Source organism: Oncorhynchus clarkii, chromosome 18 (genome assembly GCF_045791955.1).
Source record: "Oncorhynchus clarkii lewisi isolate Uvic-CL-2024 chromosome 18, UVic_Ocla_1.0, whole genome shotgun sequence".
NCBI lineage: Eukaryota > Metazoa > Chordata > Actinopteri > Salmoniformes > Salmonidae > Oncorhynchus > Oncorhynchus clarkii.
The window spans coordinates 26072324-26194219 of NC_092164.1; the positions used below are offsets into that span (position 1 = coordinate 26072324).

Sequence of the window (121896 nt, forward strand, 5' to 3'; positions counted from 1 at the left end):
TAAATGATTTTATTTGAAGGCTTTTATTAGCTACTGTTACACAAATTATTGTTTTCCTATGGTTGAGAAGCATATTTTGAAAATCTGAGATGACAGTTTTGTTTACAAAAGGCTAAGCTTGCGAGATGGCATATTTATTTCATTTCATTTGCGATTTTCATGAATAGTTAACGTTGCGTTATGGTAATGAGCTTGAGTCTGTATTCCTGATACCGGATCCGGTATGGGGAGTTCCAAGAGGTTAAGTAATTCATTTGCATTTTATTGCATGACATAAGTATTTGATCACCTACCAACCAGTAAGAATTCCGGCTTTCACAGACCTGTTAGTTTTTCTTTAAGAAGCCCTCCTGTTCTCCACTCATTAGCTGTATTAACTGCACCTGTTTGAACTCGTTACCTGTATACACACTCAATCAAACAGACTCCAACCTCTCCACAATGGCCAAGATCAGAGAGCTGTGTAAGGACATCAGGGATAAAATTGTAGACCTGCACAAGGCTGGGATGGGCTACAGGACAAAAGGCAAGCAGCTTGGAGAGAAGGCAACAACTGTTGGCGCAATTATTAGAAAATGGAAGAAGTTCAAGATGATGGTCAATCACCCTCGGTCTGGGGCTCCATGCAAGATCTCACCTCGTGGGGCATCAATGATCATGAGGAAGGTGAAGGATCAGCCCAGAACTATACGGCAGGACCTGGTCAATGACCTGAAGAGAGCTGGGACCACAGTGTCAAAAAAAAACATTAGTAACACACTACGCTGTCATGGATTAAAATACTGCAGCACACGGAAAGTCCCCCTGCTCAAGCCAGCGCATGTCCAGGCCCGTCTGAAGTTTGCCAATGACCATCTGGATGATCCAGAGGAGGAATGGGAGAAGGTCATGTGGTCTGATGAGACAAAAATAGAGCTTTTTGGTCTAAACTCCACTCGCCGTGTTTGGAGGAAGAAGTAGGATGAGTACAACTCCAAGAACAGCATCCCAACCGTGAAGCATGGAAGTGGAAACATCATTCTTTTGGGATGCTTTTCTGCAAAGGGGACAGGATGACTGCACCGTATTGAGGGGAGGATGTATGGGGCCATGTATCGCGAGATCTTGGCCAACAACTTCCTTCCCTCAGTAAGAGCATTGAAGATGGGTCGTGGCTGGGTCTTCCAGCATGACATCGACCCGAAACACACAGCCAGGGCAAATAAGGAGTGGCTCCGTAAGAAGCATCTAAAGGTCCTGGAGTGGCCTAGCCAGACTCCAGACCTGAACCCAATAGAACATTTTTGGAGGGAGCTGAAAGTCCGTACTGCCCAGCGACAGCACCGAAACCTGAAGGATCTGGAGAAGGTCTGTATGGAGGAGTGGGCCAAAATCCCTGCCGCAGTGTGTGCAAACCTGGTCAAGAACTACAGGAAACGTATGATTTCTGTAATTGCAAACAAAAGTTTCTGTACCAAATATTAAGTTCTGCTTTTCTGATGTATCAAATACTTATGTCATGCAATAAAATGCTAGTTAATTACTTAAAAATCATTGTTTTAGATTCCGTCTCTCACAGTTTAAGTGTACCTATGATAAAAATTACAGACCTCTACATGCTTTGTAAGTGGGAAAACCTGTAAAATCGGCAGTGTATCAAATACTTGTTCTCCCCACTGTATGCACATCCCACATTTCTCCACCAGTGCTGGGCCAAGAAAGCTAGCCCCCCAGCCTGCCCATGACCCTGGGCCTCTCTTTGCAGCTGCTGCCCGGGGGCCTCTTTCCCCCAACTACACCCCTCAGCTCCCGGCCCTGGAGACTCTCTCTCCCACTCTCTCCACCTCTCTCACCCCCCTCCCCCTGCCTCCCAGACAGACAGAGCTCCTGCTCTGGGGAGGATCTGGGGACACTACCGCCACACGGGATCAAGTAACCGGTGGCCCCTCGTGTTGCCGGGACTACACAGAGGGCCAGTGGACATGCACTATAAGATTTACTGAGTCAGACACTAGGAGGCATGCAGGGAAAAGTGTGAACAATGACACACCCAGCCACATAACAAATTCAATGCAGAAACAGACAAAAAGAGACTCTCAGACATAGAGACAGACATGTTGTCATGTTGATGCACTCTGCACACCTGGTGTAGCTCAGAAAACCAATCAAAATGTGTTAAACCTTTTTTTAAATTAGGCAATATTCAACGCTGCATGTTTGGGTGTGTGTATGCCTCAGGCCCAGTTTCCTGCCCATGGACTTACTGGTCTGAATGATTTAGCCCTGTGTGTTTATGGGTGCTGGCCACTCTCAAATTAAACAGCCTTGACAGCTCACCTTTCGTGTGTGTGTGTGTTTTAGATGCATGTTAGTGTGTTAGCGAGAGTGTGCGTGTGTCATGAGAGAGGGTAAGAGAGCAAGGCATGTATCCTGGACCTAAATATATGGCCTGTCCTCTCCTCCCAGACGCACATGCATACCCACAACCACAACCTGTTTCTATATCTTATGTTTCACCAAGTCGTGGCTGAACGATTATATGGATAATATAGAGTTGGCTGGGTTTTTGGTGCATCGGCAAGACAGACGAGGAGTGTTGGTCTGTGTCTATTTGTCAATAACATCTGGAGCGCAAAATCTAATATCAAAGAAGTCTCAAGGAGTACCTCATGGTAAGCTGTAGACCACATTATTTACCAAGAGTTTTCATCTATATTTTTCATAGCTAAATGGAGGGCAAGGGAGTCTATTTACCACTACAAACCGATGGCACTAAGACCGCACTCAACAAGATGGATAATGCCATAAACAAACAAAAACAAGAAAAAGCTCATCCAGAGGGGCCTGCTCCCAGTGGTCGGGGACTTTAATGCTGGAAAACTTAAATTTGTTTTACCTCATTTCTACCAGCATGTCACATGTGCAACCAGAGTGCAGGCCGCCTTTACTCCACATACAGAGACACATACAAAACTCTCCCTTGCCCTCCATTTGGCAAATCTGACCATAATTCTATCCTCCTGATTCCTGCTTACAAGCAAAAACTAAAGCAGGAAGCACCAGTGACTCGCTCAATACGGAAGTGGTCAGATGACGCAGATGCTAAGCTACAGGACTGTTTTGCTAGCACAGACTGGAATATGTTCCGGGATTCTTCCGATGGCATTGAGGAGTATACCACATCAGTCACCGGCTTCATCAATAAATGTATTGATGACGTCGTCCCCATACGTACATACTCCAACCAGAATCCATGGATTACAGGGAACATCCACACTGAGCTAAAGGGTAGACCTGCCGCTTTCAAGGAGCTGGACTCTAACCCAGACGCTTAAAATAAATCCTGCTATGCCCTCTGACGAACCATCTAACAGGCAAAGCATCCATATAGGAATAAGATTGAAACATACTACACCAGCTCTGCTGCTCATCGGATGTGGCAGGGCTTTCAAACTATTACGGACTACAAAAGGAAGCCCACACGCGAGCTGCCCAGTGACACGAGCCTACCAGACAAGCAAAATTACTTCTATGTGCACTTCGAGGCAAGCAACCCTGAAGCATGCATGAGAGCTCCAGCTGTGTGATCACGCTCTCCTTAGCAGATGTGAGTAAGACAGGTCAACATTCACAAGGCCACAGGGCCAGATGGATTACCAGGACGTGTACTCAGAGCATGCACTGACCAACTGGCAAGTGTCTTCACTGACATTATTCAACCTGTCCCTGACCGAGTCTGTAATACCTACATGTTTCAAGCAGACCACCCAAGAACACCAAGGTAACCTGCCTAAATACTACCAACCCGTGTCACTCACATCTGTTGACATGAAGGGCTTTGAAAGGCTGGTCATGGCTCACATCAACACCATCATCCCAGAAACCCTAGACCCACTCCAATTCACATACTGCCCCAACAGATCCACAGATGACGCAATCCCTATTGCACTCCACACTGCCCTTTCCTAACTGGACAAAATGAACACCTACATGAGAATGCTGTTCATTGACTACAGCTCAGCGTTCAACACCATAGTACCCTTTAAGCTCATCACTAAGCTAAGGACCCTGAGACTTAACACCTCCCTCTGCAACTGGATCCTGGACTTCCTAGCATGCCGCCCCCAGGTGGTAAGAGTAGGCAACAACTAATCTGCCAAACTGATCCTCAACACGGGGGCCCCTCGGTGGTGCGTGCTTAGTCCCCGTCTGTACTCCCTGTTCAACCACGACTGCGTGGCCAAGAATGACTCCAACACCATCATTGAGTTTGCCGACAACGCAACAGTGGTAGGTCTGATCACCGACAACGATGAGACAGCCTATAGGGAGGAGGTCAGATACCTGGCAGTGTGGTGCCAGGATAACAACATCTCCCTCAATGTGAGCAAGACAAAGGAGATGATCGTGGACTACAGAAAAAGGAGGGCCGAGCACGCCCCCATTCACATCAACGGGGCTGTAGTGGAACAGGTCGAGAGCTTCAAGCTCCTTGATGTCCACATCACCAACAAACTAGATCCCCTCCTGTGTCTGGGAGACCCATAAGGTGGCCAACAATTGGTCCAGCATCGTCCGGGTTATGGGAGGGTTTGGCCAGCCGGGATTTCCTTGTCCCATCGCGCTCCACCGACTCCTTTGGTGGGCCAGGCGCTTGCAGGCTGACTTCGGTCACTAGTTGTATGGTGTTTCCTCTGACACATTGGTGCGGCTTGCTTCCGTGTTAAGCATGAGGTGTGTCAAGAAACAGTGTGGCTTGGCAGGGTCGTTTTTGGAAGACGCATGGCTCTGGACCTTCGCCTCTCCCGAGTCCGTACGGGAGATGCAGTGATGGGACAAGACTGTAACTACCTATTGGATATCACGAAATTGGGGAGATAAATGGGTAAAAAAAAAATATGCAAACTGCATTGTTGGTTTAGGGCTTGTAAGTAAGCATTTCTCGTTGTATTCTGCGCATGTGACAAATACAATTTGATTTGTTAGAACACAAACGTGTCTGCAACTGTGTAGGCCTACAGTATAAAGTGTCCAGTTGTGTGCTTTAACATCTGAATTGTAACATGTTCCACCTCTGTGCCCCCCCGACTGACAGGGCATCCCCCTCTGTGTTCAGTAGCTGTGAACATCTCTGTCACACACAGTCCTCCCGCAGGGTGTACCCATGTCATTCTAGGTGTGAGATCGCTGTCAACTGACAGACACACAGACAGACAGACAGACAGACAGACAGACAGACAGACAGACAGAGATTGAAGTAAACTAATTAAATCTATTTTCCTGTCTGTTTCTTGGAACGACTGAGGCATATTCTGCACAGCAGGACTGTGTTCATAAGGGCATGCAACTCAAAACGTTTTAAACATTTTTCAATGGTGAACAGAACTCCCACCCTGTTTCAGTCGGTTTTCTTCCATTTGATGCCTAGTGAACACATCCCAAATCTTCCACAGCTGGGGAGAGAGACAAAGGAGCTTGTCGAGCGTCGAGTGGTTAATCTACCATCACCCTTCGAGGACACCACCACTACCAGACCACCAATCATGTGTCTCCGTCCCGCCCTCCTCACACGGACAGTGTGAGACTGGACCCCACCCCTGGACCTGGGAAACCCCTCCCTGTTATTCAGCACATTTGATTATATAATGTCCCTGGAAGCATTGAGGTCTAAGCTTCTCTCTCTCTCTCTGTGAGTGGTCCTTACCACTTTTGTCAGGGTTCTCATAAAAACCTAAAAGAAAAGTTTTCTATTTACAGTCACCAGGTTCTTGTTCGAATCACACACAGCATGTTACCCGAGTAGTAGGTAAAGCCAAGCACTGTTACCCAAGATACTGCTTTTAAATGAAAAATGAGCTACAAATAATGTCATGTACATAAGGTACTTTTGTATAATAATATGCCTACATACCATGGCTGGGATAGACTATTGGTCGGATTAAAGAAAGCTCTGGTCAATCAAATCCTCTCTCTCTCTCCCCCATCTTTCTATCTCCTCTCCCTCTCTCTCGCCCCACCTCTCTCTCTCTCTTCTCTCTCTCTCTCTCTCTCTCTCTCTCTCGCTCTCTCGCTCTCTCGCTCTCTCTGGAGTCATCCGTATTCCAGAGCCTTTGAGTAAACCCCCACCCCCTCCACTCCCTGCGTTGCCACGGGAACGGCAAGAGACAGGTTCACGTGTCATCTTCCTTCAGATTCCTCCTGGCTCTGGTGGGAATTTATATTCATGCACAGCAGCAGCCCCGTATACAACACAGAGACACACACAATACACACTCTCACACACAGGCGTTCCTATAATTTTTTAACAATTATCTTCACAGATATACACACATCTAACACACACGCGTGCATACACGCGTACACACACACATTGATTATGGTCAGAAATAGCCATGGGCTCTTCCTAGTGTTACGATCGTGTTCCTGGTGCACAGACACAACTAGAGGGACAGACATATCCAGCCCCGACCTAATCACAGCTACATGATTAAGTAATGACTGTCTCCCCCTCCCTCTCTGTCGCTGTAGCCAACTCTAAATATAGGCAGGTGGGTACACTACTTCCTGGGTTCTTATTGCTCTCGCCTTCAGATAATTATGTTTAATTACCCTCTCCACTAATTTGATGTGATGATCTCTCTCCGTCTCTGTGCATTTCTTCGATGACACTCCACCATCCATACAGTGTCTAGCGCTATTGCTCTCTCTCTTCATCTCTCTGTCTCCTATTGTTTCTCCTGCAATTTCAGATAAGCATCTCGAGACAGACAAAGTTTTTTTTGTTGTGTGCTCATTTTCAGTAGGTAAAGAGGAGAGTGGCTATGTAGACAGTGGCATTGCTCTCTCGCTGTTGATAGAATACTAACTAGGCTCTCAGGGCTTATAAGAAGAGAGAGAGAGAGAGAGAGAGAGATGGGTGAGTGGGTGGGGGTGAGAATGGACAGGAAGCTGAAGCATATTCCAGTCATCCATACCTCCAGGTTTGCTATAATAAGCTAAACCCAGGCATTGGCAGGCAGATATTTTTCTTGATGGACATACCTTTACATAAGCGCACACACAACAAAAAAACACACTCAGAAATTAACACACACCACCTCCCAACACACCACCAACCCAGAAACACCACACTGCTGCTGAACATTTTGGCCTGAGAGAGAGAGAGAGAGAGAGAGAGAGAGAGAGAGAGAGAGAGAGAGAGAGAGAGAGAGAGAGAGAGAGAGAGAGAGAGAGAGAGAGAGAGAGAGAGAGAGAGAGAGAGAGAGAGAGAGAGAGAGCAAGCACCTGGCCTCACCCTTCTAGAATTTCACCTTTATTTAACCAGGTAGGCCAGTTGAGAACAAGTTCTCATTTACAACTGCGACCTGGCCAAGATAAAGCAAAGCAGTGCGACAAAAACAACAACACAGAGTTACACATAAACAAACGTACAGTCAATAACACAAAAGAAAAGAAAAATGTACAGTGTGTGCAAATGTAGAAGACTAGGGAGGTAGGCAATAAATAGGCCATAGAGGCGAAAATAATTACAATTTAGCATTAATACTGGAGTGATAGATGTGCAGATGTTGATGTGCAAGTAGAGATACTGGGGAGCAAAAGAGCAAGAGGAGAGGGTAAGTAATAATATGGGGATGAGGTAGTTGGGTGTGCTATTTAGAGATTGGCTGTGTACAGGTACAGTGATGGGTAAGCTGCTCAGACAGCTGATGCTTAAAGTTAGAGAGGTAGATATAAGATTTTTGCAATTCGTTCCAGTCATTTGCAGCAGAGAACTGAAAGGAAAGGTGGCCAAAGGAAGCTTTGGCTTTGGGTATGACCAGTGCAATATACCTGTTGGAGCAAAAATAATGGTGTTGCAAAAAAGGTCCAGTTGCCAGGACCACGAATGCAAATTCCATCTTGACACCGTGACCTAGAGCACACAAAAAACTGTACATACCTCGGCCTAAACATCAGCGCCATAGGTAACTTCCACAAATCTGTGAACGATCTGAGAGACAAGTCAAGAAGGGCCTTCTATGCTATCAAAAGGAACATAAAATTCAACATACCAATTAGGATCTGGCTAAAAATACAGTAATAGAACCAATTGCCCTTTATGATTGCGAGGTCTGGGGTCACAACCATGAATTTCACAAAATGGGACAAACACCAAATTAAGACTGCATGCAAAATTCTGAAAAAATATCGTAAACCACGTAATGTAAAACACATGCAGAGCAGAATTAGGCCGATACCCGCTAAATATCGTAATCCAGAAAAGAGCCATTAAGTTCTACAACCACCTAAAAGGAAGTGATTCCCAAACCTTCCATAACAAAGCCATCACCTACAGAGAAATTAACCTGGAGAAGAGTCCCCTAAGCAAGCTGGCCCTGGGGCTCTGTTCACAAACACAAACAAACCCCACAGAGTCCCAGGACAGCAGCACAATTAGACCCAACCAAATCATGAGAAAACAAATAGATAATTACTTGACACATTAGAAAGAATGAACAAAAAACAGAGCAAACTAGAATGCTATTTGGCCCTAAACAGAGAGTCCACAGTGACAGAATTCCTGACCACTGTGAATGACCCTTGCTATTGAGAAAGGCCACCGAAAGCAGACCTGGCTCTCAAGAGAAGACAGGCTATGTGCACACAGCCCACAAAACAAGGTGAAAACTGAGCTGCAATTCCTAACCTCCTGCCAAATGTATGAACATGTTAGAGACACACATTTCCATCAGATTACACAGACCCACAAAGAATTTGAAAACAAATCCAATTTTAATAAACTCTATTGGGTGAAATACCTGTGCGCGATCACAGCAGCAAGATTTGTGACCTGTTGGTACAAGAAAAGGGCAACTAGTGAAGAACAAACACCATTGTAAATACAACCTATATTTATAGTGATTTATTTTCCCTTTTGTACTTTAACTATTTGCACATCGTTACAACACTGTACAGTATGTAGACATAATATGACATTTGAAATGTCTTTATTCTTTTGGAACGTTTGTGAGTGTAATGTTTACTGTTCATTTTTTATTGTTTATTTCACTTTTGTTTATTATCTATTTCACTTGCTTTGGCAATGTAAACATATGTTTCCCATTCCAATAAAGCTCCTTAAATTGAATTGAGAGAGAGAGAGTCCCATGCAGACTCCCAGTCAGTCACGTCACACTCTCTCACCTCTCCTCCCCTCCCCGTGGGCCACTTCACCAGAGCTGACCTATATCCTGAGGGGGTGGCAGGCTGACTCAGGTCCTGGGTTGAGTCCCCTCTGCCTGCCTGCTGCCACCACACAGTGGCCACACAAACGGGCCCAGAGCCGTGGAGCAGCAGTGGCACGTCTGCTCGCTGCATGGGGACGAGTAGGGGGACGAGGAGGAGGTTTTTTTTGTGTCTGTAACATGGACCCCATCTGGGATGGGCCCTGGCCATCACCATGGCGACCCTCCGACACATAGGGTCTCCGTCTGGGCGATAGACACCAGACCCTGTCTCTGTCCGCGTCCTTGTCCACACTGCCATTTATCTCTACGAAGATGAAAGCATTGATTGAGGCTTGACGCATTGCAAATGCCTCATCATCATATAGCTAACACCCTAGCAGTAGATCTGTTACTGTGCAAGTGTTATTTCCTGGGTGTTTTTGATGCAAGTTCTGACACATTTTACATAGATGTTAAGAAAGGACAAAGAGTCTGGATATGAATTAGATGCAGAAAAAAAACACAAAGCTAATGTAGCTAACAGCTAACCCGCTAACAAAGGGGCCAAGTGTCCTCTTTACTCAATGTTCCAGTAAACCACCAAGGTTTAAGCCCATGGAAAGCCTCAGGCAAGAATGGAGCTGCATTTGAAAAACAACATTGGAGCTTTGGCTTGTAGGGAACACACCACGGTTAGCGTGATTAGCGCATACATGCACTCCTGTGTCAGTCAGAGCCTACAGACAAGTACTGTCTCCACTAATGATCTATTTCACAAACGTCATCGACTTATTGGGGCACAAATAGAACAATGTTGAGGGGAGCTTGTGTCCATTCACACCAGGGTTGTGTTCATTAGGGCACACAACAGATTTTTTTGTTGTTGTATGTTTCTCAACAGAAAATGTAAATTAACGCTGATCACCATCACCATCAATACATTTAATCAAGAGCACATACATTTGCATGGAACCACACTTTACAGTGCAAGGAACCATTTTTTGTTGTTGAATACTTTGAGAAATTGTCAAGGTTGTCTACACAGACCAAAATAATTTACCCTGACTGGTGTAGCTGCTTACTGTTTGAGCAAGGAAAAAAACCAACAGAGCTGCTGGGAGGGGGGCAGAGGGAGACAAGGAGAGGGGGGCAGAGGGAGACAAGGAGAGGGGGGCAGAGGGAGACAAGGAGAGGGGGGTAGAGAGAGACAAGGAGAGGGGGGCAGAGAGAGACATAGGGGAGAGAGAGAGAGAGAGAGAGAGAGAGAGAAGAAGAGGGGAAGACAGAGGGAGAGAGGAAAGGAGAGGCACATACCCAGCAGCCCTCTGTGATTGCCCTGTGCTGACAGTCCAATACTGCTGCAGCTCTGAGCGTCTTTTACCTAGAGTGGAAACACTATTGATCGTACTGCCATCCGGTGCTGAAAAGGTTTCAAAAAACGTTTTGTCTTACGTTATTTAGCTAGCTAGCTTGTGGCGTGTGTGTGTTTGTGAGTATGTGTCCTGCTGGGAGAGGAATGAAACCTTGATAGAAATTATGCAAATATTACGGACAATGGCAAGGGCTACAGGGAGGGTTTTTTGGAGGGGTAATCACACCAGGTTGAACACAATATTGGCTTCTAGCGAAATGAGCTCTCTGGGTTTTCAATGGAATTTCAGTTGTGTGTCACACCATCTCGAATTTCAGCGTTAGGTTTCGGTAGAATTTAAACCAATTATAGATTTGGTTTAGCTTATTTTGGGGAGGCAGGGTAGCCTAGTGGTTAGAGTGTTGGACTAGTAACCGGAAGGTTGCAAGTTCAAACCCCCGAGCTGACAAGGTACAAAACTGTCGTTCTGCCCCTGAACAAGGCAGTTAACCCACCGTTCCTAGGCTGTCATTGAAAATAAGAATTTGTTCTTAACTGACTTGCCTGGTTAAATAAAGGTAAAACATTTTTTTTGCATAAACACAACTCTAAATGACTGATCCTCAGAACTACTAATACTCTCAACACACCTTGGCCTGCATTCTGTTTCTGTCATGGCCTGATCTGTTTCACCTGTTCCTCTGATTGTCTCCACCCCCTCCAGGTGTCACTTATTTCCCCCAGTGTATTTATCGCTGTATTTCCTGTCTTGCTGTGCCAGTTCGTCTGTATGTTTAGTCAAGTCAACCAGAGTGTTTTTCCCCATACTCCTTTTGCTATTCTCCTTTTTCTAGTCCTCCCGGTTTTGACCTTTGCCTGTTTCTGGACTCTGTACCCGCCTGCCTGACCATTCTGCCTGCCTTGACCACGAGCCTGTCTGCCACTCTGTACCTCCTGGACTCTGATCTGGTTTTGAGCTTTTTGCCTGTCCATGACCATTCTCTTGCCCACCCCTTTTGATTATTAAACATTGTAAGACTCCAACCATCTGCCTCCTGTGTCTGCATCTGGGTCTCGCCTTGTGGCTTGATAGTTTCACTGTAAAGACAGAAGTTTTACCCCAGCTGAAATTGTTGCAACCCCTATTACTAGCCTATTCAACCTCTCTTTCGTATTGTCTGAGATCCCCAAAGATTGGAAAGCTACCACAGTCATCCCCCTCTTCAAAGGGGGAGACACTCTAGACCCAAACTGTTATAGACCTTTATCCATCCTGTCCTGACTTTCTAAAATCTTTGAAAGCCAAGTTAATAAACAGATCACTGACCATTTCGAATCCCCACCGTACCTTCTCCACTATGCAATCCGGTTTCCGAGCTGGTCACGGGTGCACCTCAGCCACGCTCAAGGTCCTAAACGATATCATGATATGACTCCGTCAATCACCGCATTCTTATCGGCAGACTCAATAGCCTTGGCCTCTCAAATGACTGCCTCGCCCGGTTCACCAACTACTTCTCAGATAAAGTTCAGTGTGTCAAATCGGAGGGCCTGTTGTCCGGCCCTCTGGCAGTCTCAATGGGGGTGCCACAGGGCTCAATTCTTGGTCCCTCTTTTCTCTGTATATATCAATGATGTCGCTCTTGCTGCTGGTGATTCTATGATCCACCTCTACGCAGACGACACCATTCTGTATACATCTGGCCCTTCTTTGGACACTGTACTAACAAACCTCCAAACGAGCTTCAATGTCATACAACACTCCTCCTGTGGCCTCCAACTGCTTTTAAATGCTAGTAAAACTAAGTATATGCTCTTCAACCGATTGCTGCCCGCACACTCCCGCCCGACTAGCATCACTACTCTGGACGGTTCTGACTTAGAATATGTGGACAACTACAAATACCTAGGTGTCTGGTTAGACTGTAAACTCTCCTTCCAGACTCACATTAAGCATCGCCAATCCAATATTAAATCTAGAATCGGCTTCATATTTTGCAACGAAGCCTCCTTCACTCATGCTGCCAAACATACCCTCATAAAACTGACTATCCTACAGATCCTTGACTTCAGCGATGTCATTTACAAAATAGCCCCCAACACTCTACTCAGCAAACTGGATGCAGTCTATCACAGTGCCATCTGTTTTGTCACCAAAGACCCATATACTACCCACCACTGCGACCTGTATGCTCTCGCTGGCCCTCACTACATATGCGTCGCCAAACCCACTGGCTCCAGGTCATCTATAAGTCTTTGCTAGGTACAGCCCCGCCTTATCTCAGCTCACTGGTCACCATAGCAACACCCACCTGTAGCACGTGCTCCAGCAAGTATATTTCACTCTTTCACTATATTTCATCCCCAAAGCCAACACTCCCTTTGGCCGCCTTTCCTTCCAGTTCTCTGCTGCAAATGACTGGAACGAATTGAGTCTTATAGTCTTATATCTCCCTCACTAACTTTAAGCATCAGTTATCAGAGTACCTGTACACAGCCAATCTGTAAATAGCACACCCAACTACCTCATCCCCATATTATTACTTATCCTCTTGCTCCTTTGCACCCCAGTATCTCTACTTGCACATCATCATCTGCACATGTATCACTCCAGTATTAATACTAAATTGTAATTACTTCACCTCCATGGCCTATTTATTGCCTTCCTCCCTAATCTTCTACATTTGCACACACTGTACATAGATTTTTCAAAAAAAATTATATTGTGTTATTGACTGTACGTTTGTTTGTGTAACTCTGTTGTTTTTGTCACACTTCTTTGCTTTATCTTGGCCAGGTCACAGTTGTAAATGAGAACTTGTTCTCAACTGGCCTACCCGGTTAAATAAAGGTGAAATAAAAAATGTAATGAATAAATAAAAAACATCTCACCACCATGAAGAGTCTGGGTCTGAACTACTGACACAATCTTTTCTTTGGGCCAATCACCTTCTTATAGAGTAAATAAATCAGGTAAAATGGCCTCCTAACTCTGGACCTAGATTAAGACTAGTCCTGGATTAAAAATGATGTTCCATGTAGAATCTCCATTAAAATAGCTTTTTAGTCAAGAACTAGTTTTACATCATCTGTGTAGGGGAAACTGGCCCTGTTCTTTAGACTAGATTGAATTATCAGTGTAGTTATTCTCCATTTGCTTTGTTCTGAATCTGAACTTTCTCATTTCATAGTCTACCTCCTCCTCAAAGTACAACAAAGTGGTGGAATACGGAGCTTATCCAACGAGTGAATAGTTCAAGTTTATTTCACATATTAACTAAGGAGCAGCTCCAAAGGCCAGGGTTCCACGAGGCCATGGGCCAAGTAAAACACAGGAAGTTGAATTGAGAGCCAAAATCCCTTGTATGGAGGTGTGGTGAGAGCTGGCCTGTGCTGACCTATGGGCCCAGTAGTATATGGGTTTGATGGGTGAACATCTGACATATCACTCTCTGCTTTTTGATGAGGGCTACAACAAGCCCTTGGTGGAACCACGATTGAGTTACCGAAAGACAGGCTGTATTTACCAGAAAGAAGAGAGGTGGAGGAAGGGAGGAGGGGCAGAGGAAGGGAGAGAGAGAGAGAGACAGAAGAAAAGATAGCAGACAGCGAGAGAGAGTGAGAGAGGGGAGGGAGAAAAATAGAGACACAGAGGATAGACAGAAGAGAAAAGGGGAGGAAGGATGATAGCAAAGAGATAGAAGGATGGAGAGAGAGAGAAGACGATAAAAAATAAATAGAGAGATTGGAAGAGAAAGAGAGAGTTAGAAAGAGAAAGACAGCAGGAGAGAGAACGAGAGAAAGAGATGCACAGCTGCGCCCGTTCCCCATGCTCTCGGAGGAGCCGTCACCGGCACAGCTGCGCAGATGCTAGTGTGATCTGCTACGCTGAGCAGAAGCATTACTGCTCTGCACCACAGCACGCATACACAAACAGACAGACACCCGGCACATGCACAATATACACACACAAACACCACATTTCAACAAGACGTTCCCACTGTAAATACAAGAAATGATCGTGCACACAATGCTCATGCACATGGGGACACTCGCTGACACAAGATCAGCTTGTCATCCACCCAAGCAGGTTGATATTTGTTGTCATGATTCTTGCCCTGGAGGCAAAACTGAGCGATTTCCGCTAGATAGGCCAGCTGCAGAGTCAAACTTGGCTATATCGTAAAGATTCATGAAAACTAAAAATGTTCTGCCTCCAGGTCAAGATTCAAGACAATAAATGCCAACCTGCTCCACGGAACCGCACAGCTATAGTCACGACACACAATACACCCCCTTATACAGTAAATCCATATTGGAGAGTTGTGCATGCCTGTATGGTTTGCATGAGTGTATAGGAGCCTTGAGATAGGAATAGGATGAAACATACCACATTGCTTATCATTCACAGCAGCAGAGAAAAATGGCTGTGTGGAAAAAAAGGTAGGTCATTCAAGATCTGTATGATTTTAATTGTCCTGCCTTGATAGTAGTGCACTCTGTACAGTATAAGGTTATATTGTATTGGTATTTGAGGTTGAGATAAGTGCTGAGAGCAGGGTGAAGGGGCTACAATGTGTGAGAGAGGTGTAAAAAATAATGCTAACTGATCCGACAGGTACAAAGTAACAGGCAGAATGTGTGGCCCCAGTGGCTCCTCACAGAGACTACGAGGTGACCTTTGCTGTGCCTGAGCAGCACAAAATAACTCTACCTGTGATGTTGACACACATACTACCCGTGACACTGAGAAATGCACCTGTTGCCATGGGAGATGATGTCTGGTTTAGGAGTGTATATAACTTCTCTATGTCTGAATGAAAAGCCCTTGTCCTTGAGGAAGTGAATCGAAAGATTATTACATTATTATCCGTGACTAAGCTGTGTCCTAGCAGATCTGTGAGAAGAGATGGACAATTGTCAGGGGTTTTAAAGGGCCCAGCCATAGGGTTCTGATAGCGTTTAGCTCAGCAGGCTCACAGTTTTGAGGCACGTAGGAGACCCGGGTTTCGAACCCAGTCATTCACACTTGCCAAAATAATCAATGAAGTGGGCTCTGTACATGAACGGGACCATTAATCAGCTGAATTGGCTCTAACATTGGTTATCATATCAGATTGGAAAGGATCTCAGCAGTTTGATTATCCCGATCCTCTCTCTACGTTATACTCTTTTTACCGTTATGGCAAATGTCTCCATTTATTTTGAAGTTGCGTTGCACCTACAGAAGCACATGCTGTCCAGGACCCCCGTCGCATCTCTCCTTCTTTCTACATGTCACAGTAAGTATGTTGTTTTTTCCATATTCAGATTACCTTCCTGCCCCTTTTCCACGTCCCTCTCTGTGTCTCTCTGTGTCTCTCTCTCTCTGTGTGTGTGTGTGTGTGTGTGTGTGTGTGTGTGTGTGTGTGTGTGAGTGACAGACAGACAGACAGTGTGAGATGTTGGGGAAAGTCGCTCATTGCCTCTCTCTCTCTCTCTCTCTCTCTCTCTCTCTCTCTCTCTCTCTCTCTCTCTCTCTCTCTCTCTCTCTCTCTCTCTCTCTCTCTCTCTCTCTCTCTCTCTCTCTCTCTCTCTCTCTCTCTCTCTCTCTCTCTCTCTCTCTCTCTCTCTCTCTCTCTCTCTCTCTCTCTCTCTCTCTCTCTCACACACACAGGATAAGAGTCATTAGCATACTTCCAGAAGCTTCCATGGACCAATAAACACCACAAGTCAAGCAAGACTGCTTTGAATTCATCACAGCCCCCTCCCTTCTCTCCCTCCCTCCCTTTCTCCAGTCCTTTTTGGTGCTTGTATATTGTGAGCGCTGGGCTCCCTGATGACTCACCCTCCTCCCTGATGCCTGCTATCCCACACCACCACTACTGCCACCACCATGGACCGAAGACCAGCAGCCAATGATCTGGTTTAACCTCTGCCCAATCAAGAGGCTAGGGCACCACAAAAGCACTAAACCAGGAACCTGACCTACACACAGGAATTCAATATTTTTATCCTTTGTCATTATTTTTGTAAATGAGAACTTGTTCTCAACTGGCCTACCTGGTTAAATAAAGGTGAAATAAATTATAAAAATTAAAAATTAAAACATTTCTTTTCAGACCCTCTTTTTTCCTATCTCCCCCCTCTCTCTTTCAATATCTCTCATTCTCTGTCTCTCTCTGTCTCACTCTCTCTGTCTCAGATTTCCCAAATGCGAAGCGTATCAAATTCTCCTGTGGCTCTGTGCAAGTGCATTAAAGAGAGAGGAATGTAATAGAGCAGCATAAATCCTGGGGAAATGGGAACCAGATCCAACATACAGACACAGTAAATTATGAAAATAGAGTAGTAATGATCCCAAAGCAAAGGGGCAGGTATTATTTCCATGTGACTGTGGCGAACCAGAGGGGTTCTAGGAATGAAGTGGCACTGAAATGGAAGAAACAGCACCACCTTTCACTGTATAAGTCTTTGTATAGGCATGTGTGTGCCCATGATAGAGAGAGAGAGAGAGAGAGAGAGAGAGAGTGTGTGTGTGTGTGTGTGTGTGTGTGTGTGGGTGTGTGTTTGTGTGTGTGTGTGTGTGTGTGTGTGCCCATGAGAGAGAGAGAGAGAGAGAGAGTGTGTGTGTGTGTGTGTGTGTGTGTGTGTGTGTGTGTGTGTGTGTGTGTGTGTGTGTGTGTGTGTGTGTGTGTGTGTGTGTGTGTGTGTGTGCGCACGCACGTTTTTCTAATACGCTGGGGATGCTGATTCCTCACCCATGCTGAGTCCATTAATTGAAGCTAAAGTGCAGGTCTGTGCTGATATCATGGAGTGCTAACAGCCAACGCAAATATATCAGCATTACAGGCCAACCGCCAGAGTAGCGCCATCATTTGTTCCAGCTATATCAGGTCAGCCTTGGAAAAGCCATGAAACATTCCAGCCACTGAACAACAGCACCATTCCTAGAAGTGCACAAAGGTGTCTAAGAGACGACGACCCTGTTACTGTCCTGCCTTGTCACGGCTCAAATTCAAATCATATAAAATGTTATTTGTCACATACACATGGTTAGCAGAGTGTAGCGAAATGCTTGTGCTTCTAGTTCCAACCATGCAGTAATATCTAACAAGTAATCTAACCTAACAATTTCACAACAACTACCTTATACACACACAAGTGTAAAGGAATGAATAGCAGTTAGCAGCTAGCAGTTAGCTGCAGAGATCTAGTATGCTATCCTATTGTAGTGTTACATGGGAAAGCCAAGGTCAATCCATGGCCAGACTTGTGATCTAATGTGCTGCACATACTCACAGAGGTGGTCAATGTCTCTCTCCTTGATCATCGCCCATCTGGGGTGAGTTCATTAGGCCACGTAACAGAAAATGCAAATGATTGTTTCTTACTGGACCAAGTCCAGGTAGTCCCTCTTTGTTTTAGTTTCTTCTGTTTGGTGCCCAATGAACACGACCCTGATGTGTACGAAGCAGGAGACTTCAGCAAGGATTTCTACAGCTGTGTTCCATCATGGAGAGAACTCTCTCCCAAATTAGATTTCCCTCATCTGCTGGCATCTTGGCATTGAGCAGAACCATGAGAGACCATTGACAATAACAAACAAGCTACAGGGAGAAGCAACACAAGATCAATGACTCTCTAACAAGAACTGAGACTAGGTAATAACCATATTCCCGCCACGAGTCATGAAGGCAGTCAAATTCCATGTGACCGTTGCCAGTATTTAGGCTTCTCCAAGCTCTGATGCTGCTGATGGTCGTTAGTAGCCTACCAAACTTGCTAACTGCCTGGCACTCAGCACCCTGTTGTCCCTCTAATCATTCTGGCATCAATGCAAATGTATTCGAAAATCGAATCAAACACTTCATGAGAGCCCATGAGCTCATTTTGTGCAATATCTCAAGAGAGCATCCCTGGTCATCCCTACTGCATCTGATATGGCGGACTCACTAAACACATGCTTCGTTTGTAACGGATGTCTGAGTGTTGGAGAAATAAAAAACTAGAAAATGTGTCCGCCTGACTTGCTTAATATAAGGATTTTGAAATGATTTATACTTGTACTTTTACTTTTGATACTTAAGTATATTTTAGCATTTACATTTACTTTTGATACTTAAGTATACTCAAAACCAAATACTTTTAGACTTACTCAAGTAGTATTTTACTGGGTGACTTTCACTTTTATTCGAGTCCTTTTCTATTAAGGTATCTTTCATTTTACTCAAGTATGACATTTGGGTACTTTTTCCACAACTGACTGGCATACATACGCAGTGCCTGAGTTTCAAGTTTGGGGAAGATCATTTTCCTCATAAAAATGAACCTTTCTAATAAAAGCATTACATGCATAATTGCGTTTGCGGTCACTTTTGATAATGGTGTTTTCACACTAATGTAATATTCACGCTTATAGCCTACTGCCATGTGCGCATTGCTGTGCATATAATGTGAAGAAGTAGCCTAATAGTTTATCAACATTTTATGCAAAACGTTCTGATCTGTTGCGTCAGCCACATTCCGTAAAAAAGGTTTTTTAATGCTAGTGGTTGTATTCATGTGGGATCTATCGCATCCCACAACTGTCCCAGACTATGTTTGGAATATTTATTTCTCACACAGAATAGAATAGGTTGACCTTTGTACTATGGGGGATAGTAGATTGACATAGCCTAGTGCTTTTGAAGTTCGTTAGGCCTACTCATATTGTTGGCTGACGAAAAGTAAATGTGGACAGTTCTTCCAATATCTTCAATATGCTCCTCTGAATTGGATGAGGACGCTCACAGTTGCGTCTGGATGTGTCTGTCTTCACTTGTAGACTGTGAGAAAGACCCGAAAGCCACTGCCCGCAAAAGACATGGATTTTTTTAGGTGCAAAACGACGACACAAAGGGGATGCCACAGTGAAATTCCAGGCATTATCAACTGCTTCTCAAATTGTGAATGAGTGACTGATGTGGTGTGTACAGCCTGCGCTAAAAACAAAGCAGAGCTCATGCCTTTCAAGAGATTTTTCTCAAATCATCATTGGAGTCACATCGTGCAGTCTTACTTTAGGACAGCTAAAGTTACATTAATAACTCTAAATTAAGCATACAGGAATACCTATTTCATTGTTAACTTCTCAACGCAGAATAGCCGCATGTGCACAATTTTAAGCAAATCTTGTCTGCTTAATGAACTACTGTAGCCCACAACCACATGGCATAGACAGATCAGGGCCTAACATAAGGACAACTCAGAGTATGCTCTTCTGAACTTCTGAAATAGTCTACATTTTCTTCATATCATGTTTCTTTAGACCTGTCTAAAATAAATAACGGATTTATTGTGAAGGTGTAGGCTATATTACATGGATTTATTAGACTTTTGAAAATGTAGATGTTCTGGTCTGCATCAGTGGCTTGTAGGTGTAGAAGCCAGGAGATGCTAAATGTGTTTCTGTTAATTAACGGTCAACTACCGTGAGAGCAACAGTTATTTGCTTGACAATTACTGACTGACAAAATTTTGTGACCGCCACATCCCTAACTGAGACAACAGTACTGCTAATGCTATGCGCTAATGCTAATACAATCGGTAACGTGTGTTCCTCTGCATATTCTCCCATCTGCTCTGAGTACTTTTGTAGAGCCCACCCAGGTGTGAAGGGCCTCTTGAACATGCACATGCTTTGTATGCTGTAACGTGCTTGATAGAGACGAAGTGAAGCTGGGGAGTTCAATCAAGTGTTGTGTGCTATTGTTTAGCTAGCATCGGTGATATCGCGCTGAAGAGCTCTGAAAATAGGCCTACTCAACTTAATGTCGGTTTGACACTTGAGGAAGGTAGCGACTCTATAGAGTAGACACAGTCCTCAACACAGACCCAGATAGCGTATAAAGAAAAACGCCCTGAAGATTCACTCCGAATGTTAAACACTGTATCGGAGGTGCTAAATGTTTTCAAACGACACAGCAGCGCAAGCTGATTATTTCGTGGATATCGCCATTGGATATTGATACAAAGCCTCAGCTGTCCTTAAAATCCAGCATAAACATTCTCAGTCAACATGCAGCGTGGTTTAGCCTTCATTTACAATTGGTTTAATTCTGGCTCAAGCCTCCTTAGACATTTCTCAGTATCAGTACTCGAGGGAAGTTTTTCCCCCGTGACAGGGGCTGAGGTAAATTTCAGGGACTTCTGGTCTTTGTAGAGAGGACTTGGGCTGTCTGGACAGCCCCTGTACTCTGCAGTCTGTGGAGCTTGGGGTGGCAGGGTAGCCTAGTGGTTAGAGAATTGGAGTAGTAACTGGAAGGTTGCAAGTTCAAGCTGACAAGGTGCAAATCTGTTGTTCTACCCACTGTTCCTAGACTGTCATTGAAAATAAGAATTTGTTCTTAACTGACTTGCCTAGTTAAAAAAAGGTTTACATTTTTTTTTTAAATGAGCTCAGCAGCCATCTCAGACTGACTGGCTGGAACACATGGGGAAGTCATCAAGCAGAGAGAGACTGGGAAACAATCTGACCATCAGCGTGAACTAAGCAAAATGATCCAGACACTCATCTACCACCTATACAGTGAGGGGGAAAAAGTATTTGATCCCCCGTTTGCACACTGACAAAGAAATGATCAGTCTATAATTTTAATGGTAGGTTTATAAGAACAGTGAGAGACAGAATAACAAAAAAAATCAGAAACACACGTCAAAAATGTTATAAATTGATTTGCATTTTAATGAGCGAAATAAGTATTTGACCCCTCTGCAAAACATGACTTAGTACTTGGTGGCAAAACCATTGTTGGCAATCACAGAGGTCAGACTTTTCTTGTAGTTGGCCACCAGGTTTGCACACATCTCAGGAGGGATTTTGTCCCACTCCTCTTTGCAGATCTTCTCCAAGTCATTAAGGTTTCGAGGCTGATGTTTGGCAACTCGAACCTTCAGCTCTCTCCACAGATTTTCTATGGGATTAAGGTCTGGAGACTGGCTAGGCCACTCCAGGACCTTAATGTGCTTCTTCTTGATCCACTCCTTTGTTGCTTTGGCCATGTGTTTTGGGTCATTGTCATGCTGGAATACCCATCCACAACCCATTTTCAATGCCCTGGCTGAGGGAAGGAGGTTCTCACCCAAGATTTGACGGTACATGGCCCCATCCATCGTCCCTTTGATGCAGTGAAGTTGCCCTGTCCCCTTAGCAGAAAAAAACCCCAAAGAATAATGTTTCCACCTCCATGTTTGACGGTGGGGATGGTGATCTTGGGGTCATAGGCAGCATTCCTCCTCCTCCAAACACGGGAGTTGATTTGATGCCAAAGAGCTCCATTTCCATCTTATCTGACCACAACACTTTCACCCAGTTGTCCTCTGAATCATTCAGATGTTCATTGGCAAACTTCAGACGGGCATGTATGTGTGCTTTCATGAGCAGGGGGACCTTGCGGGCGCTGAAGGATTTCAATCCTTCACGGCGTAGTATGTTACCAATTGTTTTCTTGGCGACTATGGTCCCAGCTGCCTTGAGATCATTGACAAGATCCTCCCATGTAGTTCTGGACTGATTCCTCACCTTTCTCATGATCATTGCAACTCCACGAGGTGAGATCTTGCATGGAGCCCCAGGCCGAGGGAGATTGACAGTTATTTTGTGTTTCTTTCATTTGCGAATAATCGCACCAACTGTTGTCACCTTCTCACCAAGCTGCTTGGCGATGGTCTTGTAGCCCATTCCAGCCTTGTGTAGGTCTACAATCTTGTCCCTGACATCCTTGGAGAGCTCTTTGGTCTTGGCTATGGTGGAGAGTTTGGAATCTGATTGATTGATGGCTTCTGTGGACAGGTGTCTTTTATACAGGTAACAAACCGAGATTAGGGAGCACTCCCTTTAAGAGTGTGCTCCTAATCTCAGCTCGTTACCTGTATAAAAGACACCTGGGAGCCAGCAATCTTTCTGATTGAGAGGGGGTCAAATACTTATTCCCCTCAATAAAATGCAAATCAATTTATAACATTTTTGACATGCGTTTTTTTTTATTTTTTTGTTGTTATTTTGTCTCTCCCTGTTCAAATAAACCCACCATTAAAATTATAGACTGATCATTTCTTTGTCAGTGGGCAAATGTACAAAATCAGCAGGGGATCAAATACTTCTAACCCTGCGCCTCTCTCACTCACTCACTCACTCACTCACTCACTCACTCACTCACTCCACAGTCCGGTCCTGTCAGAGTAGGGAGCTGAGGCCAAATGTCTGGTTGCTGTCTGCCCAGCCAGCAGAGCTCCTCTCTCTCCTGAACCACGACCATTGATCCTTCAATTATTGGATCCTCTGCTCGTTTTTCCTTGAAATTGCTTAGCTATAGCACCGGTAAATTTGTCACCACTTTGGGCAGAAATCCATGTTGATTACAGGGCCTGCTGATGGGGGATGGGTCCCTGAGGTCAGGCTGTGCTGCAGGACTTACACAGACTCTTTCTTACTACCGTCTTCTCCAATAGCCAGCCCTAGCTTAATACATGAACCGGAATCAGGACACAAAAAGGTGGGGTGATTATGCCAAAGAGGGTGTGTAGTATGCTCAATTATAACTTTGATGTGATTCACTCTGGTCTCCAAATTCAACTGTCTTTGGAGTGCTGTCACCCCCCCCCCTGAATACACAGGCTGATGGACACCTCCAAATGAACCTCCTAGAATCACCGTGTCTCACAAGGCAAGTCCCCAGTCCACATTCTCTTTCTAAAGTTATTTCTGCTGACCAAAAATTTGCTACAGAACCCGAGGACATAATGAAACTATTACGAGCGTCCCTTCTCACATCCTGGCATTAACTAAACTGTCATCTAACTAAATGCTTTTTTATGTTTGCAGTGGATTATTAACTGTTGCTGTAATGTAGGCATAATTTATGCATTAGATATTTGACAACTGTGAAGAATAAACCCATTTATTCTGTTGCACGCTCCCCAGTGAACTATCCCTTTCAATGATAGAATTTACTCGTTTTAAACCCTAGAACTCATTTGATCATCATGCCTTTTCTTCTTTTACCTAATTACTCAATGTGATGTTTTACCGATTATACAGCAGTAGAATTCAGTTTAATGCTATTTCCTGTTGCATAACAGACTTACGTTGCATTCTCGTGGTCATATGCAAATTCACAAGTTGCCAAGTCTGCCTTTTTCGCACAACAAAAATGCTCACAACCTATTCACTTTTCCGAGTCTGAAAAACGTCCGGAGAAATACGCTTATAAAAGCATTTTGTTTTGAACAGACAAAATGTGTCTGTGTCACAGAAGTACAAATATACTCTATCAGCAAATCCAAGTACCCGTTGATGCATTATTAGGTAAAGCTTACACAAATAAAACACTCATGATTGCCCACGCTCATTCATTCAGTGCTCATTTACTTATATTTAGGTGCGTTAGGTGCAGTATAAAGGGCAGTTAACTCAGGAAGATAATTTCTTCTCGTTTTTTTATGCATTGCTTGAATCAACTGGAAGTGAACTCTGCCTCTTGTAACACTGACTCCACAGTGTGAATGTAAATCCCTGAACTACCACATCTTTGAAGCTGATGTCTGAGGAACAAGACGTGACTAATGTAGAACAGAGTGAATGTCTCCTCTCCTCCCCTCTCGAGTTTTATGTTTTAATGTTCACAAGTACAGTGAAATGCCTTTCTTGCTAGCTCTAAACCCACTAATGTAGTAATCAATAAACTAAAAATAACATAATAAAAAATAAAAAATAAAACAAGAAGAACACGAGAAGTAAGTAAGCAATATACAGGGTCAGTTCCAATACTATATTTACAATGTGCAGGTATACTGGAGTGATAGAGGTAGATATTTATAGGGTAAGGTGACTAGGCATCAGGATATATGATAAACAGAGTAGCAGCAGCGTACATGATGATTGTATGTGAGTGTGTGTGCATGTGTGTAGAGTCAGTATGAATGTGTGTGCATGTTGTGCTTGTGAGAAAATCAAGTGTGTGTGTGTGTGTGTGTGTGTGTGTGTGTGTGTGTGTGTGTGTGTGTGTGTGTGTGTGTGTGTGTGTGTGTGTGTGTTGGAGTGTCAGTGTGTATGAGTGTGTAGAATCCTGTGAGTGTGCATAGAGACTCAGCTCAGAGACTTAACTCAGATAGTCTGTATGGCCATTTTGTTAGCAAATTTGCAGTCTTATGGCTTGGAGATAGAAGCTGTTCAGGTGCCTGTTGGTGTCAGAGTTGTTGCGCCGGTACCGCTTGCCATGCGGAAACGGAGAGAACAGTCTATGGCTTGGGTGACTGGAGTCTTTAATGATTTTCAGGGCCTACCTTTCAGACCACCTTATATAGAGGTCCTGGATGGCAGGGAGCTCGGTCCCAGTGATTTACTGGACTGTCCTCACCATCCTCTGTTGCGGCATGCGATCCAGGGTGGTGCTGTTGCCATACTAAGCAGTGATGCAGCCAGTCCAGATGTTCTCAATGGTGCAGCTTTTCAAGCACTTGAAGGCCCATGTCAAACCTTTTCAACCTCCTGAGGGGCAAGAGGTGCTGTCGTGCCTTCTTCACGACTGTGCACGCGTGTGTGGACCATTTTAAGTCCTTAGTGATATGGACACCGAGGAACTTGAAGTTCTCTACCCACTCCACTGCAGCCGCATCGATGTGTAGGGTTGACCAGAGATGAACTGTTTCTCCTAGTTTGTATGAGAAATATTACTGTGAAGAAAATGACAGATTGTCTGCATAATTAAATAACATTCAGCTAAGACATCCATTCATATCCCCAGGGGTCTCTTCACAGTCCCCAATTCCAAAACAAATTAGCAACAACGCACAGTTTTATACAGAGCCATGATCACATGGAACTCCCTTCCATCTCCAATAACTCAAGCAAACAGCAAAATTACCATAAAAACACAGATTAAAAACACCTCATGGAATGGCGGGACTGCGAGGGGATACAAACACACAGACATACAGACGTACTCTAACGCACACATTATTTTGTTGTTGTATTGTTTGTCAAATGTTTTGTTGTTGTATTGTTTGTATTATTGTTGAATTTTAAATGTGTGTGAATTTCTTTGTCTAGCAGTGTATCAGTTTTGTTACTTGTCGTGTTTTGTGTTTATTGTGGACCCCAGGAAGTAGATGCTGCTTCTGCAAAAGCTAACAGGGGGGATCCAAATAAAGGAACAAACACACTTCATTCTATCATATCCACGTGACAGAGAGGACTTCCTTTAACTCAGGACCAGACTGAAGACAAAACGATCATATCAAAGACCGACAGCAAATATCTCTCAGATTAAATATACCGCTGAATTGGGAGAGCATGGAAATGAAGAAATAAATTGGTGAACTAAAGTTAGGGTGAACTAAGGTTAGGGTGAACTTAAGTCACAGTGAACCATTCTTTGAAATTAATTAGAGTTGAATAGTCAAGGAATATAGCAACAAACAAACAATATTTACTCTACAAAGAAATTGTGTATACAATTCTAATGCTTTTGTATCCGTTTTAATACCAGCTGAATCCCATGCGTTGTGCACAGTTCACTCTTTGCATCGTGTGTTGAGTGTTAACCAAGTGAATATGACAGACAATCTCAGAATGATTAACTCCCCAAACTGCCATTCACTGCCAGGCCCTAACAAAGACTCTGTATATAAGATGGAGAGTTCTAATTCTCAAGATACACTGCAGCTGTGGACAAGCAATCATAACATGGAAAGGGAAGAGAGACAGAAAGGAGAGAATGGAGAACCACAAATCACAGCAGGCTTTTTTTTCTTCTCTAACCGCTGGTTGTGTGAAATCTGCCCGCTACCCACATGCTCACTTGGTTCGACAGACATAGCCCCCCCACCCCCAAAACCCCTCAGGGGCAGATAGGTCCACCCTGCCCCCCACACACTCCCCCAACACTGTGTTCAGCCACAACCACAAGTGACAAAGCTGACACGGAGAGGGCGGTCTCATTGTCTCACCTCTGTCTCACACATGGGACTGGGGAGATCTCAGACGGTTCTCCCTCCCACCTAACACCCTCCCTCACCGCCGTTACTCTCTCTGTCTCACACAGAGGGTCAGACTATCATAGGGGGGTTATCCCATTTACAGACTAATCAATCCCACATTCCAAACCACACTGACAATCTCACACACACACTGCCTTTTAAGCAGGCTTTACCACACAGCTCAATGCATTGCATTTATCCTCATATAAACAATCTCCACATTAACACTGGTGTAAATAAAAATCCAGATTTACACTTTTAATGGGAGGTACACCAACACCATGCAATTCACCCAGTGGCTTTCCAACTCCAGCCTCCACCCCCACTAACCCCAAAATACAACTAACCCCATAGAAATAGAAAACAACCAAAGCTCAAGAAACACACACAGAGACTACTCACCCAATCAACCTGTGCTACTGCAGCTCTCTTCTCCTCCTCACTCGCTCTCTCCTTCCCTCGCTTCCCCACTACCACGGACACAAAACATCTAGAGGAGCGCTTTGGTTTTCATTTGTTTTTGTGTTTTTTTCTTCTCTTTGGGCTTCTTACTCCCCACTCTTTTGTCCTGGCCGGTGAAAAAAAGTGCACACAAAGACTTCTTCTTCCTCACAAGCCCTGGTCCCCTCTAGCATCTAGACACTAGGACAACATCAAAGCAACTCGGGGGGAACACTTCAGGGGCCTATTGTCTCTGCGTGGGTCTGTTTTTCTTGCAGCTCCCCCCTCATGACTCGCCGCCACTTGGTACAGTCCGGGTATTCACGCCAAGTAGCTTTCACACATGGTGGAGGGGAAGCTTGTCTCAAGCAATTGCTGACAAGCTGCAAACAAGACAGCCCCCCCACACACACACACGCTCACAGACATCTACCCTTACAAACACCCCTTTCTCCCTCTGTCTCCGTCCTCTCTGCCACTCGCTCTTTATCCCCCACTATTCAGGTCGCCCCTCCTCTCCCTCTCTCTCGTTCGGCGTGTAAGCCTTCCAGTCTCTGACCTGCTCACACACACACACACACACACAGCAGAGGACTGCACAGGCACCATACTGCTCCCGCTTTCACAGGTGAAAAATCACATCGAGAGGGGCGGGTAGGATAAAGCATTGAAGATGCAGTCTGAGGGAGAATAGAAGAGGCACCTACATAGAAAGAGGGCAAGGGAGAGTGAGGGAAAGAGAGAAAGGTGGGGGGTTGGGTAGGACAGGATCTGTCCTCATGCCTGGCCTCAGAGGTTGGAGATCACAGCGTGAAAGAGGGGGGCAGGGGGCCATAGTGGAGACGAGAGCAGGAGGAAGGTGTTGGTTTTGGAACAATGAACCATGAGCACCAAATGTAGGAGGTAAAAGTAAAAGTCAGCTTCAACCCATATAAATTGACCCATAAAGTGAGTGTGTGGGTCTGTGGGATTTTGGTGTTTTGATTTTGATGCTTGACAGACATAGATGGCAGTCAGACAGGTTAACAAATCAATCCTGAGGCACTTTGTGTTTATCACTAAAACCCCACTATTTTGTGGTTATATGTTTAGTGATTTTGACAACCTGCACAATGGTATCTTTATCATACAGGTATGTAGTCTGTTAACCCTCAGCTTTCAAATCACCTCACCGGCCTTGACTATGTTGCACATGCAGCCTCATAGTCATAGCACATGCAGCCAGCATAGTATCTGTGCCCAACAATTCTAAGGTAACCTGTCTAAATGACTATTGCCCCATAGCACTCCTGCAATTTTATTTCACCTTTATTTAACCAGGTAGGTCAGTTGAGAACAAGTTCTCATTTACAACTGCGACCTGGCCAAGATAAAGCAAAGCAGTGCGACAAAAACAACAACACAGAGTTACACATAAACAGACGTACAGTCAATAACACAATAGAAAAATCTATGTACAGTGTGTGCAAATGTAGACGAGTAGGCAGGTAAGGCAAGAAATAGGCATTAACACTGGAGTGATAGATGAGCAGATGATGATGTGCAAGTAGAGATAAAGTGGTGCAAAAAAGCAAAAGGATAAATAACAATATATATATTTTTTTACCTTTACTTATCTAGGCAAATCAGGTAAGAACAAATTATTATTTTCAATGACAGCCTAGGAACAGTGAGTTAACTGCCTTGTTCAGGGGCAGAACAACAGATTTGTACTTTGTCAGCTCGGGGATTTGATCTTCCAACCTTGCGGTTGCTAGTCCAATGCTCTAACCACAAGGGTACCTGCCACCCCATGTGGGAATGAGGTAGTTGGGTGTGCTATTTACAGATTGGATGTGCACAGGTACAGTGATCGGTAAGCTGCTCTGACAGAAGATGCTTAAAGTTAGAGAGGGAGATATAAGACTCCTGCTCAGTGATTTTTGCATTCATTCCAGTCATTGGCAGCAGAGAACTAGAAGGAAAGGCGGCCAAAGGAAGTGTTGGCTTTGGGGATGACCAGTGAAATATACTTGCTGGAGCACGTGTTACAGGTGGGTGTTGCTATGGTGACCAGTGAGCTGAGATAAAGCGGGGCTTTACCTAGCAAAGACTTATAGATGACCTGGAGCCAGTGGGTTTAAAACTAATATGTAGTGAGGGCCAGCAAACGAGAGCATAAAGGTCGCAATGGTGGGTAGTATATGGGGCTTTGGTGACAAAACAGATGGCACTGTGATAGACTGCAACCAGTTTGCTGAGTAGAGTGTTGGAGGCTAATTTGTAAATTACATCGCAGAAGTCATGGATCGGTAGGATGGTCAGTTTTACGAAGGTATGTTTGGCAGCATGAGTGAAGGAGGCATTGTTGCGAAATAAGAAGCTAATTCTAGATTTCATTTTGGATTGCAGATGCTTAATGTCAGTCTGGAAGGAGAGTTTACAGTCTAACCAGACACCTAGGTATTTGTAGTTGCGGGCAGCGATCGGTTGAAGACCATGCACTCGGTTTTACTAGCATTTTAAAGCAGTTGGAGGCCACGGAAGGAGTGTTGTATGGCGTTGAAGCTCGTTTGGAGGTTTGTTAGCACAGTGTCCAAAGAAGGGCCAGATGTATACAGAATGGTGTCGTCTGCGCAGAGGTGGATCATAGAATCACCAGCAGCAAGAGCGACATCATTGATATATACAGAGAAAAGAGTCGGCCCGAGAATTGAACCTTGTGGCACCCCCATTGAGACTGCCAGAGGGCCGGACAACAGGCCCTTCGATTTGACACACTGAACTCTATCTGAGAAATAGTTGGTGAACCAGGCAAGGCAGTCAATTGAGAAGCCAAGGCTATTGAGTCTGCCAATAAGAATGCTGTGATTGACAGTGTCGAAAGCCTTGGCCAAGTCGATGAAGGCGGCTGCAAAGTACTGTCTTTTAATGATGGCGGTTATGATATCATTTAGGACCTTGAGTGTGGCTGAGGTGTACCCATGACCAGCTCGGAAACCAGATTGCATAGTGGAGAAGGTAAAGTGGGATTGGAAATATTCGGTGATCTGTTTGTTCACGTGGCTTTCGAAGATTTTAGAAAGGCAGGGCAGGATGGATAAAAGTCTATAACAGTTTGGGTCTAGAGTGTCTCCCCTTTGAAGAGGGGGATGACCACTGCAGCTTTCCAATCTTTGGGGATCTCAGACTATATGAAAGAGAGGTTGAACAGGCTAGTAATAGGGGTTGCAACAATTGCGGTGGATAATTTTAGAAAGAGAGGGTCCAGATTGTCTAGCCCAGCTGATTTGTAGGGATCCAGATATTGCAGCTCTTTCAGAACATCAGCAGTCTGGATTTGGGAGAAGGAGAAGCAGGGGGGCTTGGGCAAGTTGCTGCAGGGGGTGCTGAGCTGTTGGCCGGGGTAGGAGTAGCCAGGTGGAATGTATGGCCAGCCGTAGAAAGATGCTTATTGAAATGATTGATTATTGTGGATTTATCGGTGTTGACAGTGTTTCCTAGCCTCAGTGCAGTGGGCAGCTGGGAGGAGGTGCTCTTATTCTCCATGGACTTTACAGCGTCCCAAACAGGATGCACATTTCTGTTTGAAAAAGCTGGCCTTAGCTTTCCTAACAGACTGAGTATATTGGTTCCTGACTTCCCTGAAAAGTTGCATTTCGCGGGGGCTATTCAATGCTAATGCAGAATGCCACAGGATGTTTTTGTGCTGGTCAGTCAAGTCTGGGGTGAACCAAGGGCTATATATTTTCTTAGTTCAATTTTTTTTTGAACGGGGCATGCTTATTTAAGATGGTGAGGAAAGCACTTTTAAAGAGCAACCAGGCATCCTCTACTGACAGGTTGAGGTCAATATCCTTCCAGGATACCCGAGCCAGGTCGATTAGAAAGGCCTGCACACTGAAGTGTTGTTGGTTGTTTGACCGTGGACCCATTATGCACGTAGGCAATGAAGCAGATATCGCTGAGATCCTGGTTGAAGAAAGCAGAGGTGTATCAAATAGGGTGCCCATGGTTATGGATTTAGGGTTGTACCTGGTAGGTTCCTTGATCATTTGTGTGAGATTGAGGGCATCTAGTTTAGATTGTAGGATTTAAGCATGTCCCAGTTTAAGTCACCTAACAGTACGAACTCCGAAGATAGATGGGGGGCAATCAATTCACATATGTTGTCCAAGGAACAGCTGGGGGCTGAAGGGGCTCTATAACAAGCGGCAACGGTGAGAGACTTGTTTCTGGAAAGGTGGATTTTTAAAAGTAGAAGCTCAAATTGTTTGGGCACAGACCTGGGAATGATTTTTATTTTATTTTTTTACCTTTACTTAAGTTGGCAAGTCAGTTAAGAACAAATTCTGGTTGACAATGACGGCCAAGGAACAGTGGATTAACTGCTGACAGAACTCTGCAGGCTATCTCTGCAGTAGATTGCAACTCCGCCCCTTTTGGCAGTTCTATCTTGTCGGAAAATGTTATAGTTAGGGATGGAAATTTCAGGCCTTCCTAAGCCAGGACTCAGACACGGCTAGGACATCCGGGTTGGCAGAGTGTGCTAAAGCAGTGAATAAAACAAACTTAGGGAGGAGGCTTCTAATGTTAACATGCATGAGACCAAGGCTTTTACGGTTACAGAAGTCAACAAATGAGAGCGCCTGGGAAATGAGAGTGGTGCAGGGTGCTGCAGGGCCTGTGTTAACCTCTACATCACCAGAGGAACAGAGGAGGAATAGGGTAAGGGCATGGCTAATCTATAGCCATGAAATGCTTTGAAAGGCTGGTCATGGCTCACGTCAACACCATCGTCCCAGACACCCTGGACCGCCCCAACAGACGCAATCTCTATTGCACTCCACACTGCCCTGACCCACATGGACAAAAGGAATATCTATGTAAGAATGCTGTTCATTTACTACAGCTCAGAATTCAACACCATAGTCCCCTCCAAGCTCATCACCAAGCTCAGAACCCTGGGACTAAACACCTCCCTCTGCAACTGGATCCTGGACTTCCTGACGGGCCGTCCCCAGGTGGTAAGGTTAGGTAACAACAAATCCACCACGCTGACCATCAACATGGGGGGTTAGGATTGGCTTGACTAGCTGCATCACCGCCCAGTACACCACTGGGGCCGAGCTCTCTGCCATCCAGGACCTCTACACCAGGCGGTGTCGAAGGAAGGCCCAAAAAATTGTCTCCTGAACAGCTAATCAAATGGCTACCGGGACCATTTGCATTGTCCCCTCCACCCCCATGCTTACGCTGCTGCTACTCTCTGTTTATTATCCATGCACAGTCCCTTTTCCTCTACCTACATGTACATATTACCTCAATTACCTCGACTAACAAGCAGCATCAGTGCACCAAGTCTGGAACCAACGGGACCCTGAACAGCTTCTACCCCCAAGCCATGACTGCTAAACAAGACTGTTAAATAGAAGATCAAATGGCTACCTGGACAACCTGTATTGATTTGTTTTTGCACTAACACTCTTGCACTGACTCTATGCACACACACTGGACCCTTCCCATACACTCACACATACTTACACTGACACCACAACACACACACACACATACAGTAACATGTGCACACATGCATAATGACGCCACACATACATTCACACACAGACACTCACACACACACTTTCACACTCACCACTTACGCTGCTGCTACTGTCTATTATCACGTTTTTTTGCCTAGTCACTTTACCTACCTGTATGTACATAGCTATCTCAATTACCTCGTACCCCTGCACATCGACTCGGTACTCTTCATTGCTATTCGTTATTCACTGTGTATTAATTCCTCATGTCACTATTTCATCACTCTTTTCTGAAGGAGGGTTTTGACTTAAAACCTCAACATCAGAAGAGGAATGGGAAACTGTATGCTGTCACTAACATACCTACATCTATGAACAAATAACAGTAAATGGTATTGACAATGTCTGAGTGATGTATTTGGTACTAGATATATCCAATACAGAATCTGAATGAGTAGGAAAGGGTTAAATATACCAGCAACTGACCCAAAATGGGGAGGGAGGTGGGGGCGGGGCAAAGGGACAGTATTCCATTGAGAATTGGTGGTATTGCAATGCCTGAGATTGGGTTGAACCAATGTGAGCTGTATCGTGGGGGTGCTCCTCCCTCAAGCCTCTGTGCTGCTTCTTCCTCTCCTCATTCCTGTAACTGAGAACTGCACAAAAACCTACAATTATAATGTGTATGTTGAGGTATGGTTTTAACAAATCACTAACTCTTTTTATAACACCTGTGTGAATGCTGGGGAAATATTGTGTCCCTCTATGAAGGAGGGGGGAGGGGGAGGCTCAATAAAGAAAATGGTAGAAGATCACTGTCACATTGAATGTTTGTTATTTTCAATAAACATGTACTGTATGTGACTCAATGTTTTGTGTAGATAAAAATATGTAATGTTGTGCAACTGTTAACTAGAACATTGCACAGTAGTGACCTGGTAATTGTATGCACGTAAGAAAATATAATGTGTATTCATTGCACATTAGTTTGAGGTGGGAGGAGTTTTTCACCTAGGATTACACATTAATGATCTGTACAGAGAAGTAGGAATACCCATTGGTTTCACTACTACTCCTGTGTTAATCATACCTGCTACTAGTAGGACTGTGATTTGTCTTATTGTATGTTTTTTCCCTTTGGTGAGGACTGAAAACTGATGTAACATGAGATAGCTCCGTCCATGACCAGTCAAACATATCCCTTAATAATCACAGTCAATGGCATCGTGCATATTTTTTTGAGGACACTGGAGACTAAATTCAATATATTTGAATGAATTATGTATAAAAAACTAAACAAAATATTGTTCTATTTTTGTTCTACCAATGATCAAAATTATAAGGCATGTGGTCTGAGATTAAACTGGTATGACGCAGTAGCGTAGTCAGAAATTCGTTGGTGGGTGGCCTGCAGATTTTTTTTGAGGGGCGGGAGACAACTAACTTCCTGCAATTCTACACATTTTGCCATGGGGCAAAGACAATCATGTGCAGTTTTATAGGTAATCTCATGCTATTCCACACATTTTGCCATGAGCCTGAGAGAAAATGTTTCTGTTTTAAAGCTAATTTCCCAGAATTGTACACATTGTTCCATGGGGCAGAGAGGAAAATGTGCAGAGGAGATGGCAGAGATGGCTGCCATTGTACGGGCTCCTAACCAATTGTGCTATTGTGTGTGTTTTTTCGCATTATTTGTAACTTATTTTGTACATAATATTTCTGCCACCGTCTCTGACCGAAAAGAGCTTCCGGATATCAGCACAGTGATTACTCACCTCATACTGGACAAATTATTTTCTTTAACGAGTCAGATGCGAAGGACTTACTTCAGACACCCTACAGAGCCCAAATCCCCGTCATTCGCATGAAGAAGGGACAAAGATATCGGTGACGTAGGTAGGGTGCCTTGTAAGGATCCGACGGCGAGCGCCTCTACCGTCAGTCCTATTAGCCAACGTGCAATCATTGGATAATAAAATGGATGAGTTCCGATCAAGACTATGCTACCATGGGGACATTAAAAACAGTAATATCTTGGATAACATACAGCTGGCTGGGTTTTCGGTGCATCGGCAAGACAGAACAGCTGCCTCCGGTAAGACAAGGGGTGGCAGTCTGTGTCTATTTGCAAATAACAGCTGGTGCACAAAATCTAATATTAAGGAAGTCTCAAGGTTTTGCTCGCCTGAAGTAGAGTATCTCATGATAAGCTGTAGACCACACTATTTACCAAGAGAGTTTTGATCTATATTTGCTGTAGCTGTCTATTTACTACCACAAACCGATGCTGGCACTAAGACCACAATCAACGAGCTGGATAAGGCCATAAGCAAACAAGACAATGCTCATCCAGAGGCGGCGCTCCTAGTGGCCGGGGACTTTAATGCAGAGAAACTTAAATCCTTTTTTACCTAATTTCTACACAGCATTTTACATGTGCAAACAGAGGGGGAAAAAACTTTAGACCACATTAACTTCACACACAGAAACGTGTACAAAGCTCTCCTTTGCCCTCCATTTGGCAAATCTGACCCTTCTTCAAAAATACTTAAGTGGTCAGATGACGCAGATGCTAAGCTACAGGACTGTTTTGCTAGCACAGACTGGAATATGTCCCGGGATTCTTCCAATGGCATTGAGAAGTATATCATATCAGTCACCGGCTTCATCAATAAGTGCATTGTCATCACCACAGTGGCCGTCCGTACATACCCCAACCAGAAGCAATGGATTACAGGCAACATCCGCACTGAGCTAAAGGGCAGAACTGCCGCTTTCAAGCAGCGGGACTTTAATCCGGAAGCTTAAAAGAAATCCCACTAAGCCCTCAGATGAACCATCAAACAGGCAAAGCATCAATACAGGACTAAGATTGAATCATACTACACCGGCTCTGATGCTCGTCGGATGTGGCAGGGCTTGCAAACTATTACGGACTGCAAAGGGAAGCACCGACACAAGCAGCCCAGTGACACGAGCCTACCAGATGAGCTAAATGACTTATATGCTCCTCAGTGAAAGGCACATGACAGCCCGCTTGGAGTTTGCCAAAAGGAACCTAAAGACTCTCAGATCATGAGAAACAAGATTCTCTGGTCTGATGAAACCAAGATTGAACTCTAAGGGCTGAATGCCAAGCATCACATCTGGAGGAAACCTGGCACCATCCTTACGGTGAAGCATGGTTGTAGCAGCATCATGCTGTGGGGATGTTTTTCAGCGGCAGGGACTGTAAGACTAGTCAGGATCGAGGAAAAGATGAATGGAGCAAAGTACAGAGAGATCCGTGATGAAAACCTGCTCCAGAGCGCTCAGGACCTCAGACTGGGGAGAAGGTTTACCTTCCAACAGGACAATGACCCTAAGCACACAGACAAGACAACGCAGGAGTGGCTTCGGGAAAAGTCTCTGAATGTTCTCGAGTGGCCCAGCCAGATCCCTTACTTGAACCCGATCGATCTCTGGAGAGACCTGAAAATAGCTGTGCAGCGACGCTACCCATCCAACCTGACAGAGCTTGAGAGGAATGAGAGAAACTCCCCCACAGGTGTGCCAAGCTTGTAGAGTCATACCCAAGAAGACTTGAGGCTGTAATCGCTGCCAAAGTACTGAGTAAAGTTATGTAAATGGAATATTTCCATTATTGATTTTTTAAAATCTGAAAACCCATTTGTTCTTTGTCATTACGGTGTATTGTGTGTAAATTGCTAAGCAAAAACATTCTTAAATTGATTAAAATAATTTAACAAAAAAAGTTAAGGGGTCTGAATACTTTCCGAATGCACTGTATGTAGTTTGGATGTCCATGATGATCGTGTCCCTGCTTACAAATATCTGGATAGATGAAAAGCTGTCTTTTATAAAGCATATTGATGAGTTAGTAAAGAAGCTGAGAATAAAAATGGGCTTCTTTTGAAATAGGCCATGCCTCTCGCTAAATAGTAGAAAGCAGATACTTCAGTCGACGTTCCTATCTGTCCTAGACTATGGCGACATCATCTATATGAATGCAGCTGCTACTTCATTAAAGCCGTTAGATGAAGTTTATCATAGCGCACTGCGCTTTATTACAGGCGACAATTATAGTACTCATGACTGTTTTCGCTACCAGAAAGTTGGTTGGCACTCTTTGATGTCATGTTGGTTGATACATTGATTTGTTTTCATTTATAAAGCTATTTTACAAAAAGTCCCACTGTACCTAACATCTTTACTAAGCTTTAGACATACAAGTTACCACACCCGGTCTCAGGTTAACTACGGAGTTAGGTAAACCAGCTTTTAGTTTTCTTCTTTGTGGGAATTTTTTTAAATGAGCTGCTCTGGTGCCTTTAGGGCAATTCAAAAGGCTGATTGAGGACCTTATTACTGATGAATATGTCTGTTTTTTATGACCATGTTTTTTTTCTACTTGCATTTTGTATTTATATTGATAAGTGTATTTTCAGTAATTTATGTAATTCCCTGACAAAAAAAGAAAGGTTAACTAAACAAAATAGCCTCCTGAGTGGCGCAGTGGTCTAAGGCACCCCAGTGCTAGCTCTGCCACTAGAGATCCTGGTTCGAGTCCAGGCTCTGTCGCAGCCGGCCACGACAGGGAGACCCATGGGGCGGTGCACAATTGGCCCAGTGTCGTCCGGGTTAGGGGAGGGTTTGGCCGACAGGGATGTTCTTGTCCCATTGAGCTCTAGCGACTCCTGTGGTGGGTCAGATGCAATGCACTATGACAGGTGTATGGTGTTTTCTCCGACACATTGGTGCGGTGGGTCAGATGCAATGCACTATGACAGGTGTATGGTGTTTTCTCCGACACACCGACACAATGCCCGGTTTAAGCGGGCATTGTGACAAGAAGCAGTGCAGCTTGGCTGGGTTGTGTTTCGGAGGACACACGGCTCTCGACCTTCGCCTCTCCCGAGTCCGTACGGGAGTAAAGAAATCCTCCCTTGATGTTTCCAGTTTGATATCAGTATGGCTCTCAATTGGTCTCATAAGCATCTATTTTTAAAAAAGCAAGTGTTGAATATGGTCTTCTACCTGTACTGGTAGTCTCATACTGTTACCCTCTCATGAGTGCAGACCTGCACCACAATAAACATTTGTGGATCTGTCCTTAAAGATAAAATCTGAACATACACACCAATGCATAATGCATACATCTATTTGTTTTTTATTGAGCCGCTCTCTTGTCCATGTTTCCCTTGTAAAAGAGGTATTCTGACTTCAATTGGACTTCCTGAATAAATAAATGTTAAATGAAAAGAATAGATAAATAAAAAAAACACCACCATACAGCGCCAAATTTGATTTCATTGTAAAGATAAAGATAACTCCCGCGCACACAATATTATCTATGCACATTGTTTGTTGTGTCAGCACAAGTATAATATCATGTGTGCGGGAGTTACATATCTGTCAGCCGGCTGCAGCAGAGACAGCCAGGGCGTCAATTGAAAACCTACGCACGCATTGGTGCTATGTTCAGAGGCGGGCGGTGACCCTGAGTGAATAAAAATCAGGTCAGATTGGCAGCAAATGCTGGTTATGTCATTCAACTGTCTCCAGAGCGATTTGATAATGTGCTGTCTGGAGGCAGGGGATGGAGCGTGCACGGGCAAGGTCAGTGATGTACTTGCAAGACTGAACAGGGGACATAAGAAATTATTGCGAATGAGCTTCAATCCACCATCATTGTATCTCTATTATTTTCTCTATGGACTGGTGAGGATTATATAAATGCATATATACATATTCTTCTACCCTCACCTCAGTTTCTCTTTTTTCCTGGATACCTGTACCCCACTACATAGGGATGTCAGAATGTGACATTTTCTTGGTAGCACGGTATCTATGCTATACCGAATCTGTGAACATGCCTGCATATACTATTTCAGAAAAGCATCACCTCTGATTTGACCAGTTAGTGCCTAATAGTCACTCTCAGCTCTAAAGAACAAATTCCATCTCCACCAACAGCAGGTCCTCTCATAGAATATCTATTTCAGTCTATTTTTTACAGGTTCTCTCCCCAATCAGTGCAGTTGCTTGCTATGCAGGGGTCTAACATTTCAAGGTTTCGAACTGACAGTGGATGTTATGCAACGCCTGCTCTCGGGGACTCTCTAACATAAGCAGAAGAGACAGGAATAGAGCAGAAACTGGCAGGGAGGCAGAGCAGCAGCCTGTTGTCTACCCATTACAGAGCAGGCACAGCCACTGTCCAGCCACTGGCTAGCTGATCAGCCACCCAGCTGGCTTCTGCCCAACATGGCCCCCGACATGGCTGAGATGGACAGATAGGGGATGTCTGATTGCCGTTGAGTACATGAGAATAACCAAGGAAAATTATATTATTTGTTAAGAGACCATGGGACTGATTGAGCACAGTTAAAGTGGATGGGCAGCTATGGGATTGACAAAGTCCGATTTGACTTAGCCTGGAAACATTGGGGAAATGGTTAGAACAGCCAAACACAAACATTTATATGTATTATTATTCACATACATTTACAATGGCAGGGCAGGCAACTGTCATAAATCATAGAACATAAGTAGAAGATCAAGGGACTGGTGCCAATTTCAACATACAGCTGTCCTTATTACCCCAGCCTAGTATTTTCAGATCTAGAGAGAATATGGATCACAGATGTCTGAAACAGCTTGGGGCTAGGTCAGCATTTTACTATTAAACCATCATTCTGCCTCTAACAAAATATGTTTGTGTTTATACTCAGTCAGAAGACAAACCTCCGCTCCTTGTTGAAGTTACACTTCGCAAAGGAAGAAAGAAAATATCTGTTTGGAAAGTGTCAACTAAGAACAGGGATGGACTGTTTCCTCACACTGACATTTACTTGCGAGAGGCAATGTCATAAAGACCTATTTACATTGATTTTACAAAACCTCTGCTTCCCTCTTCTCCATAGATAGAATACATCTACAGTATGTATGTGCTTGACAGTGCACAAGCTGTCATTCTGCCGCTGAAGTTCAATTCCTTTGACAGCAAGGTACAAATGTATCAATTGCTTTAGGCGAGGAAGCCATCATGTGGATATTTCATGTACTGATGATTTATCAACAAACACCTAAGCATCAGCATGACACAATTCCCCAAGTTGACAACTACTGCTGTAGGCCTAGTTGCCCCCCCCCCATCTTCTTTCTTTGGCATTCTATTAAAATATTTAAATGAACAGGACCGACAGACATTGATGCGGCTGGGGTGTTTTTGGAAAATGGTGGAAGCGGATGTTCTGTTTGAATCGCATGACGTGCCGAGTGGAGACGAGAGCGAGAAGAATTGGATTTCAGTGGAGAATGCAGAAGGAAATAAAATAAGTAAAGTGGTAGAGGAATCTAGTAAATCCAAACCTAGTTCTGATTCTTTTCTGGTTGGAATAAGGGTTTTGGAACTATGTTGTTACCTGGGAGATTCGTTTGAAATATCTATTAAAATTGTGGATAGATTGGATGAGGTGGTGTCAATGAGAATAATGAGAAGTGGGCTTATTTAGTTTCTTTGTGTTTCTATGGAACAGAAGGAGCGTGCTCTGCGCCCCAACAAGATGTCGGATTGGAATGTGTTGTGTGTGGATCTTTGAAGCAGGGCGCCTATCAAGGGTGTTATCTCTGGGCCACTATAAGTAAAATCAAAGGATATACACTACCGTTCAAATTTTGGGGTCACTTAGAAATGTCCTTGTTTTTGAAAGTTTATCATTTCAAAAAGGCTAATTGATCATTAGAAAACCCTTTTGCAATTATGTTAGCACCACTGAAAACTGTTGTTCTGAATACAGAAGCAATAAAACTGGCCTTCTTTAGACTAGTTGAGTATCTGGGGCATCAGCATTTGTGGGTTCGATTACAGGCTCAAAAACAAACAACTTTCTTCTGAAACTCGTCAATCTATTCTTGTTCTGAGAAATTAAGGCTATTCCATGCAAGAAATTGCCAAGAAACTGAAAATCTCGTACAACGCTTTGAACTACTCCCTTCACAGAACAGCGCGAACTGGCCCTAACCAGAATAGAAATAGGAGTGGGAGGCCCCGGTGCACAACTGAGCAAGAGGACAAGTATATTAGAGTGTTTAGTTTAAAAAACAGATGCCTCACAAGTCCTCACCTGCAGCTTCATTAAATAGTACCCACATAACACCAGTCTCAACGTCAACAGTGAAGAGGCGACTCCGGGATGCTGGCCTTCTAGGCAGAGTTACAAAGAAAAAGTCATACCTCAGATTGGCCAATAAAAAGAAAAGATTAAGATGGGCAAAAGAACACAGACACTGGACAGAGGAAGATTGGAAAAAAGTGTTATGAACAGACAAATCTAAGTTTGAGGTGTTCACATCACAAAGAAGAACATTCGTGAGATACAGAAAAAATGAAAAGATGCTGGAGGAGTGCTTGACGACATCTGTCAAGCATGGTGGAGGCAATGTGGTGGTCTGGGGGTGCTTTGGTGGTGGTAAAGTGGGAGAAATGTACAGGGTAAAAGGGATCTCGAAAAAGGAAGGCTATCACTCCATTTTGCAATGCCATGCCATACCCTGTGGACGGTGCTTAATTGGAGCCAATTTCCTCTTACAACAGGACAAGACCCAAAGCACAGCTCCAAACTATGCAAGAACTATCTAGAGAAGAAGCAGTCAGCTGGTATTCTGCCTATAATGGAGTGGCCAGCACAGTCACCGGATCTCAACCCTATTGAGCTGTTGTGGGAGCACCTTGACCGTATGGTACATAAGAAGAGTGGCAGGTAGACTAGTGGTTAGAGCGTTGGGCCAATAACCGAAAGGTTGATGGATTGAATCCCTGAGCTAACAAGGTAAAAAATCTGCCATTCTGCCCCTGAATAAGGCAGTTAAGCCACTGTTCCCCGGTAGGCTGTCAATGTAAATAATATGTTCTTAACTGATTTGCGTAGTTAAATAAAGGTTACATAAGAAGTGCCCATCAAGCCAATCCATCTTGTTTGAGGTGCTTCAGGAAGCATGGGGTGAAATCTCTTCAGATTACTTCAACAAATTGACAACTAGAATGTCAAAGGTCTGCAAGGCTGTAATTGCTGCAAATGGAAGATTATTTGACAAAAAACAAATTTGAAGGACACAATTATAATTTCAATTAAAAATCATTACTTATAATAACCGTGTCAATGTCTTGACTAAATTTCCTCTTCATTTTGCAAATCATTTCATGTATGTTTTCATGGAAAACAGGACATTTATAAGTAACCCCAAACTTTTGAACGGTAGAGTTTGTACACAGAAACTCACATGCACGCACGCACACACGCACACACACACACTGGTTTGTCAATAGCTTAATCTGTTTAGTGAGCTGTGTTTGTGTGAGTCTTTGATACTTCTGTCTAGTGTAGGACTCCGTTTAGTGGGTTAGGTTTGAGTATCTCATGGTAGGCATGGCCTGCAGTGACACGTGGTGAGGTCAGTGGCTGGATAGGCACTGGCTATTATCAAAGCACAAACTAACCTTGATGAAGGCCAAGTTCATCATACTACACATACTGTAGCTTCAACAACCAGGGTGACATAGGCCAGGGTTTGTGAAACTCGGTCCTGGGGCCCCCCTCTGGGTGCACATTTAGTTTTTTTGCCCTAGCACTAGACAGCTGATTTCAAATATTCAAAGCTTGATGATGAGTTGGTTATTTGAATCTGCTGTGTAGTGCTAGGGCAAAAAACAAATGTGCACCCAGGTTGGGTTTGGGGGTTGGAGCAGGACCGAGTTTAGGAAACCCTGACATTCGCTATTAACTGAACTTGAGAAACAATTTGATGTAGCCATGCACAATTTTAACCTATAGGTGGCAGTAAAGACCAATATATGGACAGATTTGAAAAAGGAACGTTGTTCGGCCTACTACTTATTGTAGGGGGAGAGAGGGTGAGAGAATGACCTGTGATAAAGAGTGTGATGAAGACAATGTCAGTGACCTCCTGGTGCCAGAGCACAGCTTGTGATCAACGACAATTCATGGCATTGTCTGGAGAAATACCACAAGGACTGAGGAGTTTTCAGGATAAAATAAACAGAATGGAGCTCAGCACAGGCAAAATCCAAGAGGAAAAACTTGGTTCAGTCAGTCCAGAGACTGGAAAAGTAATTCACATTTCAGCAAGACAATGACCTCAACACAAGACAGAATCTACACTGCTGTTGCTTACTAAGAAGACAGTGAATGACCCTGAGTGGCCTAGTTTCAGTTTTAACTTAACTCTGCTTGAAAATCTATGGCGGGACTTGAAAATGGAAGTCTAGCAATGATCAACAACCAAACTGTCAGAGCTTGAATAATTTTGAAAAGGTTAATATTGCACATTCTTAGGAGCCAATCCCGATTTAGGAATTTATGCCTTTTTATTTAACTAGGCAAGTCAGTTAAGAACAAATTCTTATTTTCAATGACAGCCTAGGAACAGTGGGTTAACTGCCTGTTCAGGGGTAGAACTACAGATTTGTACCTTGTCAGCTCGGGGGTATAAACTTGTAACCTTCCGGTTACTAGTCCAACGCTCTAACCACTAGGCTACCATTACTACACACTTCCCTGTATTTGGTATTCAGACTTGCCTTATTCAGTCATGTAATGCGCTCTGCAGGTGTGGCTACCACTCTGAATACATTTCATTCAACCACTGAAAACCCTCCCACTTTCTGGAAAACAGACTTTCCTGTAGTTTTCATTCATTGGGGTATTCAGTACATTTATCTGAAGCCATCCCTTTAAATAAGGTGCGCTTTTAATGATAATTTGTCGACAAACTCAATAGAATACATTGCAAGAACCGGTTCAGAATATGGGAATCAATAGAGCCCCACAGTGGCGGTGTCATAATACCAATAAAACCTAGCGGTCAAACAGGGAAATGGCTCCAATAATTATTCCACCATTCATTTTTCCCACTGGGGACGTTTTGATAACCATGTAAATCTCTCTTGGACAAGGTGATTTTTATCAATATATTCAGCTCTATTTACTCTCAGATTAAAAAATCCTAATTAGCGTCAAAGTAGACATCATGCAAAACTACAAATCCCTGCATGTCATCTCTAGCTGACACCTTTGCTAACAGGTATTGTGTCAATTTAAAACGTACACAAGACAGTTCACAGAATTGTCCATTTAAAGAAATGTAACCAATTTATTAATTCATACATTTAGCTAACATTAACGTTAGATAGTTAATCCAGAGATTCTTATCTTTGCCTCGATTCAGCCATCTTGTCCAGATCATGGCATTTGTAGTTCTTTATGATGCCCACATTAGCAGCTAATTAGCATTTCATTTTGGGGGGTAAATACAGGTGAATATATTGATAAAAGTCACCTCGAATGGAACCATTACCCTGTTTGACCTCTAGGTTTTATGGGTATTATGACTCATACTGTGGTACTCTATGAAAGAAACCAATCTATGCCTTTTCATCTGTTTCAGCACCAACTGGTAGATTTAAAAATACTCTGATCTTGAAAAATATTTAGGCACATTTTAGGGTTAGGAAAGTATGTATGAATCATTAATAATGTAATGAACCAGGCAGGGAGCAGGTCTCGAACATTCGACCTTCTAGCCCGAAGTCCAGCGCGCTATCGACAGTGCCGCAAAACCATGCTCAGGGTCGTTACACTGCTTCCTCATTTCAAGGAGAGCGTCCTCGCGCTAGTTTGCGACTCTACGTTTTATAGGAACGCGCTCACCGGCCAAGCACATGCACTGTCGTGGATGCAAGGCCCGATCACATCCGACACCAATGTAATGAAACCGCAGGGAGCAGGTCTCGAATCCTCGACCTTCTAGCCCGAAGTGCAGCGCGCTATCGACTGTGCCGCAAAAGCATGCTCGTCCGCTCATCCGCGTTTATAAACCCAGGGTCGTTACGATAATAAATCAAAAATAGTTGTTTAATTGATCCGGAAAATTATTATATTCAAATTAAATCCATGAAATATTGGAAGGTGGAAAAAACTGTACAATAGGGGTTGAACAATAATAATACAAATCTACCTTAATTCTCACTGATAATGGAACTAGCTGTACGACAATAGTCTAGTCGTCTTGAACTGTGAATCAGGCTCCCGGTTTAACCTGCTACGTGAGTTCCATAATGATTCAAATAGGCTAGATGCCCTGCATTATTGCCCAACGTTGGCCTTATATAATCCACTAATTCTAGCGACACCCAGGAACATTCACAAGGACGTGACAGAGGAAAGAAAGGTAAACGGAATGGAATGATGCGAAAATAAATGCATCTGGGTGTTACTGACGGTGGCTCCCGACAGTGGATAATATTTATTAACACGATACACATTTTAAAATAAAACGGAGAAAAGCCCGGGCATATAATCAAAACATTCTAAAGCACATACGCCAATTTGTCAGGTTCAGCCCTACAAGCCTATAGCTTGGGACTCCAAATTTTATCCAAGCAAATTTCGAGGGCACACAATAAGAAATCGGAATAATGACACAGCTATTTATATCCCTTTTCACTGTGAAAAATGGGCCGCAATACATGTCATGTTGATATCATTTTCAGTTTGCTTCCATATGGCTGGTTTCACATTCGTCTCCAGGGATCATCGGTCACAGTCTATCTGTAGACACACCTCCGCTACACCTTCATTCATTTGAACTCCATCCCAAAACGCTTAAAATCAATGTCAGAATACGCAGAGAGATAAGTGCATAACCCGGGTCGGAATCTGGGCCTTACCCAAAATGACTCACAGCTGTAAATGCTGGCAAAGTTGTTTCTAACATGTACTGATTGACTTAGGTGGGTGAATACTTATCTAATGTAGATGTGTTGTTAGCGGTTAATTAATTCATGTCATTGTTTATATGTTTTATTCTTCCACTTTGACATTAGTATTTTGTGTAGATTGACAAAAAATGGAAAATCAAATCCATTTCAATCTCACTGTGTAACACAATCAAATGTTAAGAAATCCAAGGGGGGTGAATACTTATGATATGCACTGTAGCCTATTAAATGTCATACCCAAATCATCTTATACAATTTTAAACCGTAGACAATAACCCAGTGCTTGTTTGCCTACTTCCAAGGTATTCATCAACATTTCCATAACAACAATTATCAGTAGAGTCCAGTGGAGGCTGCTGTGGGGAGGACGGCTCATTATAATGGCTGGAATGGAGTGCATGGAATGTTATCAAACACACGGAAGCCACCATACCATTCCATTCATTCAGGTCCATCCATTACTTTGAGCCTTCCTCCCCTCAGAAGCCTCCACTGGTCGAGTCCGTCTGTGTGAGATTACTAGATGAGTTGACCAGGGCACCATATGAATGAATATAGACCTACCATTGCCATCATCTTTGGGCGTTTCTGTAATTTTCTCCTTTTATTCAAGGCTCAAAACTACTACACTGAACAATAAAATCCCAACATTTTCCAGATGCACAAAAAGGCTAGTTCTCTCAAATCTTGTGTACAAATATGTTTACATCCAGGTTAGTGAGCATTTTTCATTTGCCAAGATAATCCATCCAACTGACAGGTGTGGCATATCAATAAGCTGATTAAACAGCATGATCGTTACACAGGTGTTTCTTGTGCTGGGGACAATAAAAGGCCACTCTAAAATGTGCAGTTTTGTCACATAACATAATGCTACAGATGTCTCAAGTTGAGGGAGCATGCAATTGGCATGCTGACTGCAGGAATGTCCGCAGGAATGTCCGCTGGAGCTGTTAGAGAATTGAATTGAATTCTCTACCATAAACAGCCTCTGTCGTTTTAGAGAATTTGGCAGTATGTCCAACCGGCCTCACAACCGCAGACCAAGTGTATGGCGTCTTGTGGGCGAGCGGTTTGCTGATGTCAACGTTGTGAACAGAGTGCCCCGTGGTGGCAGTTAGGTTATGGTATGGGCAAGCATAAGCTAGGGACATCGAACACTATTGCATTTTCTCGATGGCAATTTGAATTCACAGAGATACTGTGACAAGATCCTGAGGCCCATTGTCATGCCATTCATCCTCTGCCATCACCTCATGTTTCAGCATGATAATGCACAGCCCCATGTCGCAAGGATCTGTACACAATTGCTGGAAGCTGAAAAGGTCTGTTCTTCCATGGCCTGCATATTCAGACATGTCACCCCATTCAGCTTGTTTGGGATGCTCTGGGTCGACGTATACGACAGCGTGTTCCAGTTCCCGCCAATATCCAGCAACTTCGCACAGCCATTGAAGAGGAGTGGGTCACAATTCCACAGGCCACAATCAACAGCCTGATCAACTCTATGCGAAGGAGATGTCGCGCTGCATGAGGCAAATGGTGGTCACGCCAGACACTGATTGGTTTTCTGATCCACGCCCCTACCTATTTCTTTTTTAAAAGGTATGTGACCAACAGATTCCCAGTCATGTGAAATCCATAGATTAGGGCCTAATTTATTTATTTCAATTGATTGATGTCCTTATAAACTCAGCAAAAAAAGAAACATCCTCTCACTGTCAACTGAGTTTTATTTTCAGAAAACTTAATGTGTAAATATTTGTATGAACATAAGATTCAACAACTGAGACATAAACTGAACAAGTACCACAGACATGTGACTAACAGAAATTGAATAATGTGTCCCTGAACAAAGGGGGGGTCAAAATCTAAAGTAATAGTCAGTATCTGGTGTGGCCACCAGCTGCATTAAGTACTGCAGTGCATCTCCTCCTCATCGACTGCACCAGATTTGACAGTTCTTGCTGTGAGATGTTACACCACTCTTCCACCAAAGCACCTACAAGTTCCCAGACATTTCTGGGGGGGAATGGCCCTAGCCGCCACCCTCCGATCCAACAGATCCCAGACGTGCTCAATGGGATTGAGATCCAAGCTCTTCGCTGGCCATGGCAGAACACTGACATTCATGTCTTTCAGGAAATCACACACAGAATGAGCAGTATGGCTAGCGGCATTGTCATGCTGGAGGGATTGTCATGTCAGGCAGGATGAGCCTGCGGGAAGGGTACCACATGAGGGAGGAGGATGTCTTCCCTGTAACGCACAGCATTGAGATTGCCTACAGCGAAAACAAGCTTAGTCCGATGATGCGTGACACACAGCCCCAGACCATGACGGACCCTTCACCTCCAAATCGATCCCGCTTCAGAGTACAGGCCTCGGTGTAACGCTCATTCCTTCAACGATAAACGCGAATCCGACCATCACCCCTGGTGAGACAAAGTCGCGACTCGTCAGTGAAGAGCACGTTTTGCCAGTCCTGCCTGGTCCAGCGATGGTGGGTTTGTGCCCATAGGTGACGTTGTTGCCGGTGACGTCTGGTGTGGACCTGCCTTACAACAGGCCTACAAGCCCTGTCCAGCCTCTCTCAGCCTATTGCGGACAGTCTGAGTACTGATGGAGGGATTGTGCGTTCCTGATGTAACTCTGGCAGTTGTTGTTGCCATCTTGTGCCTGTCCCGCAGGTGTGATGTTTGGATGTACCGATCCTGTGCAGGTGTTGTTACACGTGGTCTGCCACTCCGAAGATGATCAGCTGTCCGTTCTGTCTCCCTGTAGCACTGTCTTAGGCGTCTCACAGTACGGACATTGCAATTTATTGCCCTGGCCACATCTGCAGTCCTCATGCCTCCTTGCAGTATGCCTAAGGCACGTTCACGCAGATGAGCAGGGACCCTGGGCATCTTTCTTTTGGTGTTTTTAAGAGTCAGTCAAAAGGCCGTTTTAGTGTCCTAAGCTTTCATAACTGTGACCTTAATTGCCTACCATCTGTAAGCTGTTAGTGTCTTAACGACCGTTCCACAGGTGCATGTTCATTAATTGTTCATGGTTCATTGAATAAGAATGGAAAACAGTGTTTAAACCCTTTACGATGAAGATCTGAGAAGTTATTTGGATTTTTACTAACTATCTTTGAAAGACAGGGTCCTGAAAAAGGGACGTTTCTTTTTTTGCTGAGTTTATGAACTGTAACTCGGCAAAAATGTTTTAATTGTTTATATTTTCGTTCACTATAGTTACCGGACGCTACCTTCACAGGTCAGAACTATCTGTCTGGTGACAGTTCAAATTGAAGTATCAGCGTGAAGTATCAAAATGTCCTCAGGTAAAGGCGAACTTCAGCCATGTGAGCAGGTGCTATGAGATCCGTAGCATCCAAGGCTGCAAGAGATTCCATCAGGCTTTTATCTGCTACAGTCCCCTTGACAACCAATTTCTCCTGTTAGAGTAAGGTTTTGTTGATCCTGGAAACACTCAGTGTGGTGTATGTCGAAGGTAAGGAGGGCTAGCTTAGTGGTAAAATGGTACACTAACCCCAGTTCTTTTCAGCAACAATTACATGTTTATGGTCTCAATCCTAATTTGAGTTCTGCACTTCATTGACATCAAAGCATGATATATGTAAAAGTTAGAGCTTGCACCTCAATTTAGTTTGGCCTTATGTTTGCTGTAATATTTAGTTGACTTAGTTTTTGGGTTGTTCATGTGTTTCAGGTATCCTTCAACAGAGCATCTGTATAACATACATAAATCAGCTGGCACAAAAGCTACTCTTCCTGAAGAAAAATGACTTTTTAGCGTAAGTGTTAGCAGCATCATAATTTACTGCTGTCTCGGACAGACGCCAGTATTTACACTACCATGAGTTCACTTGCGCTCTCTCTCTCTCTCTCTAAAACAGAAACTTGACCCTTAGTTTGGACGGGCCCTCCTGGAGACTGATGACTGCCCTCAGACTGCTGTCACTTAAGACAGAACAACAGTAAGAAATATTATCTTTCAGTTTTATAACACCATCAACAGTAGCTGCAAAACATTCTTAAAGAGGCAATCCGCAGTTCAAATAATAACAAAGTGGTCACACCCCCACCACTGTATAGGTAAACAGCTGAGGGGTGTGGCTGGAGAAATCTATCCATTCTCAAATATGATCTAAGAACTGACCATCCATGATATTAAAATCATGTTTTGAGGCTATAGTGTAATTGTTTATAAACAGTGGAGTAAGAAAACAAGCTCATATTTAGTTTTGATAGGGTACGACCATTGAATTAAGCTCAGGAGGCATTTATAAATTACATTATTTTAGAATCAATGGGTATACACAGCATGTGGACACCTGCTCGTCGAACATCTCATTCCAAAATCACAGGCATTAATATGGAGTTGGTCCCCCCCTTTGCAGCTATAACAGCCTCCACTTTTCTGGGAAGGCTTTCCACTAGATGTTGGAACATTGCTGTGGGGACTGGCTTCCGTTCAGCCACGAGCATTAGTGAGGTCGGGCACTGATGTTGGGCGATTAGGCCTGGCTCGCAGTTAGCATTCTTAATCATCCCAAAGGTGTTCGATGGGGTTGAGTTCAGGGCTCTGTGCAAGCCAGTCAGGTTCTTCCACACCGATCTCGACAAACCATTTCTGTATGGACCTCGCTTTGTGCATGGGGGCATTGTCATGCTGAAACAGAAAAGGGCCTTCCCCAAAAACTTGAGACAAAGTTGGAATCACAGAATCGTTTAGAAGGTCATTGTTAATAGTTTCCTTTACTGGAACTATGGGGCCTAGCCCAAACCATGAAAAACAGCCCCAATTGGCACTATGCATTCGGGCAGGTAGCGTCCTCCTAGCATCTGCCAAATCCAGATTTGTCCGTGGCACTGCCAGATGGTGAAGCGTGATTCATCACTCCAGACCGTGTTTCCACTGTCCAGAATCCAATGGCAGCGAGCTTCACAATACCAGCACTTACACTTGACTGGGGGCAGCTCTAACAGGGCAAAACATTTGACCAACTAACTTGTTGGAAAGGTGGCATCCTATGACTGTGCCACATTGGAAGTCACTGAGCTCTTCAGTATGGGCCATTCTACTGACAATGTTTGTCTATGGTGATTGCATGGCTATGTGCTAAATTTTATACACTTGTCAGCAACGGGTGTGGCTGAAATGGCCAAATCCACTAATTTGGACATGTAGTGTATATAAATGTAAAAGTACCAACATGTGTGTACCAATCGCAGATCAAGATTGCTTAAAATTGGAATGATTTTGAAGTGTGTGAATGTCTTTCAGCCTTTTCTGGAAGTGTCCTCTTGGGGGCGGTGGTGAGCCGGGACAGAGAGGAGTGGAGTGTTGATGCAGCCCTTAGGCTTTGTCACTACTTGATGATTGACAACACTAGAACTCTGGACAAGGTACTGTAGGAAAGAGACCTGCACTTTAAATCCAAAATAGAAAAAGCCAAAAACAAACCCATAGATGCTCAAAACATGTCATGAAAAAGTATGGGGGTGTGACTTAAACCAAGAGATGTCAGTCTCTAATGGCAGAAAAAAAACAGTCTCAGGGTGACAGGATTACAAAGATATAATAGTTGGAAACTGTCAGCCTTAACAAAAATGCAGTATGTATAGTGCCGATCACCTGAAAGAATACAAGACTAGAGAAGGACAAAAACTCATGAAGACAGAGGTGCGATGTAGGAAAGTCAGAGACAAGCAGAAAACAGAATTCAGGAGCAGAGAAGGACAAAGAAATGAATGAACACAGACAAATCGAGAGCAGGAAAGAGACAAAGCACAAAGAGCGAAGCAGAAAAGCTAAGAAAGTCATGAAGACAAGGTACCGTAGTTGAGTTGCACTTGACACCCATGGCTATAATTGGGTTCAGTTATTCTCCATTGGCCACTTGAGCAGATGCTTGCACCTACAGACGTAGAATAGATCAAGCTTATTTAGGTTTTTGCTGATGAGCTGATTCTAGGATCTGACAATGAGCTTGTTTTGAAATTGTGTGAGCCTTTATCCTCGTTTTTCCAGATATCACAACTAACCGAGAGAGCAGACGAGTCTCAAGGAGCAGCTAGCTGTGGTGGAATGTCTACGACGAAAGCAGCAAGGAATTCTGGGTCTTAACCAGGAAATGCTACAGAGTCTTCAGAAACAATTGTTGCCAAGCAGACAGAACAGCATGCACAACTTAGTATGATGTTCCAGAACCGGTCACTTTATCACAGGCTATGCTTCTATGAGGAGACTACCATGTCTGTTTCATTATCAGTGCAGTGGAAGTGGCCCACCAAAAGGACACTGTCACGAGTTGTTTCCATTAACTTTCCAGCGATTCAATTAAATCAAAGAAATCAGGGGTGCGCTACGTTCGCTTGAACATTTGCGGAACAGTTTGTACTGAATGACACATTTTCCCAAAGTTTTTCGTATGTTATTGAACACTTTGAAGTGGGTTTGCCATGGTGTGGGTTAAAGCAATGAGTGACGCATTTAAAAGACAGCGGTGCATTTTGAACCCACACCCCTCCATGTTTTTTCAACTGATCGTTTCAGTACAGCACAGTTTCTGTTCCGTTACGTTATGTACTGAACGTAGCCCTGTTAACTCTGGCCAATCACAGTGAGGGCTACCTGAGGACAGTGTGTTGACAAGAGGACAAACTATTTGGAAGTGACCCATCTCAACACTTCTGATATGCCCTCAGAGAGTGGTACAGGTGGACAATAGTATCTCTCCAATCCCGGAAAGCCTCCACTAACAGGACATTGCTGTTTCCCCACCTTAGATTAATCATTTAGTGAGAATTTCTCTGGTCACAAATGACACATGAAAAGCACAGTTGCAGTTAATGTAGAATTCAAGTTGGGTCATGTTCAGTAAGGCACCAAACTGAAAACTTTTTTCAAACAGAAGGTTCTACAGATATGTTGCGAAATGATTTTCTACAGTGTGTCCTACTAAGCATGCCACTAATGTGTTGCTCTGTTGGAGGCTGTAAAAAATGTCATAGCTTGAGGATTAACAACAAAGGTTTTTAATAAAAGGACAAACCTCAAATGTGCTGTATGTATTACACTAAGCAGAGCAAACATTTAGATATCCATCTCATTTGATATGTTTTGATAAACTCAAACTTTGCACATATTTACATTGTATTGGAATGACTGGCAAGTACTTTACACCACCGATTAAGTTGTACTTTAAAGTATTCTTTTCTTGGGGTATCTGTACTATTACTTCACTACATTCCTATAGAAAATATTGTACTTTTTATTCCATACATTTTCCCTTCCAACCAAAAACTCGTTACATTTTGAACGCTGAGCAGGACAGAAAAAAAAGTGAAATTCACACACTTATCAAGAGAACAAGTGGTCATCCCTACTGCCTATGCTCTGGCGGTCTCACTAAACACATGCATCTTTTGTAAATAAATGCCTGAATGTTGGGAGTGTGCCCCTGGCTATCCTTAGGAATTTGAATTTATAATTTTACTTTTGATACTTAAGTATATTTGAGCAATTACATTTACAACCCAAATAGTTTTAGACTTACTCAAGTAGAATTTTACTGGGTGACTTATTTGAGTAACTTTCTATTAAGGTATCTTTACTACTACTCAAGTATGACAATTGGGTACTTTTTCCACCACTGCTGGCCAAAAATACATAGGAAATATGAGAGGCAGAATTTGGGGGCCTGTCTTTGACAAGGGGAATGCTGGACGAGTGTCTGTCCGCCTCAGAGTTGAATAACCAACCTCTTCCGGACTTGTTTCTTTTGCACCATCTCCATGGAAACTGTGGCATCATACAAAGGCACTGGGTCCTCTAGCTGGGGCCTGCATAAGACAGAGGGAAATGTGAGCGCTGTCCACCAGGATAAACAAACTCAAACATACCAATATCAAACATACAGTATAACCATGCTTACTCAAACATTTTTCACCCCTCTTTCGTGATATCCAAATTGATAGTAACAGTCTTGTCCCATTGCTGCAACTCCCATACAGACTCGGGAGAGGCGAAGGTCGAGAGCCATGTGTCCTCCGAAACACGACCCCGCCAAGCCGCACTGCTTCTTGACACACTGCTCGCTTAACCTGGAAGCCAGCTGCATCAATGTGTCGGAGAAAACACCGTACAGCTGGCAAACGAAGTCAGCGTGCATGCACCCAGCCCGCCAAAAGGAGTCGATAGAGTGCGATGGGTCAAGGACATCCCGGTCGGCCAAACCCTCCCCCAACGACGCTGGGCCAATTGTGCGCCACCTCATGGGTCTCCCGGTCACGGCCAGCTGCGACACAGCCTGGGATCGAACCCAGTCTGTAGTGGCGCCTCAAGGACTGCAAATGCAGTACCTTAGACCGCTGTGCCACTCGGGAGGCCCTTGCTTATTCACACTTGCACTGCACATACACTCATTATTGCAGTTCTGCTGTACCTTAAGGTCCCAGTGGAAAGCTTCTCCACTATATCCTTCATGATGTCTGAAAAGGAGCATGTAAGGTTAACATGTAACACAAAAGCAATTATATTTTCAATGCTCAACCCCTTATATCAGATTTTCATTTTAATATGTTTGTTTCATCTCAATGAATTGGAGTTAGATTTTAAATTCCTGCCCCCTCCAGAGGCTGACCCAGAGGGGCTGGGTAGGCTAAAGGATACGGAGGTACCTCCCCTGGCGGGCACTGGATGCCCCCCACACCTCCTCGTTGAGGAAGGACAGGGAGGCGGCCTTCAGGAAGAGGCTGCGGCTATCTGGAGGGTCCAGCTATGAAACAGAAGAGACGAGCGCAGATTAAATCCCAAACAAAAGACGTTGTGTACTTACTTGAGCAAATCCACTTGAAGGTCAATGGGAAGACTGCGATAAATACAGTTGAAGTACACTTAGTTCGGAGTAATTAAAACTAATTTTTCAACCACTCCACAAATTTTGGCAAGTCGGTTAAGGACATCTACTTTGTAAATGACAAGTAATTTTTTCAACAATTGTTTAGACAGATTATTCCACTTATAATTCACTGTATCACAATTCCAGTGGGTCAGAAGTTTACATACACTAAGTTGACTGTGCATTTAAACAGCTTGGAAAATTCCAGAAAATGATGTCATGGCTTTAGAAGCTTCTAATAGGCTAATTGACATAATTTGAGTCAATTGGAGGTGTACCTGTGGATGTATTTCAAGGCCTACCTTCAAACTCAGTGCCTCTTTGCTTGACATCATGGGAAAATCAAAAGAAATCAGCCAAGACCTCAGGATTCTTTTTTTTGTAGACCTTCGCAAGTCTGGTTCATCCTTGGGAGCAATTTCCAAATGCCTAAAGGTACCACGTTCATCTGTATAAACACCATGGGACCATGTAGCCGTCATACCGCTCAGGAAAGAGACGCGTGGTGTCTCCTAGGTATTAGCGTACTTTGGTGCGAAAAGTGCAAATCAATCCCAGAACAACAGCAAAGGACCTTGTGAAGATGCTGGAGGAAACGGGTACCAAAGTATCTATATCCACAGTAAAACGAGTTCTATATCGACATAACCTGAAAGGCCACTCAGCAAGGAAGAAGCCACTGCTCCAAAACTGCCATAAAAAGCCAGACTACAGTTTGCAACTGCACATGGGGACAAAAATAGAACTGTTTGGCCATAATGACCATCATTATGTTCGGAAGAAAAAGGGTGAGGCTTGCAAGCCAAAAAACACCATCCCAACCATGAAGCATGGGGTGGCAGCATCATGTTGTGGGGGTGCTTTGCTGCAGGAGGGACTGGTGCACTTCACAAAATAGATGGCATTATGAGGATGGAAAATTATGTGGATATTGAAGCAACATCAAGACATCAGTCAGGAAGATAAAGCTTGGTCGCAAACGGGTCCAAATGGACAATGACCCCAAGCATACTTCCAAAGTTGTGGCAAAATGGCTTAAGAACAAGAATGTCAAGGTATTGGAGTGGCCATCACAAAGCCCTGACATTAATCCTATAGAAAATGTGTGGGCAGAACTGAAAAAATATGTGCGAGCAAGGAGGCCTACAAACCTGACTCAGTTACACCAGCTCTGTCAGGAGGAATGGGACAAAATTCACCCAGCTTATTTTGGGAAGCTTGTGGAAGGCTACCCGAAACATTTGACTCAAGTTAAACCATTTAAAGGCAGTGCTCCCAAATACTAATTGAGTATATGTAAACTTCTGACCCACTGGGAATGTGATGAAAGAAATAAAAGCGGAAATAAATAGATCTCTACTATTATTCTGACATTTCACAATCTTAAAATGAAGTGGTGATCCTAACTGACCTAAGACAATGAATTTTTACTAGGATTTAATGTCAGGAATTGTGAAAAACTGAGTTTAAATGTATTGGGCTAAGGTTTATGTAAACTTCCGACTTCAACTGTACACATTATTACAGGAAACACCATTAACCCAGATCTCTTCACTCCTCCCAACATAACAGACCTTGCACACTGCCAATGTTTTTTTGCAGTATGTTTAACTTCTCAGAAAGCACACATTAACAAGCTGTAACAAACAAGCAACATTTCAATCACCCATTGTATGTATGAGTGTGACAAGTAGTGATGAATAAATCTTGTCATATGATGACTAGTGGAACTGAACTGCCAAATGGCTGCTCTAATCCAACACGAATGGATGGAATACTTGACTGCAGTCTACCTGCAGGTTTTGCTCAGTTGTAACCCAGTGACCTCCGACCCCGAGCAGGGTGATGATGTCATGCTTGTAGGGCAGAAGACACCTGGCCTCTGGCTCCTCCTCATGCAATCTCACTGGAGGAACACACACATCACCACAATCACTTCGAAAGACACCTCTTAAGCTTGTGTCAGGGGTATAAAAACAACAGGGCACAACAATGACTCAATTTTCCTTCTATTCCTGTTACAAAGCTTTACCGTTGTGTTAAAATACAAATCACAGAAGCATACACTCACAGCACTACGATTCATGTTAGACAAAGCTAGCTAGCATAATGGATAACAACAACCTATGGCCCTACATTGGCTTCTTACCTCCAGAGTCAATGACAATGTCCACCCCTAGACCGCCTGTCTCTTCCAAACAGGAATCCACCAGGTCCACCTTGGTATCCCACACACCTATCACTCTGGCTAGACACAGGACAGGGAAATCCCTTATGAAGGCTACATGCCAAACAGTGTGCAAACAATAAATAAGCATTTTTGGTACTCCATTTCCATTGACCTGCAAGGGGACACACACACACAAGACTTACCTACAAGAGACTCTCGCACTCCTAGAATGTGTGATTTGAGTCAAAGGAGTGACAGAGGTAAGAGTGGTAACAGCGGAGAATGAGAGAGGAAACAGAGAGCATAGACTAGGATTAAATACTACGGGACAGTTTCCCTGTGAATTTCCATCTAGCATGCTTTTCAGTCCGGGACTGCTTAACCTGTGTCTGAGAAACCGGCCCTGTGTGTTGCTGTCAGAACTTTACTACCTTATTTTTTTCATGATGAGAGTAGTTTAGGTAACTGATAGTAACACTGTCTCTTCACATTCATTATTACCCGGCTGCATTAATTTACAATCCTCAACTTCAACACATTCTCTACTGTGACACCACTTGTCTATTCACACACACACACACACACACACACACACACACACGTTGGCCCCCTCCCTGTTCTCACCGACGCTGGGCCGAAGCTGCTCCAGGAACTTCTGGTCTTCGGAGGACAGAGCTGACGCCAGTACTTTAACCCCATGGTAGTGGGCCAGCTGGATGGACAGAACTCCAAAGGGCTGAAAGGCATAAACACAGCCAAAATAGCAGTTAGTAGTCTTGTTCTCTTAAAGACAATTGTGTGCTACTATTAAGATTCTTTGCTGCCATCTTCTTGTGATGTCCAATTATGGATTTCTACAGTCCCATTGAATGCTCAGATGAGGGGCCACTATGGGGAAATACCTACACTGGCTCCATCCAGCACCAGCAGTGTGTGCCCGGATGCCATACGGGCTAGGGTATGGAGGGCTGTATAGGCCCGGAGTCCATCCCGAATACCCCCTGCCACCTCCACCCATCTCAACTTCTCTGGCTTCTGCACTGGTGAACGAACACAAAAGTCACTAATTTATTGCAAGAAGAAACAATGACTTAATTTGTACCAACAAATCCCTTTATTCCTTTGTTAATTTGTACCAAAAAATGCTAATAGATGCGATAGATGTACTTGTTTAACACTTGGATTTTGAACTTGTGCAACATACCAAGATGATTCTCGTTGATGACGACGGCTTCGCACAAACCAGACATCGCTGTATCCAAGGGCAGAATTCCTGTCATGCGAAAGAAGGGAAAAGCAAAGCCTAGATAAATACACCATGGTCATATCCAAAAATGATAAATGGGAAGGGTCTTTCAATAGGTTATCGGGAACATTGCCGATGACAATGTCAGAATCATCAAAATAAGGGGATGTTTTGAAGCTCTATGATTTATCCTTATGTAGCGGGTTCAGATCCCACCTGTAACATTTACCTACAACTTCATCATCAGGTTGGAAAAAGGTCACCTTAGGCCCAACTGAAGACAGAACAAAAATATTGCAAACGATTAAAGGTTTGTTCCAAAAATATAGTACGTTGTGAAATCAAATGTGCTAAACATCAAAGTCATAAACAAGGTCAATTACAATCCATGAAGTGGATATCCTGTTTACCTTGGAGGACGATCCCAACAATCTCCCTCCCTACTGGCACCAGGTCCCTTTGCAACTTTAGATCCTCATGTAGCTAACCAGAGGACAGAGGGTAAGGAAATGTGACAAATAGCCCATACAGCCATACATGATGTGTGGTCTGGTAAGGTAGGCCTGTCCTACAGCAACCCTGACCAAAAGCAACATATACTTTGGTCCCCAATTTTTTGTTTTTTCAGATAAAACAGGTCTGATACTGATTTTAAGCAGCATATTGAAAGTGACAACAGTAAGTATTGTCCATTATGACTGAGACAGTAGGGCTATTGCTAGGTCTATATAGTCAACATTGACAATACAATGAGTATAACACACAGTTACACTTACTTTTAAATCCAGTGGACTAAGGGCACATGCCTTCACTTGCACTTTAACCTGGTTGCTCCCGAGGTCACTGGGTACATTCTGTGACATGTTGAAAAGACAATCAGTGAGTTTGTCAAACAGCCAACTATGAGCCTTCCTGCTAAAAGTGTTGGCATGCTAGACTAAAGCGATAGCTACATTATTATGCTGGGCACTCACCGTTTCCTGGATGACAAATTTCGCCTCTGCAGCAGTTTCACCCACTTTACAGTAAAGCCCTTTCATGGTGGAAAAACTGTCAATAGGCTGGTGCAATTCACGTGCAATTAGAGCAACTGACGCCAGTTGGCAATTCTTTGTTTAACTGTACATTTAAAGTAGAAACTGTTCAATCATGTCAATGAGTATGCATATATCTTACAAAACAAATACATGTAATATTGGACATATGATATTAGCTAACGGTCTTCGGTTAAAAGAAAATGGGCAGAAAAATAGTTAACGTCCGCTAACTACGTGCATCAACAAATATTTGTATGGTTTCCTATAAATCCTACGTACGCCCAAAAATGTTGACACCGCGAGATTGGTTTAAGCTGCCCATTCGATTTTTTGTTTTATCGCATTCACAGAATTCATTGTCAATCAATGATTATGGTCCAATGGGGCACTTCCATCAAATTTTTCCTATTTGTGATTAGTACAATTTTACGTCGATCATATTATATCGTTCGCTGATTGGCTCGATATTGCAGATACTCAGAAAACTCAACATCTCGCGGTAGTACCCCATTTTCCAATTTGCGTAGCCTTACGGCGGGCCCTTGGTGGAAGGGAATTTGCAATTACAGGGGAAATATCTCGCAAAATCGACCGTTGCAGGGGAATTCATTCATTTTTATCTTATAAGTAACACACAGTTCCTTAGCTTATCAATTATTTAAGAATGGAAAACGAACGATGAGGTAAGAAAAATATGTTAATCAAGCAGTAAAAATGTGGAAGAATTGCTGGCTAGCCTAGCTAGCTGGTAACAGTGGCAGTCAAGACGGTCGGTAGGAAATCGCTGCACTGCACTTATCAGCCCATTTCGTGTTATTAGCTAGCTAACCAGTCATATGCCATTGTATGCATTTTAGTGGATGATATTTCCAAGGTTCCTTACTTTAGCCAAACAAGTTAATTTGTGTTGAATGTGAAGTTAAGCAAGCTATCTAACGTTAGTTAGCAATTATTTACATCAACGTTAGTTAGCAACTAACGTTAGACGGATTAATCAGACTGTAATGCACAATGAATTGCTAACGTTAAATTATGTACAGGCTGAAACGTTTGTGTGCAAAATCGGGTAAGTGTTCCTTACAAGACAGAATGTTGAATATTTCAATTTACTCTACCGGTTGTCTCTGTGGTTCGTCTTTCCCTTCAGCTGCTCTTAATTTGAGACAAAATATCCACAATAAATTATTGTTTACCCGACTAGAGAGCAGGTAGGTAGTTACATATGTTATTATATTGTTGGGTTCGGCACCGAGGTAATAAAGGTAGTTTTATTGGATATTATCTCGTCAATAGATATTGAACCAAGCATTCCGAATATAACATTTGCATTGTTGTGGCATGCATGGCTCAATAGCTATTGATGAGAGAGAACTGAATATCTAATGTAAAACTAATTTGACCTAGGTGCCTAACTGAACCATATTACCTACCTACTGCTAAAAAGTTGGATAAACAATACTTTCCTGTGGATATTGTGTGTCAAATTTCGAGCATCTGGACAAGGACAAACTGCACAGACAACCGGTAGAGTAAGTTTCAACGCTATTTTCTTTTGCAACATTCTGGCTTTTAAGGAACATTTTACAAGAGTTTTCACACGAATGTGTCAGACTGTATATACCAATTAATTATGATTTACAGCCTGACTAATCAGACTAGCTAGCAGCCAATCATGTAAGCCAACGCCTAGCAGACTGACTGGCTAGCTAACGACGGTCCATTGACAGTTAGCTGGTCAGTTAGCTTGCTACCTATGTATGCTTTAATTTTAATATTTTGCTTCGCTTCAATAGGAATGTCATGGCCATAGCTTTCTATTTGCAATAGAAAAGAAGGCTTTGGACCTAGCCATATCTAATTTGCTAGTTAGCTATTGCCAAAAGCTGGGTTGTGCCCTTGCCCTGACATCATTAGTCTTGCACAGGTTGGATTATTTTGTTTCTTTTGTTTAGCTAATGAAATTAATATCCCTCAAAAACGTGTCTACTCTAGGATATTTCTGTCTGATATCTCACCATGCCACTAGCATGCATTTGTGTGTGTTTGTCAGAGGGAGACCTGCAGAGAAAGAGAGAGTGTGTTTTTTAACAGCCATGTTTGGCATTGCCTCACACACACCCAGTAGCCCCACCTAAACCAAGCTCCACTGTCTGAATCTAGAAGCCATGCTTGGCTGTCAAGAAAGATCATATAAATTATTAATGTGCATTGAACTTTGTTGCTGTCAATGACACCCTACCCCAACTTATCTTGATTTGATGGGCATGAAGGAAGTGACATGCTTTGATTTTGGTCACAAGGCCATAGCATAGAGTGCCTTTTGCCACCACAGTTTCACTTTCCAGCGCTATTGCCTGCTGAGTTTTGGCTGACTTGTAGGAGACCCACTGTGCTCCTCTGGCGCAAATTGTTAGTGTTAGCATGCTAATTCAGTTATTTGGTTTTCTGCTTTGGCGTCTTAACAGCAAAGGCTGGGGGAACTGCTTTTGCTGGACTTGCATCTCCCTCTCAAATGGGGCTTTGGATTTTTCTGTTTATCAGCTTTATTCAATACTGTAGATTATGGCTGGGCGGTATACTGTATTTTACTATATACCGGTATTGATGCATGGACCATTTGGGGTTTTTACTTTACCTTCTATAACGGTATTTGAATATTTGATTTGTTAAATGTGATTTGCCTTGTGTAACCTTTTATAGTTTAAACCACTACGACGGTGGCCGTCATTGTAAATAAGAATTTGTTCTTAACTGACTTGCCTAGTTAAATAAAGGTTAGATAAAAATAACTTGAGTCATCCCTCTCCATTCCTTTTTCTACACAGACCTATCCCCTCACTTTCCTTCTATTAAGAAATCCACAAGCATTATAAAATGACACTTAGTTTATTTTTCTTACATCTGCAAACAGCTAGTTTGTTTTTCCTTACCATGTTTTAGCTAAATCATGTTAGCTGCTAATGCTAATAACTAGTTAGCTGGTTAGCTAGCTGGCTAGCTAGCTATTAAAAATACTTTGGTTCCTACCCTGTCACAATAACTCCTCCCTGACATTTTCTTTTGTTGTCATATCAAACAACACTGTATTTAAAGTGCCCACTAATATTTATATTCCACTGGAGGACAGCTCATAATAATGTCTGGGATGGAGTATAATGGCTGGAATGGCGTGAATGGTATCAAACATGTTTGCAGCCATTATTATGAGTTGTCCTCCCCTCAGCAGCCTCCACTGTTATATTCTAAATATAGAATTAGAATAAACATTCTATTTCCATGATTCAAAATGTTCACCCAAGTGTGTTGATCTAAATTGCAAGTCAAATCACAATTGCAACATTTGGTGACCAAATAAGTTCTCAATTTTTTTGGGGCCCATATTGTGCAGCCATGTGAGGAAATGCAGAAAATGATTAAAGTGCAGTAAATTTTTTGGTTGAATTGAATAGTATAAAACATTCAGAATGAAGTGACCCATTAAAATCACTTAGAATGTATGCTGCCACCCGAGGGGCACGTACTACTCATAAAGCAAATTTCTAAACATAAAATACTGTCATACTGAGAGAGAAAAAACTGATATGATAATTTGGCCATATCGCCGAGCACTACTATGGAGTCATGGCAAGAAAACAGCCAGCGCAATGTTCTGTGTTAAGAAATGCAGTCTTGTTGACGGTAGGTAGATTCACTATACACATAGTATTGACTTGGCTTTTGAACTGGGAATTTTCCCCTCAGGACTGAACATGGTGTGGTTATTGCAGAGGGAATTCCAGACTGTTCATAGCGCAGGGAAAACGGCCCACCAAACCTAATCGTTTCTGCGTTTTTACATTAACCTTTGACTGAGCTGATCTGCATCGGGGCTTATGGGCTGACTGATAGGCAGTGGGCTTGTGTTGTGTGTGTGCGCGCATGCATGTGAGGAGAGAGCTTTGGCTGCACAGTTGCAGATACTGCAGCGCTCCTATCTATCGCTCCTGGGTTGCTCAGCCACAGGGCAACCTTGACTTGACATTGGCTGGAGCATGGTGTTTCAGGTCCTCGACAGGAAAGTGTCACATTAAATTCCCACCAGCAATCCACACAGTCAACTGCAGTGCATTTTTCCCCCCAGCATATTTAATTATACTGCCAAAGCAACATGATATAGGTTACAGCTAGATATGTTTCAAAGAAGCAGGCAATGCCCTTGTCCTGGCGTACACCATAGACGCTGTTGCTAACCGAGTGCCCCGTTCCCCACCTCAACCTTTTGACCCTTGACCAGTGAACCAGAGCTGCCCTTTGGGGACCAGACTGCCAATTGGTTGCACAGCATTCACTGCAGGATCTGTGGGCCCGAGATTGACAAGCCATCTGATAGTTAGATAATTGTATGATGGTTTCTTAAACACCAACTCCCCTTTATCCAAGGTCATGCTAGTTTGATGAGCGATAATTCTGATGTTGGTGCTGCAGTTGGGAGTAGGATTCCCTCATACTGTCTGCATGCAGTTTGGATCTCTCTTGGAGATGGTGGAAATAACTGTGTGTGTGTTGCACAGTTCTCACCTCTACAGTGCATTCAGAAAGTATTCAGACCCTTTGACTTTTGCCACATTTTGTTACGTTACAGCCTTATTCTAAAATGTATTAAATCGACCCCCCCCCCCCCCCCCCCCCCAATCTACACACAATACCCCATAATTACATATATATATATATATATAATGTGTATATATTTTTTCAACTGAAAAAAATCACCTTTTTAAATAAGTATTCAGACCCTTTACTCAGTACTTTATTGAAGCACCTTTTATCAGCAATTACAGCCTAGAGTCTTCTTGGGTGTGACGCTACAAGCTTGGGACACCTGTATTTGGGGAGTTTCTCCCATTCTTCTCTTCAGATGCTTTCAAGATCTGTCAGTGTTGGATGGGGAGCGTTGCTGCACAGCTATTTAAGGCTCTCCAGAGATGTTTGGTGGGGTTCAAGTCCGTGCTCTGGCTGGGTCACTCAAGGACATTCAGATACTTGTCCCGAAGCCACTCCCGCGTTGTGTTGGCTGTGTGCTTGGGGTTGTTGTCCTGTTGGAAGGTGTACCTTCACCCCAGTCTGAGTGCTCTGGAGTAGGTTTTCATCAAGGATCTCTCTGTACTTTAGGTGCCTTTTGGCAAACTCAAAGCGGGCTGTCGTACCTTTTACTGAGGAGTGGCTTCCATCTGGTCGCTCTAGCATAAAGGCCTGATTGGTGGAGTGTTGCAGAGATGGTTGTCCTTCTCATAGGCTCTCCCATCTCCACAGAGGAACTCTAGAGCTCTGTCAGTGACCATCGGGGTCTTGGTCACCTCCCGGACCAAGGCCCTTCTCCCCCGATTGCTCAGTTTGGCCGGGCGGCCAGCTCTAGGAAGAGTGACACCTCCTTTTTATTCCTTTCTTCAGCCGATCCAAATGGGCCCGTGTCTGTGCGACTTGGATCACTTCGTATGTCTGTGTTTTGCTAGCTTTTTCTCCTACACTTTTTTTGTTTGGATTTTTCACAATGCTTTTTTTGCCGCTATTAGTATTCTTCTGAGCAGCTCAAGGACACTATAAAAGTCACTTGATGACTTAAACAGCATCCCCACCTGTGCAGGGATTTTTCTGACATAGGCAGCACGCCCAAGGGTTTCTAAGTCCAAACTGAACATTTCCAAACTATGAAGTATTGATTTTGTTATTAAGTTTGAGCACAAGAACACAGCATTAGCCATGGCATATTTTCCTGCAATTATATGCATTATCTTTAAAACTGCAAAGTTTTCTCAGCTCCATGGCAGAATATGTAGAATCCTTGGAAATTTGCTTTAAAACTTCAACATTTTCTGTCAGTTTCATGGAGAAATTCCTAGAACTGCAAGAAATTAGCTTGAATGCTAAAATTGCTAAATACATTTAAAAAAAGATGGGGGGGCTTCTATAGTTTTCTCAAATGAATCTGTGCCGACAGTGCCAATAATAGTTTTTTGTGTGTAAAATAATCTTTTTTTTTTTTTAAATCTAATTTGACCAACATAATACATTTAATTCATATCATTACAAATCTGTTTTCACATCAATAAATGGCTTCATTATTATGCTACTTAACATGATTTACATAATTTAAGAGTCCATTGAAGTTTTTGTAGGTCAACTTGTTTTTTGGAGTCCAGCGTTTTTGAATTATTTTTAATTCCGTTTTGATTTGTTTAAAAATTGTTTGAGGTGACAAGTTGTTTTATAGTCAATACATTTTGTCTTCCAAATATTATTGTTCACAATGCAGTCCACCATAGATCTTTAGTATTGTCAACCATTTGAGTATCAAAAACACAGTGAAAGACAGTCTTGCAATTTATACATACATCAAAATCAATTATTCTCATCAGGTACCATATTTATTTAGTTCTGTAGCAGTTCAATAAAATATGTTTTAAACTCATCACTACAATTTGGCATTTCCACGTCCCCTGCCACGCCCACCACCTAAGCCTCTTTTTGATCCTGAAAAAACACTCCTGTGCCATTAGTCAGCCCCACTTGGTGCTGTTCACTTTAACTAGTAGGGTTGTGACCTGCAATATTTTTTCCACGACGAACACAAAGTAGGCCACCTATTTGGTCCTTTTTAAAACCCTGTTGTATGTCATATTGTGGGCTATAGCTTGGAAAATAAATAAATGTGACTCTGAATGACAACATAATGATGTTTCCTTCCAATATTAGGGCTGTTTTTCTAAATAAGGTAAATCCGGTTTGTTTTGTTTCCTTGCCATGATATTAATGAGGATCGTGATACTGGTAGGGTCTCGGCCCTAATATTTAGGCCATATCAAATCAGATTATGTCACATGCGCCAAATACAACAGGTATTTGTTGACCTTAGAGTAAAATGCTTACTTACAAGCCCCTAACCAACAATGCAGAGTAAAGAAAAAGTTAGAAAAATGTCAAATAAATGAAAGGAAAAATTGTAAAACAATTAAAATAACAATAACGAGGCTATATTAAAGGGGTACCGGTACCGAGTTAATGTGCAGGGGTATAGGGTAATTGAGGTAATATGTACATGACATGCATGACATTCAACCTTCGTCTCTCCCGAGCCCGTACGGGAGTTGTAGCAATGAGACAAGATAGTAGCTACAATTGGATACCACAAAATTGGGGAGAAAAAGGGGTAAAAAATAATATATATTTTTTTAAAACTTCCAGTTCCACAAAGGGTCGGAAACTTTACGGTAAATTTCCAGAATTATTTTCTGGGAATTTTCCATGGCAAGTTAATTTTGCTTAAATTATCTAAAAACAGTGAACCTTTTTTGTGGGATACACATAAGGAAATTCTAGTTCTTGTGGAATATTTTGGTTAAACTATCCTAAATTAAATGGAAATGCAACCCTCTGCATGCACAGTGTATTCTTCCGTCACATGTGCAGTCAGTGCATTCTTCCATCACATGTACAGCTGATTCTCAAGATCTTACATACAAATGAGATGCTATTGAGCCCATACTACTACACTGTCTGAGCCAAGGACTACATACTTTCTGGTAAGTTTTGATTACAATACTGGGTGGGGTGAATATATTTCATGACATGAGTTAACTAGTAAATAGTAGCCTACAGCAAAGTGTGCTTTAAATCATTTCAAACTTGTGAACAATTTCTGCAAGTTAGTTTTTGCTACCATGTGGGTTTTAGCTTGCTTGAGTGGTAATTCACCTGTTTCCATTCATGTTTCATTATAAAACATTTATCCTACACGTAAGTTGTTTACTCTATTTATCTGTACATGGAATTGTATTATTTCCTTTTACTAATTTTTTCTAATCTTCACAGGAAAATGCCACGGGCACTATCTGATGTGTGGAGACATTTCACTGCAGCTGATGTAGAAGGAAAAGCTGTGTACATTTGCAAATACTGTGCCAAATCATATTATGTGAAGAATGCAACAAAGATGCAGAATCACCTGGCCAAGTGCATAAAGTTCCCTCAACGCAACCTCTGACAAAAGACCCTGTACTTTTATTCAAGGTGAAAATGATGAATCAGACACCTTATCGATAGCAACAGCTCATGGTCCTCCTGGAATCAGATGTTTTTTTGACTCAATGGAGGAACATAGTCAGAGAAATGCTGATAAATGTCTTGCTCAAGCTGTGTATGCAACTGGTTCACCTCTTGATGCTCACAGGCAATGTGTATTTTAAGAGATTTCTGAATGTTCTTAGTCCAGCATACACCCCTCCAACCAGACATGCTTTATCTACTAATTTGCTGTTCAACAGAGTTCAAGTGAAGGTCAAGCAAATCATAGAGAAAGCAGACTGTATTGCAATCATCTCTGATGGGTGGTCGAATGTTCATGGGCAAGGAATAATGAACTACATCATCTCCACCTACTCAACCAGTATTCTAAAAGAGCACAGACACACCGGTCTCTACATTACAGATTAGCTGAAGGCAGTCATCAATAACCTTGGACCACAGAAGGTATTTGCACTGGTGACAGACAATGCTGCGAACATGAAGGCTGCTTGGTCTAAAGTGGAGGAGTCCTACCCTCATGTCACACCCATTGGCTGTGTTGCTCATTCTTTGAATCTGCTCCTCAAGGACATCATGGCACTGAAAACAATGGATACACTCTACAAGAGAGCCAAGGAAATGGTTTGGTATGTGAAGGGTCATCAAGTTATAGCAGCAATCTACCTCACCAAGCAAAGTGAGAAGAATAAGAGCACCACATTGAAGCTGCCCAGCGACACCCGTTGGGCGGGTGTTGTCATCATATATGACAGTCTCCTGGAGGGGAAGGAGTCTCTCCAAGACATGTCCATATTACAGTCTGCTGATATGGACAGCCCCATCAAGAGGATCCTCCTGGATAATGTATTTTGGGAGAGTGTGGTAAGCAGCCTGAAATTCCTGAAAGCTATAGCAGTAGCCATTGCACGGATTGAGGGAAACAATGCCATCCTGTCTGATGTTCAGACTCTGCTTGCAGATGTAAGAGAATAAATCTGTAGTGCCCTGCCCACTTCACTGTTGCTCCAAGCAGAGGAAACTGCAGTTCTGACATACATCAAAAAGTATGTAGCCCATACACGCCGCAGCGTACATGTTGGACCCCAAGTATGCTGGCAAGAGCATCCTGTCTGGTGCAGAGATCAACAAGGCCTATGGTGTCATCACTACTGTGTCTCGCCACATTGGCCTGGATGAGGGCAAGGTTATTGGCAGTCTGGCGAAGTACACTTCCAAGCAAGGGCTTTGGGATGGAAATGCAATATGGCAGTGTGCCAACATATCACATCAGCCAACTGGTGGAAGGGACTTTGTGGATCTGAGGCTCTTTCCCCTGTTGCCTCCATCATCCTCCAAATCCCACCAACATCAGGTGCCTCAGAGCGCAACTGGTCCTTGTTCGGGAACACGCACACCAAAGCACGCAACAGGCTGACCAATACAAGGGTTGAAAAATTGGTGGCCATCAGGGCAAATTTGAGGCTTTTTGAGCCTGACAACGAGCCATCTTCAACAAGGTTGGAAAGTGACAGTGAAGATGAAGCCTCAGAGTCTGATGTTCAAGAGGTGGACATTGAGTAGGTCCAGGGAGAAGACCCGGAAGCCTGAGAGGAAGACCGTCTAGAAACTAAAGCTTTGGTTATCATTTTACAGATGTTAAATGTTTTTGGGAGCTGCGATGATCATTCAATATTCTTTCTTTTGTTGTTCAGTGAAATCATCCCATGTGAAGAGTCAACTCATTTGATTAAAGTTCAATTTGTAACAAAATTGTTGTTTTTTATTTCTATTGGAAGGATTATAATTTGCAATTATGTCTACTTATGATAAGTTGTTTCTGTTTCCATATGATATGGTAAATATATCCAATGCAAAAAAAACATTTAAATGGTATTAAAATTAATTCTCACATTTTCCCATTAATTCCCACTGAAAGTTTTCCTGAATATTCCCCAAAATGTATAACCCTAGTAACACACATGTTTTGTTCACCATCTTAATTCCCTCATCCACTTAATGAAGAGGGAAGAATTAGCCCAAAGAGTAATGCCCAGGATTTATTACTTTGTCTGGTTGGTTGGTGTGTATCAGGGCTGTATTTAACTCCCCCCCTTGAGATAACATGGTCAGCTCATACTCAGAGAAAACAGCCCTAAGCCTGACTAACTTAGTGTACTCAGGGCTTAGTGGACTCGCATCTGCTCTGGCAGGCCCAATGAGAGGGCCTTGACCCATGTCACCCTAAAGCACTCGTGTTAGTTACTAATCCATTATGCATACATACAGTGCCTTCAGAAGGTATTAACACCCCTTGACTTTTTCCAAGTTTTGTTGTGTTACTAGCTGTTAGATTTTTGGGTCACTGGCAATGTCAGTGGAATTATGTTTATCGACATTTTTTTAAATGAAAAGCTGAAATGTCTCGTCAATAACTATTCAACCCCTTTGTTATAGTAATCCTAAATAGGTTCATGAGTAAAAAGTTGCTCAACCAGTTTCATAATAAGTTGCATGGACTCACACTATGCAATACCATTCTGTATATTTCTGGCCCTTCTTTGGTCACTGTGTTAACAGCCCTCCAGGCAAGCTTCAATGCCATACAACTCTCCTTCCGTGGCCTCCAATTGCTCTTAAATACAAGTAAAACTAAATGCATGCTCTTCAACCGATCGCTACCTGCACCTGCCCGCCTGTCCAACATCACTACTCTGGACGGCTCTGACTTAGAATACTTGGACCACTACAAATACTTAGGTGTCTGGTTAGACTGTAAACTCTCCTTCCAGACCCATATCAAACATCTCCAATCCAAAGTTAAATCTAGAATTGGCTTCCTATTTCACAACAAAGCATCCTTCACTCATGCTGCCAAACATACCCTTATAAAACTGACCATCCTACCAATCCTCGACTTTGGCGATGTCATTTACAAAATAGCCTCCATTACCCTGTGGTGCAAAATAAATAAATAAAATAAATACAGTAGGGAAAGAGGTAGTTGTTTGGGCTAAATGATAGGTGGGCTATGTACAGTTTACCTAATTGCTGCAGTAATCTGTGAGCATGTGCTCTGACAGTTGGTGCTTAAAGCTAGTGAGGGAGATAAGTGTTTCCAGTTATAGCAAGTAAAACACTGGAATTAGATTTGCAGTGGAAGAATTTGAAATACAAATAATGGGGTGCAAAATAAATAAATAAAATAAATACAGTAGGGAAAGAGGTAGTCATTGGCAGCAGCAGAACAGTTGGTGGAAGGAGAGGCGGCCAGCAAGAATGGAAGGAGAGGCGGCCAAAGAATTGGTTTTGGGGGTGACCAGAGAGATATACCTGCTGGAGCGCGTGCTACAGGTGGGTGATGCTATGGTGACCAGCGAGCTGAGATAAGGGGGGACTTTACCTAGCAGGGTCTTGTAGATGTCATGGAGCCAGTGGGTTTGGCGACATGGAGCCAATGGTGGGTATATAGTGACAAAACGGATTGCACTGTGATGGACTGCATCCAATTTGTTGAGTAGGGTATTGGAGGCTAGTATGACAGCGAGGGCGAGGATTGGTAGGATGGTCAGTTTTACAAGGGTATGTTTGGCAGCATGAGTGAAGGATGCTTTGTTGCGAAATAGGAAGCCAATTCTAGATTTCACTTTGGATTGGAGATGTTTGATGTGGATCTGGAAGCAGAGTTTAACCAGACACCTAGATATTTGTAGTTGTCCACATATTCTAAGTCAGAGCCGTCCAGAGTAGTGATGTTGGACAGGCGGGCAGGTGCGGGCAGCGATCGGTTGAAGAGCATGCATTTAGTTTTTCTTGTATTTAAGAGCAATTGGAGGCCACGGAAGGAGAGTTGTATGGCATTGAAGCTTGCCTGGAGGGTTGTTAACAGTGTCCAAAGAAGGGCCAGAAGTATACAGAATGGTGTCGTCTGCGTAGAGGTGGATCAGAGACTCACCAGCAGCAAGAGCGACATCATTGATGTATACAGAGAAGAGAGTCGGCCCAAGAATTGAACCCTGTGGCACCCTCATAGAGACTGCCAGAGGTCCGGACAGTGTAGGTGTAATTAGACCTTACAGTGAAATGCTTACTTACGAGCCCCTAACCAACAGTGCAATTGTTTTAAATGATAAGAATAAGAGAAAAGTAATACAAGAGCAGCAGTAAGAAATAACATATACAGGGGATGCCAGTACAGAGACCAGGGAGGTTTTCCAGTACCTCAAAGAAGGGCACCTGTTTGTAGATTGGTAAAAATAAGAAAATACATAATCAAAATAAATAACGTTTTTATTTCTTAGGTAATCCATTGTAAAAAATAAATAAAAAATAGTTATTGTACACTCGAGGTTGTGCAAAACTACTTTTTTAGCACAGCGTGCTGATGTTCGGTACTCGTCCCCACCTCGTACTTATTACTGCAGCACAGCCGTGCTAAAAAAAGGTTGTTTTGCACAACCTCGAGTGTACAATTGCTTTTCTACAATGGGTTACCAATGAAATAAAAACGTTTATTTTGATCAATGTATTCATATGCTACTATTTCATCCCTAAATTAAAATATAAGCCTAGTCCCAACATGTTTCTACCCTAGCCAGCTGGCCGTTCATTCTATCAGTTATGTTGCCAGACACAATCGTTAAGTATTTTTGTTCTATATTTATGGACACAACCCAGTCGTTGGTTCTAAATGTGCCGTTTCCAGTCTGGCTGGCAACACTCTTATCCCGTGTTTGCTAGCCAGCCAACTATGGCTAACAGTCGCGTCAAACCGTGCAGCTGGAATAACTGCAAAATGACTAAAGCCAATCGTAACTGTGTTGAAATGATAAAGAGATCTACATTCATACAGTTAGTGTCCAGCTCCCAAAAAATAAAGGAAATGAAAGCAAGACAGTCGGGGAGCATTGACAATTTACAAAAAAGATGGATGGAGGACCATTTTTTTCACACTCACTGTTCTCTAACCGTTTCCCTTTGGCCTCTACTAGTTTGAGCTGTGAAAATGTGCAGAGGAAGCGAAACTGGGACAGTCCATGTTGTCCAATGAGCAGGCAGAATGTTGTTCTGCACGGTTGACCTGTCCCCTGAGCTGTGAGTGACACTGCATACCAAAACATCAGGATACGTATGTTACCAACATTTTAGAATACCTTAGCACTGTTTCGTTTGATACTACCAATTTTTTCAGCTCTACCAATCTAAATAACCTACTGGCGCCTTTCTAAAAGGTTTATACATTCAGTTAAGTTTAAGCAACAGGCACTAGTTTCTTGTTTGCACAGGCCCAGTAATATTCACTTCGCTTTCCTGCTCATCCTACCAACCCTCACTCACCGGCTTTTTTGTCTGCTCTTCATGCGCGTATATTCCGCTGTCAGTTGTTTTATTTATTTAATTTAGCCGTGATGTCGAGCAGAGATGCAGACCCGGATGAATCTTCTGTTGTTAGATTTGTACATTTTGTTAAATTTGTACATTTTGCAATGTTTTGTTAACATTGCAAAGCGAGCAATGTTGACACATTGTATAATTTAATTGCCTGTTATAACCAAGAACACAGACCAGTCTGAGTAGACTTTGCAAGTTCTGTCATACAGCCTCTGAGTGCCAGATAGGGGAAATGGAGCACCTGCTTCGTGACAGGCATGCTTGCAGCTTTACAACAAATAAAACGGCTCGTCTGTAGCCTAAACGGTAATAAATAAATAAAGAGACCCGTTTTACCGATGCCTTTCACAAATCGTGTCGCGGGCCATTTTAAACTAATGCCTGGTCACTAATTATTGGTTTGATAACACACGTTGCTCCGTCATGTTACTTAGCTAGCTAACAACCTGGTAACTTGAAAGTAGGTTTATGCTAACTTGATTGGCACAGCAAGAAGGGGTCTGCTACTCTTGAGATGTGCTTCAAATGTAGGATTCATATAGGCCTAATGTAAGCCTAAACTATATAAAAACTCTTTCTTTCTGGTGCTCCTTAAATTCTGTTTGGTGCCTAACGTTTTAAAAGTTGGGAGCAGTATGTGTGTTTGTGGGAGAGAGATAATGGTGTGTGTGCTTATGAGAGGGAGCCCTAGAGAGAGTGTGTCTGTGTTAACTAAAGAGTGAAGAAGGTTTCATGCAGTGTTTTCCCTTTACTGGCACAATGACAATGTAGATCATTATGCATGTATATTCCTTCCTCCCATTCCTCCAGCCAAATCACAGGTATACCTTTGCGAATATCCAACTCCATGCGATGTCCTTCAAAAATGCATTATGTAGGCCTATCTCGTCTTCTGCGGAATAGGCTACGTAGCCAGTTGATTACTGCCGCATGTTTCCAAGAACAATTCTCCCAATCATCTGTGTTGCCATCTTTGTGTCTGCTTGCTGTCTGTCACAGGAGTTCAACTTCTAACACTGCATTGGGCCATGCCCTCCCGCAGACTTTATACCTCTGCGATGACATCATGTGCGGCGGCGGTGCACTTGTCAACTAGCCCCAGCCCTAGGCGTCTAGCCTGTCTGTCTTATAAGGGGCGTTCCACCACAACAGGAGCTTGCCAAGTGACCAGATTATGTAGATAAATCCACCTTCCAGTCTCAGACCAGTGGCATCAGAGCCCCGGTCCTGTCTGGCTGGAACAACAATGCGCAAACTGATAATTCCATAGAATCCTTCTCTAACCTTCCCTCCCTATCTGTGTGGATGCATCCCAAATAGCGCCATATTCCTAATGTAGTGCACTACCTTGACCATAGCCTTATGGGCCCTGGTCAAAAGTTGTGCACTATAAAGGGAATAGAGTGCCATTTGGGATTCCGCCTTTCCTATGCCTCTCTCTCTCTGAACTGTCCTTTTCAAGACCTTGGGTCACAGGGAAACACTCATCGCCACCAATGACAATCAGAGTTAGAAAAGTTTAGAGGGAGAAACTAGGTCAGAGGGACAAAACAGCCTTGCCCACCCCCTCCCTCATTTGCTTGGTATGTGTGAGGCGTGCGTGTCTGTGAGCCAGTAAGTGTAAGGCTAGCTCAGTGTGTGATGAGGCTCTTGTGCGCCTCTCCAGGGAGATGTGAATGAAGTGTAGGATGGTGAATCGCTGTGGAGCAGCATGGTAATCTGCTCTGCTCTGTCTGCTCTTTGTGTTGACTCAAGCCTTTCTGCCTCGAGGACCGAGAGAAGCTGGCAGCAGAGTCAGTGCACTGCTGGCCTGGCTTTGCTCTTACGAAGCAGAACCCTTCACAGCTCCGGAAAGTCACTCCTCCTGTAATTAACGCACACGAACAAGCTTCTTTTTTTTCTATTTTTTTTTCTTTACCAAACAGAAACTGCGTAGTATGGGAATGTCGTAGGAAATTACTTATTTTTTTGTGAACAGAGAGAAATATACAGTGTTGTGTCTCTGTTGAAATGTTTCAGCCTGCTTGGGGCTCCCACTGTGAGGGCTGTACGGGAGGGGTGGTCTGGCTCTGATTAAAATGTCTTGGGTGCTGCTCCCTTCCCCCATTTCTTTGTTTTACTGATACTCCGGCTATGGCCGTCCTCTCTCACCATGACGTTTGCACAGCTGGGAGATAACATTGGCCTCTCCTCCGTCCCCTCTCCATCTTCTCCCCTCTTTGTATGTCATTCATCCACTTTATAGAAACATGAAGAGGGCCTCTCCGTCCCCCTTAATAGAAACATAAAAATAAATAAAAACACGAGTAATGATAACTTGGCTATATAGACTGACTCGGTACTGGTATCCAATGTGCAGGGGTACAAGGTAATTGAGGTATATATGTAGATATAGGGATAAAGTGACTAGGCAACAGGATAGATAATAAACAGTAACGGCAGCGCATGTGATGAGTCAAAAGAGTTAGTGCAAAAAGGATCAATGCAGATATTCAGGGTAGCTATTTAGCCTTCTTATGGCTCGGGGGTAGAAGCTGTTCATGGTCCTATTGGTTCCAGACTTGAAGCAAAAGGCTCCTTAACAGCTTCTACCCCAAGCCATAAGACGGCTGAACAATTAATCAAATGGCCAACCAGCATATTTACATTGACCCCCCCCCCCCCCCCCCCCAACCTTTTGTTTTTACACTGCTGCTACTCGCTGTCTATTATCAATGCATAGGCACTTTACAAATTACCTCAACTAACCTGTACCCCTGCACATTGACTTGGTACTGGGACCCCCTGTATATAGCCTCGTTATTGTTATATATATTTTTATTTTATAAATATTTTCTTAACTCTATCTTGAGCAGTATTGTTGGTTAAGGGCTTCTAAGTAAGCATTTCACGGTAAGGTCTACCTACACCTGTTGTATTTGGGGCGGCAGGGTAGCCTAGTGGTTAGAGTGTTGGACTAGTAACCAGAAGGTTGTGAGTTCAAACCCCCGAGCTGACAAGGTACAAATCTGTTGTTAACCCACTGATGTACTGATATGCCAAGCAGTTCCATAGGCCGTCATTGAAAATAAGAATTTGTTCTTAACTATTTTAAATAAATAAAATAAATGTGACGAAGTAGCAGAGACACTGCCTGGTATAGAGGTCTCGGATGGCAGGGAGCTCGGCCCCAGTGATGTACTGGGCCATATGCCAAGCAGTTCCATACCAAGCAGTGATGCATCCTGGACACTGAAGAACTTGATGCTCTCAACCTGCTCCACTACAGCCCCGGAGATGTAAATGAGGGCGTGCTCGGGCACTCAGTTTTCTGTTGTCCGCGATCAGTTCCTTTTGTTTTCCTTACGTTGAGGTTGTTGCCCTCCCCATATGCTATATTTTATATTTTTTTATTTTAGTTATTTAGCAGACACTTAGTCAGATCGACTTACAGGAGCAATTCGGTTTAAGTGACTTGCTCAAGGGCACCTAGTCGGCTCTGGGATTTGAACCGACAACCTTTCGGTTACTGGCACAACGCTCTTAACTGCTAGGCTATCTGCAGCCCTGTATAATTGTCGTCAGTGATCTGTCCTACCACTGTGTCGGAAAACTTAATGATGCTGTTTGAGTCGTGTGTGTGTGTGTGTCCAGGGTCCAGTTGATGAGGGAGGTGTTTAATCCCAGGGTCCTTAGCTTCGTGATGAGCTTGGAGGGCTTCTAGAGCTGTAGTCAATGAACAGCGTTCTCACAAAGGTGTTCCTTTTGTCCAGATGGGAAATGGCAGTCTGGAATGCAATAGCAATTGCGTTATCTGTGGATGTGTTGGGGTGGTATGCAAATTAGACTTGGTCCATGGTGTCCGGGTTGATGGCGTTGATGTGAGCCATGACCAGCCTTTCAAATCATTTCATGGCTACAGATGTGAGTGCTAAGGGGCAATAGTCCATTTAGATTGGTTACCTTAGCGTTCTGCATGAAACATTACAGAATGGGTCAGGTAGAGGTTGTGAATGTTGACCTGTTTAAACGTCTTACTCACATCGGCTACGGAGACCGTGATCACACAGTCGTCCGGAACAGCGGGTGCATGGTTCAGTGTTGCTAGCCTCGATTCAGTGTTAACCAGATGACAATCCACCTGTACATAATGGCTGCATCTCAAATGGCACCATATTCACTTTCATAGTGCACTACCTTTGACCAGTATCAATGCACTATAAAGGGAATAGGGTGCCTTTTGGGATGCACCCATGACAATAATTTGTCAGCCAGTGCAACACCACTGACCGACTCACTGTACTTTACAGTCAAGTGATGCATTTAGGCCTGTCTACCTATTACCAAACATGTTATTACAAGTCTCTATTGCAAAATGTTTACCTGTCTGTTAACAACTTGCTGCCTGGCCTGCCCTCCCCCTGATGAAAGGAATAGAAAAAGGCATAGAACATGAAACGGCTTTGATTTCCTTTTGAGGGGAGCTTCTGTCTTTTGGGAGTTGGAGGAGAAGAGTGAGGATATAGACACTGTAGACTGACTGTTGTGGCCCTTCCTGTCTTGGCTTTCAGGTGTTTGCAGTTTGCGGCTGCAGTTGACTGACCGACTGAACAATGGCTCAGTTTCCCACCCCCTTCGGAGGTGAGTGCCACCCAACCAGATTGACAGCCGTCTGCCTGGCACACTGTGTGTGTGTGTGTGTGTGTGTGCGCGCATCTGTGTGTTTGTTTGTGTCACAAGCGTGTATGTGTGAGAGAAATGTATGCACGTGCAGGTGTGTGTGTGAGTCCTGATCTCCCTCTACACATGGATTAATGAGAGTTGTACTGTAACTTCGGCACAAAGGAAGGGTCACTATCAAGTTATTACTCCCAGGAGGTGGAAGCCTGCCTGCTGGACTGCGTGGGGTGCATCCCTAATGCCACATTCCTCAAAATCAACTCTGAACTGCAAAGCCACTTCCTCTGCATTTTAACACACGGGATTAATCCACCAGGTGGATTCAATTAATTATCAGGGACAGAAAACCAGCAGGCTCCGTACCTCGTAGGGTAAGAGTCGTATACCCCTGCCCTACATTGTGCACTATATAGAAAATGGGGTAGCATTTGGGATGCAGCCATGGTGTATGGTGTAAACCTCAGATCACCAACCACCACTTAATTTACTCTCTCTCCCCCTCCCCTGACTCACCTTAATGCTGTGTTCCATGACTCTACGGAGACTTAACTGAGCCCCCCCCCCCCCCCCCATACACACTCACACAGGCCAAGTGAGAGCTTCAACTGATCTTTCTCTCTCAGGGGGCCTGGACGCCTGGGTGATCTCTCTGGACGAGCGAGCCAAACATGACCAGCAGTTTGTCAGCCTGGCCCCCTCACCAGCTGGCTACATCACAGGTCAGCTTCACTCACAGCAGGGGAGGGGATGGACAAACGAAGGGAAAGAGTGGTGGAGGACAGTCTTTGCAGTACAGCATCATGTCAGGCAGAAGTTACTTGAAGATAGCAGAAGATCACTTTTCATCAAGACTTTCTCTTATATTATACACACACACACACAGTACCAGGTCAAAGGTGAAGGGGTAATGAAGCTTGGTGGACTGAGGCTAGGGTGGGCCTTGAAGTGTTTCATTCCCTACAGCCCACACAGTAGCAAGCAACTTCATTCTCCACTCATCTCACTATCAGAAAGGACATTTCAGCCACTCACACTCACTCATGTGATCATCTGATATCATTGCCTTGGTGTTTCGAATTTCAACATAACCTTGCACAACCTCGACACACCCTTTTAGAGAAGTGCAAGTGCTTGTTTCGCTCGGCTACTTCAGCAAAAAGTATTTCGCAAGCCGCGGTCATTTCATACTTCTCAAAATGTATGATTGTGTTTAAATTAAAATAATTTGCATTTGATTCCTCCTGAAAGAGGAACCAACTGGCCTCTTTCTCTGTGTGTTTGAATAGATGTATCCATAATAGTGTACAACGGACTCAACACTATTATGATATTGTTTTCCCTTCTCATCGTTCGTAGGTGACCAGGCCAGGAATTTCTTCCTGCAGTCAGGCCTGCCCCCTCCCATCCTGGCACAGATATGGTGAGTGTCTCCTCTTACTCCATCTCTCCCATTCTCAATTCAATCCACTGTTAATGTCAACCACTGTTGTCTCTCTCTCTTTGCCTTTCTCTTGTTTTTGTCAATCTCCTCCCTCTGTCTTCCACTCCACTTTCACTCACTCTTTCTTTCTCTCTCCATCTCCTTTATCTCTCTCTCCCCCTTGTTCTCTCATCCCTCTCTCTCTCTCGCTCTTCAATTGCTCTATTGGCATGCCATCTACACGGACATATTGGTAAAGCAGAGATTCACAACAACAATGAGAATAATCCGCATAATGTAATCGTATCTTTACTTTCTTGCTCTCTCTCCCTCTCTCAGGGCCCAGGCCGATATGAACAATGATGGGAAGATGGACATGCACGAGTTCTCCATCGCCATGAAGCTGATCAAGCTCAAGCTGCAGGGTCACGCCCTGCCCCCCTCTCTGCCCCCCTCCATGAAGCAGCCGCCCCTCACCCTGCCCCCGCCACCCACCGCACCCTTCGGTAAGGGACTAGACAGGGGCAGGGTGTGTCTCAATAGTCTAAAGGGGCTTCTTTTCCTCCATCTGCACTGATCTGTACAGCAGGATAGGTAAAAGCAGTGTGGTGGATGCCACAACAAGAAAAGTACATATTTGTTTAAACCTGTCCACTTGTTCTTTCAGATAAGTGCAGGTGATGTACAAGAGACTAGGAGATTGTGCCACTAGGCTATGAGATACACCCATGTTACAATCCCCATGGCCATCATTAACTAAATGGACTTTAGAGTGCTCGAAGCCAACTCTGCCATATCATCTGCCCCATCTATGTACATAACTAAATGTTTCACTGGGGCAACTTAAAACCTTTAACTACCTGACTACCTGTTATCTCAAAGCACAACCATAATGTGCCGTTTCTGGTATTTGAACAAGCAACGCTCTGTGTCAATATGCTGTTGCTCCCCCTGACAACCTGGGCATATTGCTGTGCGCTGCCTGTTTATGACCAGACTGTTGTTAATTTTCAAGTGAATCAGTCAGAACTCAGCGCTTGTAGTCTCTTTGGCTTTGAATTAGTGGGGAAAATAATAATAATAAACACTGTTAAAAATAATAGGCTTGTCAATAGAAAATGAATGATGGTCTGTTGTCTTATGTTTGTCTGACATACCTTACTTCATTCTACCCTGCAGGAATGCATGGTTTAGGGGTAATGCCAGGCCTCCCAGCAGTCCCTCCATTACCCATGCCCCCTATGCCAGGGGTGGGTATGTCCCCCCCTCTGGTGTCGTCGGTGCCTCCGTCTGTACCCCCCATGGCCAACGGCGCGCCAATGACTGGCTTCTCCCACCAAGGTAGAGCCCAATCAGAATTGTCGTTAGACACGCCACTGAATATTCAAAGTGGAGTTCTAGTGAATGATGGTGAAGCCCTCTGGCAACGTTTCGGAGCATCTCACTTTGTTGATTTAATCCTTACCTCACTAACAAATTCCTCTCTTTTTTTTTTTGTGATTCCCCTTTTTTATATTTATATATATTATATCTCACTCTGTCTCTTTCTCTCCATCTCTGTCTCTCAGCCACGACACTCAACAAAAGCTCTTCTTTCAACCGCCCGGGTGCCAAGCTGCAAGGCCAGTCTTTTGAGACTTCTAGGTGAGTCACATGTCACCCACTTGGAAGAATGGCCCCTGCTCACTGGGCTCAGACTTAAAGGGACAAATGTGGCTGTGTTTGTGCTTAGACTGCTGCTGCATCTAATTGTATTTTTTTACCACACAACAGGCTAGCTCATTAGAGAGATGCACAGGCCACGTCCCGTGTCCTCAGTTGGAGAAGAGCAATTATTCTGTCCAGACTGCTTTGCTTTCTAACATGACTTAAAAATAACTTCATGTTCAAGTTTCAAAGTTTATTGCACATTTTTCAGAAGTTAACCCTTTACACTTGTGGAAGTTGGCCTATAGGGTTACGTTGAAATGTTTCTTGCAGAAGAAATGTGAAAATCATGTACATAAGCATGGTAGCAATTGAAAGGGAACCGTTTGGAGATTTATGGGTAAATCATTAGACCAAAGTTGAGAACACACACACAAGACTGAATCCAAACATTACTGTTGATTTCATGTGCATTTTACATTCTGTACTTTTTGCCACATTTGTTGATAACTAAATGTGAAAATACTCTGGATACATTCAGTAACATGATAAGAATATTCTTGTTAAATGTGGGGGTAGGTGCAACATAAGACGAAACATTTTGAAGGGTTTGAGTGAGAAGACTAACTGGTGTCTCCCAGTGGCCACACACACCTCTCTAAAGTGTGCACAATTCCTAAGTTATTTCAACGCTCTTTTATGACTCAAAGAAGAGTCTTCAGCTATAAGGTGCTTTTTTTTTTCTCTCCTAGCTGTGCCGTTGAGGAACTAGAGCAAGCACACTTGTTTGGAACAGCCCTGCGTCCTTACACTCAAACAATTAGTTGTTTTAAGCAATCCAAAAACAAACCATTTATAAATTGCAATCTGGGTCAGGAGGGAGAAAGCTTGTTCTCTTGCCAACATGACTAACTAAGATGTGAAAGCCTAACAGATTGTGTAATTTTGGTGCACATAGGAGTCATGGGTGTATTCAGGTGTGTGTTCCGCTGCAATTTTTTTCTCCACAATAGACATTCTGTTCAGAACAACCCAGGGTATGATGCCATGTCGTCTTATAACTGTGCATCAAACATAGTGATCATAAACGTTGACACTGTATATGACATGAGTTTTATGATGAAATGTAAAGTGCACATTTGGACTCACGGGTGTTTGGCTTGCTTGTATGACATCAAAGCTGTATTTCTTATCCTCAACCTCTCATCTTTCTAAATCCATCAAGTCTTCTTCATTTACAGCATTTCCCTGACTCTTGACAACAAAACATTTGCAAAAGTTGCCCAATTAGTGGGGCTCAAGTTCAGAACGTCTGTCAGTCAAAACCCATACAGCGCAGTGAAGCGTAGAGCCTGAGATCTGATGTTATTTATAGCATGTTACTGTACAGCCACTGCGTTCCAATTTAGGCGCTTATCAGTGTCCAAATCTGCCATTTTCAACCCGTATACGGGTACGAGTGTAAAGTGTAAATTTTCCAACTGGCTCATGCATAGACAGCACAGCCAAAACACACAACATGTAACACAACGGTACTATAAAAAAACAAAGAATAGATACAAAGAAACATACAAAAGACGCTTTTAATAAGAGAAGACTCCCCGCTCTCCATTTTAGCTCCCCTGTGCCCCCCCAGCCCCCTATTGACTGGGCTGTTCCCATCTCGTCCCGGCTAAAGTACCGGCAGCTCTTCAACAGCCATGACAAGATGATGAGCGGCCACCTCACCGGTAAGACCTTGTCTGTCAACAATACTCATTGCGGTTTATCCAATCCACTTCAGCGGTTTCTCAGAGCTCATGTTGTTATCCTTGTCTTTCAGGACCCCAAGCAAGAACCATCCTGATGCAGTCCAGCTTGCCCCAGACCTCGCTGGCGTCCATATGGTAAGAGATGGGAGCGGAGCCAATACTTAGGATACTTGGCCACTAATTCCTCTCTGTTCTCTGACTATTGCTTCTCTCCGCTGACTCTGGGTAGAAGTTACCTTTAGGCACAGATCTAGGATCAGCTTAACCATCAGATGGCAAAACTAATCGTATCAGTTGGTGTTTAGGAGGATGAAACGCAAAACTGGTTTCGGATCAGTTGTCAGGGTGCTCCTAAACGACACTTGTTTCACATTCCTCCACACTGCTAGTCACAGGACAGGAAGTGCATGGCTGGCGGTAACACGCCACGTCTTTCTCTCTCCCCCTTTCCCTGTTTCTCTATAGGAACCTGTCGGACATCGACCAGGACGGCAAGCTGACAGCCGAAGAGTTCATCCTGGCCATGCACCTGATTGACATGGCCATGTCCGGCCTGCCCCTGCCCCCTATCCTGCCCCCAGACTTCATCCCCCCCACCTTTAGGTACAATCCACTGCTCCCTCTGTGCCTGGCAATGCCCCTTAGCTCTACCTCTGTCTGCAGAGTATGCATTGATACCGGCACTTACCTTAGGCAGTCTTGTCTTTATTGATGTTATTGCCCAACACCTCGGCCAGGGGTTTTTCCGTGACCCCGTGACCTGACAAGGAAAAACTCTTGAGTCCTATTTTTATATCTGGGTCATAGTTTTAACTATCAGTCCATCAGTCTATATTGATCCCATTAGGAGTTTTTCCTGGTCAAGTCACACGGTCAGGAAAAACTCCTGGCCCTGCCCATCCATGCTCCATATGAGGTGCTGTAATTCAGTGAGCTGCTCTGACTGACTGGTCTGATGTTGTCCGTCTCCAGGAGGGTGCGTAGTGGTAGTGGGGTGTCTGTCACCAGCCTGCACTCCACTGACCAGCGGGTCCAAGAGGAGGCTGAAGAGGAGCAGGAGAGCGAGAAACAGAAGCTGGAGAAACGTAACCACTCTTAAATTCATAGACAGAGCTATGGATGCAATGACTAACCATCCGTGGGATCGAAATGATAGATCTGAAGCTATATGGTGTTTGTTTACAGTTACGTTGTTAACGAACAGTGGAGCAAAACAAGCTCCTATTTGTTATATTCTTCTAGAATCTATGGCTATGTATCATCAATTCTAAAGTCCAAAAATGTATGTACCAATCCCTTTAAACACCCAGCAAAAAGCTCCTTTATAAATATAAACAGCTATATAAAAATGGCCCCAGTTTTCCAAGAAAATTAGGCAACAGGGCAAAATATGTCCCCCATTTCTCTCTGACCCCTCTGTCTGTCTCCCTCCCCAAAGTGACTTTCGAGGACAGGAAGCGGGAGAACTTTGAGCGGGGCAACCTGGAGCTGGAGAAGCGTCGACAGGCCCTGCTTGAGCTGCAGCGCAAGGAGCAAGAGCGTCTGGCAGCGCTGGAGCGCGAGGAGCAGGAGAGGAAGGAGCGCGAGCGGCTCGAGCAGGAGAGGCGGCGGCAGCAGGAACTAGAGAAGCAGCTGGAGAAGCAGAGGGAAGTGGAGAGGCAGCGCGAGGAGGAGAGACGCAAGGAGATTGAGAGGAGAGAGGTGAGGAGAGGTGGAAAGGAGTGGTAAGGAGGATGGAGAAGGAAAAGAGGTTTAAGGAGGACAGTGAGGATGTATAAAGAGAGGGAGAGGCAGAGTAAAGAGGTTGAGAGGGAGGAGGAGATGTAAGGGGAAAGTGAAGAACACAGGAACCAATGCAGTGTGTGTGTATATTAACTATTCTACTACTATGTTGTATTTTTAATATAAATTCACTCTCTTTTCTTATTGTATTGCTTTATTGACAGGGGGAGACAAGTGTAGAGAAAAGGGTGGAAACGGGCATTGAACCCAGGTCACCGGCAGGAACTTGAATATGTGCATAGATCTGGAAGTGTTGCCACTCGACCACGGCTGGCTCTGCACTATTTCTGTGTACACAGTATAACATTCCCTCTGGCTAGGCGGCGAAGCGGGAGCTGGAGCGCCAGCGTCAGTTGGAGTGGGAGAGGAACCGCCGGCAGGAGCTGCTGACCCAGAGGAACCGAGAGCAGGAGAACATTGTCCTGCTCAAAGCCCGCAAGAAGACCCTGGAGTTTGAGCTGGAGGCACTGGTAAAGACAGACACACAACATTATAACTTTAGTCCCAGGATATCTTTACTTTGTTATTTTGAAGAAAGGACAATAAGTTATGATAATTAGTTTCTCTCTCCCTCCCCAGAACGACAAGAAGAGCCAGCTGGAGGGCAAGCTGCAGGACATCCGCTTCCGCCTGTCTGCCCAGCGGCATGAGATCGAGAGCACCAACAAGACCCGCGAGATCCGCATCGCTGAGATCACTCACCTCCAACAGCAGCTGCAGGTACGTACACACCATGTGTAACACATAGTCCCCTCCATAATTATTGGGACAGCGAAGCATTGTTTCTTGGATTTGAAATCAAACAATGACTATGAGGTTGAAGTGCAGACTGTCAGCTTTAATTTTCATCCTTATCAGGCAAACCGTTTCTAAATTACAGCACCTTTTGTACGTAGTCCCCCCATTTTGGGGACAAGGTCACTTGTATGTACAGTTGAAGTTGGAAGTTTGCGTACACTTAGGTTGGAGTCATTAAAACTCGTTTTTCAACCACTCCACAAATTTCAAACTATAGTTTTGACAAGTCGGTTAGGACATCTACTTTGTGCATGACACAAGTAATTTTTTCAACAATTGTTTACAGACAGATTATTTAACTTGTAATTCACTGTGTCACAATTCCAGTGGGTCAGAAGTTTACATACACTAAATTGACTGTGCCTTTAAACAGCTTGGAACATTCCAAAAAATGTCATGGCTTCAGAAGCTTCTGATAGGCTAATTGACATAATTTGAGTAAATTGGAGGTGTACCTGTGGATGTATTTCAAGGCCTACCTTCAAACGCAGTGCCTCTTTGCTTGACATCATGGGGAAATCAGCCAAGACCTCAGAAAATAAATTGTAGACCTCCACAAGTCTGGTTCATCCTTGGGAGCAATTTCCAAACGCCTGAAGGTACCACGTTCATCTGTACAAACAATAGTACGCAAGTATAACCACCATGGGACCACGCAGCCGTCATACCGCTCAGGAAGGAGACGCGTTCTGTCTCCTAGAGATGAACGTACTTTGGTGCGAAAAGTGCAAATCAATCCCAGAACAAAAGCAAAGGACCTTGTGAAGATGCTGGAGGAAACGGGTACGAGGCCACTCGGCAAGGAAGAAGCCCCTGCTCCAAAACCGCCATAAAAAAGCCAGACTACGGTTTGCAACTGCACATGGGGACAAAGATCGTACCTTTTGGAGAAATGTCCTCTAGTCTGATGGAACAAAAATAGAACTGTTTGGCCATAATGACCATCATTCTGTTTTGAGGAAAAAGGGGGAGGCTTGCAATCCGAAGAACACCATCCCAACCGTGAAGCACGTGGGTGGCAGCATCATGTTGTGGGGGTGCTTTGCTGCAGGAGGGACTGGTGCACTTCACAAAATAGATAGCTACATGAGAAAGGAAAATTATGTGGATATATTGAAGCAACATCTCAAGACATCAGTCAGGAAGTTAAAGCTTGGTCGCAAATGGGTCTTCCAAATGGACAATGACCCCAAGCGTACTTCCAAAGTTGTGGCTAAGGTGTACAGTCGTGGCCAAAAGTTTTGGGAATGACACAAATATTAATTTTCACAAAGTCTGCTGCCTCAGTTTGTATGATGGCAATTTGCATATACTCCAGAATGTTATGAAGAGTGATCAGATTATTTGCAAAGTCCCTCTTTGCCATGCAAATGAACTGAATCCCCCAAAAACATTTCCACTGCATTTCAGCCCTACTCTGCAAAAGGTACAGGGATTGGACTGCTGAGGATTTGGGTAAAGTCATTTTCTCTGATGAATCCCCTTTCCGATTGTTTGGGGCATCCGGAAAAAAGCTTGTCCGGAGAAGACAAGGTGAGTGCTACCATCAGTCCTGTGTCATGCCAACAGTAAAGCATCCTGAGACCATTCATGTGTGGGGTTGCATCTCAGCCAAGGGAGTGGGCTCACTCACAATTTTGCCTAAGAACACAGCCATGAATAAAGAATGATACCAACACATCCTCTGAGAGTAACTTCTCCCAACCATCCAGGAACAGTTTGGTGACGAACAATGCCTTTTCCAGCATGATGGAGCACATAAGGCAAAAGTGATAACTAAGTGGCTCAGGGAACCAATATTTTGGGTCCATGGGGTCCATGGCCAGGTCAATCCTCAATAGGCAGGTGGACAAACAAAAACCAACAAATTCTGACAAACTCCAAACATTGATTGTGCAAGAATGGGCTGCTATCAGTCAGGATGTGGCCCAGAATTTAATTGACAACATGCCAGGGCAGATTGCAGAGGTCTTGAAAAAGAAGGGTCAACACTGCAAATATTGACTCTTTGCATTAACTTCATGTAATTGTCAATAAAAGCACTTATGAAATGCTTGTAATTATACTTCAGTATTCAATAGTAACATCTGACAAAAATATCTGAAGACACTGGAGCAGCAAACTTTGTGGAAATTAATATTTGTGTAATTCTCTCAACTTTTGGTCACGACTGTATGTAAACTTCCGACTTCAACTGCATATTAAAGTAGTCAAAATGTAAGTATTTGGTCCCTTATTCATAGCACGCAATGACTACATCAAGCTTGTGACTCTGTTTGTTTTGGTTGTGTTTCAGATTATTGGCTGGACACCGTATATTATTATTGAGCCAATAGAAAAAAATGCTTCAATGTCCCAATAAGTGTGCAAAGCTGTCATAAAGGCAAAGGCTTTGAAGAATCTAAAATATATTTTGATTTGTTAAACTTTTTTTTGTTGGTTACTACATGAATCCATGTGTGTTATTTCATAGTTTTGATGTCTTCACTATTATTCTACAATGTAGAAAATAGGTTTTTTTTTTTAACAGAAAAACCCTTCAGTGGGTGTGTCCAAACTTTTGAATGGTACTGTATATACAGTGCCTTCGGAAAGTATTCAGGCCCCTCGACTTTTTCCAGATTTTGTTACATTACAGCCTTATTCTAAAATGGATTAAAAAAAAAAACATCCTCAGCAATCTCCACACAATACCCCATAATGCAAGGCGAAAATAGGTTTTTAGAAAAGTTATTATTTACGTAAGTATTCAGACCCTTGCCCATGAGACTCGAAATTGAGCTCAGGTGCATCCTGTTTCAATTAATCATCCTTGATTTGGGCATGATTTGGAAAGACATGCACTTATAAGGTCAAACAGTTGACAATGAATGCCAGAGCAAAAGCCAAGCCATAAGGTCGAAGGAATTGTCCTTAGATCTCCGAGACAGGATTGTGTCGAGGTACAAATCTGGGGAAGGTTTGCAAAAAAGATTCCCAAGAACACAGTGGCCTTCATTCTTAAATGTAATAAGTTTGGAACCACCAAGACTCTTCCTAGAGCTGGCCACCCAGCCAAACTGAGCAATCAGGGGAGAAGGGCCTTGGTCAGGGAGGTGACCAAGAACCCAATGGTCACTCAGTGAAGATCGGAGAAGCTTCCAGAAGGACAACTATCTCTGCAGCACAAGATTCTCTGGCCTTATGAAACCAAAATTGAACTCTTTGGCCTGAATGCCAAGCATCACATCTGGATGAAACCTGGCACCATTCATAGGGTGAAGCATGGTGTTGCCAGCGCCATGCTGTGGGGATGTTTTTCAGCGGCAGGGACTGGGAGACTAGTCAGGATCGAGGGAATGATGAACGGAGCAAAGTACAAAGAGATCCTTGATGAAAACCTGCTCCAGAGCGCTCAGGATGTCAGACTGGAGCAAAGGTTCACCTTCTGAACGACCCTAAGCACACAGCCAAGACCATGCAGGAGTGGTTTCGGGTACAAGTCCTTGAATGTCCTTGAGTTGCCCAACCAGAGCCAGGAGTTGAACCCTGTCGAACATCTCTGGAGAGACCTGAAAATAGCAGCGACGCTCCCCATCCAACCTGACAGAGCTTGAGAGGATCTGCAGAGAAGAATGGGAGAAACTCCCCAAATACAGGTGTGCCAAGCTTGTAGCGTCATACCCAAGATGACTCAATGCTGTAATCGCTGCCAAAGGTGCTTCAACAAAGTACTGAGTGAAGGGTCTGAATACTCATGTAAATGTGGTATTTGTATTTTTTTATATGTAATAAAGTGGCAAAAATGGAAACTTTTAAAATCAATTTTAGAATACGGCTGTAACGTAACATGTTGAAAGGTCAAGGGGTTTGAATACTTTCTGAAAGCACTGTATATGTAGCTAGGCAAGCATTTCGCTACACTCGCATTAAGATCTGCTAACCATGTGTATGTGACAAATAAAATTTGATTTGATTTAGGCCTACTGATGGTATGAATTTGGGATATATCATCCCCACAACTGTCCCAGAGTCTGTTTTGGAATAGGCTTTTTCTTTCTCACACAGAATGACAAGCTGACCAATAGAAGAGGTAAACCTTTCTACTATGGGGGATATTGGAATTGCCAAGGCTAGTGATTTGCTGTTCGTTTCTTGTCTTGTTGGCTCAGGAAAAGTAAATGTGGCAGTTATTCTAAGTTCGCGTTGGACTTTGTCTGTAAAAATGATGCACGCCGTTGCATGTTCTGTTAATATGAATTACCATAATCTAAATGTGATTTCTGTCATATTGAGCACCGTAGGCAGTTGCCCTAATAATGTTACACACCCAATGCATATGGTTCTGGTAAATTTCCCAAATGTCCGTTAAATTAAAATGCTGCCAGTCAAATGTCCGGCCCCACATTTTCCTAATGGAAACCCTGACACACACACACACACACACACACACACAGTGATGCCTCAGGTGCATCTTCCACCCAAACCCTATACAGATTTGGGGTGTGACAAATTGACAATTTTACTTGACGTTTAAACAACCATTCTTTTATCGGTTTTTGGTTAAAAAAACAATAACAAAAAAGATTCCACGTCAGTTTACAATGCAGAATAATGGTCCTGTTACTCATGTATGACCGCTAGGGCTGGGCAATGAAGTTATATCTACCACAACCCTTTACAAACAGAACACAGCTACAGTAACATGTTGATAGCGGACAATACATTTAAAAAAATACCAAATTCTGCTTCGGCATAAAATGTTCAGCATTTTTTCCCCCCTAGCAACAATAAACGTTGCTGATTGATTGATGTGCTGCTGTGTTGTTTTGTTTATGGTATGGTAGCCAGATGTTTAATTTCTACTAAATGTCTTGGTAGGTCACTTCTTTAGGATAGGTTAATCAAATCATCTTGAGCTGCAGATCAACAGTTCTGGTTGCCTTGTGATGGACGTTAGTCCTGCTTCAGAAGCCTTCATTTACACACGACTAAAATACCTGTTAATATCTCCAGAGAAGGTTTAGCGCTTAAAAATCCGTAGTGTAGCCTACACAGACAGACAGACAGACATGCCGTAGCCGAGGTGATTTCAAGGGGCCACATTCCATTATGTCTGAAAAGGATAATCGATAAAGGCTACCGGTAGCCTACTGTAATTTCATATTATGAAGCCATCTGTATCCCGGCGAATTCGGTGCCATGAATAGGCTAGGATATTCGAAATGCAACAGACCGAAGACTGAACACACACTTGCATCATTTGCAAAGACAGAGCAGGCAGCCCAGCACGAGGTAGAGAGAGGGAGAGGTGGTGCAGGCAGAAACCTGCTCATATGTTTTGGTCATCTGCATCTCGTAATGTCTTTCCTTGCAAATTCACCAAAGTAGCCTAAAGTTTGCCTCTTCCTCTCTGGCTTTATTTGAATGACACAACTTTCCCAGGCCTTCATAGCCTATTGGCTATAACACACAAAATAGTACGTTTTGTGATAACTGCACTGAGATTTTAATTTAAAAAACATTTTGTTTTTCAGTTAGGGATTTTTCTTAGCGTTAAGGATCCCAAATTCCTTTTAACGTTTAAACATTCACAGATGCAGTTTACCTAAGACTTGCTGTTGCTTTGTGTGTCGTCCCCAGGACTCTCAGCAGTGGCTCGGCAGGCTGATCCCTGACAAACAGTGTCTAAACGAACAACTCAAACAGGTTCAACAGAACAGCCTGCACAGTAAGTACTGCTTCATTACCTCAACTCCGCACATCTTTAGGGAATAGGGTGCCATTTGGGACTCAGACTGTGTACTATATGCTTTGCTATTATAGATGGCTTGTGAATTCTCTGCTAAGTCCATGCAATATTTCCCCCATGTACTTGCCATAAATGAGTAGTTAGCTTTAGCTTGATTGCTAGTTAGTCCTAGCTATGCTATCATACTGTACATGGGTAGGCCACATTGGACTGACTTATAACTTGTACTACAGTGTTTCCCCTGCTGTAATACAGGTGTGGAAGTTCCCCCCACCTAGCGCCTTATAAAATAATCTGTCCTATTAGTTTTAATTGACAATCTGTTGCCTGGGGGCCTTTGTACCCCACCTGCAAACAAAACTAAGGGAAAGACTGACTGCCACACTATACTTAAGCTAGAAGTTCGGAGGAGGTGTGGTATATGACCAATATACCACAGCTAAGTCCGTAAGCACAACGCAGCGTGGAGTGCCTGGATACAGCCATTCGCCGTGGTATATAGGCCACATACCACAAACCCCTTAGGTGCCTTATTGCTATTATAAACTGGTTACCAACGTAATTAGAACGGTCTGTTATACCACGGCTTCCAGCCAGTCAGCATTCAGGGCTCGAACCACTCGTTTTATAATAACTGGCGCTTGCTCTCTGGGTCATATTCACTTAGCTCCAATAGGAAATGCTTGTTTTAGTTTTCTGCTGCAAAAAAATATTGCTACGCTGGGCACTAATAAATACAACCTCGTCCTTGTCCAGGAGACTCCCTGTCGTCGCTGCAGAAGGCGGTGGAGATCAAGGAGTCTAGTCGGCAGCAGCTGAGAGAACAGCTAGACACCGTGGAGAGAGAGACCCGCTCCAAGCTGCTGGAGATAGACGCCTTCAACACCCAGCTCACGGTACTACTACTCCCTAACGGACTCATCTTACTAGGTTCAAGACGAGGGCCTGTTTCTTTAAGGCTAAGTTCATCGTTAGAACCTCCGTAGGAGCATCGTTAAATCTCTGAGCTGTTTCTCAAAACCGCTGTTAGTAAAGTTTCACTTGAAAACGCTCGTTATTTACCGACTGCCCCAGACCACTCGTAGAACAGCACAGTGTGTCATTTTGACCCTTCTGCGTCACTTTATACACACAATATCTCCAGTACACATGGAATCAAGATGTTGATCTGTCTCTGTGGCCGCAGCTAACTTCAGAGGGAAGTTGACGTTTTTGCAATTGTTACAAACAAGTGAAGGGAAAAAAATGCTTTGAATGAACACCGAGATGACTGCATTAAAAGAAGATAGCCTGTAGTTCAATCATATGCTGTTGAAATCAATTTCATGTTCAATCAACGAGTTCTGTTTTGCAATGCTACTGTCTAATTTGTGTCTCAATATATTTCATACCGTGTAACAACATGTGCGCATTGATGTACCAAATATGTGATTAATGCATTATTATTGGGTTGGCATTAGAATAAACCGCCTCAATATTTGCAGCCATATAGGTGGTGATATCAGTACCAACGACACACTTATGAACATTCTCTACGTGGTGTTTTGGGAAATGCATGTGACATCTTAGGCCGTTATAGGAACAATGCCTTGTTAAAACCCTTGGAAGCTTAAGTTCCATCGCTATCGGGAACCCCGGCCCTGGGCTCTCCAACCCTGTTCCTGGAGAACTATCCTCCTGTAGGTTTTCACTCTAACCCCAGTTGTGACTAGCCTGATTCAGCTTATCAACCAGCTAATTATTAGAATCTGGTGCTCTAGATTAGGGTTGGAGTTAAAACCTACGGGACGGTAGCTCTCCAGGAACAGGGTTGGAGTGCCCTGTCCCTATCTCCTGTTCCCAGTGGATAGACATATCCCACAGAGCACAGACAAGTGACCAACAACGGATTTACAGTTCTTCTCATAGGGGTGAATCCTAACTACCACAAGTCGAATTTTCACCATGCATTGATTTCAATAAGAGACTAAATGAAAATCTGACTTAATAAAAGGAAGTTAGGATTTGCCCCATATGCTCAGTTTAACAGTTGACAGTGTACCATTTAAAACACTGACTTCCAGTACTTTCTTTCTGCCTAACGATGCCTTTGCATCTCTTCGTGTTGTCTTTGTGTGTTGGGGCGCCAAGACGATCAGAGGGCTTGATGATTTGTGTGTCTGATGATCCCCCTTTTTCATTTCAATGTGATCTCAATACTTTAGTCCTTTCTTTTCAACCAAAACCTTTTTAATTGCTCCACATACCACATCAGGGGCCCAGAATTTCAGATATACAGTACAGTTCATTCCGCTTATAGTGAATGAGGTCCTAGAAATGTTATAGTGATCCAATTGCCATGTGTGAAGGTGATCACTACATGCGGAGTGCACTGTATTGGAGTAGGGGGAAATTGCCTGAAGACACTGATCTTGTGTCAGTTTTGGATTGGGGGAAGGGGAGTTGATCCTAGGTATGTTATCTAGGGGAAAACGTGAGGGTTTACACTGTTGTTCTCTCACTGTTTCTGACTGTTGCTCACTCTGTCGCCCCGCCCGCCATCCACCATGCCACCCCCGTCTGGTCTGTTTGGCTGACCTTTTTTCCCGTGCCCTCTGACCTCTGCCCTCATCTCTCCGTCCAGTCTCTGGCTGCATTCTATCAGGGCCACACTGCCCGGATAGAGGGCCTCCGTCTGGAGCTGCTGCTGGAGGAGCAGAGGGGGCGACAGGTTGTCCACTCACCAGTACTGCTGCCCCCCGCAGGACACTCTATGGTAGTGCATCCCTCTGGAGAATAATAACCAATCAGAATAACTCCGTGTGCTGCTGCTGCTGTTACTAATTAGATTTGAAACCCAATGCTAAAGAAGGAAGAAAGTTAGACCCATGTCACACTACAGGGCCAACCGGAACTGTACTAGACTGGCTCAATTTTACATTGTCCTGTCAAAGCACGGTTCCAGCAACTATGATGGATGCGTAACCAGGCCTAGTGCAGTACGGTTCTGCACGGGTCGGCTCCACTGGGCTCAGTAGTGTGATGGGTATATTAGTGGTAGGCTGTGCTGCTTCCGGACAGTGTGGCCCTCTTCCCCACAACATCCCAGGGGCTCAACCTGGGGAATCAATATATGGTTAAACTGTATGTGGGTTGCTATGGTTTGACGTCGGACACAGCCACATGGGGCTGTTCAACTCAAGGCGCCAGGTCAGGGTTAGGGGTTGAGTCTGATCTGGATGTGTACCTGGGTCGTGTTCATTAAGCACAACGCAATGGGAAACACAAATGTGCTTTTCTTATTGGGCAGGTAGTCCCTCCCTTTTTCAGTCTGTTTCTTTCTGTTTGGTGCCTAATGAACACGACCTTGTTGTTGACCTCGGTGGCACTGCTGCTGTTCTATCTGACCCTTGACCTTGGGGTCCCTATGTGTCTCTTTTCAGTCCGAGGGGGGCTCGGTTAACCAGACGCTGCTGGACTGTCTGTCGACCGCCCTGGCCTGTTTGCAGCGTATAGACGTCTACCTGCAGGTGTCCCTACTGCCTCCCCCTCTTCCACCACGCCCTTCTCCCTGCGCTCCACCACCCCAACCCCTTTACCACTCCTCTGCTTCCTTTGAGGGGCTGGTAAAAGCAAGCCATGCTGCCCTTCCTCTTGAGCGTCTTTAGCTTGAGCCTCGGTAGCCCTGCAGGGAGTTAATAAAAACAGCCGCTTCCCTCCATCTGTCCTCTGGGAGGTGCTGGTGTATATCTCTCATTGCCTCCTAAACCCTCTAGACTAGGGCTCAATAAAATACTAGCATACTATTTAGTATGCATTGCCAAGACCAAAGTCAACTGGGTCACACTCGGTAGCATACTGGGAAACCGCTCCGGTCAATGTTGTTAGCCACCATGTGCATGAACCTGGCTGTTTGGCTATTTCATTTTATTAAATCGAATCAATTACAATTGTATATTTTTCAGCTCCTTGAGCTTTGAGTTGTCAGGCTTTGTAGTTTTGGTTACGGTGAGAGGACAACATTTTACCTCTTTGGTATCCCCAAAAACTTTAAGACCGACTTTTGTTACGTTGGAAAACATCTGTAGAATGCACAAAAACACTTCCCAAAAGACTCCTGTCTTATTGGAAAGAAATGAAGTGCCTTTGATTAATTACATGGCAGGAGGACAAGATTAAAAACAGCACACTCGACCGACGCTTTGCGGCTGTACAGTCCTTCTACTGAGTGAGTGGCCACTAGCGTTAGGGATGTATTTATTAAATAGTGAATTGAGGTGTAGGGTCTACTATTTTGGGAGATCAAATCCATATAGACCTAGGCTAATTGAAGACTTGGTACAGTAAAGAAATATAGAACAAGGTAATGAACAGAGTAATGTCATTTATCAATAGATTGAGGCAATATGAAAATGATCCTCAAGTTGTTAGTGTGAGACTATTTAAAGAAATCTTCACAGGTTCTCAGTCAGCCGTGCGTCTCACCATTTTAACAGAGGACGAAACAAATCTAGCTTTCTTGAACGTACCTCACTCTCTCCAGCCCCATGTGTTGATGACACGCCAACTTAACATATGAGGGTGAAGCCCTTGGTTGCATGGTGTTTCACAATGCATGGGTCATCACAATCTTAACCTATGAGTCTGGTTAACTGAGGGCTGTGGTGTGTGTGCAGTGTGCTCTCTTAACACCGGACTACATTACCCAGCAGTCACTTTGTCCAAATGGGCCATAGTAGCAGTCAGGACCAAAAGTTCTCAAGCTCGTTTGGCCTTAATGTGTGATCTGAATATATGTCAAATATCTATTCCTCGTATCAGATATGGACATTAGATTATTCCTCTGCTCAATGAAGATAGAATTTAAATAGGATTTTCATCTAATCTAAGATGAATTGATATTGATAGTTATTCCTTCAGGAAAATCAAGTCCTCAGAACTTAATTCCCTGCTCAGACTGTATATTAAGACTTTCTTAACCCTTTAGAGAGGGTGGGTTTGAATTACGTCTAGCTATGATCCTTGTGAATTTCCCATTAAACTCTTTTGACCGAACTCCATATCAGTCTGTGCTTTTGAGAATCATAGTTTGGCTCAGATTTCTCCCAGAACCATGAATGATCTCTGTGATTGGTTGGTACCACTTGGCTTTAACCAGTAGTGTTTCCATTTGGTGCTCAAACTGGAGCAGAGCGAAGTTGCCACTAGACGGTGATCTTAGGTCAGTTTAAACCCTACTAGGTTAAGATTAGGATTGGGGGAGATTAAGCTGATCCTAGATCTGTACCTAAGGGAAACTTCACCCCGGAGCGCTGAAACACTACAGTCTTCCAGTTCCAGTGGTGTCTGTGTTTCCATAGTACCCAGGGCTCGTTTAACCCTCCCTCAGTGGTTCATGTGCAGCGCTCGCCAGACTACAAAAGCTGTCCAATGAATGCACTGTGGCGGTGGCCATGTTTTGTGCAAGTGTGTCCGCCCCAAAAATCCAACCAAACCTACATTTCAGTAGTAGCCCATAATTAATTGGAGAAACACAGAGATGAGATTGAATGGAGGGAAGCAGTAGACTAAACACAGACTTTCCATCAGGTAACTGAGCCCGGCTGGAATAATAATGGCGCTTACAGGGCACAAAATGGCTGACGCCTCATTGTGACGTGAGTGTTGTGTTGAGTCCCGGCGATCCCGCCCACACTTCCCCTCACCGGTCCTCCTCTATCCCACGCTGCCTTGCAGGAGCTCCGAGAGATCCACAGCAAGCAGCAGAGGCAGAAGCAGAAGGATCACCTGGAGGGAGAAATCAACATCCACGCCATCGCCCAGGAGAGGGCCAAGTCCGCCGAGCTCACAGACGGAAGGTGTGTGTGATTGTGTGTGGACACCATATGTGTGAGCGAGCTGCTCCTATGTCCTCTCAATCTGCATGGGTTACACGGATGCAGCCCCATTACTGTGATCCAGTCTGTTTACAGAGTTTACCTCTGGCACACCCATTTCCTCTCTCCAGGTTGTCTGCCACTGACGAGGGCTTGGCGTGGCAAGATGAGGGCACGGTGGAGGCCCCCACCCCGCCCCCCCAGCCCTGGATGAAGCGCGTGAGTGAGGAGGGGCACACTAAGAAGGACATGCAGGACAAACTCAACCAGCTCTTCATGCAGCAGCCTGAACCAGGGAAACTCATGAATCAGAGCCAATGGCCCACGGGCGGTACGTCTCAAAAATAAAATGTATTACAAAGAAGCCTTGAAAGAGCATGCATACAGTAGAACATTTACACAAAACGCCGATTTCTGGACTGACCAGCAATATCGAACTGGGACAATTAAATCATACCACAAATATGTGTACCGGCACCGTAAGGTATCTGAATAAATGATTAGAACATGCATGTAGATTCAATTCACACAATTTAAGATTTTGTGTCAAGTTTGATGCAGTTTTTAAGTAGTCACGAGTATTTCAGTGTTTCCGAATGACATCCATTCCAAACATCTTCAAATCTCAGAGGTCCTAGACCTCTGTAGACGTTCTAAGAACGTTTGGATGTACCTGGTTCCGTGTGTGAGAGAAAGATGTGACCATGTCCTGTGTTCCTCTCCCCCTTCCTCGTCTCCTCCCTGCAGACAAGATCCCGGTGACTGGGTTCAACCAGGACAAGGTCAAGGTGGTCTTCTACCGGGCGCTGTACCCCTTTGATGCCCGCAGTCACGATGAGATCACCATCACCCCTGGAGACATTGTCATGGTGAGAGGCAAGCTGTCAATCACTCCTGCCAAGCACCATTTGTGTGTATGTTATGGATGTTTTATGTGAAGTGATTAGTCTATATGAAGGAAGGTGTGTGTGTGTGTGTGTGTGTGCGCGTGCGTGCGAGTATTAACTTTTACCTCCTGACTCTCTCCCAACTTTGCTCACTCTACCTGAAGGTGAAAGGGGAGTGGGTAAGTGCAGGTCCACTGTCCAATCAGCTGCTCACCTGTGATCCCAAAACCTGCTCTCATTTATCCATCTCATCTGCTGTCAACTCTCCATAAGCACTTAAAGAATTGAACTGTTGGTTGCATGTTTGTGGTTGTATATCCATTATATGGTCAGTATACTCGGAGGATACACACTTGTTCTCAAAGGGCATCTGATCATACATCTATACAAGCGTGCCACTACGTTGTATACTGGATAAAGCATCTTGTAAGCTGCAGAGAGTGAGACGTTTATACAGACACATTTAAACCTATTTCACCGAGTACTCCTTCAACAAAGCAGTCCCAAAGCCATCCACTGTCATTTTTATCCTCTCAGCTTATCTTCATGACCATCCGCATGCTTGGAAAGGAAGAGGTGATATTCGACTTGTCTTGTGAATCGCGAACATCCATTCCAAAAGTGGTCCAACCACTCTGTCGTATGTTTTAAATAAGGAGTAACCACACATGGCTGGGCAACCACAGTCCACAGGATTTATTGTAACCGCTCTTAATTTATTTTTCCCACGATTTATCAATCTAATCCTGTATTGGCTCAACAGTATCTTGGTCCAGACTACTCGCCTCAGAGTTTGGATCCATTTCAACTCACTCAATTCAGGAATTTCCTCATTGCTTTTCAGCAAAGCTTTTCAGTACATGTTCCTAATTTGAAATAGAATTGATCCTAACCCTGCTGTCAGCTATGAGCCTGTAGCTGGTTAAAGGAAAAGGTCCAACGGATAGTGTGATCCCTGAGGACTGGGGTTGTGGGTTGTTCTTGGCATAGAAATATAGTTACTAGAAGATACACTCTATTGCCCACCCGGTCCACTCATCACAGCATGACTTGAATGAGAATATTTCTATAGTCTTCGATGGCTCTGTAGTGCTATGATTGTGAACTGATCTTTGAACTTCAACCCCCAGGTGGACGAGTCCCAGACAGGTGAGCCAGGCTGGCTGGGCGGCGAGCTGAAGGGGAAGACAGGCTGGTTCCCTGCCAACTACGCTGAGAAGATCCCAGAATCCGAGGTTCCCATGAGCCTGCGGGCCAGTGCCGCCACCACGGGCGCCGCGCCCAAACTGGCCTCACGGCTCACACCCACCGCCGCCTCAAACACACCCACGCCACCCAGCCAGCCAATGGCAACCCCTCCCCCGGCGACCGCTCCCCCTGCCCCCGGCCCCTGCCCTGGCCCTGGTCCCGCCTCTTCCTCCTCCTCGGCATCAAGTAACTGGGCAGATTTCAGCACCACGTGAGTGACAGCTCCAACCCTTCCTCTCACACAGCACTCAATACAATATAATGCAATATAATACAATCCAAGTGTTTTTCAGTCATAGTCTTACATACACCAAGTTATTAATTGAAGAGAAATCAGAGTTTGAGTTGGTAAACTGTGTGTTCCTCTCTACTCAGATGGCCGTCCACCAGCTCTGTGGAGAAGACTGAGACTGGGGAGGGCTGGGACGCTTGGCCCACCCAGCCGTCTCTCTCTGTGCCCAGTGCCGGGCCCGGGGGCCAGCTGCGCCAGCGCTCTGCCTTCACCCCCGCCACTCTCACTGGCTCCTCTCCATCTCCCGTCCTGGGACAGGTACAGTAGTTTTTAGAATATATATTTATTTATTTTATTTATTTCTATTTAAACAGGGAGTCACAATGAGACCCAGGTCTCTTTTACAAATGAGCCCTGCAACATACAAAAATGCACATTAAATACAAAGTACACATATCAGTCTTATAATAGTAATAATAATACATTTGATTGTAACACTCAGTTTAGACCACACCGAGGAGCACAGGAACATGTCATCTAGGTCCTAGCAGGAGGATGATATTGACTACCTGAAGCAGTGCGGTGGCACTGTCAGATGAATGAAGAGCAGGACTTATAAACAGCACATAGAGATTCTATAATACATTTCTTCTCTTCCTATTTCTCTTCCTCTCCCACTCCCCATTTCTTTCTCTCCTTTCTTTCCCTCTCAGGGGGAGAAGGTGGAGGGTTTGCAGGCTCAGGCTCTGTACCCGTGGCGGGCCAAGAAGGACAACCACCTCAACTTCAACAAGAGCGACGTGATCACAGTGCTGGAGCAGCAGGACATGTGGTGGTTCGGCGAGGTGCAGGGCCAGCGGGGCTGGTTCCCCAAGTCCTACGTCAAGCTCATCTCGGGCCCCGTACGCAAGTCCATGAGGTGAGGAGTATGAGGATGAAACTGTCCCTCCCCCATAGTCACATTTATCAATAATATATTTTTATATAACTGTTATTGGAGTATTATTATTAACCCAAACAATTATTTCTAGTCATGTGTTTTAATTGGACCCTTATCAACTAGGAGAGATGCTTTTGCGAGGGTGACCTGTTGAGCAGGATAACTGCAGCAGGGCTGCTCAACAATCTTCCTCGACATCTAGCGTCCTGTAGGTTTTCAGTCCACCTCTAAACTAGCATACCAGATTCTGCTAGTTAAGGTCTTGTTGTGCAACTAGTAAGTAGAATCAGGTATGTTAAATTAGGGTTGGACTACAAGACGGTAGATCTCCAGGAAGAGGGTTGGGCAGCCCTGGACTACAGACTTCAGCCAACTTCCAAGTAAATCCCAACTTGATTATGTCTAGGAGGGAGCAACATGGCTGCCATGGAATGATGTGACATCATGCTTTTTTTTATTGAAACTTCAATGGCCAAGTTCTCTGTTGTGCATGGCTTTAGTCCCTCTCCATCTAGAGTGTATTGTTATATTAGCCACCGGCTTGGCTCTCTGAGTGAATGTTTGCCCTCTCTCTGGTGCAGCATTGAGTCTGGCTCGTCCGACAGCCCGCCCACCATGAAGAGACCCACCCCGTCTCCTACCAAGACCATGGACCCAGGAGAAGGTGGGTGATGGACCTAGACACACACAGAGCCCAGTATATAGTTGGAATCCCTTGCGGTGAAACTGCCACGTCCATTTGCAATATTACAAAAACAAATAAATTACTTCAAACAATGAGCACTGTTGTTTTTTTCTCTGACATCATTGCACATGCGATAGAACAGCAGAGTATGTACTACGATTATTTTTTTTAACATGACGCTGGATGCTCATGTCCTTTTTGATAAGCAAAACAAAAACAATAACAAATACGCCTGGGGCAACCAGTGGCACCGTTTCACCTATCGCGGATCTCGGCTTTAAAATACTCTTTCTCTCAGACTATGTTCCACACCATACATACAAAACGGAACACTTACACCAGAGTTTATCATGGAACACAGCATGTTCCAGTTACTCTACCCATTTAGATTAAATCCTGTGTAAAAAAAAAGTGTATGAACAGACCCTGTAGCTCAGACATGTTGTGTTTCCCAGAATACATAGCCATGTACACCTACGAGAGCAACGAGCAGGGCGACCTGACCTTCCAGCAGGGCGACGTCATCGTGGTCACCAAGAAGGAGGGCGACTGGTGGACGGGCGTGGTCTCGGGCAAGACGGGGGTATTCCCTTCCAACTACGTCAAACCCAAGGACTCTGAGGTAACTTCTAGGAAACACTCAAGTCGTTGTGTGGCGATTCATAAACTCTGCGATGCAGTCCTGTCTGATCAGCTCTCCCAGTAAAACCAAAGCTCTCTCCTTTAAAAATAAATACAAATATTTGAGTTTTCCTTTTTAGGTTTCAGACATAAACAACAGTAGGACAATAAATTATTTTGCCACATGTTAATACATACACATAGAAAAATATACTTTACGCGTTCCATTGCTCTCCTAACATGAGCGAATATTCACGTTGAACATAAAACAAATAGAGTATGCTAGTTGGCCAACATTAGCTAACGTTTCACGAACTGCATGCCTTGTATAACACACCTCTGTGCTTCCAGTAAAACCAGAGCTCTCGGTCTTCCCTCTAGGGACTGGGACCCGCAGGGAAGACGGGAAGCCTGGGGAAGAAGCCCGAGATAGCCCAGGTCATCGCCCCATACACGGCCACGGGGGCCGAGCAGCTCACCCTGGCGCCCGGCCAGCTCATCCTCATCAGGAAGAAGAACCCGGGGGGCTGGTGGGAAGGGGAGCTGCAGGTTGGAGGACCATCTCAACACTACTCACCACAAACGAACCCCACACAACACTTACTTGAAATGTCATAGCAGATGTTTTAAATGCTAAGTTGTGTTCATATGTAGACATAGATGTGACAAAAATGTGCTTAATATATAATATAATAGTAATATACAAGGTGATATGGTAATTTATACATAGACAGTGATGTAGAAATTACAATACAGTAATGTAGATTCATTGTCATCCATTAATTTGCTTTAAACACTAGTGAAAGGGACTATGTTTCTTACTGTTAAAATGATCTTGCTCTGCCCCTGTGGCCTCTCCATACTCACAAGTCCTCTCATTGGTCCAGGCCCGGGGAAAGAAGCGGCAGATTGGCTGGTTCCCGGCCAACTACGTGAAGCTCCTGAGCCCCAGCACCAGTAAGACCACGCCCACAGAACCCACACCCCCCAAGCTGCCAATGCCCAGTGCAGGTAGGGGCCAGGAGCAGGGACCTGACGGGGGCCCGCCGGGGCCTTGGGGCCCCTCCTTGACTCAACATATGACTGGTACTAACACTGTGTTTGTACAGACATTCTCTGTACTTTCATGTTATATTAGCGTCCTTGATAATACCATTATTTCCTGTCATAATATTCTTTCATGTTATAGGAACATTCTTTACAATAACATTCTTTATAATAACATTATTTTCTGTTGAAATAATAACATCCTTGTAATTACATTATTTTCTGTTATAGTAACTTTCTTTACAATAACATTGTCATTATTAGTAACAAAGGACTGTGTTGTGAAGAAGGCCTGTTAGTACCTTTTTTTAAGGTCCTGTCCAGGAGTAAGTCCTAGCCCCTACACCCCTAGTCTCCTGTGTAGATCTGAGGGGATTGGATAGGTATAATTCATTTGGTAGTAACGCGACCTTGCCCTCTGATAAGCTATATGTAGACTTTTCTCCATAGTAGCCTATATAATACCCGTCCAATCCTCTCAGATCCTAAACAAGAGTTTTGGGCTTTGTTCGACATTGTCGACTGGTTTGATCTACAAATCGCCTTGTTTGCATCATTGATTATGAATATTTATTAGATCAATCAGTCGGTAACAATTTACCCACAATGCATCACAGATTTGATCAAACACTGCCTTTAGTCCCTTTTTTTTGTGGACTGGGCCTAAGTCTATTTATTGTATGGCCGTCTGACTGACCCTTCACTTGTATGTGTGTGTTTCTCCAGCAGTGTGTCAGGTGATTGGCATGTACGACTACATGGCGCAGAATGATGACGAGCTGCCCTTTGGGAAGGGCCAGATCATCAACGTGCTGAGCAGGGAGGACCCTGATTGGTGGAAAGGCGAGCTGAACGGTTCCGTGGGCCTCTTCCCCTCCAACTACGTCAAACTGACCACCGACACAGACCCCAGCCAACAATGTGAGTGCACACACTACTACTAAAGTCTTCCTCTCACAGTCACACCCAGCAGTTTGAGTACATACTGCACCCTTCTCTCTCTCTCGCTCACACACACTCACACACAGTCACATACTCACACACCAACATGGGTCATAACGAGTACTGTGATTACATTCCTTCCTCTCTCTTCCACACACACACACACTGATGTGGACTCCTGCTTTGTATAGACGTGACCTTCTTGTATCCTCTCACTCTTTTCGATACCCAATTCATTTCAACTAAAACCCTCGGAAACCTCTGGAATCTAATCAAATGAGACAGTGTTTAACAAGGGTACAAACTGTAGGCATCTGATCATACTGATACCTATGGGCCCCCTCTTTGAAGACCTTTCAGATCATGTATCATCCTCGGTTGAATAGAGGTGTGTGTGTGTGTGTGTGTGTTTGTACAGTCCCTCCTCACTAACATCTCCCTCAATGTCCTGTAGTCGCCCCCTCTCCTCCACATCCCTCATGCATACCATGGTTAGACTTCACCTCATCTGTTATGCTGCACGCTGTGTGTCGTCTCGTGAACTCGTCCGCCACCGACGTCCATTTAGTTCTGCACGCTCGTGTATTTGCATATTTTTCTTTCTTTTGTTGTTGTCTTGTTGGTTTGTTTCCTTTTTTGGTTTGCGTTTTTTGCTTATGTGCTGTGTTCTCCTCCTCTTTCTAGGACTCATATGTTGCCCATTCCCACTCAGCCTTGAAAGTCCTCAAAGAGACCCACTATCCCCTAAACACTGCCCCCGCGGGATGATGGGAGATGCAGCCACCCCGATCATGTGACTGCCACATGATTACCACCTGGCCTTGTGGGCTAGAAGAGTCAAGCTGCAGAGAGCAGGCCGTTACCTCCTTATATTCGAACTGTTAGACGCACTCGCCAAAATTGCCAAGCAGCTTCCTTATCCTTCACCGCTTTTTTTCTTCTTTTTTTTTTACAATTTACTTAAACAAATTAAACATTTATTATTAATTAAAACATTTCAATGTTTTTTTTAGGAAATAAAAAAAAAAAAAAAAAAACTACTTGAAGTGATCATATGAAATGGGAGACTGGATAGTGGGTCCTTTTGTGGCTTTCTGTGAACTTAGATTTTTTTGTAGATTTAGTCATTCTGCTTTTTTTCCATCACAGCACTACGGATTTGTTCGGACAGTTTTATTTGATTTTTTACTAATGAGTCAAATGGCTTCCATTTGACGTTAAGCTTCTCCCTCCCCTCCCTTACTAACCCCTCCCCCATCCGACCCACAGCTCCACAGAAAGACCCACTATTCATGACACACCGCATCAGACGGGCTGCCAAAACAACCAGGGCCTGGCCCGAAAGACTACCCCAAGCCCCTTCCCCGTACCCCTTCAGTTTGCAGATCTGAAGGAAACGGGATAGGTGTAACCACATTGCTTACATCTTACAGATCTGAACAAACCGGAGGGTTAGGGGATTGGGTGGATGGTTGGCTGTCCGACTGGGCCTGGGATTGGTTCATCATGAGCAACCTGTCTAATGGACTAGTCTAGGGGTTCAAAGGTCACGTTATAGGATGGAGGGAGAGATTATTACATTTACTATAGTGTACATCCAGACCACCCCTGCCCCAAAGCCAGCTCATACAGTGGACAGAGAAGCTGTCTGTCAAACCTATGGGTGGGACTGAACCTCTCCATTTATCCACTCACATATAGCTGTGTTTTTATATTCATACCAAACATTCTTTGGATGAATCGTGTTGTTTGGAGGTGCTGGGGTGTTTACTTTGTGCTGTAGCATTTTGTGAAACGAGGTTATGATCGATGCAAACCAAATATTGCACAGCCGCCACAAATGGAGAGGGGAAGGTACACACACACACACAGTATGCACAGACTTGGAATTGTGTGATTTGAATGGACACACAAAGTAAGTAAATTCTTGTCTCCTCAGAACTATGTATTAGTCACAGAGTAGATGGGTTGTTTTGTATTCATGAGTTTCCTCAGTTTGTTTACATGTTTTCTCCTAGATGTATGTCAATTGAAGTCTATGTCCCCAGTCACTATACCACGACAGTCTATTTTTTATAAATTAATGCAATTATAATGCATAGTGTTTTAAATATATATGGTTATGTAGTATTGTCATGTTTTCCCCTTCCCTCCTGAAGTTATTTTTTTTTACCAGTTTATGCAGTTGCCATTTGTAAAAAATCTGAAGCAACATGTCCATTTAGTTTGACCTTTTACTCTGTTATTTTGTCAAGAAAATCCCATTGAAAAGAACTGTGATTCAGCTGAATATGAACATACTACATATGAAAATAATACCCTCCTGATAATACCTTTTTAACAATGTTTACATATGAAAACTAAGAAAAACTAAGACTATGGTATTTTTTTTGTAGTCAATGTTAGTGGGAGACCAAGTTCTAGGGCTATATAGCTATGGCCTTAACCTATTATTCTCAAACAAAAGAAAAAGCATGGCATCATCCATTCAAAGCAATATACACACACACAGTAGTATTGTACTGGTACCATATCAATCTTGTTTGCATTTGTCACACAACAGTATTGTAATTTTATTGTTCTTCTAAAACACAAAGATGGAATTCCTGTATGCCGCCTTTTTTTATATAACCGTTTGGTTCCTATTGGTTCCACTATGTGACAGTATTGGTGTTTGCTGCTTTATGATTGGTTTGTTGGACTTTCCAATGTGTCTTTTGAGACCCATCAGTTTCAAGGAGGTTTGTACTCCGTTACTGACTCGGGTTTGAGAAGCACAACAAAAATTCTGACTACTCATACAGTATATTCAATACTCTATGACTATAAACTGAATTGCTTCTGGTCTGTTATGGAATCAACAACAAATCCAAAATGTAATCGTTGCACTTGGATTCCTGAAGCATTTTCTCAGAAATGAATGTATAAATTGAAAAATGTATACAAACAAGTCAGCTTTAATAAAAAGTGTCATGCCGTCTTTAATATAGAAAATGACGTGTGTAATGATTAAAAAGCTCAATGGCAACAGTGGACTTGTGTTTTTATTTACTGATATAAAAACCAAAGGGTTTGTTTACTTGAGACCTACCACCATTTTTGTCCAAAGCATGTTTGCTTTAAGACTTTTTATTTATTCCTTTTGTAGACCACTCTGGAAAAATTACAAGGGTCTAAAGAATTATGCATTCCTTTTTTTTATGTATGATGTTAGGCTGGCTTTTTAGGAGAAGACCTTTTTACCCTACACCTTCTAAATATATTTCTTTATACATTTTGTTTATTTCAATGACTTGTTCAGGTGTCAAGTGTCTACGTGCCTTGAACTTTCAAGACGGAAAGTCCAAAGTGCCAGCCATTGGCTTTCTGTGGAAGTTTGTTTGAGAGATGGGACACTGAGATTGTGTTCTGATTGGCTGTTTAGTATTTGAGTGACAGAGGGGAGCTGATCGAAGCTGTTGTCCTGTTCCACAGGGTGCGCTGACCTGCACCTGCTGGACATGCTGACACCCGTTGAGAGGAAGAGACAGGGCTACACGCACGAGCTCATCGTCACCGAGGAGAACTATGTCAATGACCTGCAGCTCGTCACCGAGGTAGCCACACTACATGCATACATTCACTCCATGGTAACATGATCACACATGCAGTCCAAGCATACACTCTCTGCCATATCTGCATTACATGCAAATGTTTCCGGAACGTTTGTGTTAACATTACGTCAACGCTTCCTCGCCAGGTCTTTCAGAAGCCTCTGCTGGAGTCGGAGCTTCTGACAGAGAAAGAGGTGGCCATGATCTTTGTCAACTGGAAGGAGCTCATCATGTGTAACATCAAGCTGCTCAAGTACGCCCCCTAGCCACCTCTGGTCCTGTTGTCATAACTATAGTTTAACTGGCTGTATGGTGGATAGCAGCTGATTTAAAAATTTTAAAAAACATTGTGGGTCTTCATGACTCATGGCTTAAAGGGGCAATCTGGGATTGGTATATTGTACACATTTTAAAGTAATGACATTGCCATTTATTCTTGTAAACAAACACGGTACAGCTTCAGAACATGGTTAAAACTATAACCAGACTCAATCGTCCCATTCTCTTCTGCCCCCTTCCTCCGGTCCCCCATCACCAGAGCTCTGAGGGTTAGGAAGAAGATGTCGGGCGAGCGGATGCCGGTGAAGATGATTGGAGACATTCTGACAGCCCAGCTGCCCCACATGCAGCCCTACATCCGCTTCTGCAGCTGCCAGCTCAACGGGGCCACGCTCATCCAGCAGAAGACCGACGAGGTGCCCGAGTTCAAGGACTTTGTCAAGGTAATGGAGAAAGGCCGCAAAGAACGTGTTGCATGCGTCACTATCCCAAATGGCATCATATTCCCTATATAGTGCACAACTTTTGACCAGAGCCCTATGTTTGACTATTTTGTATTGAACTCTTATTGGCCTCGAGTGTCTGAATGTCTCGTGCTCATTCAGTTTGTTCATGCACCTTGTTTGGTTGGCTGTGAATAGCCTTGATCTCAGCCGTACTTGGTTTCTTCGTGTGATGTCTGACACAGCAAGACTAGACTGAGATACTAGCGTCAGTATACAGTATACTAGGCTGGGACTGATCCAATGTGATTCATATATATATGTATGTAGGATATACATATATATATATATATACATATATATATACATATATATATATATATGTATGTAGGATATACATATATATATACATATATATATATATATATGTATATATATGTATATATATATATATGTATATGTATATATATATATATATATATATATATATATATATATATATATATATATATATATATATATATATGTATATATATATATGTATATATATATATATATGTATATATGTATATGTATATATACACTGCTCAAAAAAATAAAGGCAACACTTAAACAACACAATGTAACTCCAAGTCAATCACACTTCTGTGAAATCAAACTGTCCACTTAGGAAGCAACACAGATTGACAATACATTTCACATGCTGTTGTGCAAATGGAATAGACAACAGGTGGAGATTATAGGCAATTAGCAAGACACCCCCAATAAAGGAGTGGTTCTGCAGGTGATAACCACAGACCACTTCTCAGTTCCTTTGCTTCCTGGCTGATGTTTTGGTCACTTTTGAAAGCTGGCGGTGCTTTCACTCTAGTGGTAGCATGAGACGGAGTCTACAACCCACACAAGTGGCTCAGGTAGTGCAGCTCATCCAGGATGGCACATCAATGCGAGCTGTGGCAAGAAGGTTTGCTGTGTCTGTCAGCGTAGTGTCCAGAGCATGGAGGCGCTACCAGGAGACAGGCCAGTACATCAGGAGACGTGGAGGAGGCCGTAGGAGGGAAACAACCCAGCAGCAGGACCGCTACCTCCGCCTTTGTGCAAGGAGGAGCAGGAGGAGCACTGCCAGAGCCCTGCAAAATGACCTCCAGCAGGCCACAAATGTGCATGTGTCTGCTCAAACGGTCAGAAACAGACTCCATGAGGGTGGTATGAGGGCCCGACATCCACAGGTGGGGGTTGTGCTTACAGCCCAACACCATGCAGGACGTTTGGCATTTGCCAGAGAGCACCAAGATTGGCAAATTTGCCACTGGCGCCATGTGCTCTTCACAGATGAAAGCAGGTTCACACTGAGCACAAGTGACAGATGTGACAGTCTGGAGACGCCGTGGAGAACGTTCTGCTGCCTGCAACATCCTCCAGCATGACCGGTTTGGCGGTGGGTCAGTCATGGTGTGGGGTGGCATTTCTTTGGGGGGCCGCACAGCCCTCCATGTGCTCGCCAGAGGTAGCCTGACTGCCATTAAGTACCGAGATGAGATCCTCAGACCCCTTGTGAGACCATATGCTGGTGCGGTTGGCACTGGGTTCCTCCTAATGCAAGACAATGCTAGACCTCATGTGGCTGGAGTGTGTCAGCAGTTCCTGCAAGAGGAAGGCATTGATGCTATGGACTGGCCCGCCCGTTCCCCAGACCTGAATCCAATCGAGCACATCTGGGACATCATGTCTCGCTCCATCCACCAACACCACGTTGCGCCACAGACTGTCCAGGAGTTGGCGGATGCTTTAGTCCAGGTCTGGGAGGAGATCCCTCAGGAGACCATCCGCCACCTCATCAGGAGCATGCCCAGGCGTTGTAGGGAGGTCAAACAGGCACGTGGAAGCCACACTACTGAGCCTCATTTTGACTTGTTTTAAGGACATTACATCAAAGTTGGATCAGCCTGTAGTGTGGTTTTCCACTTTAATTTTGAGTGTGACTCCAAATCCAGACCTCCATGGGTTGATACATTTGATTTCCATTGATAATGTTTGTGTGATTTTGTTGTCAGCACATTCAACTATGTAAAGAAAAAAGTATTTAATAAGAATACATACATACATACATACATACATACATACATACATAAAAAATCCAGAAAATCACATTGTAGGATTTTTTATTAATTTATTTGCAAATTATGTTGGAAAATAAATATTTGGTCAATAACAAAAGTTTATCTCAATACTTTGTTATATACCCTTTGTTGGCAATGACAGAAGTCAAATGTTTTATGTAAGTCTTCACAAGGTTTTCACACACTGTTGCTGGTATTTTGGCCCATTCCTCCATGCAGATCTCCTCTAATAGCAGTGATGTTTTGGGGCTGTTGCTGGGAAGCACGGACTTTCAACTCCCTCCAAAGATTTTCTATGGGGTTGAGATCTGGAGACTGGCTAGGCCACTCCAGGACCTTGAAATGCTTCTTACGAAGCCACTCCTTCGTTGCCCGGGCGGTGTTTTTGGGATCATTGTCATGCTGAAAGACCCAGCCACGTTTCATCTTCAATGCCCTTGCTGATGGAAGGAGGTTTTCACTCAAAATCTCACGATACATGGCCCCATTCATTCTTTCCTTTACACGGATCAGTTGTCCTGGTCCCTTTGCAGAAAAACAGCCCCAAAGCATGATGTTTCCACCCCCATGCTTCACAGTAGGTATGGTGTTCTTTGGATGAAACTCAGCATTCTTTGTCCTCCAAACACGACGAGTTGAGTTTTTACCAAAAAGTTATATTTTGGTTTCATCTGACCATATGACATTCTCCTAATCTTCTTCTGGATCATCCAAATGCTCTCTAGCAAACTTCAGACGGGCCTGGACATGTACTGGCTTAAGCAGGGGGACACGTCTGGCACTGCAGGATTTGAGTCCCTGGCGGCGTAGTGTGTTACTGATGGTAGGCTTTGTTACTACTCATTCACTAAGTCCCCCCGTGTGGTTCTGGGATTTTTGCTCACCGTTCTTGTGATCATTTTGACCCCACGGAGGAGATTATTATTGAGATTATTGCAGATTCAGTCTTCCCAGCCTGGTGCAGTCAACAATTTTGTTTCTGGTGTCCTTTGACAGCTCTTTGGTTTTGGCCATAGTGGAGTTTGGAGTGTGACTGTTTAAAGTTGTGGACAGGTGTCTTTTATACTGATAACAAGTTCAAACAGGTATCATTAATACAGGTAACGAGTGGAGGACAGAGGAGCCTCTTATAAAGAAGAAGCTACAGGTCTGTGAGAGCCAGAAATCTTGCTTGTTTGTAGGTGACCAAATACTTATTTTCCACCATAATTTGCAAATAAAAGATCCTACAATGTGATTTTCTGGATTTTTTTTGTAATTTTGTCTGTCATAGTTGAAGTGTACCTATGATGAAAATTACAAGCCTCTCTCATATTTTTAAGTGGGAGAACTTGCACAATTGGTGGCTGACTAAATACTTTTTTGCCCCACTGTATATGAGTGTTATTAGGTTCTATGCTGATATCTGATAGTGATAATATTTCCTCTCCCCTACAGAGACTGGCCATGGATCCAGGTTGTAAGGGAATGCCCCTCTCCAGCTTCCTCCTCAAACCCATGCAAAGGGTGACGCGCTACCCCCTCATCATCAAAAATGTATGTACACACACATTCTCTCACACACACTCTTCTCACCATCCAAATAAACTGTATGTGATCGAGAAGCCTGACCACAGCCCCTGAAGCTAAACAGGGTTGGTCCTGGTCGGTCCCTGGATGTTAGACCAGATGCTGCTGGAAATGGTGTTGGAGGGCCAGTAGGAGGCACTCTTTCCTCTGGTCTAAAAAAATATATATTCCAATGCCCCAGGGCGGTGATTGGGGACATTGCCCTGTGTAGGGTGCTGTCTTTTTGGATGTTAAATGCCTGTCCTGACTCTCTGTGGTCACTAAAGATCCCATGGCATTTATCGTAATCTCATGTTAATCCCGGTGTCCTGGCTAAATTCCCAATCTGGCCCTCATACTGTTATGGCCACCTAATCATACCCAGCTTCCAATTGGCTCATTCATCCCCCCTCTCCCTTGTAACTATTCCCCAGGTTGTTGCTGTAAATGAGAATGTATCCTCAGTAAACCTACCTGGTAAAAATAAGGGTTAAAGAAAATAAATAAAATATTTAACTGATACATACACACACACTGGAATTGGCTGTCTGTAACTATGTGTGATGCGGCGCAGATCCTAGAGAATACTCCGGAGGCTCACCCGGACCATAGCCATCTGAAGCAGGCTCTGGAGAAGGCTGAGGAGCTGTGTTCCCAGGTCAACGAGGGCGTCAGGGAGAAGGAGAACTCTGACCGGCTAGAGTGGATCCAGGCCCACGTCCAGTGTGAGGGGCTGTCTGAGGTAATAGACACAGACACAGACACACACAAACACACAGAACACAAATCATTGTAAAATAAGATTATTTTTTTAACTGACTTGCCTGGTAAAATAAAGGTGAAATAAAACACAATGAAAAGCACAGGAACATGTACTTGATTCCACAAAATTACACACAATTGGCACAATTCCACACCGTGAACAGACTCACTCCCAACTCACTCACTCTGCCCTTTTTCTTTAACGACTTTCTTTAAGCAACTCGTGTTCAACTCGGTGACCAACTGCCTGGGCCCGCGCAAGTTCCTGCACAGCGGCAAACTCTACAAGGCCAAGAGCAACAAGGAGCTGTATGGCTTCCTATTCAACGACTTCCTCCTGCTGACTCAGATCATCAAGCCCCTGGGCTTCTCGGGTTGCGACAAGGTGTTCAGTGCCAAGTCCCACCTGCAGTACCGCATGTACAAGACCGTAAGTACTCTCCTCTCGCCAAAGTACACATTGTCCGCATTCCAAATTGCACCCTATAGGGAAGCAATTCTCAACTTGTGGGTCATGACCCAAATTTGGATAGTGTGAGGTTTTGAGTGGGTCATGGGTGTCTGAGTAAAAAAAATGAACGTATAAAAAAAAAATATATATACACTGCTTAAAAAAATAAAGGGAACACTAAAATAACACATCCTAGATCTGAATAAATGAAATATTCTTATTAAATACTTTTTTATTTACATAGTTGAATGTGCTGACAACAAAATCACACAACAATTATCAATGGAAATCAAATTTATCAACCCATGGAGGTCTGGATTTGGAGTCACACTCAAAATTAAAGTGGAAAACCACACTACAGGCTGATCCAACTTTGATGTAATGTCCTTAAAACAAGTCAAAATGAGGCTCTGTAGTGTGTGTGGCCTCCACGTGCCTGTATGACTTCCCTACAACGCCTGGGCATGCTCCTGATGAGGTGGCGGATGGTCTCCTTAGGGATCTCCTCCCAGACCTGGACTAAAGCATCCGCCAACTCCTGGACAGTCTGTGGTGCAACGTGGTGTTGGTGGATGGAGCGAGACATGATGTCCCAGATGTGCTCAATTGGATTAAGGTCTGGGGAACGGGCGGGCCAGTCCATAGCATCAATGCCTTCTTCTTGCAGGAACTGCTGACACACTCCAGCCACATGAGGTCTAGCATTGTCTTGCATTAGGAGGAACCCAGTGCCAACCGCACCAGCATATGGTCTCACAAGGGGTCTGAGGATCTCATCTCGGTACCTAATGGCAGTCAGGCTACCTCTGGCGAGCACATGGAGGGCTGTGCGGCCCCCCAAAGAAATGCCACCCCACACCATGACTGACCCACCGCTGAACCGGTCATGCTGGAGGATGTTGCAGGCAGCAGAACGTTCTCCACGGCGTCTCCAGACTGTCACGTCTGTCACATGTGCTCAGTGTGAACCTGCTTTCATCTGTGAAGAGCACAGGGCACCAGTGGCGAATTTGCCAATCTTGGTGTTCTCTGCACGGTGTTGGGCTGTAAGCACAACCCCCACCTGTGGACGTCGGGCCCTCATACCACCCTCATGGAGTCTGTTTCTGACCGTTTGAGCAGACATGCACATTTGTGGCCTGCTGGAGGTAATTTTGCAGGGCTCTGGCAGTGCTCCTCCTTGCACAAAGGCGGAGGTAGCGGTCCTGCTGCTGGGTTGTTGCCCTCCTACGGCCTCCTCCACGTCTCCTGATGTACTGGCCTGTCTCCTGGTAGCGCCTCCATGCTCTGGACACTACGCTGACAGACACAGCAAACCTTCTTGCCACAGCTCACATTGATGTGCCATCCTGGATGAGCTGCACTACCTGAGCCACTTGTGTGGGTTGTAGACTCCGTCGCATACTACCACTAGAGTGAAAGCACCGCCAGCATTCAAAAGTGACCAAAACATCAGCCAGGAAGCATAGGAACTGAGAAGTGGTCTGTGGTTATCACCTGCAGAACCACTCCTTTATTGGGGGTGTCTTGCTAATTGCCTATAATTTCCACCTGTTGTCTATTCCATTTGCACAACAGCATGTGAAATGTATTGTCAATCAGTGTTGCTTCCTAAGTGGACAGTTTGATTTCAGAGGTGTGATTGACTTGGAGTAACATTGTGTTGTTTAAGTGTTCCCTTTATTTTTTTGAGCAGTGTATATGTAGTCAAGTCTGAAATTAAACAACTCACACCAGGTAGGTAGGAAGTGTGTAGAAATTATAATTAATTTAAATTGTTCAGAGATTAAATATAAAAATGTTTCTTCAATCACAGTATTTTCAATATAGAATTATTAGCAACACTATTTTGGATGGTTTTGTGGTCTCAAGCCAGTGAGTTTATTAACATTCTTCATCAAGAATTTGGGCAAGATTGTATTAATGTTGTTCCCTTTATAGAAAAGTTTGTGGTCGTACGCACATCCTTAAAAACATAGGCGCTGGGCTAATAAAGAATACTAGTATAGAACAAGAAGGCCTGCACACCGTTAAAGCTCCCAATTCACCGCTTTATTGACTACGTTTCCATCTGAAACGGATCTTCGTTAGGTTGTTCCGTTGCCATGTAATTGCTATATTTACTATCAATAAAGCGCATGACTCGAACGTCGCCTCTCCCGAGCCTGTTGGGGAGTTGCAGCGATGAGACAAGATCGTAATTGGATATCATGAAATTGGGGCTAAAATGACAAAAAATTTAATAAAATAATTTTAAAGAAATATTTTCCACATTGTATTTTCGCAACTCATTTTGGCGATGGATTATTGGGTCGCGACTGAGAGAACCTGCTTCAATTTGGGTTCCAAGGCAAAATCACTTGAGAACCACTGCTATAGAGAATACAGTACTTTTGACCAGGGCCCATAGGACCACTTTGGGAGGAAGGAGAGATAATTGGGATGTAGCCTTGGTCTTGGACAAATCCCCACGTACAGTAGTGTGGCATGTTCAAGACCAGGGCTACATCCCGAATTATCTCTCCTTCCTGTACATTTGTTCACTTCTCTTCACTGATTTGAAAGGAAATGACCTGTATAAGAAATATTGTGGATATTCCCTCTACCCCAAACCTGCACCAATCTTATGCTTTTAGATTTGTGGGATATAGTAAACGAGTGCACAATTCAGGAACGAGATGAGATATTATTGCGATGCACCCCAGGAGTTCTGACCTTGTTGTGACCTTGGACCTTTGACCCCCACTATACAGCCCATCTTCCTGAATGAGGTGTTGGTGAAGCTGCCAACAGATCCCTCGGGAGACGAGCCCATCTTCCACATCTCCCACATCGACAGGGTCTACACCATACGGGCAGAGAGCATCAACGAGAGGTACACACACAGACGTATGCATGCAGTCACACACACACACACACACACACACACACACACACACACACACACACACACACACACACACACACACACACACACACACACACACACACACACACACACACTCTCTCTCTCTCTCTCTCTCTCTCTCTCTCTCTCTCTTACGCACACATAGCCAAGGCTTTCTTTTGACCTTGTTGTGATGACTCATGCAGGACTGCTTGGGTGCAGAAGATCAAGGCAGCTTCGGAGCTCTTCATCGAGACAGAGAAGAAGAAGAGGGAGAAGGCCTACCTGGGTATAATAGTCTCTCTCTGCTCCTCTATAGGTCCACTGTGTCTGGGAGGGACAGCTTTGTCACCTACCCTCCCGGACCAGGGTCTCAAAAGCACTGTTGGTAACACTTTATATGAGTGTCTTCTTTAAGTACCTTGGTATTATTACTTGAAGTTACCCCCTTATCGTTGTAACCTTGTATTTATGCAAGTAACATTTTGATTAAAATACATAGTAGTGTAGGAATTGTGGAGTTGAGTGATTTCTGTGTTATACATGAGGAATAGTGACTATTCCACTTAACAAAAATGGCTTAATTTCACTAAGAAGCAAGGAACTGGCTAACAATGATTTGGTTTCTAATGTCTGTACAGTGTTAGTACACAGGTATAAGAGCAACTTCATGTAAAGTGTTACCAAACTATCTCTCATGACAACTGAGTGTTTTCATGCTGGCTTAGTCTCCTCTGACTTTTCTGTGTGTTTGCCTCTGACCATTACGTTTAGGTCTGCCTCTGACCATTACGTTTAGGTCTGCCTCTGACCATTACGTTTAGGTCTGCCTCTGACCATTACGTTTAGGTCTGCCTCTGACCATTACGTTTAGGTCTGCCTCTGACCATTACGTTTAGGTCTGCCTCTGACCATTACGTTTAGGTCTGCCTCTGACCATTACGTTTAGGTCTGCCTCTGACCATTACGTTTAGGTCTGCCTCTGACCATTACGTTTAGGTCTGCCTCTGACCATTACATTTAGGTCTGCCTCTGACCATTACGTTTAGGTCTGCCTCTGACTATTTACGTTTAGGTCTGCCTCTGACTATTTACGTTTAGGTCTGCCTCTGACTATTTACGTTTAGGTCTGCCTCTGACCATTACGTTTAGGTCTGCCTCTGACCATTACGTTTAGGTCTGCCTCTGACCATTACGTTTAGGTCTGCCTCTGACCATTACGTTTAGGTCTGCCTCTGACCATTACGTTTAGGTCTGCCTCTGACCATTACGTTTAGGTCTGCCTCTGACCATTACGTTTAGGTCTGCCTCTGACTATTTACGTTTAGGTCTGCCTCTGACTATTTACGTTTAGGTCTGCCTCTGACCATTACGTTTAGGTCTGCCTCTGACCATTACGTTTAGGTCTGCCTCTGACTATTTACGTTTAGGTCTGCCTCTGACCATTACGTTTAGGTCTGCCTCTGACCATTACGTTTAGGTCTGCCTCTGACTATTTACGTTTAGGTCTGCCTCTGACTATTTACGTTTGTGTCTGTCTCGATGCAGTTCGCTCACAGAGGGCCACGGGCATCGGCCGGCTGATGGTAAACATTGTGGAGGGCATCGAGCTCAAACCCTGCCGCTCCCACGGTAAGTCCCTAGAGATGATCCCCTGCCACACCCAGAACTTAAGTTGATCTCAACACTGATCTCTGTGTCTCTGACACGAGAGAGTGACACACACCACCCTTTAATACATGTGTCGATTGCTGTTTAGTACTGTTAGTTTCTTATTTGTCAGAGTAAATAACTCACGGACACTAGAAGCTTTAAACAAGTTGAATCATTCTCAAAGGTTCTGTACAGCTGAAATCAGACAGCAAAACATTTCAGACATCAGTTTATATTCATCCTACTTAAGACACTCCTCCTCCTCACAGTTTATGGCTCCACAGGAAAGAAGGTAACCAGATACTAACCCTGATTACTCCCTTAAGGGGAACTGATATCACCCCTCACCTATTGATCCACAGATATCCATTTGTCTTCCCTATATCAACACATCGCTCTCCTCTCCTTCAAACACATTCCAAAGCCTCCTGTCTTTCTTCAGAGAACCATTAACTTCTAACATAGTCTCTTTCATGTACTATCATTCATTTACTACCTCAATGATCAAAGTCTAGCTGATCCCAACAGTACACAGGAGAAGAATGATAGTGTTAAGAGTACATGCAGGGGTCAAATAGTATTTTGAGCCTGCCTGCAGTGCCAGATGGGTGGGGTTTGCCCTTTTGGGATTATTCCATTGGTTCTATTTCACCAGGCCAGCTTAATCGAGCACAAGTATGTGGAAGATTTAAAATACTATTTTGTGGGGGAATACTCATATTGTTATTCTAAATGTCTATACAACTGCCAATCTGTTATTCGGTTGTAAAATTCTGGTAACTTGACAAAGTTTGTTCCAGAAATCCCCGTTTGAGAATTTAGGAATCAGGAGGGAATAAGCATAGAGGGAATCCTCCAACTTGGAATTCTTCAACCGGGATTTCTTTCAAACCAGGGTATTTGGGGAAAGTGAACGGAATTTCCCAACCCTAAGTTGTGATCTCTTCTCAGGTAAGAGCAACCCGTACTGCGAGGTGACGATGGGTTCCCAGTGCCACATCACCAAGACCCTGCAGGACACTCTCAACCCCAAGTGGAACTCCAACTGTCAGTTCTTCATCAAGGACCTGGAGCAGGACGTGCTGTGTGTCACCGTGTTTGAGAGGGACCAATTCTCTCCTGACGGTAAGACTACGGACACACACACACCCACACACACACACCAGAATAACACTCTGTTTAAAAAGGCTACGGTGAGACTATGCGAACACGCAAGCTCATACACACACACAAACAGCCTTTTACTGACTAGAGGCCTTTTTGATTCAGTGTGCCGTCATGCAATATATTCTATCCCAGTATAGGGTGTGACACAATCTTATATTGAACCCTCTTTACCTGTATACTCAACATCCCTCTGTCTGTCTGTTTGTGTGTAGATTTCCTAGGCAGGACAGAGATCCGTCTGGCAGACATTAAGAAGGACCAGGGCTCCAAAGGGCCTATCACCAAGAGGCTGCTGCTCCACGAGGTGCCCACAGGAGAGATTGTCGTACGACTGGACCTGCAGCTTTTCGAGGAGCCCTAGTCCATCCCAGTTCAACCCAGCCCTGCTCAGCCTAACCCAGCCTAACACCCATACTGTACACTCCCCCGTTACCCCTGCTCGAAGTCTCACCAAGCTCTAGTGACATTCCCCAACAGCCCAGCCCCACACTTGTGTGTGACTGTGTGAATTAATTTTCTGCAAAAGGGTCTTAAGTGATGTATTTTTTTCCTCTTTATGATTTATATCATTATGGTGTATGTATGATATCGTGATTCCACTATTATTTGGTTGAACAAAATTATGAAACATTCCTCAGCTAATCTAAAATCTCAAAGGCCGTCTTATAACGCAATGAACCTTTGAGACATGATATACTGTATGTAGAGAAATGTTGGAACAACACATATGATCATTGCTTATGCACTGTATGTCTTAAAGAGCCCACCCTGTGGCATTAACACCTGGTCCGTGTTCATTAGTTAACAAGTGGAAGCAAGAAGACTGAACCGGGCAATACTACCTTGTCCAATAAGAAATGTAAATTTTCATTTTCCGTTGCAAAACACCTTCCGTTGTGTGGCCTAATGAACACCACCCAGATGACCACACTGTTGTTGTGCCATCCCTCTGACAACAGACTGTAACCTCCCATATAACTTTTGACACTGTGTTCATGTTTATTAACAAACCGCTATACGGCTATTATGTCATTGCTTGTGTTTCTTTAATTCAAGCGTTTCAAGTTATTTATTTGTCGGTTTGAGACAAAGGTACAAAAGCAGGTACGTGAATATGAAGAGAGCGATACTTTGAGATATACCCTCAAAGGTTTGGTGAGACACTGGGAAAATGTGTTGGTGAAGGAAAGAACTGTTGTTAATGTTAGTATGCTGAGAATGAAAATGAAGCTAATCAGTCATCTTTATACTGTCCTTTATACGTTCCACATATTGAGTGTTGTGTTTCAGATTGGATATTCAAATGAAAGACCCAAAGAAATGTTTGGGTGTGTTTGAAACATTACAGAAGTACTGTACGAATGTACACACTAATATATTGTCTATCAAATTGGCTTAGCCCAAAATATATTGTTGAACGGTTTGAGGGAAATTGAAGAGCAGATTTCCTGTTTTCTAAATGATTTATAAATGAGTGACGATTTCTAGTTACATTTGCAGCGTAGGCCAAGATAATGAGTACCAATGTACTACAAATCATTTGTTTTTCGATGGTTAGAAGAATCATACGGTGATGTCAGGAATGTTTTTGTACTTGTTCCGAACAAGTCTGTTATTTTCAACGCATTCATATCTTCACGTTTTGTATGTATATTTTAGTTGTTTTTAATTGTATTTTTTCGTATGCCAAAAAAGCACTGTTTAATATAGAGTGCTATATTTGTGTTGAAAAGCCATTTGTAGGTGTTTTGTTTTGGAGACTGAGGTCAGGCTTTGTTGTGACGGACATATTTGGCCAATGCTGTAACTGTTTGTGAAGAGGTATTTCAGGTTCATTCAATTTGGGTCTCAAATTAATTTATTTCCTTTGTAAGAGAACGGGAATGATTATTTTGAGTGTTGTGTGGCACTGTGTTACATATTTATAGAAGCGTAGAAAGACAATTCAGATGAAAGGGAAATATCAGCCTCCAGGTGATATGAGACCATTTCAATCTTTCATATGGTCTTTTATCTGTTATTTCATTCTTTATGATGACCCTCCCATTATCTTGGGTTCTGCATTCGAAATGAGATGTACAAGGACATCTGAAGGCAGCAGAGACGACTGACTTCAGTCTGTTAAGTCTGACAATGTTAGCATAACACAGTGGAGGGGTAAGATCTTCACTCGTGTAATATTAGTTTAATGTATGTTGTTACCAGCTATGTATCCATGTAGATAATGTACAAATACTAGTGAAATTCCACTGTCGTGTTAGTGCGAGTGGTCAAGGAAAACAGCTTTTGCAGAGCCTGTTCCTTATGTGTAATGTCTAGGAGTGAGTGTGTAAAATTAACTTACTATTCTCGAGTGCTTTGGTTTGTGCTGGGTCTCCAAGTTGGAGGACTTAGATTATGACTAGTCATTTCCCTATAGCGTGCAACCTCTCTACCCCTTCCCGGTTACCCCACAGTAGTGCTCTTTTAATGTTCACTCTCAAACCAGTGATGCTCTCTATTATTTTTAATGAGCAAAGTCTTAACTGATAAAGTGCAGTATGTGAATATGTTGAAATATTTGAAAGGAGTATAAGTAATATATTACAACTACCGTAGAAGAATGTTGATGACAATGTATTGTTATCAATGTATGAGAAGTGTTGTCTTAAATGTTGAAAATAAAATTTGATTGGACCAATGAGTTTATATGTTTGGTTTGTAGCCTTAATTTACAAACATTGTAAATACTTAATAAAATGTATTTAAATGCATTTGGAATTTACCACCATATTACTTTTACATGATATGCTTCTCTCGTGGATAGTGTTCACTTCCGTCAGTGCCTGAAACGTTTATACATTGAAAGTATCATTCATGTTAAACCGGAGACGACGACGTTTCAATATTGAAACAATGTTGCAAATGTCAGAGACCGAGAGTACGGTTAATAAAAAAAGTATCCGCTATTGAAAACCCAAATGCTAGTCTAAAATAAATGGGAGATAGTGTCTAGGTGGATTTCAAGTTTATAAATTGTTTGGCGAGGCTGATGAGACAGTGAGCTGGAACATGGTAAATAGGAACTTCAACGTCATAGCTTTAGCCGGTGGTAACTTCTGGAACGTTAACCAATCAGCTTCCAGAATTAGACCCATCCAAAGAAACTACTAGGCTAACAACTGTAACAACCTAGATATCAAGCCAAACGGATTTACACTGAAATATGGTGAAGTACTTGGTAATAAACGGAGAACATTGCAAACAGTTATATTTGTTTACATTACTACCTTGAATAAGCAATCACGTCCAATTCGTAGGAAGGACGGCCTCCATTGTGGTGCGCACAGAATGCCATCTTAACGGAAACAAATTAGAAAACAAATTTAGTTCCACCCTATTCACTCCGAAGAAATGACCAAAATGTCACACATCAAGACATTCTCAGTTTCAATGTGAAATATATGCTCATTCTACACAAAAACAATACACATTGCAATTTAAACGTCAAACTCCACCAAATCCAGCGAAGTACTGCTGCCCCAAACATTTTTTGCATAACAAAATTGCACCCTGCTGAAACACCAGTCTTTTCAAATCATCAAGGCTACTGTCTCCAATGCCCATGCCAATATATCCTCCAAATACCGTCTTCTTGGGCATTATCACTTAATTCAGAATCGTGCAGCAGCAACATTGCTGTTGATATTGGCTATCTACACTGAACAAAAAATATAAAAGCAACATGTACCTTGATTTTTTTTTTTACTTTAATTTACATAGTAAATCATTTTGAACTAATTGTATATGTCACAACACAACTGATTGGCTCAAACGAATTAAGAAGGAAAGAAATTCCACAAATGAACTTTTAACAAGGCACACCTGTTAATTGAAATGCATTCCAGGTGTCTACTTCGTGAAGCTGGTTGAGAGAATGCCAAGAGTGTGCAAAGCTGTCTTCAAGACAAATGGTGGCTACCATGAAGAATCTCAAATATAAAATATATTTAGATTTGTTTAAAACTTTTTTGTTTACTACATGATTCCATATGTGTTATTTTATAGTTGACGTCTTCACTATTATTCTACAATGTAGAAAATAGTAAAAAAATAGAGAAAAACTCTGGCATGAGTAGATGTGTCCAAACTTTTGACTGGTACTGTATATATTTTTTCCACACACAAAAAAAATCCCCTTAAAACTAAAATATCATAATTGGATAAGTCTCCAGCACACTGAGTTAATACCCAGGAGAAGCACCTTTGGCATAAATTACAGCTGTGAGTCTGTTGTAGGCCTGTCCCCGACCTCAAAAAATCTTGGTCGACCAAAAGTCATCTGTTCTTTCTACCAATCAATTGGTAGACATTTTTAAATGTGTATTTTTCCATATATAGACAAACCTTATGTGTTTTAATAAAATCAACTATATGCATTGAGCTTGTCTGATGCTTTAAGTTTACAGTTTGATGAAATAAGACAAATGCCTCAAGAGGGCGCCAGATCTAGATAACCAGAAGACAAAAACCTTAACCTGACCCAACTATTCTCCTCCCGCCCCTGCTGGCTTTCGCAGATTCTGGAGAGAGAAGTGGATTGTGCATCTGGACCCATGGTCAATCCGATGTCTGCATTGGCCATTCAGCATTTACGGCGATATGGCCTCA

At 43.6% G+C, this 121896-nt stretch overlaps 2 protein-coding genes across 8 annotated transcripts; one reads left to right on the plus strand and one right to left on the minus strand.

Moving 5' to 3' along the window:
• Positions 1 to 52332: 52332 nt before the first annotated feature.
• Positions 52333 to 73116, minus strand: LOC139373270 (quinone oxidoreductase-like protein 1). 3 transcript variants are annotated; one of them, XM_071113590.1, is made up of 13 exons: positions 72926 to 73116; positions 58611 to 58669; positions 58413 to 58490; positions 58047 to 58119; positions 57866 to 57910; positions 57595 to 57663; positions 57297 to 57430; positions 57015 to 57126; positions 56370 to 56468; positions 56014 to 56126; positions 53992 to 54097; positions 53765 to 53810; positions 52333 to 53162 (listed from the first exon to the last, which is right to left on the minus strand). In XM_071113590.1, the coding sequence occupies exons 1-13, from the start codon at positions 72945 to 72947 to the stop codon at positions 53063 to 53065; spliced, it is 1056 nt and encodes a 351-aa protein (XP_070969691.1). In that variant the 5' UTR covers positions 72948 to 73116; the 3' UTR covers positions 52333 to 53062. The 3 variants fall into 3 exon arrangements, with proteins under 3 accessions (XP_070969691.1, XP_070969690.1, XP_070969692.1); XM_071113589.1 differs by lacking the exon at positions 72926 to 73116 and adding an exon at positions 56594 to 56614 and having other exon boundaries at positions 58611 to 58968; XM_071113591.1 differs by lacking the exon at positions 72926 to 73116 and having other exon boundaries at positions 58611 to 58956.
• LOC139373269 (intersectin-1-like) lies at positions 59207 to 119926 on the plus strand. Of its 5 annotated transcripts, XM_071113585.1 has the most exons (41): positions 59209 to 59356; positions 73854 to 73964; positions 76649 to 76718; positions 77381 to 77476; positions 78114 to 78177; positions 78517 to 78683; positions 79357 to 79518; positions 79746 to 79821; positions 81442 to 81554; positions 81647 to 81710; positions 82041 to 82178; positions 82548 to 82660; positions 83014 to 83276; positions 83678 to 83827; positions 83937 to 84077; positions 89778 to 89865; positions 90643 to 90782; positions 92510 to 92641; positions 95602 to 95723; positions 95873 to 96072; positions 96489 to 96610; positions 96793 to 96807; positions 97759 to 98087; positions 98252 to 98426; positions 98822 to 99027; positions 99630 to 99712; positions 100189 to 100355; positions 100736 to 100903; positions 101242 to 101440; positions 102128 to 102322; positions 105818 to 105939; positions 106083 to 106189; positions 106475 to 106658; positions 110216 to 110314; positions 110901 to 111068; positions 111306 to 111518; positions 114293 to 114414; positions 114633 to 114715; positions 115975 to 116058; positions 117031 to 117204; positions 117459 to 119926. In XM_071113585.1, the coding sequence occupies exons 3-41, from the start codon at positions 76691 to 76693 to the stop codon at positions 117605 to 117607; spliced, it is 5421 nt and encodes a 1806-aa protein (XP_070969686.1). In that variant the 5' UTR covers positions 59209 to 59356; positions 73854 to 73964; positions 76649 to 76690; the 3' UTR covers positions 117608 to 119926. The 5 variants fall into 5 exon arrangements, with proteins under 5 accessions (XP_070969685.1, XP_070969687.1, XP_070969688.1 ...); XM_071113584.1 differs by lacking the exon at positions 73854 to 73964 and having other exon boundaries at positions 59207 to 59356; XM_071113586.1 differs by lacking the exons at positions 73854 to 73964; positions 96793 to 96807 and having other exon boundaries at positions 59207 to 59356.
• Positions 119927 to 121896: the final 1970 nt, after the last annotated feature.

Excerpts from the sequence above, each read along its gene's own strand:
- LOC139373270 (XM_071113589.1), bottom strand. The coding sequence starts at position 58,676 with ATGAAAGGGCTTTACTGTAAAGTGGGTGAAACTGCTGCAGAGGCGAAA. Across the intron at positions 58,120-58,412 it reads TTAGTCCACTGGATTTAAAA|CTACATGAGGATCTAAAGTT; the intron begins GTAAGTGTAACT and ends TCCTCTGGTTAG. Across the intron at positions 56,469-56,593 it reads AGTGCGAGAGTCTCTTGTAG|CCAGAGTGATAGGTGTGTGG; the intron begins GTAAGTCTTGTG and ends TCCTGTGTCTAG.
- LOC139373269 (XM_071113584.1), top strand. The coding sequence starts at position 76,691 with ATGGCTCAGTTTCCCACCCCCTTCGGAG. Across the intron at positions 83,277-83,677 it reads AGGAGATTGAGAGGAGAGAG|GCGGCGAAGCGGGAGCTGGA; the intron begins GTGAGGAGAGGT and ends CCCTCTGGCTAG. Across the intron at positions 111,519-114,292 it reads AGTACCGCATGTACAAGACC|CCCATCTTCCTGAATGAGGT; the intron begins GTAAGTACTCTC and ends CCCACTATACAG.